The sequence below is a fragment of the Triticum urartu genome, chromosome 4, assembly GCF_003073215.2.
Source record: "Triticum urartu cultivar G1812 chromosome 4, Tu2.1, whole genome shotgun sequence".
NCBI classification, from domain to species: domain Eukaryota; kingdom Viridiplantae; phylum Streptophyta; class Magnoliopsida; order Poales; family Poaceae; genus Triticum; species Triticum urartu.
Window position 1 is genome coordinate 254,345,169 of NC_053025.1, and position 144,179 is coordinate 254,489,347.

Consider the following 144,179-nt stretch of genomic DNA (forward strand, 5'->3'; position numbering starts at 1 on the left):
AACGGGACCCTCTCTACTAAAGACAAAGGCCACTGCTGGACGAGGTCCTCGCCCTAGTCCTCAGAAGAAGCAGGTCGCCTTCCAAGTGCTGTCCGAAGAAGACGAAGCTGATGATGATGAACTTGCTGAAATCATCAGAGATAGGCAAGTCAGGGCCGCTAGAGCCAAGGAAACAGATGTGCCACTACTTTTGGATCCAAAGTTGATCCTCGAATACATTGATGTTTGGCACAAGGACCCCAACACTCCCATGCCTGACTTCAAGCTGACTCCTGGCCAAAGTCACATGCTAACCCACTTCATACAAGAAGAAAAATGGAAATATGAGAAGGCCAGGCAGATCAAGAAAGCGCAGTACAAGAAGGAGCGCTATCTGAAGAAAAACGTTGTCTCTATGACAACTGAAGAACTTGTCACTGTTCAAACTGAGATCAAGAAACTCGGTGATGAATTTGATGCATACCGCACTAATTGGCTTGGAGCCAAGGTTCGCTTTGTGAAACTTGTTGATAACTTCACCTCAAATGTTGCAGCCCCAACGCAACATGAAATTCCTCAGGACAAGGACTTCACTCAACTACAAAGCTGATTTTCAGAATCACCTCTGCTACTTGCCCCCAATTGAAGTCCTCAAGCGGACCTATTCCTCAGTTGATGAAAAGGGAAAGGCACCAGCTGTTATAGATGAAGGCATTCGTCCATTAGATGGTCAGTTTCGCAAAGCTGCATCTTATTCCACCAATGATGACTCTGCCACACATGACTCTGCCAATGCACCCAAGTCTATTCCTCAAGCCACTGCTCCTCGTGTGATGACTGACCATGAGCTTCTGCTTAGTCTTCACCAGAAGGTGGATCGAAACCATAAATGGGTTAAGCGTCAGTTTGGTTCATTTCTTCACAACATGACTGCTACGCACAATGCAGTGAAGAAAAACCATTACTACCTCCATGAAGTTTTCGGTTGCACCTGGGCAATACTGTCACATCTGTATGGTGAAGAAGATCTTAAGAAAATGGGTCTCAAGGAAGATTTTGACTGGTCTGCACCTCCACCGAAGAAATTCAAGAAGGTCAAGGTTCCTTCCTTGGTGGCTAGCTCATATTCTTCATCGCGCGACACCGATGAGAATGAAGACTTGGACGACACTGAAGCAGGCCCTTCCATGACAAACGGCCCCAACAACGCTGGCGCTCCTTCATCAACTTGATATTTTTCAGGGGCGTTAGTCCTCATATTCGATCCTTTTGGTCATTTGATTACAAAGGGGGAGAATTTTGAGTTAGTCTTCAAGCGGGTCTTTCTATATGGGCTTTTTTTTGTTAAGTTACAACTCTCGTTCTTTTGAGACTTTATTGGATCGAGTTGTAAACTTAAACCCGATGGTGCTCTGATACTTTTGATATGTTTTTCTGCATGCTTATTCCTCATATATGCTAATGCACGCATGCTGAATTACATCAGTCACCATATTTCATCATGCATTTCAAATTCTTCATTGTGATATGTCAAATGCGTGTATGAATTACAAGATATAGGGGGAGATCTCCATGATTCTACTCTTCAAGTGTGCAATGCTTCAAAAGCAATACCTCACCATGCACATATTCAGAGGGAGTTCTTCTATATCTTGCAATCAAATTCCTCAATATCAGTATTTACACTTCATATGTTTATCCCCGTTGAAAACTTAACCTATATTGTCATCAATCACCAAAAAGGGGGAGATTGTAAGTGCATCTAGTGCCCCTTAGTGATTTTGGTGTATTGAAGACTTATAGGTTAAGGGACTAATGCGTTTGTGAGTGTACACAGGTCTATAAGTCTATGAGAAGTTTGATATTTACAGAGAAAGTCGACCCCTAAAAATGAAGTTCTTCGACTGAAGACTTTGAATTTCTGAAGACTTTCTGAAGACTTTGAAAGTGAAGAAATTGGTGTGACCTTGAAGACTTGGTATTCATTCGAGGAACATGAAGTGTGAAGACTTTTGTTTTCGTAGTTTCATTTTCTCTTTCTTGAGTCATAGGAAACACCGTACTGTTAAAGGGGGTCGAGGAAATATTAGGAAAAATTTCCATGTGATGCTCAACTCAAAATCTTACACCTACCAATCCCTTCGAGTGAAGCCATTGGAAATCTCATACAGTCCAGTCATATTCTTCAGTGACAGAGACGAAGTTCTTATGGTCTATGAGGAATTTGTTCTGATTGAGGAGTTAGGAATTCACCAGTGCGGATTGCCTACACAGTGAGGAACATGATAACCCTGAGGATTTTGCCACTCAAAATTCCGACCGTTGCTGTGCTATGCGCCAGCTGTCCCAAAATATCTATCCACCTAACGGTCATATCATTGAAGGGCATTTATGTCTTATCATGTCGGGCTACTCCCTAGGCTATAAATAGTCGCCCCCTACAATCACTAGCCGGTTGGCTGCTCCGAGAGAAACTGACACTTGTCATTTGAGAGCAACCCATCCTCCGAGAACTTTGAGCGAAAATCATCAAGTGAGGAAAACCCAAACCCAAACACCTACAAACCCCAAGTGATTGAGCATCACTGAATAGATTGATCCTGCGTGGATCCGATGCTTGTTACCTTTGAAGACTGTGCTTCTTCCAGACGGTTAGGCGTCATGGTCTAGAGCATCCAAGAGGAATTGTGGATCACCGAGTGACCAAGTTTGTGAAGGTTCGGAAGTCACCTGCAGACTTACCACGAGTGATTGGGTGAGGTCTGTGTGACCTTAGCTCAAGGGGAATACGGTGAGGACTGAGTGTCCTGAGCTGCGTGTTCAGGACTGGGTGTCCGGGACTGTGTGTCCTCAGGTTTAAATACCTAGCCGCCCTAACCAGACGTACAACTGAGACATCAGTTGGAACTGGTCTACCAAATCATTGTCTTCACCATGCTTACTAGTTATATTTCCTCAACTCTTTCATTTCCTCATAACTATGTTGTGTGCTTGTTCATATCTATGTTTGAAGACTTTGACTGAAGATTTTCTCAATTTCCTCAGTTCAATTTCTTCAGTCTGTTTGTCTTCATCCTGTGTTATCATGTGCTTACGCTCTCTGTACTCTGTGCTTGTCTTCATTTCATCATGATGACTATGCTTGTGCTCTATTATGTTTACTTTTTAGTACTTATTCCGCTACTAGTAGTTCTTCGCTAAGGAATTTCCTCACCGGTAAATTCCTCAGTGAAGAATTCATAAAAATCGCCTATTCACCCCCCCTCTAGTCGATATAACGCACTTTCAGAGGCCGGGCATGACCCAGAAAAGTGTGTCCAGACAAAGGGGATCGGGCGTGTTGGGAAATGTGGTGCACCCCTACAGGGAAGTTGATCTATTTGAATAGCAGTGTCCCTTGGTAAAAGGACGACCCGGAGTTGTACCTTGACCTTATGACAACTAGAACCAGATACTTAATAAAACACACCCTTCCAAGTGCCAGATACAACCGGTGATCTCTCTCTCACAGGGCGACGAGGGGAGGATCATCGGGTAGGATTATGCTATGCGATGTTACTTCGTGAACTTACCATCTACTCTCTTCTTCTGCTGCAAGATGGAGGTTACCAGAAGCGTAGTCTTCGATAGGACTAGCTACCCCCCCCCCTCTTATTCTGGCATTCTGCAGTTCCGTCCACATATGCTACCCTTTTCCATTTGATACCAATGCATACATATGTAGTGCAGCTCCTTGCTTGCGAGTACTTTGGATGAGTACTCATGGTTGCTTTGTTCCCTCTTTTTCCCCTTTCTGTACCCGGTTGTTGCGACCAGATGTTGGAGTCCAGGAGCCAGAGGATCCCGAGGTTGATTCTACGTGGAGTTCTACTTCGAGGAGTAGTTAGGAGGTCCCAGGAAGGAGGCCTTGCCTTTTCGATCATTACTACTTTTGTGCTAGCCTTCTTAAGGAAAACTTGTTTAACTTATGTCTGTACTCAGATATTGTTGCTTCCGCTGACTCGTCTATGATCGAGCTCTTGTATTCGAGCCCTCGAGGCCCCTGGCTTGTAATATAAAGCTTGTATTATTTTAATTTGTGTCTAGAGTTGTGTTATGATATCTTCCCGTGAGTCCTTGATCTTGATCGTACACCTTTGCATGTATGATTAGTGTACGGTCAAATCAGGGGCGTCACATGTGCCCTGGTTGGTTGTGCTCTCCTCGAAGCACCCCCCCCAGGCGCGGCCTTGGCCCATTAGGTGTCTTCTGGTCCATAAAAAATCTCTGTAAAGTTTCGTTGCATTTGGACTCCATTAGGTATTGATTTTCTGCGATGTAAAAAACATGCAAAAAACATCAACTAGCACTTGGCACTATGTCAATAGGTTAGTACCAAAAAATGATATAAAATGATTATAAAACATCCAAGATTGATAATATAACAGCATGGAACAATCAAAAATTATAGATACGTTGGAGACGTATCACGCCCATTCACGGAAGATGAAATCTGGCATGCGGTTAAGGCGCTCCCCCGCGGCAAGGCCCCGGGACCTGACGGGTTCACTCCCAAATTCATCGTGGCATGCTGGGACATGGTTAAAGCCGACATTTGCCCCGTGTTTGACAAGTTCTACTCCATGAATGGGCGCAATTTGCAACACCTCAATGAGGCCCTCATCACACTCCTCCCGAAGAAGTCGGACGCCTCCTTCCTCTCTGATTACTGCCCCATCAGCTCGATACACCTTGTGGCCAAGCTCATCGCCAAAGTTCTTTCGCTCCGCCTTGCCCCGCACCTTGGCCAGCTCGTCTCCACCAATCAGAGCGTGTTCGTCGCGGGCCGGTGCGTTCACGACAATTTCATGTTGGTCCAGCAGACCGCCCGCCAGCTGCACAACCTCCGAGTGCCTCGTGTCCTCAAGCTCGACATATCGCGCGCCTTTAACACGGTCTCCTAGCCTTTCCTCATCCATGTCCTTCGCCACCTGGGCTTTGGAGGGCGTTGGATCGAGTGGATCATCATTTTTCTCTCCACATCCAGTACGCGTGTTCTCATCAATGGCTCTCCTGGGCCTCCGATCGCCCATGCCTACGGGTTGCAGCAGGGAGACCCCATTTCCCCCATGCTCTTCACTATTGCCATTGACGCCCTGAACTCGCTTCCTCTGCATGCCCACTAGTGCGGCTTGCTCCAGCGCCTCACCGCTCGCCACGCCTCGTCGAGCATATCCCTCTACGCCGATGATGTTGTTATCTTACGCCACCCCTCGGTCCGCGATCTTCGAGTTATCCGCGAGCTTCTGCGTGTCTTCAACGAGGCATCCACTACGTGCTCGGCGACACCCATCCGTTGCGGCGATCCCGAGTTGATTACTATCAACAACGAGCTCATGTGTGCCACCATCTGCTTCCCCATTACCTACCTTGGGATCCCTCTTTCGATTAGGAAACCCTCCGCTACATTGCTTCGCGCAATTGTCGAGAGGCTTGCCAAGAAGCTCTCCACCTGGCGCGCGGCGCTCCTCTCCCACAGCGAGCGCCTTGCCCTTGTTCACCACGTGCTTTGCACGATCCCATCCCACATCATGGTGGCTATTGCTCTCTGTCCGACAATTCTCAAGAAGGTGAACCGGACCACTAGGGAGTTCCTTTGGCATAGTAATAAGGAGATCCGCGACGACCATGGCCCTATGCACTGGCAGCGTGTCTGCCGCCCCCTTCAACTAGGCGGTCTCAGCATTTCAGACCTTCATCGACAAGGGATCTCGCTCCATGTTCGTTGGTTGTGGCTACAACATACCGACCCCACCAGGCCTTGGGCGCATCTACACCTCCCTACTAATCCAGGCTCATCCTCCATCTTTCGGGCATCCACGTCTTGGGCCGTCGGCTACGGCCGGACCTGTCGATTCTGGACAGACCCTTGGATCGATGGCCATGCCATCTCCAATATCGCCCTGCTCTCCTACCCCTCATGCCCCGCCAATGGCGGAAGGGCTTCAAGACCATAGCTGGGTTGCCGACCTGCATGGCGCCCTGACGCCAGGTGTGATGCTCGAGTACGTGCAGCTCTCGAGGCGACTCCGACACCTCACTCTATCCAACTCCCCCGACCGCCTCATATGGCGTTGGACTGCGGACACCAAGTACTACGCCAGAACATGCTACCGGGCCTTATTTGCTGGATCTACTATAGCCCCATTCTGGCACCTGGCCTGGAGATGTGGGACTCCTCTTCGAGTCAATGTTCACCTGGCTTGCCGACCTCGACCGCTACTAGACCGCCGCTAGATTGGCCCATCACGGACTACCGCACAACGACCGTTGTGTTCTCTGCGACCAGGCAGAGGAAAGCATGCAACATATTATCATCAACTACCCTGTAACACCCACAATGCGGCTATATCTCCCACGTGTCGGGGCACGACTTAGAGGCATAGCCACATGGTAGGCTTGTCTCAAGAGGGGTAATCTTCACACATCCCAGGTACTAAATAAGAAAGGGATAAAGAGTTGGCTTACAATCGCCACTTCACACAATACATAAATAATTCATACATCATCCAAAATACAATCAAAGGTCCGACTACGGAACCAAATAAAAGAAGACAACCCCAAATGCTAGATCCCCGATCGTCCCAACTGGGCTCCACTACTGATCATCCGGAAAAAAAACATAGTAACGGCCCGAATCCTCGTCGAACTCCCACTTGAGTTCGGTATCGTCACCTACATTGGTATCCTCGGCACCTGCAACTGTTGGGAAGTATCCGTAAGTCACGAGGACTCAGCAATCTCACACCCACGAGATCAAGACTATTTAAGCTTATGGGTAGGAAAGGGTAGCGAGGTGGAGCTACAGCAAGCACTAAGCATATATAGTGGCTAACATACGCAAAAGAGAGCGAGAAGAGAAGCAGCGCAATGGTCGAGAGGCTAGCGGTGATCAAGAAGTGATCCAGAAGCTACTTACGTTCAAGCATAACACAAGACCGTGTTCTCTTCCCGGACTCCGCCGAAAAGAGACCATCACGGCTACACACGCGGTTGATTCATTTTAACTAAGTTAAGTGTCAAGTTCTCTACAATCGGATATTAACAAATTCCCATCTGCCACATAACCGCGGGCACGACTCTCAAAAGTTTATACCCTGCAGGGGTGTCCCAACTTAGCCCATCACAAGCTCTCATGGTCAATGAAGGATATTCCTTCTCCAGGGAAGACCCGATCAGTCTCGGAATCCCGGTTACAAGACATTTTGACAATGGTAAAACAAGACCAGCAAGACCGCCCGAATGTGCCGACAAATCCCGATAGGAGCTGCACATATCTCGTTCTCAAGGCACACCGGATGAACACTACGTACAACTAAAACCAACCCTCAAGTTTCCCCGAGGTGGCGCTGCAAGTGGCTCTATTTTGGACCAACACTCAGAGGAGCACTGGCCCGGGGGTTTAAAATAAAGATGACCCTTGAGTCCGCGGAACCCAAGGGAAAAAGGCTTAGGTGGCAAATGGTAAAACCAAGGTTGGGCCTTGCTGGAGGAGTTTTATTCAAAGCAAACTGTTAAGGGGTTCTCATAACACCCAACCGCGTAAGGAACACAAAATCAAGGAACATAACACCGGTACGACGGAAACTAGGGCGGCAAGAGTGGAACAAAACACCAGGCATAAGGCCGAGCCTTCCACCCTTTACCAAGTATATAGATGCGTTAAAGTAAATAAGATATAATAATGATATCCCAACAAATCCATGTTCCAACATGGAACAAACTTCATCTTCACCTGCAACTAGCAACTCTATAAGAGGGGCTGAGCAAAAGCGGTAACATAGCCAAACAACAGTTTGCTAGGAAAGGTGGGTTAGAGGCTTGACATGGCAATATGGGAGGCATGATAAGCAAGTGGTAGGTAGCGCGACATAGCAATAGAGCGAACAACTAGCAAGCAAAGATAGAAGTGATTTCGAGGGTATGGTCATCTTGCCTGCAAAGTTCTTAGAGTTGTCGAAAGCTTGATCCTCGTTAGCGTACTCAACAGGTTCCTCGGTCACGTACTCGTCTCCCGGCTCTACCCAAAGAAATAACACAAGTAAAGGACCAACAATCAATCACAATGCAATGCACAAGCAACATGATGCAATACATGGCATGATATGCAAGACATGATATGCAATGCATATGCGTGCTCCGGAAGGGAAAGAATGATCAAAGCATCAACTTGGCAAACCAAGTGTGCCGCTGGAAAGATGAGGTGATTTTGGTTGAAATCGATATAAAAATCACCGGAAACAGATGCACGGTTTGCAAATGGCAAGCAAAACAAGGTTGATGCTATTGTGCGATTAACAGCACGATGCCACTTAGAATGCAACAAGAAACTAAGATACTGCACTCCAACATAACAACAAAGCATATGGCAGTGATGTACAAGAGATGCTTGACAAAACATGAACAGTGAGCTACGGCTAAATAACACAAGAGCATGATCAAACAAGCATGGCAAAAGTGCAAAAGATATCAGCATCACAGACTTAGTGAAAATACTAACATGTCAAAAACAACATCAGGAAGCATTATTTAGAGTAAGCAAACAACATGCTACAGTAACATATCATAGCAAACAAAGGCATGGCATGATTCTACTAAATGCATAGATCAAAAGTCCCTTACTGATCATGAGCCAAAAAGGCACAGAAGATATGATGGCACCCATGTAAACATAGCAAGTTTTATTAACAGTTTCAGACTTAGCAGAAAAACAGAGCATGGCATAAACAGAATTATGATAGCAACTTTGCGAGCTCAAACCACTCGCCACAAAGCATTGCATGGCAATATAAGCATACCAATAGCAAGATGACATGTTCATGAAGCTAACCATGGCAAGAGAAAGTTCATAGGATGCATGGATCACTAGCAACAACCATGGCAATATTGATTAACATGTTAACATTCTGCCAGGAACATTTTATAGCAAAAGTAGAGCAATAACAAGACATGCTAAGGCACTCCATAATTGCAAACATGGGCATGGATGGATAGAGCATAACCACATGTTCAAAACATCCTTACTTAAGTATCTCAAAATAAGCATGGATATCACTGTAGCATCAAGTTTACATGGCATCAAAATAACAGCAGGAAAAAGACGCAATATCCTAAGTCCCTGAACACAGCAACATTGTGAAGCCTAGTTTGCATGCTTGTGCTAGTCACCACAATGATCACAAAAATACAAGACAAACACCACTCTAAAGATGGCATGTTGTAGTTCAAAACACATGTAGACCCCAAGCTCATACGATGCACACACCAAATGCAACAAAAATGACAAAACCTCATGATCTGATAAGTACCAGCAGTTAACATTTTATAACACTCTTGCATCAATGAAAAAGGCATCAAAATGTACAGTATCATGCATGGAAATGCTTCTAACGTGAAGAGCTCATCGAGACGATCAATTCAACATATCATATGCATGAATCGGAGTCACGGACACCGAGATATGAAGCAATGAAGGGGGCATAAAATTATTGCAGAAAAGGACTTAGTGGAAATTATACCCCGCGAATCTGGATCTAGGGTTCGTCGATACGCTTCCCGAGGTTCACCGGAGGACGAGCTCACCGGAGTTGGACGCCGGGTGGAGGGAGATGGCCGGCGACGGGGTTCCTCCGGGTCAGATCTCGCCGGATCCGGCCGGCGGCGAACCGAAGAGGCGGTGGGGCGACTGGGCAACGGGCGGCGACGACGACCCGGTCAGGCGGCAGCGGGGTGAAGCGGTGTGGCGAGGAAGAGCGGCGGCGCGCGGGAGGCGGAGCCGGGCGGCGCGGCGAGAGAGAGCGGCAACGCGGGGAAGGCGGAGCCGGCGGGAGGCGCTGGGCCCGCGAGGGCCGAACGCGGGCCTGGCTGGCTGGTGGCGCGGGGACAGGGCGGAGCCACGTGGCGGCTCACTATTGGTGCGGGTGCCGTGGCGGTTTCGTCCGGTGATGGCCGGACGTGTCCGGCGGCGTGGATGGGAGATAGCTAGGGTTTTGGACCCGAAATTCGGGGGAGGGGCACATATTTATAGGTGGAGGGAGTTTGGAGTGTCCAAATGAGGTGTAGTTTTCATCCACACGATCGTGATCCGACGACGGAGGACATGGAGATGGTTTAGATGTGTTATTGGGCTGTTTTGGAGGGGTGTTGGGCTGCAACACAAAAGAGGCCTTCGCGGTTACCTGGTTAACCGTTGGAGCATCAAACGGCCTCCAAATGGAACAAAATTCGACATGTTGTCTACCGATAGTGTACCAAGGCCACTTGACAAATCTCGATCAATTCCGAGAACGTTTAACACCCGCTCACGGAAAGAGACAACAGGGGTGCGCCGGTGCATGTGGGAGTGTCGGATTGCGAAATGGCCAACGGGGAAAATATTCGGATGCACGAGACAAACACGAATGCAAATGCAATACACATGATGACATAATATGAAATGCATGACATGAACAAAAAGCAAAACAACGTCAAAACCCAACCACGAAGGGAGATCTCATAACTTAAAGCCAAAAATGGCAAGAGTCGGAATTACAAATATGGCAAGTTACATACGGGTGTTACACTGCCCCTTCTCTACGTAAATCTGGCATGATGTGCTAGCCTGGGGCGCTACCCCCCCCCCCCCCCCCCCCCCCCCCCCCCCCCCCCCCCCCCCCCCTCCACCGAGGAGTTCCTCCTGCGGTGCACATCGACGATCACGAGATCCCCCACTGGCCACCGCAAGGGCTTGGCCACGTGGCGATCCTAACAGCCCGGTCCATCTGGAAACAGAGCAGTTGATGTGTATTCCACGGCGAGACAACCTCCATCTCACGACTTTTTGCGTCTATCCAAGACGAGGCCCGCTCCTAGGCTAGGGCAGGCGCGCACGGACTGAACTCGTTGCTAGCATTGGGTCATAATCTTTTAAGCAGCCCGTCACCAATGCTCTGCAGCTCTTTGTCTTGCCTTTTGATCCCAAAAAATGTACGATTTTTTTCAGATGGAGGTAGTATGTTAGTCAAATGTGACTAACAATTTCACTACTGCACACCCGCAAAAAACATTTTTACTACTGCAGCTACTTAAACCAAGAAAAAGTCCATTAGTCTCCCATTATCGCCAGATTACAACAAATGCCAATATCAAGTCGCAAAACTATACCCTTGTATACAAGCCCACTACCAAAATCATATGTACTCGACTTTGTTCTAAAAATGAACCAACATCCAACATCTACCCTTAGGAGGGTGGCCTTTACACCCAATTTACAGAAACTTGATATCGTGCACCCTTGCGATGATGAACCTTGAAAAATCGTCATGGCCATGCATCAAGAGCAAAAACTGTAGCACCCAAATGGCCAAACATGCTGCTGCTTTCACCTGTTGCAGCCTACTCCTTTTCCACTCCCAGATCAACGCCTTCATCAGGGGACCAACACAGTTTTAAGGCGTACTAATTGTATATCCTCACCGGCTTCTCATGCGTGTGACGGTTCTGCAGGTGTATAAAACCACCAGAAAAAGCAAGGATATATAAGATACATGTCCTTGTGAAATAGAATGAATTAGGTGAGGCTTGCACGAAATCACGCAATAATCAAGGAAGATCTGCTACTAAGCAGGCCCTGCCCTGACGGGAGGGGGCGGCCACCCGGGCCCCCCGAAACCAAGGAGCCCCTCAGGTATGCCGTATGTCCTTCCCTATAGCCATTCATGGCGCACAATGCAAAAGCCCGATCGAGCCAGCCACCAAGCTAATGCGTGTGCATCTAGCGATCTTCTAGACTGAAATAATACCACGTCTAGCTCATACTCCAATCGACCTACCACTATCTTTCGGAGATCTGGTTGATTGGCTAGCCGGCTGGGTTGTGCTGCCACTACGAGACCGGAAATGGAATACTCGAGTTTCCAACAGAGTATACCCAGCCTATCATAAAAGAGCTGCTAGCTAAACTGGGATATGATCCATAAGTGCACGTCTTGCCTCCATCATCATCCCACTCCTTAATTCCTACTTTAGTTAGCTAGCTAATTTCTTTCTTACATATTTAGGGTTAGATATCATTGCAATTTGTGATTTATCATCTGTGAGTTCGAAATGATAATCGGTAAGATTTTACTGGTTTAATCTAACTTTGTGACTTTAGCTTTGCGCCAGTTTTCAATTACTTATTGCTCTAAATTCCAGCGCAGCCATGCCATCTACAGTATAAAGTATGCATCCGGCCATGAGAAAGGAAAAAAAAACAAGTAGATGAGATGCCAGAATCAAATCAACAATAACAATGTGAGTGATCATAAGCACATATTTAATTCATTACAGAAACTGCTAGTCTTGATGGGTACCAAGCACGTGTAAATTATTTGATATGAATGTTGCTTTTGGATGCACTCTACGTGTTTACTGGTAACAATTCATACATACATATATTGATTAATACATTGATGTTTACATTAAAAGCCCAGGATTATAGTTTCGCCCTGGGCCCCTGAAATCTCAGGACGGGACCTGGTACCAAGGCTACACAGTATAGGGCTGTGGCAGCATATACTGTGTAGCCTTGGTAATAGCAAGGGAAGAAATACTGTTTGACAAAAATGCAAAGCTTTGCACAAAATCCTGTAATAGCAAGGGAAGCTCCGATACAGAGATAACAAAGCATGGCTGCAGCATATTAAGCCCAAGCATGACTAAAGGTAAAATTTGACATCCAAAGTTTGGTAAGTTCACTTCCCAGCAAAGCAACTGCATACCTGATTGGCTGTATAGGCCCTTTTTGGTGCAGTGTCAGTATGCTCCAGCCCAAGATATTGTTCCCAAGCTCCATAGACATCTCTCCTCTGTAGAAACCAAAAGAAGTCAGAAACCACCGAAAACAAATGTATGGGCAGAACTATAGAAGCATGTAGGGCAAAATCACCAGTTTACCTGGAAACGAGCAGATACAACATCAGAATCTTGTAGGTAGTCTGGCCGATTCATAGATATGAATGCAAATTTCCACTGAAGACATAAGCATGAATAGGTATATTAGTTCAGTAGCTGTACTATATATTCATACTACGATGCAATGCAACTCCAGGTAGACAGTAAAACCAAGGATGCAGACAGGACATGAAGCTTAAGCAATACTTCACAGCCCCTTCTATAAGATTAAGATCTACAGTGCTTTCAGCGCCAATCACCACCCGTTTTATTATGATAGCAGACAGCAGTGCTTTATTTATTGATTTAGCATATTACTAATCAACTTTGAGAGTAAAGTAAGATACGTAAACTATTCTCAGTTCACTATAGCACAACCAACTGGCTACAAAATCGGTGCTGGTTCTAACATTTGTGTTTAATTTACAATATCAGTATGAAGGGAAAAAAAGTAACTTTTATATCGCATCTACTCCCTCCGTTCCTAAATATTTGTCTTTCTAGAGATTTCAACAAGTGACTACATACGGAGCAAAATGAGTGAATCTACACTCTAAAATATGTCTATATACATCCGTATGTGGTAGTCCATTTGAAATCTCTAAAAAGACAAATATTTAGGAACGGAGGGAGTAAGAAACAAATAAGATCACCTTGGAGAATTCTTCATCAGGGACCTGGAGTTTTCTCTGTATGCGGCCCTTTACTTCCGCTAAAGTCTCACCTTCACGGATGGCAAGAAAAAAAGGATCTCCAAAATTCTGAATCTGCTGTTGGTCACAACAACGGTGTCACCTGATTGGATAAGAATGTCATAAATATATGCTGTCATTAATACGAAAGTGCAATACTTGATTCTGAAGAGGATCTTTCGCGAAGTGATAAACATGGATTAAGCGATCATTCTGACTGGGATTTTTCTCCTCCTCTGGAACCTATGAAAATGGGTATAAATAGATATGAGGACTAAAAAAGCACATAAATTAATCACAGCAGGTACAGGAAAATGTACAGTAAGAAATCAGGGAATGGATGACACTTGGAACTTAAGGGCATCTCCATCACGGCACGCCAAACCACCACCAAAATGTCCAGGCCGAACAGTCCAGACACTTTTAATCCTCCAACATGACTAACCAAATCGGGCCGGGCCAGTCCGCACGTCCAAAATCCCCAAGGCCAGCCCCAAATCAGGGGGAGCTATGAGGGAATTCGAACATCCGCCATGTCGGCATCCAACAACCCGGTCCCACCCCAAAAAACCCTATCAGACTCCAGAAGCCTCCACATTCACACCGGCTTCACCGGCCACCCGCCTACCCGCATTGATCCTTCGCCGCTCCGCCAGCAGCAATCATGGCCAGTTAGCTGACAAGCCACCCAAGAAGCCTACCCCAGCTATTAAAAGCCGCTCGGAGATCATCCAAACCCTAGCCAGCATCCCATTTCTCTCATTTCAACTCGTCTGCGGCGCCGCTCGTAGCAAAGCCCTCGACCTCCACATCAACATTCCCGACGGCCGCTGTCACCATGGTCCACACCAAGATCACTGGGTACAAGATGTTGACAATGGAGTGTCGCGCCGAAATCACAGCGAAGGTCCGCATAGTGGACGAACACCGGAAAGCCCGCGTTGCGGCGGGCCAACCTCCAAGCTGTCCGAACCAAGCTCTAGCATGGAGATGGTATAGGACCACGGAGAGGGGCCAGCAGCGGAGGAGGCGATGGGCATCGAGGCCGCGAGGAGCGTGGTGGACGGTCTCTTCACCATGTGGCACTAGGCGCTCTTGCGGTGGTCGATCAACCGAATGTGAAGCGCGCGGATGCCGCAGCCATGGCAGAGCTCCTGACGAAACCGGAAGTCGTCGACGAGAACTAGGCGGTGCTCGCCGTGCAAAGTGCTGGCACGATCGACTGTGAGCCCTGCCAGCTCCGCATCAACAAAGCACAGCAGACCTGGCTCTTCGAGGAGCTTGATACCGAGGACAATGAGGCATCGGAGCAGCACGACAACAATGCCAAAGAGGCACACGTCGGCAGCTCTGGCACGGGGGCTATCGACCTCAACGTCAGGGAGTAGGAGTAATTGTTAGTTGTTTTCTAAGGATCTTTGTGTTGTATGATTCCGCTTGGTGTAGAAAACTACGAACTAGTGATGATTCCGTTCAGTGTCCATCTTGTTTGAGGGATTGGGTTGGACGGCCGCTGCCCAGCAGAATGTTCGCGGACATTTGATGTGGTTTGTTTGAGGAACCGCGTTGGAGATGCCCTAAGTTCTCACGAGATGACAATCACCAAGTAAAACTAAAATATATGATATCAAAGATGTAAAAGAGGTATGACATATAACATCATTAGTCTTACATACCTCTTCAGCACGTAGCGTCCAGTACTGATCATTTATATTCTCTATCTTCTCGTGAAGTGGAAAGATCTACAAAAACATAATTAGTAATAGCTACAATGATATATGGAAAAAATGATACTCCCACCGATCCAAATTAATTGCCGCAGCCGTAGTACAACTTTGTACTAAAGTTGCGTCAATTAATATGGATCATAGGGAGTATTTAACTGCTGAAACATTTTCAAAGGGCATTCGTTAGTAGTTCAAAGATTTTACTTCTGAAGGCTAAAGAAACCTCAAGAACAATAAAGCTCTTTTTCAGGAAGACATGAAATAGAAGACTAGCACATGATTTCAAATACATACCTTATAGATCTTGTGGTAAAAGACCTCTAGCACGCGTAGCTCGGCAGTGGGACTGGATAGATCAACCTGTTGATTAGTAGTACAAGGTTTAGAAATGGTTCTTATTGGACAAACCATCCGCAGAAACACACCACTTTGCAGTTGTATAACCTACAGTAGATCGCAATGGTCGTAAAGATAAAAGGCAGCTTCCCTTTCTTGTAGAAGCTAAATGGCAAAGGTTTAAGTGAGAACCAAAAAATCAAATAGGCGTGACCATGTGTTTGAGGGACAGAAGTGTTAGAGTTATAATATAAGTCATGTACCCCTTTGTATTTATCCCGTTGTATAAGGGGTTTCCTGCATATGTTCCACACCTGTACATGTATATATATCGGCCTATGGCCTCATGGGAATACAAGTTGCATATTCCTAACATGGTATTAGAGCCTTAGGGTTTCTTTTTTTAGCACGCGCAACTCGTGCTCTCGATCCAATCTCCCGTCCACACAGCCGCCGCCCTTCATCTCTTGGCCGGCGCTGCTCTCCGGTGCCTTCACCACCGCAGGTCAACCCTGCTCTTGGGCCGTCGCTGTCCCGTCTCATCTGCAGGTCCGCCCGAGCGATCCCGTCAGCAGCTCCCGTCAGCAGGTCCGCCCAAGCGATCCCGAGCGATCTCCTTCCGGACGACCGCTTCATCCCCGCGCCCCGAGCCGACGGTGGACAAGGCTGCTCCAGATCCATCGATCCCGTCAGCAGCTCCCGTACGACCGCTTCCCATCAATCCCGTCAGCAGCTCCCGTACGACCGCTTCCCATCGATCCATTGATCTACTTCCGGCCGACCGCTCCAGATCCATCGAGGTGGCGCAGTTCGAGGGGTTCGAGGGCTCCACGATCTACTTCCCGGACGACCGCTTCGACAAGGCTGCAGTCTCGTTCCCAGCCAGCCCCAAGCGACGGGGCCCTGATCTCCTGCTCCCGCTACTCTCTGCCTAAAAAAAATGTCTGCTGCATCGGGCTATGTTGCTGTCCCTCGCTGTCCGGTGATCTTCGATGGTACTAACTACACTGAGTTTACTGACTTCATGCGCATTCACATGCGTGGCATCCGTCTCTGGGGTGTTCTTTTTGGCGAGGTCTGCTGTCCGCCACGTCCGGTTCCTCCGGTGGCTCCTATTCCGCCGACTCCACCGGTTCTTCCTCCGGATGCTAATCAGGCCGCCAAGGATGCGGCTAAGCTTGCTGATGAGGCTGCTGATCGTGCTTATGATGAGAGGGTTTTGGCTTATGAGGAGGCTCTTCAGACGTATCATGGTGCTCTGTCTGTTTACACCCAGTGGCTTGATGATGATGCTCGTGCTGCAGCTGTTCTCACTGCTAGTGTTCTGCCTCAGTTTGCTTCTGAGTTTCTGGGTCTTCCTACTGTCTTTGAGATGTGGACCCGTCTTCGTCAGCGCTATCAGCCCTCTGGTGATGCCTTATACCTTTCTGTGGTCCGTCAGGAGCATGCTCTTCAGCAGGGTGACTCTACTGTTGATGACTTCTATGCACAGAGTTCTGCTATCCGGCGCCAGCTTGATTCTCTCCGCAGTGCTGGTTGTCGTACCTGCCCCTGTTGCCAGGCTGTCCAGGCCAATTTGGAGTTTCATCGCGTCTATGAGTTCCTGTCTCGGCTCCGTAAGGAGTTTGAGCCCCGGCGTGCTCAGTTGTTTGCTCGTGGCCGTATTTCTCTCATGGAGGCGCTTTCTGAGATTCGTGCTGAGGAGACTCGCTTACATGCTGCTAGTTTGCTGGAGGTTCCCTTTGTGCTCGCTACCCGTGCTCCTACGCCACCTGCTGCACCGACCCCTTCTCGCTCGAGTGCTCCGCCGCTCTTGCCCACTCCTTCTGGAGGCTCAGGTCGCCCCCGTCCACATTGCGACTATTGCAACAATGATGGTCATCTTGAGTCTCAGTGCTACACGAAGAAGAAACACCTGCGCAAGGCGCGATCATCATCTTCAGGGACTTCGTCATCTACCTCGACAGCTTCAGCCATTGCTTTGACTGACCAGGATATTCTGAGACTTAAGCGTCTGCTCGCGGCTTCAGGTTCTTCCTCGACAGGTACTGCTGATTCTGTAACTGATGCTTCCCGCACTGAGCAATCACCCTCTACACAGTCAGGTACATCCCCATGGGTTCTGGACTCTGGAGCTTCTTTTCATATGTCTTCTCATTCTTCCACTTTGTCCTCTCTTCGATCACTGGATTCTCCTGTTCATGTCTTCACTGCTGATGGTACTCCACTTTCTGTTGCCAGTAGAGGCAATCTTACCACTCCTTATTCTGTTCCTGATGTTGCTCATGTTCCTCGACTTACCATGAATCTGTTTTCTGCTGGTCAACTTACTGATTCTGGTTGTCGCGTCATCCTTGACGTTGACTCTTGTTCTGTCCAGGACCGTCGCACGCACACTCTGGTTGGGGCTGGCCCTCGCCGCCGTGATTCTCAGGGTCTTTGGGAGTTGGACTAGCTTCATGTTCCTTCCGCTGCCACCACCATCGCCAGTTCTTCCGCTTCTGTCGCCTCCGTTACTGGTTCCTTCCAGCAGTGGCATCATCGACTTGGTCATCTGTGTGGTTCTCGGTTGTCTTCTTTAGTTCGTCGAGGTCTTCTGGGGTCTGTCTCAGGAGATGTCTCTTTAGAGTGTCAGGGTTGTCGTCTTGGCAAGCAGATTCAGTTACCATATTCACATAGTGAGTCAGTGTCCAAGCGTCCTTTCGATTTAGTCCATTCTGATGTATGGGGTCCGGCCCCTTTTGCTTCGAAAGGTGGTCATAAATACTATATTATTTTCATAGATGATTTCTCTCGTTACACATGGCTTTATTTCATGACTTCTCGTTCTGAGGTGTTGTCTATTTATAAGCATTTTGCTACCATGGTTCATACTCAGTTCTCTTCACCCATTCGTGTTTTTCGTGCTGACTCCGCTGGCGAGTATATCTCTAAGATGTTGCGTGGTGTTCTTGCTGAGCAAGGGACTCTCTCTCAATTCTCTTGTCCTGGTGCTCATGCTCAGAATGGTGTGGCTGAGCGAAAGCATCGACATCTTCTTGAGACGGCTCGTGCATTGATGATTGCTGCCTCTCTCCCGCCTCATTTTTGGGCTGAGGTCGTCTCCACATCCACCTATCTTATCAATATACAGCCTTCCGCTGCTCTACAGGGTGGTGTTCCTTTCGAGCGACTTTTTGATCGTTCTCCCGATTATTCAATGCTTCGCTCGTTTGGTTGTGTTTGCTATGTTCTTCTTGCCCCTCGCGAACGCACCAAACTGACCGCTCAGTCTGTTGAGTGTCTTCTTAGGCTACAGTGATGAGCATAAGGGCTATCGTTGTTGGGATCCTATCGGTCGTCGGATGCGTATCTCTCGAGACATGACTTTTGATGAGTCTCGTCCCTTCTACCCACGCCCATCTTCCTCGACTTTTTCAGTGCATGATATCTCTTTCCTCACTTTTCCTGACTCACCTATCACCCTCGTCGAGCCTGTACCTCTCCGTTCCACTTCCTCTCCTTCTCCACCTCTAGTTGATTTGCAGCCACCATCCTCCCCGGTCTCCTCGCCTAGCATGTCACCGGGTTCTCCACCTTCATCTCCGGTGACTTCCTCCACGGTCTCCTCTCCCAGCATGTCACCGGATTCTACACCTTCATCTCCGGTGACTTCTTCGTCGCCACCCCCCGATTCTACCTTGACGATTCCTCCTTCTATTATTCCATCTTTTCCTCAGCATTACACTCGTCGTCCACGACCAATCGATGCCTCTGTGGATGAGTCGTCATCTTCCTCTCAGCCTACTTATGGCTTGCGTTCTCGTCCTCGTCCGCCTGTTGATCGCTTTGGATTTCCCACCGCTGGTGCTGCTGTTCTTGAGCCGACTTCTTACCGTCAGGCTGTTGTTCATCCTGAATGGCAGTTTGCGATGCCAGAGGAGATTGCTGCTCTTGAACGCACTGGTACCTGGGATCTTGTTTCTCTTCCTCCCGGAGTCCGTCCGATCACTTGTAAGTGGGTCTACAAGGTTAAGACTCGCTCCGATGGTTCTCTTGAGCGTCACAAAGCTCGTCTTGTGGCTCGTGGTTTTCAGCAGGAGCACGGTCGTGATTATGACGAGACTTTTGCTCCTGTGGCCCATATGACCACTATTCGTACACTTCTTGTCGTTGCCTCTGCACGCCACTGGTCTATATCTCAGCTTGATGTTAAGAATGCCTTTCTTAATGGTGAGCTGCGTGAGGAGGTGTACATGCAGCCACCACATGGGTATTCTGTTCCTGATGGCATGGTATGTCGTCTTCGTCGCTCTCTCTATGGCCTTAAGCAAGCCCCCCGCGCCTGGTTTGAGCGCTTTGCCTCTGTGATCACTGCTGCTGGTTTTTCAGCAAGTGCTCATGATCCAGCATTGTTTATTCACCTTTCTCCTCGTGGTCGGACTCTTCTTCTTCTCTATGTTGATGACATGATCATCACGGGGGATGACCCCGAGTATATTGCCTTTGTAAAGGCCCGTCTTAGTGAGCAGTTTCTTATGTCTGATCTTGGACCTCTTCGCTACTTTCTTGGGATTGAAGTCTCTTCTACCTCTGATGGCTTTTTTATATCCCAGGAAAAGTATATCCAAGATCTTCTTGCTCGTGCTGCTCTTACTGACGAGCGCGTTGTTGAGACTCCTATGGAGCTCAATGTTCACCTCCGTGCTACTGATGGTGATCCTCTCCCTGACCCGACGCGTTATCGTCATCTTGTTGGCAGTCTTGTCTATCTAGCTGTCACTCGTCCGGACATCTCTTATCCGGTTCATATTCTGAGTCAGTTTGTCTCTGCTCCCACCTCGGTTCACTATAGTCATCTCCTTCGTGTTCTCCGATATCTTCGAGGCACGATCTCTCACCGTCTATTCTTTCCTCGCTCCAGTTCTTTACAGCTTCAGGCCTATTCGGATGCTACGTGGGCTAGTGATCCTTCAGATCGCCGTTCACTTTCTGCTTACTGTGTTTTTCTTGGTGGTTCTCTCATTGCCTGGAAGACGAAGAAACAGCTTGCAGTTTCCCGTTCGAGTGCCGAGGCTGAGTTGCGAGCAATGGCTCTTTTGACGGCAGAGGTGACTTGGTTACGGTGGTTACTTCAGGATTTTGGTGTTTCCGTCACTACACCGACTCTGCTCTTATCTGACAGTACAGGTGCTATCAGCATTGCGCGCGATCCTGTGAAGCATGAGCTCACCAAGCATATTGGTGTTGATGCTTTCTATGTGCGCGCTGGTGTGCAGGATCAGGTTATTGCTCTTCAGTATGTGCCTTCCGAGTTACAGTTGGCGGATTTCCTGACGAAGGCCCAGACTAGAGCACAACATGGCTTTTATCTCTCCAAACTCAGTGTTGTTCATCCACCATGAGTTTGAGGGGGGGTGTTAGAGTTATAATATAAGTCATGTACCCCTTTGTATTTATCCCGTTGTATAAGGGGTTTCCTGCATATGTTCCACACCTGTACATGTATATATATCGGCCTATGGCCTCATGGGAATACAAATTGCATATTCCTAACAAGAAGCAAGTATGACTAGACTTGACTTAACTGAGACATCTACTAAAAGGTATACATGTAGGGGGTCTTTACACATCTAACTGCATAATCCCACGGTTCCAAAATCTAAGTGCTTTTACTTTTCACAGTTTTAATTCATGATTTTGACTATAATTTTTATTTAAAATATGCCTACAAATTAGTGCTCCCTCTGTTCACTATTATAAGATGTTCTAACTTTTTCTAAATCGAATGTATGTAGACATCACTCATTTCAGTCTATATCTAGTACATAGTGAAATATCTAAAACATCTTATAATAGTGAGCGGCGACATAAAACACTTTGCAAGACAAATACAACAATGTTATTCGTACATGCTCGATTCATATACTTCTTCACAAATTTTGGAATAGAGGGAGCATATATTAAGTAATCTCACCCAAATTGAATCCGCAACAAAAAATGCAGCTGGCTAAATTTCCTGCTAAACAAAATCAGCCTCCAATCATGAATGATTGTGATCTCCCGATGTCACCTACCTCTCAGGAAGTTAGACATGCACCCCAAAGCCCAAAAGACTCCTTATGAATATATCCAAGAACAATCAATTGGTGTATCTCAGTTCCAATATTGTAAATGTGCAACAAGAAACTAAAAAAGAATTCAGGAAAGGACAGAAAAGGGCTGTATAAGTAATAACCTTAGTTTTCAAGTCAATTATCACATCAGCAATGGTGCTGTTCTTAGGAAGCCTGATGCTGTGAATGACAACCTAAACAAAGAATATCTCATAAGAAAGTTCATTTCGCATCCGAGGATAAATAAACAATATCTCAAATGATTTCAGTGAAAAAACCTCCTCCTTTGTAGCATGGTGGAATGCAACTTTAAGGGTTTTAAGGAACTGCAATTCCGGCAAAGGAATATCCAATACTTCGTAATACAAGATGTCAGACGTCTGTATCATACAGTAAGTATCTTTAATGGATATGCATTCTGCATTATCGTTATGCTGAAAACATGCTCATACTGGAAAAAAAAACAAGTGAAAGGGTTAACCTGATTATAGTGGACGAGCATGTCCAATAAATGCTCCACACCCTGATATCTGATGGGTTGCGGTTTAGGCTGCTGTGAATAGCAGTTATGGGATGTAAGGCGAATTTTCGCTGGATCATCCAACCCAAGCTGGTGGGCAACTCTCTCAACAACATCATCGTATGTGTGAAGCTTTGACCTTAACGCATGAGAAAACAAATAAATAAAAATATGAGATAATGAGTTAATTGACATTTTAAATAAATAGACAAACACGTTTGGAAAATCCCTCACAATTCCAAACAAAATTCATCATCCTTTGGTTTCTCCAACGACCGAAAGTGCACAACCTGCAATAAACAGAATAGCTACTCAGACAAATATAAAATACAACACAGTAAACAAAAGCTGTCAGAGAAACTAGTCATGCCGTCCAGGTCCATACCATGTTGTGACAAATCAAATGTAAACAAGCATCAGAAAGAGAATAACTCAAGAAAAACAGGTAGAGAACAAAAGCAAGCAAAATTTCCGGGTGAACTAAGGGTGTGCTCGGTATGTGCCCAAAGTTTGCCTTACAAAAATTTGGCTACCCAAGATTTTGGTTGAGATTTTCCTTGCCCATAAGTTGGTCAACATTGTGAGCATTAATCTTGTCATGATCAGTTATGTAGATGTTGTATCATGGCATGCAAAGCTAACAATGCATGTCAGCAAGGAGCAGCAGCTAGACTCTCAAGGATAGAGAATGTACTCCCTCCGTCCCATAATATAAGAGGGAATAGCTGAAGCAGCACAAGGTTGTGGAGGAGCAACTCCACCTTGCTGCTACAACGTGTACAACACAACTGTTGAAGGGAACAGCTTCAACGTGCTGCGCTAGAGCGAACCAACCTGTGGTTGGATGGTTAGAGGGACTATGGTATCCCCCGGCCATCAGGGTTCAAGCCCTGGTGCTCGCATTTATTCCTGGATTTATTTCAGGATTTCCGGCGATGCACATTCAGTGGGAGGAGACGTTCCCGTCGACGACGAGGTGCCTACGGCGACTTCATAAATTTCAAGATGATATGCCGGCTCAGTCTTTCGGAGGTGCTCATAGGGGTATGGTGTGCGTGTATACGAGCGCTTGCGTCTGTACTGTGTTAAAAAAACGTGTTGCGCTAGATATTGCCCTAGAGGCGAATGTAGGCCTATAGGGCAGCAGGAGTTCAATCCGAAACTCCTAGGACACAAGATCTGCTCCAAGATCTTAGATAAGAACAAGTTCTATTATAGGTAGTGGATACATAGTCTGCTTACAAAGTAGAGGTGAGGACCTCTATTTATAGGTCTTTGAGAAGCCTTCACATTCTTCTACTTATAGCTGGAACACTCTAGAAAACATTATTTAGGACTCACCATTCTACTCACAGCTACTTATAACTAGAGAACTCTACCGAAAAAGGCTTTCGCCCTGCTTTATATTATAAAGCAACTGCCCAGGCCAAACATCCAATAAGGTTCAAACACACGCACACACAACAGTCTAACACGAAAGAGAATCCAAGGGTTAATGCTGAGGGCACAGCTCAACAAGCCCTGAAATCCAGAAAAAAACATGCACACGCGAGGTGCAGAGAGCAACTAGTCGGGCTCGGGGGGTGGGAGGGGGGGGCAGAGGCGCCAAGCGGAAGGCCATCGATCGAAGGTCGGCGAGGAGAGTGTTGATGACGTCCCGGTCCTGGGGGCGGCTAAGCGGCCGCCAAAGCTGCAAGTAGCCACACATTTTAAAGATAGCGTCAGTAGCACGTCGAAGAGGCACCTTCTGGATAACAAGCTTATTGCGAACGGTCCAAAGCGTCCAGGCAAGGACCCCAACGCATAATCATCTAATATGGCGGTAGTGAGGAGGCGTGCATCTCAAGCAGGTCAGGGAAGTTGGTGTTGCACCACTGGCCACCGACCGTCTCGCGAAAACACGACCATAGAAACTGGGCCGTGGAGCAAGTGAAGAAGATGTGGTTCGCATCCTCCACCGTGCCGCATAGGGGACAAATCCCGTCTCCAGGTCCATTACGCTTAAGGACCTCCACGCCGGACGGGAGGCGGCCGCGGATCCATTGCCATGGGAAGATCCTGATTTTCAGGGGCAAGCAGATGCCCCAAATCAAACTAAAGGGCTCGTGGGCCGTCGAGGGGGCGATGGCCGCGTAGAGGGATTTGATGGAGAAGCAGCCGGGGGGCTCCAGTCGCCAAGAGATAGCGTCCGGGGTGTCGGCAACGTTCATCGGGAGGAGGGCGATGTCCTGGAGGAGGGCATCCCAAGCGGCCACTTCAGGTAGGCCGAAGGGACGGCGGAAGGCGAGGCGCCCTAAGTCAATAAGGGCCACCTCGACAGAGACCCGAGGGTCGATCGCAATGGCGAAAAGCTCCGGAAATCGCGTGGTCAGGGGAAGGTCGCCAATCCACCGATCAAACCAGAACATGGTCGAGGACCCAGTACCAACCAAGATAGACGTGCCAATGCGGAGTACAGGCAGCAGCTGGATGACGGCTTGCCAAAACTGGGAGCCGCCAGAGCGCTGACAGAATGCGAGTGGCTGTCCCCGAAGGTACTTGTTCCGGATGATGGTGAGCCAAAGGCCTCCATCGCCATTAGCAATGCGCCAGAGCCAACGTGTCAGGAGTGCAATGTTCATGCGCCGAGAGGACAAAATCCCAAGACCGCCCTGGTCCTTGGGTTTGCAAATGTCGGGCCAGCTCACCATATGGTACTTCTGCTTATCACCCTCTCCAACCCAGAAGAATCTGGATTGGTACTTGGCGATTTCCTGATGATGCGTCTCATGAAGGTTGTAAAAGCTCATGAGGAACCAAAGAAGGCTGGCAAGCGAGGAGTTAAAGAAAAGAAAGACTACAAGAAGTTAAAGCGAGAACTCTAGAAACAGCAGGTAGGGTAAAGAAAAGAAAGACTACACTAGAGTAGAAGCATCTAGAAGTAGCCAAACAAATCTGACATACGATTCTATTTTTATTTTTCCTCATCTAGTGTTCCTCATCATTCTCCCCTGGTTGTTTGGAACTCGCGCTCGAGTTATCTTCATAGAGCGCTTCTTCTGGACGGTAGAGAGTCAAGTCCGCAACATTCTTGCTATCATGTGATCAACATGCTTTTGATTTCTAAAATGATTCAAGGATTGATGGTCACTATAGACAATGAACTCTTTAGGCAGCAAATAGACTTCCCAAGTTTTCAAGGCTCTGAAAACGGCATACACTTCTTGCTGATAGGTACTCCATTTCTGTCTAGCTTCGCATAACTTCTCGCTAAAGAAAGCAATGGGCTACCTTTCTTGAGATAGAAGAGCTCCAATGCCTACTCCACTTGCATCACACTCCAACTCAAAAGTCATGTTGAAATCAGGTAGCACCAAGACATGAGCTTTTGAGAGTTTTTGCTTGATCTCATTGAAACTAGACTCGCTTCTGTCCATTGGAACTTTCCCTTCTTCACCCAATCGGTAATTGGCGTGATGATAGTGTTGAAACTCTTCATAAATCGCCTATACAAAATTGCAAGGCCATGAAAACCTCTTACCTCAGAAATGGTCTTCGAAGTTGGCCATTCTCGGATTGCTTCAACCTTAAAATCATCAACACGAATATCGTCACATGTTATGAAGAATCCTAGGAAAAGAAGTTGTGTTTGTAGGAAAACAGATTTCTTCAAGTTGACATAGAGCTCATTTTTCCTTGGTACTTCTAGCACCTTCCGAATGTGATCATTCTTCCTCGTCCTTGTTATAGATCAATATGTCATCGAAATAGACCACAACAAAGTGGGATAAGAAGGGTCGAAATACTTGATTCATCAAGTGCATAAAGGTACTTGGTGCATTTGAGAGTCCAAATGGCATGACTAGCCACTCAAACAACCCTTCCTTTGTCTTGAAGGCTGTTTTCCATTCATCACCGGGTCTGATACGGATTTGATGATATCCACTTCTTAAATCTAGCTTTGTGCACACTCTTAAGCTGATCCAACATATCATCCAAACAGGGAATAGGGAAACTATACCTTACTGTGATCTTGTTAATGGCTCTACTATCCGTACACATGCGCCAAGACCCATCTTTCTTTGGCGCGAGCAGGGCTAGTACAGCACATGGGCTAATACTTCCTCGAATGTGTCCCTTTTGTAGCGATTCCTCCACTTTCTCCTTCAATATATTATGCTCTTTTGGACTTATTTCGACAGTGTAGAAGATTAGGAAGACTTGCTCCCAGAATTAAGTCAATTCTATGTTGAATTCCTCTCATCGGTGGCAGGCCTTGTGGCCCTCCAAGTATGTTCTGAAATTCAGCCAATAAACCACGTACCTTTGCTGGAATTTCAACAGTCAGGTGCTCTTCTCCTTTTACAACAAGTGCAGCACATAAATCTGTCTCCTTCAAGTCTTCCATAAACTCATGAGAGGTATGGGAGATAGTTAACATAGTTTTCCCCTCCACCTTAGAGGTATTACCTTCAGTTTTGTTTGGTAGAATAATGAAAGAGTAACAATTTTCCTTGCCCTTGTGTGTAGTACCACATCAAATTGCCAAGGTCTCCCAAGAATATGGTTGGCGTCCATATCAACCACGTCACACAACACATTTGAGCAATAATGCTTGCCCAAAGAAAGTGGCAAGTTGCATTGTTCGGTGATCCTCATATTCACTCCTTTCTTGATCCGTCCAATAATGTAGGGATTTGGATGATCACAGGTTTCAAGCATTAAATGGTTCACCAACTTCTGGGAGATAAAATTCTTCTGATGAATCTCCTTCATTGGTAGCAGGGGGGACACCCTTTATTATCATCTCAACCAGCTGGTCAAATCTCCGATTAAGATCTTCACACATCTCTTAGATTTGTTGCTCTGCAGCATCCATCCTCTTCTCCGGTTGCTCCATTGCTTGCTGCAGCTCGCTTTCAAAGAGAACAGCAAGAACTAGTATGGATTAACGGGGCTCTAATACCACCTGAAGCAGCACAAGGTTGTGGAGGAGCAACTCTACCTTGCTGCTACAATGTGTACAACACAACTGTTGAAGGAACAGCTTCAATGTGCTACGCTAGATATCGAATAGTGGTTTACCCCCTCTCCCACCCGGCGTCGAAAGCGGGTGTCTGACTCCTTTTGAAGTGATTGCTAAAAGTAGACGTGAGGACCTCTATTTATAGGGCTTTGGGAAGCCTTCACATTCTTCTACTTATAGCTGGAACACTGTAGAAAACATTATTTAGGATTCACCATTTTACTCACAGCTACTTATAACTAGAGAACTCTAGAAACAGCAGGTAGAGTAAAGAAAAGAAAGACTACACTAGAGTATAAGCAGCCAAACAAATCTCTACATAATAATAAAGGGGCTACTGCTTCTAGCGGTACGTCACGAAATTTGCCCCCGAAGTTGCCACGAATTACCCACTATGCCACCCATAAGTCAAAAAAAATGTTTTCTTTTCTTTTTACAAGTCGCTGCACCGAACAAGGTTTATTAGCCAGCGGCCCACAAATCTGCTACTAGCATGCAAGCGGTCCAATGGCTAGGGTGCGACCCTTCCACCCGATAGACCTGGGTTCGATCCCAGGTGAGTGCACTTTTTTGTTTAATTTTTTTATCGAGCATATTCAAATACTTTTTAAAACATTCGTATCTTTTTAATCCTAACTCGAAATCTAGCATATTATATTTGAAATTTTCTCAGAAAAATGTGTAGATTCCAATTATGCTATCATCTTGCATGTTAATCATTTCTAAAATTTGATTTAGGATGCAATCTTAATTAATACTTTCTTTATATAGGGTATTTTGAAAATGACTATTATATATCTTCCTATACCATTTAAATTGGCACAAACGCTATTATTAGCATCAAAGGGGATGTTTATTCCAATCAGCTACCATATGCTAAAGGTTACAACAAGCAAGGTTGTCAGAATCGCGATTCTGTTATACGATTCTATGACTTTACGATTCAAACTAACCCCTATGACTCTACGATTTTAGTTCTTAGAAGCTACGTTTCTACGATTCTGATAGTGAAGATTCTATGATTTGCGATCCTACCATCGAAGCTCCGATCCGATTCAAAATCACGATTCTGACAACCTTGACAACAAGTATACAATTATCCTCTCTATTTCGCACAATGCACAATAACCGACCCAGATACGATGATTTACACTAAACTACTAATATGTTTGCAACACTAAACTACTAATATGTTTGCAACTAAATTAAATCTTGACTTAGATTACAATTACAAACGCATACATCAGCAAGAAAAAATAATGCTCGTATGCACAAGTTATCGTTGAATACTAAAATGTATTCTCTATTTTTATCCTAATGCAATATTTGTTGGGAATCACTATGGAGGAACAACAACAAAGGCTATTTGTTGGGAATCACTATGGAGGAACAACAACAAAGGCGTAAAAAGATAACTGCGACTAGGTAGATATTTTGGTTATCTAATAAATTAAAAACACCTTGAGTACAGTAAAAATCATTCCAACTTTATGTTTTTGCACAACACCACTTATCTTGTTGTTTGTCATGCAACATCGTGAAAGATTTCAAGGAATTTGTTGATGCCATCGGCTGTGTGTATGAGTAGTCATTTTTTCTCCCGGTGCAACGCACGGGCGCATGTTTGCTAGTCTGACATGCGATTTTATTTTTATATTTCCTCATCTAGTGTTCTTCATCAATAGCTGTCACCAGTAAAAAGCAGTCTTATTTGATTTTGAGCTACAGAGAGACAGCAGTAGTACCTGGACAGTAGTAAAAGCTTGCACTGAGCTGTCCCAGCTAGCTGTTAGGAAAGGTACCATAGCCGGTTTGTATAGTCCTATAAAACGACAATTATCCTGCTTCTAATACTAAGCTTGTAGCACTTGAGATATCGAATAAAGTTTCCTACTAGTAGTAGCTCTTTGTCTACGTGCGTGTGAAGCACATCCCTTTAGAGCTCAAGTCCTGTTAGAGCTAGAGCTAGTGGTTCTAAAAATTGGTATCAGAGCCAGGTTTATTAGCTTGAGTGAGGTATGGATAAAGGAGCTATTGTTTCCCTTCAATACCCTATGCTCACACAGAGCAACTACTTGGCATGGTCAATCAAGATGAAGGTGTCCATGTGTGCCCAAAGGGTTTGGGATGCTGTCGAGCCAAAAGATCCTAAAGTGCCCACGGATGAGAAGGGTCAAATGGCATTGGCTGCCATTACCAAGGGATACAAGGGGCATGCTCTTCCTGGTGGCCAAAAAGGAGACAACCAAGGCGATTTGGGAGGCCATGAAGATACTGCACATCTGAGCACGTGGACTCTCAAGACAGAATTTGAGTGGTTGCGCGTGAAGGAGTCGGAGTCGGTTAACGATTTTGCTGCCCAGTTGATGACCATCATCAACAAGATCAGGGCACTCAGCGAGAAGTTCGAGGAGACTTCTGCAATCAAGAAGTTCCTTCGCGCCATCACCAACAAGTTTCTCCAAATTGCTTCGACTATTGGACGATTTGGTGACCTTAAAACCATGACGGTGGAAGAGATTATTGGACGATTGAAGGCACATGAGGAGTGTCTAGGAGAAATCGGTGATGCTCGCGAGGAGCACTTGCTGCTGACCCGCACTGAGCGGGAGTCCATGTTCAACAGGAATGAAGGAGGCCAAAGCTCAGGCAAGAAAAACCGCAAGTTCAATGAGGCAAAGGTTCGTTCCTACAATTCTGATGACTATGGGTTGACTATTTTTATTTGAATTATTGTTGCATTAGAGTATTTATCTTTCCATTGCTTAAGATTGTGCTATTTATCTTTAATTGTTTTGAGTAGTATGGGTACAGAAAAAAAACTGGCAATGGACATTTGGTGCCTGCAGTTGGATGGCCTCCACCCCTATCCCTGTCCGCAGACGTTTTGGTGATCTGCGTTGGAGTTGCCCTAAGACTGGCGAAATCTGATCCACTGCAGATCTGCACATCACCATCACTTGTATCCACCAGAACTCAACCAAACTCAGCGCAGCCAATGCCCTTGGCCAACAGATCAGAGGTAATACTCCCTCTGTCCCAAAATAACTGCCTCAAGCTTAGTACAACTTTGTACTAGAATTAGTACAAAGTTGAGACACTTATTTTGGGACGGAGAGAGTAGCATCATGGTCTCATCTTCTTTCCCTTGAAAAATATCAAGTCATATTATGTCAAAATGCCGCCAGGCGTCACGGCTGATCAGGATCAGCGTTTAGATATGGAATTAGGAGGATAAAGTAGACGGGAGATAGATTGCGATTATTCTTCCATACCAAAAAAATTATGTGCCCTATCAACCACATCTAAACAAATATCATCTCTAAGTAGATATCTTATCTCAAGTTGGCCTAAGGCCAGTTACGGGATAACTTTCTCATATAGAAATAACTTCCTGGCTAAGAATATTTGACGGAATTCTATAAATAGAGTAGAAACAGCTAGGGCTGGCTGGATTAAGAAGTTGGCATGCCATATGAGTATTTTCTTGATGAAAGCAAGTACAGAAGATTAGAATGCCAACATCACTTTTCCCTTCAGGTGTTGCATCAACAAAAGATCGTCTAAAGCAGTCGTGTGACTCTTGTCACAGCACCACCAGCTCGCCAACTGTGTGTCCCTGCAGCTATTACCTGGAGGGGCATCGGTTTGAGAGAGACACAGCAGAATTACCATTGCCCTCGCCTCCCTCTAATCCTGCAAGCATCTCCTCTCGCATGGTTTTTTTTGGGGGGGTGGGTACGACTAACCATAGTTACCGGATTCACTAACAAGCCGCTGAACACGGATCTAGATCGATCGATTCAGATCGGAATTCGAGATCGCTCCGGTTACAATTCGCTCCCCAATTCGTTGAAGGGAAGGAACCCACGGTGCGCCAGCCACCCAGCAATGCATGTTTGGAGAAGTGTGGCAGAACAGGGCAGGGCGGCAGCTGGTATATGGTTAGGGTTGGGCTGAGCGTGCCTGTGCTTGAGAGGATAAGAGAGAGGAAAAGGACCCTGGCCTGCACAAGAAGAAAATGGTGGCAAAGGGAGCTGAGGACCAAGGACAAAGGGTGAGAGGAAGAGAATGTTGGCCTGCATAGAAGTGGCGACGCTGTAAAAGGTAGGGGATGGGAAGAACTCGAGGGGAATTTTAGTGACATACTGCCCTAGCTGTTCACTTGATGAGCTTTGGCCCATTAGACAAGCGGTGAGCAAGTGCTTGTTGTCTCTCAGTTTCTCTTTTTTTTTGTACATATTTGTACAAGCTTGAATCTTTTGTGACAAACATGTTCAGCGAATTCCAATGTTTCAATTCACTAACCCAATTTCCAATTCGCAAATCCGAGAAGTATACCCCCAGCGAATCCGATTCGTATGAGGTAGCGAATCACGAATTGCGAATCAGGCAACTATGGCCCTAACAATACCCTCCGACTAGCCTCAAGTGGGCAGTGCTGCATGATCTTACTCCCTTCGCTTACATTTACTATGGAAATTTCATTGGCCCAGCGACGCCTTCACGTCACAGATTTCTCTTCCACCACCACCACCCTTTGCTTCTTTCTACACATCCCTTCCCTTCCTACCAAGGGACATAAGCAACTCCAGTAATGCATAGGCACCCTGGCAATCACATTGATTGGTCTCGCCAGGACACCATGACAGCAAATGGTCTAAATTGCCAATATATATATATAGCGACCTTAAACAAGTTCTGTGGCAAGCTATTATAGACACAGTTTTACCTATTGTTCAATTACACATTGTTCAAGAACTTTTATGGCATATAGTGATCCCCGTCCCAAAGGAACTTAACAGTGGTATTACTACCTCCTTTCCGGTTTGTAAGGCCCGCCTGATATACAATTCGTATTACATTGGTCGAATTGTTGATCTATAGGGATAGGCGTGAGCCTTATAAACCGGGAGGGAGTATTATATCTTAGTCAAAGTGAAGAGAAAAAGAAAGCTGCAAGTAACTCGAAAGCTTTCCTGGGAATGACCAACATAGCATAATAGCATATAAAACAGAAAAATGAGTTGAGCATATTATGCTATACCTGCCTATTATGAACATACTCCAAAAACAAAGGGACGTCAGGATAGCGCACTTGAGTACCACTGTCTGCTTTAGGTGACTTTTGGAAACAGACTATGTCCCCATCTTCAAGCTAGCAATATTGTGAAATTTGGGGAATTAATAAGTAAGCAGTTTAATTCGAGTTCTGCATTTCTCAAATCGAAGAAACACTGTTGACAAACCTGACTAGCACGGAAAGTAAGCTTCTTGTCAATATGTTCGCACATTACATTTGGCTCAAACTTAATTTCCTGCATTAAAAATTGAACCGACTCAAGTACAATCGTCATGTAAGGTTATCACCATTTAATTTGATAAACCTCAAAATGACTATTGTAAGTAAAGCAGAGAAAACTTTAAGCTTTGACATCTTGACTTTGAATGTATAAATGTATCAAATCGTCGATTTAACACTTGCCTCATATAGCTCGATCTCTTCATCCGGGGTAAACCCAGCCATTTCAGTTAGTTTTCTCAAAATATCTGAAGGTTTCCCCAAGGCCTTTACAAAGAACCGCCCCACAAAACTACACCGGTTGAAGAATGTAACATGTAAGCATAAGGAAATTTACAGTTATATATATGAAAGGATGGTGAAGAGGGCAATTCAAAGAGAATTTACCAAAGCACTTCTTTTTCGGGATTGTACAGTTTGAAGAAAAGAAGAATATCTTCCTTGCTCTTCTCGGGAGGAGGAAGAGGCTGCAAATCCTACATCAGTAATCAGATGTAATTAAGCAACCTGAATCCTGTCCAAGACATACTCTAAAATAAATAACATACAGAAAAGGAAGCGAGCAACTCCAGTTACCAGTCCAAATTCCACTTCCAAAAACAGCTTCAGTTCAGCATTCTGTGCCTTATTTGATATCTCCCTCAGTTGCCCCACCTGTGCAGAAGAAAACATAGTGATTGGACTATTGGCACATAATTGAAGCAAAGCTGATAGAAAGATAACAAAATGTAAGCAACACAACAAGATTCTACATTGTTCTCACAATTTTTTCTAAAGTAATCTAAACAATTAAGCACACTGGATTGAGCTACTGAATTGGTTCTTGGAAATAACCAGCTTTGCGCAACGAAATTTATGAACAAATATACAATAGAACACACTGAAGAAAAACTATACAATGCTGTACACTCAACAACTCCAAACTATAAAGGTCTTGCTTTTTCCCAAGTATCCGCACACTACACACTGCTGTAATTTTAAGTTTGGTTGGTGGTAAATCCAAAAAATGAGCGCCATTTGGAAGTTGGGCGAGTCCTTGGAATGACTACATATTTTCACATTGTTTATGTTATTCCCCTCGTAAGAGTTCTATATTATGTCACAGCAAAGCATACTGCATTGATAGTAGATCTAACCCCGCGATCAGAATAGTCAACTGGACCTAAGCCAACCAAAATGAGATAACAGATTAAAGCTTCACTTTCCAACAATTTAACTTACAGATTGTGTTTCTTCATGAGGATTCAATGGGCGATTTGGTCTGTATGTATGGTTTTGCCTCTTAGCCCACAGCCAGAAGCGCTGAAACTGTACTGGGATGCCATATTCCTTTGCAACTTCCTCCTATTAAACAGTTTGTAGCAGTTAGATTACAAATTACTAATCTTTAGCAACGATAACAACTTGCATGGAGTTCCAGGGACATGTTACCTTGAAAGTACTAAATGGCAATTGCTTCTGTATTCGGAAGCTACGGACCTTTTCATGGTCCACCAGATCAAAATATATGTCCTTACCAGTTTGCTCCTTTAAATCCTCATCCCGGGCAATCTGGATACAGTTTCAAAAGAAGCTCTGTGAGCAACAAACTCAAAAGGAAAATCCAAGCTATGATGAACACTACAATAAGCAGATCCTGACCTTTATGATGGTATAGAGATGGGCTTCAGCTTTTTCTTTCTTCTTATGTTCTTTCTCTTCTTGTTCTTTCTTCAACCTTATCTGTGAATCCACATTCATCATTCAAATATACCACAATGAAGTAGTGTTTTCAAAACTGATGGGGGAAATATAATATTCTACATACCCTTAAATGTTCAGCAATGTCCTTCTCATCAACATTACACATTATTTTCTCTTTGTCACTCTCACGGATGTATACAAGCATGTAGGCATTTGAATACTTCGTGAATTTGAATGGAGTGTTGTTGAATCCAGGGTTTATTTGAGGTAACTTCATAATCAAAAAGAGAGAGCCATGTAGATGATGGTGATGAGTAGAACAAACATTAATTGTTCAATATCGGTGTGAAATGGAACATACCTCTTCCTCACCCCCATACTGCTCTTCAAAGGCCTTTTTAGTATCTTCTTTTGTTACACGCTCGTCATCAAATTTATACCTGTTACACAAAATAATATTTTCCAAAATGTGTCAACAATTGGAAACTGCTTGCAAAGATGTGGAAAACAGAAACATACTCGTGTAAACATTCTTGCCATCAGGACAACTACCATTTGGAAAAAGCCCGTAAACGTAGAGGATTATGGCGTTGGTAAGGGGAGACAGACTTGGATTAGGCATTTTGGGCGAGAAAGACCAAGTCGTCGTTCTTGACTCATTGACAATACCCAGACCCTTACGGAACTATCTTTGGGTGTGCTTGGATTCTAGGCCAGCCTAACTCTAGCCTTGCTTAGCAAGGATGGGTGTTTGCTACTCCCTTCGTCCCACAATACGTGCCGCAGGAATTTTTGCACATAGACCAAAGAGGGAGCAGATGAATACAATGTTGGACGAGAACACCACTATCTAACTGTAACTGATGCAGTGAATATCTCGAGTTTATGCTAAGTCTATTAGATCCACGAGCAACGCACTTCCTCTCTCCTGCATGTGTGAGGCTCTCCGCAGCAACTGTTCGGCTTGGTCATTAATTCCTTGCATGCAGCGAGAGGAGGCAATGTTGTATTGATGAGGAACAATAAAGAGAAGGAAAAGAAAAAGGGAATCAGAAGTCAATGTTGCCCACTGAGGAAATTTGTTAACACAGCTATCCATGATGATGAAGACGATGGGGAAGAATACGAATCTGAAGATGTACAGGGTAAGAAGAGGTTTGTCAAGAAGAAAGGTGAACAGGTGGTATGTGTGATTCAGCGTCTCCTATGTTCCACGCCACAACCTAATGACAAACAACGGAAGAAAATATTTTAGGGCAAATGCACAAGTCGGTGATTGATAATTGCACCTGCAAGAATCTTATCTCGCAGAATTTGGTGAACCATTTAAATATTGAAACTCATGATTATCCAAATCCCTACACTATCAGGTGGATCAAGAAAGGAGTGGACATGTAAGAAGTTTTCGTGGCCTTGCAACTTTCTACAGGCAATTTGTGAAGAATTTCAGCACTGTCATGGCACCAATTATCGAGTGTCTAAAGAAGGGAAAGTTCCAATGGACAGAAGCGACTGAAGCTAATTTCAATAAGATCAAGCAAAAACTCTCACAAGCTCCTGTCTTGGTGCTACCTGATTTCCACAAGGCTTCTGAGTTGGGGTGTGATGCAAATAGAGTAGGCATTGGAGCTGTCCTATCTCAAGAAAGGAAGCTCGTTGTTTTCTTTAGTGAGAAGTTAAGCGAAGCTAGGCAGAAATGGAGTACTTGTCAACAAGAATTGTATGCAGTTTTTCAAGCTTTAAAAACATGGCAAGTCTATTTGCTGCCTAAAGAGCTCATCGTTTACACTGAACATCAATCCTTGAAGCATTTTCGAAATCAAAAGCATGTTGATCATATGATAGCAAGATGGACAACATATCCGGAGAGGTTTAACTATCTCATTGTGCATAAATCTGGAGCAACCAATCGAGTAGCCAGTGCTTTGAGTTGTCGTGCATGTCTCTTGATTTCTTTTGAGGTTGAAATTCCAGGCAGGTGACGAAGACTTTGGCCATGTTTGGGTAAAGCACATACAGCCATTAGGTGACGACTATTTGGTGCAAGATGGCTATCTCTTCAAAAATGATTGTTTGTGCATCCAAGAAGTTCTCTACGTGACAAACTTTTTCGAGAAAACACAAAGGACCTTTGCATTTTATTTCATGGGAAAGGTAGAACAGGCCTCCTAGGAGGTGAGCAGTGTCATGCATACTATCAATGGACGTCCCAGGTTGTGGGCAGAACAACCCGAAGCCCCTGGGCTCCAGCCTTTGCCCAACATCGGGTCTCATCCTTGATCCTATCCACTAACGATTCGATGGATGATGTGGCGTTGTCAAAGACACACGCGTTCCTGTGCTTCCATAACATCCAGGGTACAAGAAGCGTGATGGACTTGAGGGCCTTCTCATTCGCCGGCAGCGTGAGCTCTTTCGCGCGCAGCCACCACTCCATGACTTTGGGTTCCTGATTTGGAATTTGGACCGGAATATGCAACCAGTCAAGGATGATATGCCAAGTCTGACGAGCAAAGCGGCAGGTCAGGAGCAGGTGCTGTAGTCTCCATGGCCTGACAAACTGATCAGAGACCTCAATTCAGGTGATCTTAGTGGCCATGTTGGAACTCCGCCTATGTTGTCTCAACATAGCCGGTCCCAAGCCCGGGTAGAGGAGGGTTGTGATAGGCTTGGCGAGCCAACGGAAAAACTCAGCCACTCTTATGGAGATAAAACCCAAAAGATTTTCATTGGGGCATAACCCTCTCAGCGACACGCAACATCGGAACCCGGGTGTGGTGGCAAATGGGCAAGGGCCAGGCTGTCACCCCCCTGGTTGCGCGCCGTATCTTGATCCGGATACGGTGGCAAGTGAGCGAGGATCGGGTCGTCGCACCCTTAGTGGAGCGCTACATCGGCGCCCCGATGTAGTGGAAAATGAGCAAGGGTCTTCGCATTTGACTCGACGAGTGCGAAGGGTAAGGAAGCTAGCCGAGCCTAGCAGGATTCGCTTAGGTAGCTGGAACGTAGGGTCCCTAACAAGGAAGCTTCGGGAGCTAGTTGATGCAGCGGTGAGGAAAGGTGTTGATATCCTTTGCGTCCAAGAAACCAAATGGAGGGGACAGAAGGCAAAGGAGGTGGAGGAGGTAGAGGATACCGGCTTCAAGTTGTGGTACACAGGGACAGCTGTAAACAGAAATGGCGTAGGCATCTTGATCAACAAGAGCCTCAAGTATGGAGTGGTAGACGTCAAGAGACGTGGGGATCGGATTATCCTGGTCAAGCTGGTAGTTGGGTACCTAGTTCTCAATGTTATCAGCGCGTATGCCCCGCAAGTAGGCCACAATGAGAACACCAAGAGGGAGTTCTGGGAAGGCCTGGAAGACATGGTTAGGAGTGTACCGATCGGCGAGAAGCTCTTCATAGGAGGAGACCTCAATGGCCACGTGGTTACATCTAACACAGGTTTTGAAGGGGCACATGGGGACTTTGGCTATGGCATCAGGAATCAAGGAGAAGATGTCTTACGCTTTGCTCTAGCCTATGACATGATTGTAGCTAACACCCTCTTTAGAAAGAGAGAATCACATCTGGTGACTTTTAGTAGTGGCCAACACTCTAGCTAGATTGATTTCATCCTCTCGAGAAGAGAAGATAGGCGTGTGTGCCTAGACTGTAAGGTGATACCTGGAGAGAGTGTTGTACCTCAGCATAAGTTGGTTGCTGACTTACGCTTTCGGATTCGTGTCAAGCGGGATAAGCGTGCCAACGTCGCTAGAACGGAGTGATGGAAGCTCAAGGGGGGAGGTAGCTCAGGCGTTCAAGGAGAGGGTCATTAAGGAGGGCCCTTGGGAGGAAGGAGGGGATGCGGACAATGTGTGGATGAAGACGGCGACTTGCATTCGTAAGGTGGCCTCGGAGGAGTTTGGAGTGTCCAGGGGAAGGAGAAGCGAAGATAAGAATACCTGGTGGTGGAATGATGATATCCAGAAGGCGATTAAAGAGAAGAAAAATTGCTTCAGACGCCTATACCTGGATAGGAGTGCAGACAACATAGAGAGGTACAAGATGGCGAAGAAGGCCGCAAAGCGAGTTGCCCGTGAAGTAAGGGGTCAGGCATATGAGGACATCTACAAACAGTTAGGCACGAAGGAAGGCGAAAGGGACATCTATAAGATGGCCAAGATCCGAGAGAGGAAGACGAGGGATATTGGCCAAGTCAAATGCATCAAAGACGGAGCAGACCAACTCTTGGTGAAAGACGAGGAGATTAAGCATAGATGGCGGGAGTACTTCGACAAGTTGTTCAATGAGGCTTTGATGAGACCAGCATGCATTTTGTGCGGCGAATCCAGGAGTCTGAGGTCAAGGAGGCTTTAAAAAGGATGAAAGGAGGCAAGGCGATGGGCCCTGATTATATCCCCATTGAGGTGTGGAAAGGCCTCGGGGACATAGCGATAGTATGGCTAACCAAGCTTTTCAACCTCATTTTTTGGGCAAACAAGATGCCAGAAGAATGGAGACGGAGTATATTGGTACCAATCTTCAAGAACAAGGGGGATGTTCAGTGGTGTACTAATTACCGTGGAATTAAGCTGACGAGCCATACAATGAAGCTATGGGAGAGAGTCATTGAGCACCGCTTTAAGAAGAATGACAAGCGTGACCAAAAATCAGTTTGGTTTCATGCCTGGGAGGTTGGTGTTCATTGACTTGGAGAAGGCCTATGATAAGATACCGCGGAATGTCATGTGGTGGGCCTTGGAGAAACACAAAGTCCCAGCAAAGTACATTACCCTCATCAAGGACATGTACGATAATGTTGTGACAAGTGTTCAAACAAGTGATGTCGACACTGATGACTTTCCAATTGAGATAGGACTGCATCAGGGGTCAGCTTTGAGCCCTTATCTTTTTGCCTTGGTGATGGATGAGGTCACAAGGGATATACAAGGAGATATCTCATGGTGTATGCTCTTTGCGGATGATGTGGTGCTAGTTGACGATAGTCGGACGGGGGTAAATAGGAAGTAAGAGTTATGGAGACAAACCTTGGAATCGAAAGGGTTTAGGCTTAGTAGAACTAAAACCGAGTACCTGGTGTGCGGTGTCAGTACTACTAGGTGTGAGGAGGAGGTTAGCCTTGATGGGCAGGTGGTACCTCAGATGGACACCTTTCGATATTTGGGGTCAGTGTTGTAGGAGGATGGGGGTATTGATGAAGATGTGAACCATCGAATCAAAGCCGGATGGATGAAGTGGCGCCAAGCTTCTGGCATTGTCTGTGACAAGAGAGTGCCACAAAAGCTAAAAGGCAAGTTCTACAGGACGGCTGTTCGGACCGCAATGTTGTATGGCGCTGACTGTTGGCCGACTAAAAGGCTGACATGTGCAACAGTTAGGTGTGGCGGAGATGCGTATGTTGAGATGGATGTGGCCACACGAGGAAGGATAGAGTCCGGAATGATGATATACAAGATAGAGTTGGGGTAGCACCAATTGAAGAGAAGCTTGTCCAACATCATCTAAGATGGTTTGGGCATATTCAACAAAGGCCTCCAGAAGCTCCAGTGCATAGCGAATGGCTAAAGCGTGCGGAGAATGTCAAGAGAGGTCGGGGTAGACCGAATTTGACATGGGAGGAGTCTGTTAAGAGAGACATGAAGGATTGGAGTATCACCAAAGAACTAGCTATGGATAGGGGTGCGTGGAGGCTTGATATCTATGTGCCAGAGCCATGAGTTGGTCGCAAGATCTTATGGGTTTCACCTCTAGCCTACCCCAACTTGTTTGGGACTAAAGGCTTTGTTGTTGTTGTTGTTGTTGTTGTTAGTGGCCATGTTGGACACGACAAGGCTATGACTAACCTAGAGGCTCGTTATTTTTGGCTACAACTAAAGAGAGGTGCAGGAAAGTTTGTTCAACAGTGCCCCATATGTCGAACCTACAAAGGACAAGTCCAGAACACAAGATTATACATGCCTTTGCCTGTTCCTGTTTGCTCCATGGGAGAATATCACTATGGACTTTGTCTTTGGTTTGCCAAGAACAGAATGAGCAAGTGATGTTGTGTTTGTGGTCATGGGACAGATTCTCTAAAATGGCTCATTTCATTCCGTGTGGCAAACCTATTCTTTCGAGAAGTGGCAAGTTTCATGTTGCATTTTGGCTCACTTTGTGGACGCAATTCAACACTGATTTAAAATTTTCTAGCACTACCCATCCACAAACAGATGGACAAACGGAAGTGGTGACCAAATTATTGGGTAATCTGATTGGTTGCATTTGTGGAGAAAGAAAGGGACAATGGGATTTGGCTTTATCACTTGCAGAGTTCTCCTACAACAACTCCAAGCATAGATCCAAAGGAAGGAATCCCTTTTCCATTATCTACACTAAAGTTCCAACACATGTAGTGGACCCGGTGAAGCTACCATCAAGGGGAAACTCAAAATCAGCATTGTCCTTTGTTGATAATGACACCGAGTTATTTGAAGAAATTCTTGTGTTTCAAAAGTACAAAATCAGGAATATAAACAATTTGTTGACTGCAAGAAGCTGAAATCATTTCAAGTTGTTGATAAGGTGATGGTCTACCTCCGAAAGAAAGACCGCCTTTAGGTGTTAAAAGGAAGCTTAGGCAGCGAAGGTATGGGCCCTTCTCTATTATGAGGAAGATAAATGATAATGCCAATGTGATGGATCTTCCAAGCGAGACGGGTATATCCAACACATTCAATGTTGCGCATTTGACTCTCCATCACCCAGAAGAAGCGCTCTATGAAGATAACTAAAGGTCGAGTTCCAAACAACCAAAGGAGAATGATGAGGAACAATAGAGAGAAGGAAAAGAAAAGAAAATCATAAGTCAAATCCATTTGCCTACTTCTAGATACTTCTACTCTATTCTAGTATTTGCTTGTTTTCCTAGCTTTAGCTACTATTTTCTAGAGTCTTCTAGCTATGAGTGGAACATTGTATCTTAAGTAATGTTTTCTAGAGTATTCTAGCTATAAGTAGAAGTTTAGATGTGAAGGCTTCCCAAAGCCTAAAAATAGAGGTCCTCACCTCTATTTGGGACCAGATTACATCTTGGTTTCCCAAAGCCTCTATTTTGGAACCAGAATACATCTTAAAGCCTCTATTTTGGAACCAGAACTGAGATGTGAAGGCTTCCCAAAGCCTATAAATAGAGGTCCCCGCTACCTGTAACAAACTTGGTGTTCTTATCTAAGATCTTGGATTACATCTTGTGCTCTAGTTGTTTTGAATTGAACTCATGCTGCCATATCGGCCTATATTTGCCTCTAGAGCGATATCTAGCGCAGCACATTAAAGTAGTTCCTTCAACACTTGTGTTGTACACTTCGTAGCAACCAAGTGGGGTTACTCCAACACAACCTTGTGTTGCTTCAAGTATGCATGCGCTCGGTTGGCACTTTAATTCCTCGCATGCAATGCCGATAATTACTCTCGGCCGAGCGCATGAGGGGTAAATCGGAAAGATTACAGAGTATCTACATACATGCCACTTAAATCAGGATGAAATCACTCAAACTGTACACCATCTATTCAGGATGGAGTAGAAAATAAACTACTAGCTTTGCCAAGCAAACTATCAGAAATGGGCTACAAGATCCTTGCCCTGCCAGGAGAGCTGCACTGGCTCTCCCGTAGAAATCGTTAACTCGTTAACTGGGCATAGTTGAATGGCGATAGAGGATTAATAGGCGAGTCAGCCAGTTAATCGGCTACTAAGTGACCTACTGAGAAGGGATTTATCGGCCAGTTAATTGATTTATCAGTCCATGTTTTGAACAATGCTACTGCATAACCCTAGTTACTGAAAGGTGGATAAAAGTAAATGACAATATTCTTCATTGCTTTACTAGGAGGGGGTGGTCGGAGTCATCAGCCTCAATAAAGAACTGTGCACACCCCCTGAACATAAATCTCGTCGCAGTTGAGGCCCTGACGAAGATGTTGTGCCAACTCAGCTGGGGTGGGGCCCCGAACCTATTGTGTCAGGGTTGGCGCTGGAGTGCTTGACGGTAGAACATATGCTAGTGGTGCGGGCGAGGAATGTGTGGGAGTTGAGTCAACCGTAGGAGGATCAGAGAGGCACAACAGCCCCGTAGGCCAAGAGGCACAACTGTGCGGGCCTGGGATGCGGAGTTGGCATCGTGGGCGGTTGTTGCAGCCACGGAATCTAGTGGTGGGGCAGGGCCAGCAAGAGTTGCTCAAGCACCCTCAAGCGCTGCACCAGCTAGGCGAGGAGCGCCCAGTCATCCGCTCATGTGAAGGCCTCCAAATTGCTTCATGATGATCTTCATCTGCTCCACGGTCTTGATCTTCGACACAAAACTGAAAGGATCTACTACTGACAGAACCCTAATTATTGAAAAACAGATAAAAGTAAATGACAATATTCTTCTCTGCTTTATTGAGAGGGGTCAGCCCTTTATATAGTAGACAAGACCTGACCGACAAGCTGGTAAATCTACTCGAATTCTAATAAGATCTCTAAACTAACCGGATTCCTTCCTCACGAACTTGCTTAATCAACTAGGGGGGCAGTTCTTTTGGGGCATATGGGTGGCTGTCAAAATAAGCTGCCCCTACCCAGCTTATTCTGGCAGTTTATTTTAGGTTGGGCTACCAAAATAAGCTGGGTAGGGGGCAGCTTATTTTGGCCGCCACCCAAAGCCCCATCAGAACTGCCCCTATTACTCTAATTAAACGACAAGGCTCAAGTTTGATGGGCTAGCCCACATAACACTGGGTCAGCAAGAATCAGGTGAATGCTACATAATGTCATGCTAACAAATAAAACAAAGCCGTGGTTGAACATACGCTCAGATCTTTATAATTAACTTGTCAGATGGTAAAATGAACCAAATAATTTCCCTTGCTACTCTTGTAGGCTCTACCTCGTGCTAGCTAGAAGTTCTTGCCTAGCTAGGCATCATAAACAAAATATCTGAAACACACCCTTGGTCTCAAATACTTGAGCCTGCAAGGAAACTAACCCAAATAAAACCTCATCCGTGTAAAATTATCTTCGTCTATTGAATGATACACAAATCTCATGTATTCTTGGCAAAACTGTTGTTCTCTCTAACTCTCAATTCACGCAGTGGCAGCGAATACCACCAGAAGTGTAACTTAAGATACCACAGTCTACTATGAGTCTATCACGTCCGGGTGCAGTCAGAGTAACCAAACCTATTGGAACAAGTAATGACAATGTATTCTAAAGAAAGTCAATGGAGTTCATGCTAGCTAACTGGTCATAGCTTACAGAAAATCCTGGAAACAGTTATCTCATGAAAACTTGGATGAGGGAGATGGAAAGAGAGCAACTTGGTCCAATTAACAAATACTTGCACAAATTTACAAACTATACCCAAGATTATCATTATTCTCATCTGTAAGCACAACAATTCACATGATACTTTGGATACTAGGTTGGGATGGTAGCGAAGCATCTAACAAATACCTGTCCTAGTAAGCTAGTTTATGTTGTCAAGTTGAGACACGTGTATATCCATGTATATTCAGCTACCATCAAGTGGCCATGAATAAGAAAACGAGAAGCAATTAATTGAGTAAATTGTGGTACTAGAAGACCACAAAAGTCATTAGAGAAATAACCATTGATCTGCTAGCGTTGGCCGTATGAATGCATAGTAATGACCACCATGTACTCCTCCGCTATGAACAAGAACGCTGAGAAAGCAAATAAACAAGATTAGTACAGAAGGAAGATGTAGCAAGGAATTCATGATACCTATTTGCACACTAGTATTAGACACAATAGGTTGGTCTGCAAGAAACTGGTTTATACAAATAAATCAACAGGTTATTTGGATCCCAAGTATTGTCCAAACCAGATTTTCTTAAGATAGTTAAGATCCTGTCTGGTTAGGAACACAATTTAACTAAATTCGCTTTTACCAGGACTGGACTTGTTGGCTCTGTAAAAAAGAACTACCGCCTGGTTTCCAAGAAAACACCATGCCCTAACTAGTACTCCCTCCGGTCCTCAATAGTCTGCGTCTAAGATTTTTCTGTTTTTCCTTAAATGCTCTGCGTGATCCACTTTTTCAGCAGCTGTTTCCAAGTTTACCCCTAATTTAGAGCAGTGCATGCAGCCGGATAGTGATTACAGTCCAAACGCATGCATGCATAGAGGAGGCAGGGGAAGCGTGCGCAGAGAATCCAAGAAGACTGAAGCACGAATAGAGAAAAAAGGAGCCAATGGCTACATGCGTATTAATAGCCATACATCTTTCCAGGTCGTTGCATGCAGGGATAAAACAGTCCAAAATAACCCATCGGATGGCTTGCTTGGTATGCGTGCGCTGAGTTATACGCAAACTAAAAAAGAAAGGAGGGAGTACTCCCTCCGATCCATATTACTTGTCACTCAAACAGATGTATCTAGCATTGAAATACGTCTAGATATATGCGTCTGAGTGACAAGTAATATGGATCAGAGGGAGTAATTACTTAAATTCGTATTTAGAACTTGCACAAACACATTTTGACAAACATTAGTAACAAATATGAAATTCATATGACAAGGAGATCTTTTTTTATGCCTGGCAGATTCTAAGGAGGCGCTTCAGTGGACAGATTCTTATAGTTGACTAAGTATGAATCATCATTCAGGAACACTCCTCTATCATATATAACAAAACATTTGCCTCCGTTCAAGTCCCTGTCCACTAAAGCATAGCAACTAATAACCTATGCTCATCAATAGGTTCGAAATGAAAGAAACAGATGTTACTGTTACAATGTCTTTTGCAATGTGAGTCCCCAGACTACTATATTAAACCATTGGGAACCTGTGATAGACAAATTACTCAACTTCAACTTCAAACAATCCAGAGTTCCTACAACTGAATGCATAACATTAAAGTAATCACCTGTGGAGAGTATAAAGGTTTCTTATACTTCTATCTGCATCTGGAGCAAGATACTTGCCATCATCTCTATCCAGATCAAGTTGCAAAGGAAACTCATAGCGGTCATTAATCTGCAAAAGCAGGCATGACAAGCTCAGAACTGGAAAGTTAATCTTTTAACATGTGGAAGAAGATAATAGCTACTCAGCTGCATATTTTCTCATTATCTTTATGTGTGATTTTCTTTTATTTCTATCTATCCTTTTGTGAACACTAGCATAACATTTGGAGTTCATTGTGGTTTGCTTCCAACTTCGACAACATCTTGAACTTTAATTTGCTTGATTCCGTGCTACTAATCCCTACCAGGCTCCACTATAACCCATATGTGTAGGTGTGAGGTTGGACAAGGCTCATTACCAAGTGCATTCATTTCATATTGTCAATTGTGAGATCACCTGATCCTTCACCAACATCAGAAAGAGGTAACTTTGGTATTGTTCAATCCCTTCTCTACTCACACCGGGCTCGAGTGTCAATATGGATAGGGAAGGCACATCACATCCGGTCTAAGCCTACAATGATCACTTCGATGCCAAGTGGGACTACATCAACACCAAGATGGACGCACAAATAGAGCTCATCAAAAACATGCTCAACAAATGCAAGTCATCTTCATCTCCAAGATCATCTTCAAGACGGCAATCTAGTGCACATGCTTCCAAGGTATCTTCAAGATCAAACCGGCATCTACATCGTCTGACAAGAAGCTCCGGTGACTACATCAACTCGACCACCAACTATAAGGAAGAGTGACCACTCCATCTTTGGAGGCACCCCAAGTGAGATGGACACTCCCATCATTGGAGCGTCCAACCTGTCGAAATGTCCGACACCAGTCAGAGTAACCAACTTGTGCCCGCACGCACGGATTTAGGCCCAGCCCATGTATCTCTCCTCCCTCCTACCTCTTCATGGCTAGAACTATATATACCTTTCCCCACTCTCTAGGGTGAGCAAAGCATCTAGACTAAACTTGATAGAGCTTTGTTCATCCACCCCCTCCATTGATCAAGACCTACTAACGGAGAACCTTGCATTGTTGTGAAGACCTCCTAAGGGAGAAGAATCCCTTTGGATTAGCAAGACCTCCGCATCCTTTGGATTGGAGAAGATCTAATCACCACTCAAGACACATCTCTCCTAGAGATTTGGATAAACTACCTAGTTATTTCCTTTGATGTTGTTGGATTCATGTGTATCTTGTGTTGACTCTATGGTATGAGCAGTATCTTGGTCTGAATCTTGTCCGATAGTGTTTTCCCAATGTGTTCTTCGTGTTCTTCATGATTTTCCCCAAATTCACCTCAATTGTGAAGATTGGGCCACACCTTAGGGTTTGCCCTACATCACCTAGCATGCGCCTAAGAGCGTGTCAGTTATCGTCTCGAACACCTGCCCGCCGATCAGAGGGATGTGCCCGACTAGTTGTGGCATGCACATGGTTGGTTGTGTACAAGGCTTCCGTGTCGGCTTCGTGTCGAGGAGAACTCACAATTGGTTGAATAAAAACATACCCTAGCAACTTTTCTATACAGCCTTTGCATGCAAGATAGCTTTTCAGGGTCTCAAACCTGGAGCATTACCAAGACCTTGGAACTAATTAATTAGGTGCATTATGAGTGCTTGACGACCTCCACTTGCACATTGATGTCAATGTACTACAAGCTATACATGAGTCTACGGATTTCCTCTCTTTGTTTTGGATTTGCTTAACCCACCAATTGATTTGAATCCATATCACTAAGATCCCTAAACAAAGAACCAACGTCGTGTCATCAATTGGCGAAAGTTGGATGCCGTGACACCATACAAACCACTTGCAGATACTCTTTCTCCCTCCAATGACCTTAATGGTGTCCGATTGTAGAACGGTTGTTCTCTCACTAAAGACCTTTCCATCTCTAATTTTCTTTAGATTTTGTTCCCTCCACATGCTACCTACGAATAGAACTTGGACAGAGGCATCTGACTATTAATTCGGCATCTGACAATACACGTACTTGCATAAGAATGACAATACATGCATGTTTTGGTTTCGCCTATTTAGCAAGTGATATGTTATGCTCTAACAACAACAACAACAACAACAAAGCCTTTAGTCCCAAACAAGTTGGGGTAGGCTAGAGGTGAAACCCATAAGATCTCGCGACCAACTCATGGCTCTGGCACATGGATAGCAAGCTTCCACGCACCCCTGTCCATAGCTAGTTCTATGACTACAAAATTATGACCATTGTTGATTCAAGATACTTAGGTTTCTTGAAGATGTTTCATGAGATATCTCTACTATCCACCAATTTAAAGAGGGTGGAGAGGGTAAGAACGTCTAGTGTATTTCGTGTTTAGGTTAACTCCCTTTGTATCTGAAAAGACAACAACAACGACAACAACAACAACAACAACAACAATCCACGCACCCCTGTCCATAGCTAGTTCTATGACTACAAAATTATGACCATTGTTGATTCAAGATACTTAGGTTTCTTGAAGATGTTTCATGAGATATCTCTACTATCCACCAATTTAAAGAGGGTGGAGAGGGTAAGAACGTCTAGTGTATTTCGTGTTTAGGTTAACTCCCTTTGTATCTGAAAAGACAACAACAACGACAACAACAACAACAACAACAACAATCCACGCACCCCTGTCCATAGCTAGTTCTATGACTACAAAATTATGACCATTGTTGATTCAAGATACTTAGGTTTCTTGAAGATGTTTCATGAGATATCTCTACTATCCACCAATTTAAAGAGGGTGGAGAGGGTAAGAACGTCTAGTGTATTTCGTGTTTAGGTTAACTCCCTTTGTATCTGAAAAGACAACAACAACGACAACAACAACAACAACAACAACAATCCACGCACCCCTGTCCATAGCTAGTTCTATGACTACAAAATTATGACCATTGTTGATTCAAGATACTTAGGTTTCTTGAAGATGTTTCATGAGATATCTCTACTATCCACCAATTTAAAGAGGGTGGAGAGGGTAAGAAGGTCTAGTGTATTTCGTGTTTAGGTTAACTCCCTTTGTATCTGAAAAGACAACAACATTAAAGCCTTTAGTCCCAAACAAGTTGGGTAGGCTAGAGCTGAAGCCCATATCTCGAAACCAAGTCATAATTCTAGCACATGGATAGCTAACTTCCACGCACCCCTATTCTTGGTTAGTTCTTTGGTGATATTCCAGTCCTTCGGACTCCTCCCATGTCAAGTTTGGTCTACCCGCCCTCTCTTGACATTATCAGCACGCTTTAACAGTCCGCTATGCACTAGTGCTTCTGGAGGCCTGCATTGTATATGCCCAAACCATCTCACACGATGTTGGACAAGCTTCTCTTCAATCGGTGCTACCCCAACTCTATCATGTATATCATCATTCCAAACCCGATCATTCCTTGTGTGGCTACACCATCCATCTCAAGATGCATATCTCCGATATACTTGATTGTTGAACATGTCGCCTTTTAGTTGACCAACACTGCCATACAACATTGTGGGTCGAATCGTCTGTCCTATACAACCTGCATTTTAGCTTTTGTGGCACTCTCTTGTCACAGATAACGCCAGAAGTTTGGCGCCACTTCATCCATCTGGCTTTGATTTGATAGCTCACATCTTCAACGATATCACCAAAGCAATCGGTGACGCCATCACTTGTTCGAACACTTGTCACAACCTTATCGTACATATCCTTGATGAGGGTAATGTACTTTGTTGGGACTTTGTGTTTCTCCAAGGCCCACCACATGACATATTTTTTCATCAAATTTTTCAAATGGATATATGCAGCAACCATAAGCCGAATTGAAGGAGACACAAGCAGCAGCCAAAGGAAATATTATAAGAGGAAGCTTTTCCCAAATACTTTGTTGGTACCGTTTTAATTTTTGCTTGATATACGAAACTCTGACAAACTACCTTTTATATTAAGTGCAGCGTTTAGACAAGAAATTTTGAGGCAGTGAAGATAAATTGGTTAGGTTATTTGGGTGCTTTAGATAATGTGTCTATGACACTCAAGTATCCAACCTGCCGATTGTACCTCTGATTATAGGGGCACCTACAGGTTGAGGTTAGCATAACTAGGTCGTACGATTTTTCTCCTTTGCAATTTGTTTTTGGTATAACCTTCATACCTAATGGAGACTAGGGAAGGTGGTAAAAAAAGGTTCTTAACTCAGAACAGTGTTTAATCACTGCCAAGATGTACATGCAAAATGTCAACAGTTGAGACATTTATTTATTTGTTGTTATGCATCCGTTGTAAAAAAATGATATGTGCATAAACTAAATGATCATGTTCTCATTTTCTTTCAATCATGTTTGTGGTATACTTGTTAAGTTGTTATTCTTATAGAGAAATCTTTGCTCAACTTTTCATTGCAACGCTTGGGGTATCCACTAGTATATGTGAGTTACCAAGCTAAGCTCAAGATCGAAGTCAGTATAGTTTCGAGCTCAAGCTGAGTCTACCTGGCCTAGCTCAAATGCTGCACACTGGCAGCCATGTGTGAAAGTAGCTCTAAAGTATTTAGTACAGCAATAGGGTGAACACACATGCATACATACATAAATAATTTAATGCAAGATTGGTGAGGAACAATAGAGAGAAGTAAAAGAAGAAGAAAAAACAGAAGTCAAATCTGTTTGACTACTTCTAGATAATTCTACTCCTCTGTCTAGTATTTGCTTTTCTTTTCTTAGCACTGGCTATTGTTTTCTAGAGTCTTCTAGCTATGAGTAGAATGTTGAATCTCACGTAATGTTTTCTAGCTATAAGTAGAAGTTGAGATGCGAAGGTTTCCAAAGCCCTATAAATAGAGGTCCATACCTCTAGTTTGTAACTCAGCCTATGTACCCATTACCTATATTAGAACTATGTGTTCTTGTCTAAGATCTTGGACTACATCTTGTGCTTTGGGAGTTTTTTATTGACCTGCTGCCATATCGGACTATATTCACCTCTAGAGGGATATCTAGCGCACCAAGTTGAAGTAGTTCTTTCAACACTTGTGATGTACACTTTCTAGCAACAAAGGTGGAGGAGCTGCTCCACAACCTTGTGCTGCTTCAAAGATAATGTGTTTATGGAAACAATTGGTGATTCTTACGGTTCCAATATTCCATAAAAATATCCAAATCACATCATTTGTTACTTTCACAAACCAGGTATTATGTACTCCCTCTGTCCCAAAATAAGTGTCTTATACAAAGTTGAGACACTTATTTTGGGACGGAGGGAGTACATAAATAATGTAAAGAATATGCAACCGCTTCAATATGTAGAAAACTATAGAAGTAAAATAATAGATAAAAGAATCAGCAAGGTATGACAGTCCCAACCTTAACCATGGTATCTCTCATATAATCGTACTCAAAACGCTTCAGCTGAAGTTGCAAAACAGGGGGGAAATCGAGGAAGAGAACACCCTTTTTTGCATCCTGAAATATCAAGATTGAAATCCAGTCACCAAGACAATACCAAAATAAATTAGAGAAGAAGAGAAACTGCATTTCTCAAGCTAATGGAAGGTACCCCCGTGCTCATAAATAGATGACGTTTTAGACATGCGAAGTGTCTCAAACATGAGATTTGTGACTGTTTCTTTTAATGTGAATATGTTAACAAAATTCTATAAGAAAATGTGGACATCTTTCCCTAATATAATAAAGCACGGATTGACTCCGTCGGGTTCGCAGTTGCGGCAAATTTGCAGAAAGGTCCCTGCGTTTATCGGTATTCAACCCGCAGTTCAAATCGAACCGGCACAAAGGGGAGAAAAACGCAGCCACGATGTGCCTCGCGACATCGATGGAAAGACCAAGGGACACTAGCGGCATCAATGGGCGCTCGCCTGGGCGGCGGATCTCGGCTGCTCCGCCATGGATCCGGTGGCGGACGGATCGAGACGGGAGAGGCGGCAACCTCCATGGCGGGTCCCTGAAGGAAACCAGCGGTGGACGGATGAGAGGGAGAGGCGGCGATCTCCATGGCGGGCTCCTTGGAGGACACTAGCAGCGGCCGGCAGATCCGGCCAACACCGGCAGACGGAACGAGACGAAGGGGTGGTGTCTCTATGGCGGGCTCCCTGGAGAAAACATGTGAGAGATTAGAGAGAGAAGGGGAAGACAGGATAGGAGATGGGGGCGGGAGTCGGCTTGGCCTGCTTGCGCGGTTGGAGGAGGCAGGGGGCGGCCTAGGGTGCGCGCGCACGGGCGTGATCTGCTGCTGTGGGGGGAACTGCAGGCTAGCCTTGGAGAGTTAAAGGCCGCCGCCATGTGCTCTGCTGTTGTGGCTGCTCCTATGGCGAAGAAGATGAAGAGAAAGGGGGCGATTTGGTTTTGGGGTATGAGAAGGGAATAGAAATGAGTGGTGGTGGGTAGGACGGTATGTCTCTTAGAGATAAGATGGGCTTTTGTGTACTGCGGTAGCTTCACGAGGACATGTGTACATATGTGTTTGTTGTCCATATTTGCCTCTAATTGTTTCTCTTGACGGACTATACACTAGACCGTAAACGGACGTCTGTCTTGTTCGGATTTTGTTCGTTTGCGTCTAGAAAACGGACGTCCATACCCAGCTTTTGTTGGAGGCGTCCAACGCTGCAGACTATCCCAAAAAATGTCCGACCACGGCCCCACCGTGTCCGCCGCGCCGGTCGCGCCCACTATGCGCTCGAGCTTACCTGTGCACACACGCGCTCGTCCCAAAGCTGGCCCGTGCTCTCGCGCCGCTCCGTCCGCCGAGCGCAAGGCGCTGCCCCGCCCCACAGCTGCCGCCGCAACGCCCTCCCGCTATAGCCGTCGACCCATGGCTCGCGCCGGCCTGCCCTGCAGCAGTCGACCCTCGGCGCTTGGGGCTCGAGCCGTCCCGCCCTGCAGCCGCCGACCAGCCACGCCCCGCAATTGCCGCTGCCGGGCCCTGCGGTCCACCTCACGCCCCCCCCCCCTCCCCCTCACGCGGGCATGCTCATCTCCGCGTCCGCCCCCACGCTTGCTCGCAGCAAAGCCCACCTCCGCGCGCTCGCAAGCGCCGCAGCCACTGCGAGCCTCTAAGCGCCGAGCTCCGGAACAGCCGCAGCTCGCCTGGCGCAACGGCCACCCCAGCGCGCCCGCATGCTCGCCAACCAGCGCACCCGCACGCCTGCCACCACGCGCTGACCGGCCGTTCCACAAAGGCCATTGATGTGTTCAACCAAGGAGGGGTGGTTCTGGACGCCAACCCACGACGACGGGGATGCGGCGGCTCGAGCCCAGAGCGGAACCACCGGCCGGGGATGCGCGCTGCGGTGCAGATCCGGCGTGACTCGACGGGGTCACACACGCCGGCATTGTGGGGAAGAAACAGAGAAAGGAGGAGAGAGAGAGGTGGGTGGGTGAGAGGACCTATCTTTTTCGCCTGTTGCAATGCACGGGCTCTTTTGCTAGTATTTTATGAAAAATATAGTTACTATTTCCATCTGAAGAATCTAAATAATTTTTTGTATGTTAGAGACAATTAAATGCATTCTTTCCAAAACATCATCTATTTCTGAACAGAGGTTGTGTACGGTATGCAGATTCACGTGACACAGTTCCAATCAAGATTCAAGATCTTCATAAAAGCACCAATTCAAGTTTCAGATTACAGCTTAATGGAAAGAAGAATATGTGGTGTGTGTACCTGTAAACCATGATTCTCTGCATGATACTTGTTATCGCCCTCAAGACGTTCAACCTCAACATATTTATCGAACGATGCATACACGTCACGACAACCTTTAACATCAAGTTGAAGGTCTGCAAGGAAATAATACAGCATTATCTCAGCTATAAAGATTGAAACACAAAGATTGAAACACAGCTAATGGGAACCTGGTACCAAGATAATGTGTAGTTACGTACCATAAAAGGACTCCTTCCTGTTAGATTTATAGTCCACGTTTATACACTCAATATAATTAATGTGGTGACCTTCAAATAATTGCTCGATTGTTCCTTCTACAACAGTTCCCTAGGGAGAAAGCTAAGTTAATAGAAGCCCATGTGCTACATATAGGAAGCCTTACACTAAATTCATTACCTTCATCTTATCTTCAAGTTTCTCACAGAGAACTCTGTTGAGCTCTTGTACATCATGCTGCATGAAGGAATCATATGTGTCCCATCCAAAAGATTTCGTCAACTCTTTTGTAGCTACACTGTTGTCACTGTACTGGAGCTTATAAAAAAGGCTTTGCAGAGCCAAGGGAATACTTCCAGATGGCATGTCGTTTTCGGTGGTTGGCATATGATACACAGCCTGCAAGAAAACCTCAGTTAGTCGACTAGTACAGAAAACAGTAATGCCTAGAAAGTTACAATGCATAAACCAGACCTTTCTGAAGTATGGTATGTGGTACAATGTTTGTAGAAGAGAGTTCATATAACAGGTCGCTCCTTGGTTTTTCAAACCAACATAACCTGTTTCCTTTTTTGAGTCATATGTCCAATAGTCAACCATTTTGCGGGCAGCAACCTCTGCCTCCACAACAATAGTATCATTCACAAGGTAACCTCTACTTGGATCATATAACTCACTCAAAGGCATAAAAGAAGTGAAACCCCAATCACTCTCACGTGCACTAAATTGATGTTGAGTATCTGCCAGACAGAGAAGAATAGTGCATTAGAGATGCATTTATACCATAGAAATTAGACATTGGCAAACAGAAAGAAGAGCAAGCAGCAGTACTCAGAATCAGTAGGTCAAGTTCAAATATCCTTCCTAATTAGTCCTACCGTTCCAAAATACAAGGTGTATTAGTTTTTTCAAAAGTCACACATATGCATGTTTGACCAAGTTATAGAAAAAAGTATCAATATCTGTGGTACCAAATTTAAACTATTAGATCCATCACAAAAGTATTTCATATTTTATTTATTTTGTATTGTAAATATTGATATTTTATTCTATAATTTTTGTCAAACATATATAAGTTTGACTTGCACGATAAATGATGCACCTTATTTTCAACTATGAAGATGAACAAACAAAAGATGTCGCGTGGCATTTAAAAGCATGAGGGTCACAACCCAGACTTAATTTTGGGGAGTGAAGCAACATGTGACCGAGTGTTCAAACAGTAAACCAAAACAAAGCTAGATTAAAATTGTAATTGTGAGCCTGTGAGGAATTCATTGTTTAGGACAGAACAGTGTCTAAATGAGATTGATTGCTATTTTATGCTACGAAACCCTGGAGTTCTTCAATAGGAGTAGTAGTTTTGCATACAGAGACAGTTTAGTGGAGACTAGAATAGTGCTAGCGCTCCTTTACAGTTCACTCAAGTTTAAGTGCAAATCTACGTAATGCAGGGTTATGTACAGCATGAAGAAGGAATGCACCTTTTCGTGTCGTATACTTCTGATCAATCTGGTTTACAACAGATAAGCTAAACTGGGCAGAACGGCTCCAACCATATGGGAGATTGGCCGAGTCAGCGACGTCCAAGTACATTGACAGGTGCTCCACATTATTCCCCTTGGGGAAAATAAGAACACGCCTGCATCAAAGCCACAGACGTTACCAAGTTAAAACATTCTGAAAAGTCGCAGCAGCTGCAGCTAGTATAAGGCTCAGTTTGTGGTTGCTGAACTGGGCTTATCTTATAATCGGCTGTGCAAAAATACACGGAACTAGAGATAAGTTGGTTAAACAAACACCAAACTAGGCAAAGCTGGTTGGGTAGGCTGGGTTATCATAATACACCGCAATGCCAACACAGCCGAATACGTGAAGAGACATAGGAGCTCACCATTTGTACCCACCGACGACAAACACATCAGAGTAGTGCTTCTTCCCGTTGAGCCGGGTAAAACTTGCGATTGTCCAAGTGAACCGCGATGTCTGTGGGTCCTCAGAAGGCTGGCTCTCGGCTGTGCTTGCCGCTTCCGTCTGTGCCACCACTGCTACCATAGACATCAGAAGCCCCGGATTACGAACAATCCAAACGGGCATACCAGCACCACACATTCCCGAATCATGGTACGAATCAGGATGAAGCAAAGCACCAATAGAGATAGAGCTAGGGGCGCACACGATACCTTCCATGGGCTGGGCAGTGTCTGCATCGGCGGTGGCTAGCTCCTGGTGGGGAACAAGCATCTCGTCGTTCTCCTGCTGCGAGGTAGGAGAAGCAACGGCAAGTCGGGTTAGATCCGCCCCACCATAGAGGCGCAGTAGCCCCACCCGATCGCGGGGCCACGGGGAAGTGCAGCCGCGAGGAGGGGAGATCGGGCAATGGCGAGGAGGGTGAGGGTGCATGCGCGCGTACCTCGAGAGGGGCGGGAGTCATGATAGTCATATCGGCGTCGTAATAACCGTGGTCGTCTTTGGACGCGGCCGCAGAGAGGCGGGCGGAGCCGGAGCCGGCGGGGGCAAGGGCTGGAGAGGATGCGGCGAGGCGGAGCAGATGGGAGTTGGGCTGTGGGAGGAAGGGGAGGAGTGGCCGCGACATGGAGCCTGATTTCATTTCCGTGCCGCAAGTAAAACAGTATAAAAAATGTGTAAGAGCTTCTCTAGCGATCCCGCAAACCGGGTCATCCTGCAAAAAAAAACCGCCGGTTTGTGGGACGTAGACCGTTTTGCCGACCCGAACAGATCCGTAAATTCGGTCTTTCCAGAAATTTTTTGTGGGATCCTCCAAATCTACGGGAGAAGCGTCTGTTTTTGTCTGTTCCCTTTTCCTACTCATTTCTGCTTGCTTCCATTTGCGCTTCCACTCCCCGTCGTCGTCGCAGCCGCCGCACATCCCCACCTATTCTTGCTGCCCCTGGCTGCCCTACGTCGTCAGAAAGCTCCTCCGCCCCGCGTTGCATCTGTTCCACCAAGTTTCAGCGTGGGGGTGCCCATTTGTGTCCGGGGCCTCACGGCGGCCGCCGGCGCCATGGATCCACCCCGGAGCTTCGCACGCGGTCTTGTAGCGGGTGAATCCGGTTGGTTCCGGCACCGGTGAGCTTAGGAATCGGTGGGCCTCGCAGCGCGCACCAGAGGAAGGAGTCGGCGCGGCTTTGCTTCGGCCAACGGGGAGAAGAAAGGGTCGGCATGACTTTGCTTCGGCCTGCAGGGGAGAAGAAAGGGGCGGCGGGGCTTTGCTTCGACGGCCAGCTTCGAGCGAGGTATGTCCAACGCCCGTGGAATTGTGTTTGATTTGGCTCGGTTGAGGTTCAGGTGAAATTTACGAGTGATTCGAGGGCATTTTGTAGATGGATTGGAGTTCATCCTCATCGTCTTCGTCTGATGACTTGGACATAGAAGAGATGTTCGTCAGCGACAATGTCGACAACCTAGTGTTGGTGCATCTCGTGAACGAAATTGAGGCGGGCCTGAAGAAAAAGCGGCGCGGATCCATGGTCGGCCGGCTATGCATTCCCCGCAACCGAGCTCTCGACGACAAGATGCTCATGAAGGACTACTTCGCCGAGGTACCGACATATCCGGTCACCTCTTTTGTAGGCGATATCGAATGCGTAGGTCCCTATTCGTGCGCATCATTGAAGCTTGGGAGCAAAATTGTCATTTTTTCACTCGGCATAGGAATGTTGCCGGTTTTTTTGGCTTTAGTGCATATCAAAAAATATCGGCAACGACGAGAGTGATTGCATATGGTGTTCCGGTCGAATACGCGGATGAATATCTCTGCATTGGAGAAGATACCACCATCAAATGCGCAAGATAATGATTCAAGTTTTTGTCCCGGAGTACCTTCGTGCTCCAAACGAATAAGACGCAAAGAGGCTCATGGCAATGAACGAAAAAAGGGAATCACGGGGCATGCTAGGTAGTATTGACTACATGCATTAAAGGTGGAAGAACTGTCTAGTGGCTTGGGCAGGGCAATACACCGGCCATAACGAAAACCCACCACTGTGCTTGAAGCTGTGGCTTCACATGATTTATGGATTTGACATTGTTTCTTTGGTTCGCTAGGGTCTCTCAATGATATGAATGTCCTGCAACGGTCTCATCTATTTGCTCAGCTAGCTAGGGACAAAGCTCCGACGTACAACTATACCGTCAATGGCCATGAGTATAACATGGGGTACTATCTGGTCGATGGTATTTATCCTTCCTGATCAACATTTGTGAAGACCATTAGTGATCGCATAATCAAGAAACGCAATTTCTTTGTCGAAGAACAAGAAGCTTGCCGAAAGGATACCGAGAGGGCATTTGGTGTCTTGCAAGCTTGGTTTGCCATTGTTTGAGGTCCTGCTCGCTTTTGGGATAAAAAAATCCTTCGAAAATATCATGACTGCTTGTGTAATTTTACACAATATGATCGTCGAGGATGAGAGAGATTTGGACTTGGACTACAATTGTGACAATGTTGGTAGCCGTGTGAAGCCTGCTAGGGACACAGATGAGATCACTGCATTTCTTGAGACGCACTGGAAGATCGAGAACTGTGATTCACACAACCAACTCAAGCATGATCCTATTGAGCATCGTTGGCAACTCTACGGGGGTACATTCTCCCTTCTTATTCATTTGTATTTGTGTGTGATTTTGAACAATTTGGTGTTGTAATAATAATTCGAATTCAAACATTTGCTGTAATGAGACCAATTGTTGCATTGTGAATTGCTTTTAAGACAATCTATATCCATTTGTTTAATTTATATTATGATTCCATTCAGTTTTCTCTATTCAAATCTCTAAGTTATGAAGTTATGCAAAATTTGCGGTACTGACAACCCTCCGGCGCAGAACAGATCCCGTAAAACATGGGTTTGCGGGGTCTGTTCCGTCGGAGGGTTCACGGGACTGTAAAAAAGTTTTGTGAGACAGTCAGTTGCGGGATCTGCTAGAGATGCTCTAATGCTGGCATCTCCAATGCGGATCACCTCCATAAATTTCCAAATGAGCAATTTTCGACAAATCTTTGGATTTCTCATTTTCTTCATCAGATGACATGGAGGTGCCGGCCATCCAGCCGGAGTCACCAAATGTCCGTGTGGTTTAAACGGGTAGGACAAGAAATGTGGGCAAAAATAACAAATTTCGATAATTCAGATGCAAACAAACGAAATTTAACAAGTTCGAAATAAACTTAACCGAAACTAAGCTAAAAATAGGCATAGTAGTGGATGGCGACCCCATAGGCGTGGCATCCAAGACCACGGGAACCTCGGTCATCATCATCGACATCCGAACTGGTGTCGCCATCGTCACGCCGGTGGCGGAAGACCCGCCATGCGTTGCGACATCCCTCCCGGGTTGTCGCAGGGCGCTCATGTCGCAGCCGCCCAGCCACATCCTCTACTGACTTGTGTCATTTCCTCAGCTTGGTAGCAGATGGCGCGCTCGGAATCTGCCAGCCCCGCTTGGAAGAGCTAGGTGTTGAGGCGGCGCCGTCTACGAGCGTCAGACTCGATGGTGGTTTTGGACTGACCGAGGGCCATGCCTCCTGAAGGAAATATGCCCTAGAGGCAATAATAAAGTTGTTATTTTATATTTCCTTATATCATGATAAATGTTTATTATTCATGCTAGAATGGTATTAAACGGAAACTTGATACATGTGTAGATACATAGACAAAACACTGTGTCCCTAGTAAGCCTCTACTAGACTAGCTCGTTAATCGAAGCTAGTTAAGTTTCCTAACCATAGACATGTGTTGTCATTTGATGAAAATGATCACATCATTAGGAGAATTATGTGATGGACAAGACCTATCCGTTAGCTTAGCATATTGATCGTTCGGTTTCATTGCTATTGCTTTCTTCATGTCATATACATATTCCTTTGACTGTGAGATTATGCAACTCCCGGACACCGGAGGAATACTTTGTGTGCTATCAAACGTCACAACGTAACTGGGTGATTATAAAGATGCTCTATAGGTATCTCCGAAGGTGTTTGTTGGGTTGGCATCGATCGAGATTAGGATTTGTCACTCCGAGTATCGGAGAGGTATCTCTGGGCCCTCTCGGTAATGCACATCATAAGAAGCCTTACAAGCAAAGTGACTAATAAGTTAGTTGTGGGATGATGTATTATGGAATGAGTAAAGAGACTTTCCGGTAACGAGGTTGAACTAGGTATGAAGATACCGACGATCGAGTTGCAGGCAAGTAACATACCGATGACAAAGGGAATAACGTATGTTGTCATTACGGTTCGACCGATAAAGATCTTCGTAGAATATGTAGGAGCCAATATGAGCATCCAAGTTCCACTATTGGTTATTGACCGGAGAGGTGTCTCGGTCATGTCTACATAGTTCTTGAACCCGTAGGGTCCGCACACCTAACGTTCGATGATGATTTAGTATTATATGAGTTATGTTATTTGGTGATCGAATGTTGTTCGGAGTCCCGGATGAGATCACGGATATGACGAGGAGTCTCGAAATGGTCGAGAGGTAAAGATTGATATATAGGACGATAGTATTCGGACACCAAAAGTGTTCCGGAGTGTATCAGATATTTATCGGAGCACCGGAGGGGTTTACAGGACACCCCGAGAGGTTAATGGGACACATGGGCCAAAGGGGAAGGGGCACACCAGCCCACAAGGGGCTGGAGCACCCCTCCTAGGACACCGGCCAAGTGGGAGAAGGAAAGGGGGGTCGGCCTCCCCCTTCCTTTCCTCTCCCCTCTCTTCCTTTTCCCTTCCGACAAATATGGTAGGGGGCGAATTGGGATAGGCCCCCAAGTAGGATTCCTCCTACTTGGGGCACCCCAAGGCTGTTCCCCTCCCCCTCTCACCTATATATATGTGAGGAGGGGGCGCCTAGAACACACACCAACAATTGTTAGCCGTGTGCGGCGCCCCCTCCACAGTTTACGCTTCCGGTCATATCTTCGTAGTGCTTAGGTGAAGCCCTGCGCGGATCACTTCACCATCACCGTCACCACGGCGCCGTGCTGACGGAACTCATCTTGTTCCTAGACACCTCTGCTGGATCAACAAGACGAGGGATGTCATCGAGCTGAATGTGTGCAGAACTCGGAGGTGCCGTATGTTCGGTGCTTGATCGATCGGATCTAAAAGAAGTTCGACTACATCAACCGCGTTGTCAAATGCTTATGCTTTTGGTCAACGAGGGTATGTGGACACACTCTCCCCCCTCATTTCTATGCATCTCCTAGATAGATCTTGCATGAGCGTAGGAATTTTTTTGAAATTGCATGCTACGTTTCCCAACAGTGGCATCCGAGCCAGGTCTATGCGTAGATGATATGCACGAGTAGAACATAAAGAGTTGTGGGCGGTGATCGCATACTGCTTACCACCAATGTCTTATTTTGATTCGGTGGTATTGTTGGATGAAGCGGCCCGGACCAACCTTACATGACCACGTTCATGAGACCAGTTCCACCGACAGACATGCAACTAGTTTTGCATAAAGGTGGCTGGCGGGTGTCTGTTTCTCCAACTTTAGTTGAATCGAATTTGACTGCGGCCAGTCCTTGTTGAAGCTTAAAACAGCAAACTTGATAAATCACTGTTGTGGTTTTGATGCGTGGGTAAGAACGGTTCTTGCTAGAAGCCCGTAGTAGCCACGTAAAACTTGCAACAACAAAGTAGAAGACATCTAACTTGTTTTTGCAGGGCATGTTGTGATGTGATATGGTCAAGACATGATGTGATATACGTTATTGTATGAAATGATCATGTTTTGTAAAAGTTATTGGCAACCGGCAGGAGCCTTATGGTTGTCTCCTTATTGTATGAAAAACAAACGCCATGTAATTGCTTACTTTATCACTATGCGTTAGCGATAGTTGTAGAATCAATAGTTGGCGCGACGACCATGACGCTACGATGGAGATCAAGGTGTCGAGCCAGGGGTGATGGAGATCATGATGATGCTTTGGAGATGGAGATCAAAAGCATAAGATGATGATGGCCATATCATGTCACATATTTTGATTGCATGTGATGTTTATCTTTTATGCATCTTATTTTGCTTAGTACGATGGTAGCATTATAAGATGATCCCTTACTAAAATTTCAAGGTATAAGTGTTCTCCCCGAGTATGCACCGTTGCGACAGTTCGTCGTGTTGAGACACCACATGATGATTGGGTGTGATAGACTCTACATTCACATACAACGGGTGCAAGAAAGTTTTACACATGCGGAATACTCGGGTTAAACTTGACGAGCTTGGCATGTATAGACATGGCCTTGGAACACTGGAGACTGAAAGGTCGAACGTGAATCATATAGTAGATATGATAAATGTCGGTGCAATAAACCATGGGTCCATTGCCCAGACTGTGCATAGGCACACCAAGGTCAGGCCAAAGTACACGGAATCAAGATCTTAAAAGGACCAACGTGCAGATCAAGAGGACCAAGACCAAGCCAGAGAAGTAAGAAACCACCAGGAGAAAAGCCTCCCTTGCTGGACAAGCGAGCCCGGCAAGGATGGGGTTACCCCAGAAGAAGACCTCCAAGACGCCCCAGCAGGGCCTGCCGGGACTCACGGAGACGAAGCCACCTCACTAAACCACTTCACCACGACGCACGTCGCCGATCAGTGCGGTGTCAAGCCGTAAAGTGACTAAGTGGCAGCCATATGCCACATGGCAACCTCTTTCTACAGGAAATACCTACAGACGACACATGTCCTACGACGTGTCAAGCGAGCAGGCGCGAAGCTGGCAAAATGGCCCCCGGCAAGGCTTGCTGGGCAAGCGACGATGTGACACTGAGCGGCACATTTAATGTGCTCTGTCAGCCTGTAGAGTTAGGTATGATAGCACTTTTTGCTATGTTATCAGTGCATAATGACTAATTTACCACTATGGTGACCCCTTAACCTATAAAAGGAGGTCCGAGGCAACCTTGGAAAGGGTTGGACCCTGGATTAGCAAGTCCACCCCCTCACATTTCATACGCATGTAGCCGTTTCGCCCTAAGGCAACCCTGCCGGGCAAACGGGCTACGACCACCACCATTTGTCCACCATCAATCCACCAAAGCAGGAGTAGGGTTTTACGCCTCACGACGGCCCAAACCTGGGTAAAACTGCTAGTGTTGTTGGGGGGATGGATGAACAGTTCCCGACGGGGGGTTGAATGAACAGGCCCCCGTGGTAGTAGAGGCCGTTGCCGCTGGATGAACAGTACCCCGATCGATCGAGCCGGTGGATGAATAGGACCCCGTGGAGGGCTGGATGAATAGGACCCCATGGAGGGCTGGATGAACAGGACCCCATGGAGGGCTGGTTGAACAGTAGCCGATGGAGGGCTGGATGAACAGTAGCCCATGAGGGGTGGTTGAACAGGACCCCGTGGGGAGGGCTGGTTGAACAGTAGCCGGTGGAAGAGCGCGCGGTGGAGCCTGAATGAACAGGAGCCCGTGGATGAACAGTCGCAGGTGGAGGCTGGAGGAGGTCGACGGTGGATGAACAGGAGCCCGTGGAGGCAGTCGATGGTGGATGAACAGTAGCCCATGGAGGCAATCGACGATGGAGATGAATAGTATCCCGTGGAGTCCCGTTTTGTGGTACGCCACACCCCTCCCGATGAACAGGACCCTTGTTTCGACCGCAGCGCTCCAACACAAGTCTGTTTTCTCTGTTTTGCGGTACGCCACACCCCTCCCGATCAACAGGACCCCGTTTCGACCGTAGGAGGTCTGTTTCCTCCGTTTTGCGGTACGCTAGACCCCTCCTGATGAACAGGATCCCGTTTCGACCATGGCCGGTTGAACACAAGGCCATTTCCTCCGTTCTGCGGTACGCCAGGCCTCGTTTCCATCGGCTGTTCCATCCAAGCCGGTTGGCTCCCGATGAACAGCCCGCATTCCATTGCCTCCCGATGAACAAGACGCATTCCATTGCCTCCCCATGAACACGACGATGACGCAGTTTCTCCGTTCGGACCCAACCATGTACAGGAGCCCTGGCCGTACGTATGCGCGAGTAGGCGTTCGAGACCCCGCCCGTATGTACGTACGTGGCCGTATTTACTTTCTTGCACCCTGGCCGCTGTACGTACGTGTACATGCTACATGCGCGCCTCTACTAGACACGTGCATGCCTCTACTATGACACATGCCCTTCCTTACACGGCCACGGTTCAACGCTGCAGCCTGCAGACAGACCGATCGTATGTACGTACACGTTCGCGACCAGAATGACAACGTTACGTATGCTTCGACCAGGTGGGTCCTGACTGTCAGGCACTTCCTTGCGTGCAAAGATGTAGTTGGTGGGTCCCAGCAGTCAGGGGGCGAATCATTATTTTTTTGCCCGTAATATGGACGCACTTCCTTGTGTGCGAAGATGTAGCTGGTGGGTCCCAGCAGTGAGGGGAAAAACATTTTTTTCATGAAATATAGTGGCCCGTCCGGTGGTCCCTGCTGTCAGGTGGAGGAATCATTATTTTACGCGTAATAAGGAAGCATTTCCTTGTGTGCGGTTGTGGACCCAGCTATCAGCCTCTCCACGTACAGTCCATGTCCGATGGATGTCGTTCGTTGATCATGTTGACAATGGCGCGCCGAGAGCATCAGGAAGGGAATGACACGGATCCGGAGAAGACTCGGAAGTGGTTGCCCACGCGGTGGGGAGTACAAGGGTTTACTGGTCCGGTTGCCATCACCGAAAACTAACAGGAGGTGTGGGTGAGTAGAGAAATGGCCTGACCGGCAATGGAGTAGGGTGGGGTGGTGCGGCCTGTGCGCCAGCACAGCCGGCCACGGGAGGCGGGAGCAGGCAGTCCCATCGGCGCTGGTTTGGGCGGCTGGAGTAAGAAGACCAGAGGTTGAACAAGCACTACGGCCGTTGGATGGACATCGTATGATCTCTGTAGCTAGAGTCGTTTATATTGACTAAGTTGACAAAACCCTTGGTACGCGTCAACTTAGTAGGCCCACAGGTCAGTCTTCGAAACGGTGTGCCCCAGATGTCAGAGGGAGGAATCATTTTTTGGGTGGCTGAAGCTAGAATATTCAAGATTGAAGAAGAAGCATGACATCCGTTGGATGGACATCTAACAGCCACTGCTGCTAGAACCGCGTGTTGACTATAAGTTGATAAAGCCTTACATATGCGTCAACTTACTTTTTTAGGGGACACGTCAACTTAGTAGGCCCACAAGTGTGTGGCAAAGAATTTATAGCCCATTTTTGAATTTTAATGAAATTTATTACAACCCATTTACAGTTTGTTAAAAATACAGCCTATTTTCTAGCTAGGACAACGATTAATAATTTCAACCAACAGTTCAAAACAAAATTCAATAAAATTTCCCACATTTTGATGGGATCCGAAATATTTTTATCCCGAAATTTCTAGTCAGATTAAATACAATTTCAATGTAAATTTGTATTACGTAAAAATTCCAACGAAACATTGCGCACGCAACAATTAATGAAATTAGAATTTTCAAAATCCAAAAAGAAATTGTAAACTAATTACGTGTTTGGTGCATTTTTTATAGTTACTGCATAGTTTGTATAATGACATTTCGTTTATTATTACTTAAAGCCCATTTTCTTGTTAAGCCTAATGCATCCCTCCTTGGAAAGATTTGCAGCCCAGCGGGGCAGAGAATAACAAGTTGACCTTGCTTGGGTATTCCTCAAAAAAAAGTATAGTTGGGCTAGCCATTTTTAGCTTGAAAAAAAATAATATATGGGCTGGATATCTGGCCTGGGCTAGACGGGCCATAGCCCGCCCAGTTAATACCCTGCTCTCCTCTGAACAACAACGAAAACATCGCTCAAGAAAAACTCTGCAGTGTTCACACCTCAAAAACACAAATACTGCTCGAGCTGCTTGGTCTCAGCTGTCGGCCGCTCCTTGTGCAATTATCTCGTTTATTGACTATATAGGTTGACAATGGTGTGGGACCGTGATGTCAGGAAACCAGGAGGAAGCAACAACTATTATAGTTGTATATAATAAGGAGGCACTTGCGTACGTGTGGCTATGGACCTGGTGGGTCCTCAGTGTCATCCTCTCCAAGTAAAGTCATCTCCTCATTCCTCATGCCCGTTGACCATGTTGACAACGCGAGACGGCGGCGCCACGGCGAGCGCAACAACTCGAAGGACGACGGAGAGGGCCTCGCGGGCCCTACGGATGGTTTGATACAGCGCCCGCTGCTCATTCGGGAAGCCAGGATCACAGGGCCACATGTCCACGATGGCATTGTCATTCGCTTGTTCACCGGTGCTCGTTGAGGAGACGGAGGTTGCAGCACAGGTCCTCCTACGCTGGTAGCTTTTCCACAATTAGGGCGTCGAAGTGCGGCCGCACCTGCTCTATGATGAACACGGCATGAACTGGCTTGGACAGTGGTGCCGGTTCCTAGTCGGAAGCTATGTCCATCGTCTGATTGTCGATGCTTAGCTCGGCGAGCTCGCTAGCGAGCCAGCATGTCCGGCTGTTGGACCAACGCGCTACCAAGCACGAGTCTGACTGCCGTGGCCCACCCAGACTGCCTCCCTCGCCCGTGCGCGCTTTCCGTCTGAAACGGTCAGCGCCGCCCGCCCCGCTTCCCGGTGCAGGTGATTGCTCCGCCTTCAAATGACACAAGTGCCGTCCGTCCGTCTGCCGCCCACATTAATGATACGCTGTTGCCGAGGCGGCTACTCGGGTGCCACACGTCCGTCCCTCCACCGCCCATCATTGCTATATAAACTGCTGCACCGGCCATAGCCGCAGTCATCCGCCTCCATTCCCTTTCTCCTTTCCACACCACTACTGCCCACCATGGCTTCCTCGCGCTCCAGCGCTCTTCAGGGCGGACGACAGACCACAAGGAGATGGCAGCCATTGCTGCCGACTGGCTGGCTGGCAGGCAGCCGAAGGACGACGATGTCCCAATGGAGAACATGGTAGTCGACGATCCGGTGCCAACCCCCTCCTCCGCGCCATCCTTGCCGGTGCATTGCACCATGACCATCGGTAAGGCTCGTGCCCAATACATGGACACGGTGAGGCAGAAGCGTGAGGAGCAGTTTTAGCAGGCGCAGGCCGATGCCGCCTACAACCACCATCTCCTCCAGGAGCACCTGCAGGCGGAGGAGCAGATCACCGCGGAGCGGGCAGAGCAGGAGGCGTTGTTTGACTCATACCGCTCTGCCCGCGAGGGCCGCCTCAAGCGCTGGCGGTACCGCATGCGGGTGGCGGAGGCTGTGGCTGCCTACAAAGAGGGCAATGAAGCGGGCGAGGCGTTGTTTGGTGAGACCGAGGATGAGGGAGAGGACAATGCCGGCTCCGACGAGTCACCGCTCCACTGGCGTCGACGAGGCCCTGCTCCGCCGAGGCCCCGCGGCGCCAACAACGAGGCAGAAGACACCGTCGGCTTCGCTGAGGCCCCGCCTCGCCGGCACCAAGGCGGAGGACCTCGCCGGCTTTGGCGAGGCCCTACTCCGCCGAGGCCCCGCCCCGCCAACAACGAGGTAGAGGACATCACCGGCTCAGCCGAGGTCCCATCCTGCCGGTAACGAGGGGGAGGATTTCCCCCGCTCCGCCGAGGCGCCGCCCCGCCGGGAACGAGACAGAGGACATCACTGACTCCATCAAGGCCCCGCCCCGTTGCCAATGAGGCCGCGCCACACAGAAAATGAGGAAGAGTAGAACACGGTAGGTCGCCGCCGCTCGGGTCCAAGTAAGGCCACCACTGCTACCCTCCGGTTGAAGCCAAGCTAGGCGGTTTGACCATTGATGGCCGATTAGCTTCTTGGCGGCGACGTGGAGTCGGAGAGCTATGTTAGAGAAGGACGCTGCTTCAGTTGGGTCACTGACACATGGGCCCAACAGGCATCTGGGCCTGTCAGTTACACAACTGCACCTGCAGTTAAGTCACTGAAGCTCAGTCTGCTGGAGAATAAGCTTCTGATCCGCTCAGCCGGACAAAGGTGGGTAGATTCGGTTAATTAATTATACCTCAAGCGCACCCCTTTTTAGTTGAAGAATGTATGAAATGTAATGAAATCTGGCATGTTTATATGAAATCCGACCATGTATGAATGAATTTAGTTCGATTAGTTCGAATTCTTGTATCACTGGCATTGGATGAACATGCAAAACAATACGTACTAGGATTATTCCCAGGGTGATCACCTCGTTTGCAGCAGTTTCACATCTACTCCATCCGGTCCTTTTTAGTCTGTATACAAGTTATATCTGTAGTCAAAGTATCTCTACTTTGACCAATTTTGAACATTCAAAATGTAAAATCAACTGACGTGAAAGAAATCTAATATGCGAAGTAAAAAGGAATAGAGGGAGTACAAAGAGTTTGAGCTGCTTTTTAGCGTTCCTGTACATTGCAATCAAACACAGGCCTGACAATTCATAGAGAACATTCAAAACAATCGATGATTATGCATCTCAGCGATTCACATGTTAGAGCCAATATTTATTTCACAACTAAACAATAAAGAAAAATCGATCGATGCTGCTGACAGCAAAGGGCGTCCCATTCAAAAATATCAAACGCATGTGTTCTTGCTAACATCAATGAGCAAAATTTGACAAGGTTGTCCCATTCCAGAATGTCAAATGCGTGCTGTTTTGTGTACATAAATGAGCAAAATTTGACAAGGTTTTCCCATTCAAAAATATCAAATGCCTCCGATTATGGAATGGGCAGGGTTTGCCATCAGTTCAGACATTGACATGGCACCTCGTGCTAAATAAATCAGCTGTTCATTTTGTGCAGTTCCACCAAAATCAACCAAATTCGCGCATAGCTTGTACGATTTCGCCTTTATATGTTGCAACGCCTTGAACATATCGACACCTTCTTTCTTGTGGTGGAAATGAATGATTCGATGTATTCATAAAAAAATTGTGCAGTTTCCATTGAAATCAATCTGAGCACCCCTATTTGCACAAATACAAAATAAGTGATTAGTATAAAGCAAACTGTACTATGAATTGATAGTTTAAACAGGCACCTACATGCACTGGTACGCGTCGGTCCTAAACAAATGGTTTTTAACCCCTTTCCGCGACGGCATTCGGAACCGTCGCCAAGTGAGTGTGGGTGATAGGGGGGTCCTTCCCACACGACCCAGAAACCGTTGGGGATATGCCCTCCTGGCACACACGCTCGGCAAAATTAGATCGTGTGCGACCGGCGAGCGCTCAAATATGGAAATACGTACAGTAGTTCTAAAAAATACAATTATACAGCGAAATTGTTTCCGGTCGCAAGTACATCCCACACAGTTAGTCCCCGCTAAATGTTTCCGTTCGTATATACATCCCACATAGTCGCTACAAGGAAAACGTTTGCGCAAGGTGGTGTAACGCAAACAGTTTTAAAAAGAATATCGTGTGTGATTGTTCACTGATCCAACACGGTTTATTCCTAGAAACTGTGTGCGTTGCCTGAGGTCATCGCCCACGGTGTTTTCTCATTAATTGTTTGCAATAGGAAAACCCAATTAGCAAGCTAATTGGCCAATTAGCGGGCTAATTTCCCTATTATTAATAATCCATTTACTAATCTAATTGACATTCATATTAAGCACATAATATATTCCATTTCCATATTAAGGAAGCAGGATTTCATAAATTGAAATACATCGGAGTACAACATGATATAGCTTCAGCACTCAGCTACCCCATTACACAACTGCACCAGCAGCAAGTTTCACATGCAACATCCAGAACCTTTCGAAATTAGCATCATAGACTATACATAGAGAGATGCATCTCATCTGGAAAACTGCTGAAGCGGAAGGCTAATATTGAGCCTTCATTCATGTTGAAGGTCTTTGCAACTTTAGGCCAGTGCCTGTGGATGATTGACCGCCCATCCTTCGACCTCTTCAGGAACACTTCAATATTGAACCATGGGTGGTGTATGAAAACTTTCCTCGCCTCCTGACCACAGAGGTGGTTTGAGAGGTAATCATCAATGAACACTGAAAACAAGGATGTGCATAAATATCTTCTCTATATTGGAAATGGGGCAAAGGAATAAAAAAGGCAAGGTATAATAGTTAGTATCATCTTGTAAACCTTAGTGTTTCCCATTGTTTCCCTGCAACACATATAAGGTAGTTAGTCATCAAGTTAAGTAAGAGTTCGCATGCTATCAGTAAAATATGTTGATGAAAAATAAGCACATTGCAGATTCATTAGATTAATTCAAGCCACATGGAAAACACATTTATCCAATCCAAGCATGATTAAGAACTAGGAAGTATAGCACTTGTATATGTTTCTCATGTATTAAGTGCAGCCAAATTTGATTTATTCCTCACATGGTATACAATAACAGAATGCAGCCACATCAATTGAACATTGCATTGCAGAATTGAACCAAGCAGTTAACTAAACACCACAACAAATGAACCAAATATTAACTAAGCACCACACTGCACAATATAACATACTCCTAATAGAAGATCAGATAGTTAACCAAACCAAGCATGCTTAACAACTTGGAAATATAGCAATTGTATTTGTTTCTCATGTATTTAGTACATCCAAATTCGATTTATTCCTCACATGGTATACAATAACAGAATGCAGCCACAACAATTAAACATCGCATTGCAGAATTGAACCAAGCAGTTAACTAAACACCACAACAAATGAACCAAACATTAACTGAGCACCACATTGCACAATATAACGATACTCCTAATAGAAGATCAGACAGTTAACCAAACCAAGCATGCTTAACAACTTGGAAATATATCAATTGTATTTGTTTCTCATGTATTTAGTACAGCCAAATTTGATTTATTCCTCACATGGTATACAATAACAGAATGCAGCCACAACAATTGAACGTCGCATTGCAGAATTGAACCAAGCAGTTAACTAAACACCACAACAAGTGAACCAAGCCACAACAAATGAACCAAGCAGTTAACTAAACACCAATTGAACAATATAACATACTCCTAATAGAAGATCAGACAGTTAACCAAACCAAGCATGCTTAACAACTTGGAAATATTGCACCCTAAAGAATTGAACATCACATTTGCAGAATTGAACCAAGCAATTAATTGAACACCACATTGCACGACATATAGAACATATACACTATAGCAGGAGATTGCATGGTAAAAGTAGATAGCACAGTTCACTAGAATATGTTAAGGAAAGGCAGTAGCTAGCAAACTGAACATGGGTCCTTATAATGAGCTAATAAGACAAGCTACTCATTGTCGGGGATATCGATGATGATTGGCTCCTTGGACATGGAAGAGGGCGAGGCCTCCGCATCATTGGTGCCCTCGTTATAGTGGTGAGTTGCCTGAGCCGCTCCGGGTACCAACCTACTAGCTCTCGAGATGAGGTAAGCATAGGCACGCCGAGAAAACACCTCGTAGTCTTCGTCGAAGGCACCGATGGTGGCCTCGAGAAAACTCTATGAATTGTCGTTTAAAGTAGCCAACCGCGTCACGGCGTCGGTGCGCGAGGCGTCAATGATGGCCTTGATAGCGAGGTGCTCCTCCAAGATCTGGGGGCCGGCTCGAATGGCAGCCATCGTGACCTCGTTCATGCATGCGACTGCGATTTGCTTCTCTGCTGCCAAATGCTCCTTGAGGTCCTGGCTATACTGCGTGCACCATGACTTAGGTCGACGCTTATTTGGTGGAGGGGACGGGGATTTGGGTGGAAGGTGTCGTGCTCGCGCCGGCGGTCAGGGCATGTGGGATGTGGAAGGAGGAGGAGGATGGGGGTCGGGTGTGGATTACCTGCCAGGATAGGCGAGGCCGAGCAGCATGAAGGAGGGTCGCCGCGGCGAGGAGGCGGCGGCGCTGCAAGTAAGGAGTGAAGGTTTCAACTTGGAAAAGAAGGCAAAACAGGGGAAATGTGGCTTTTGGTAAGGGGGAGGGGCGGGGACGTAGATATTCCGTGGAAGCCAAAAATTTGGAATCGCTTCGGCCAAAAAATTGGCGTGCAAACTGTCATCAGACACGGTCCCAAAGATATTTTGTGCTGCATCTCACACGGTTGGTTATAATAAACTGTGTGGGATCTACTTGATTTTTCGTCTTGATTTGAATTACATAATGGGGGCACAACGGCCATGGACGGTGGTTGAATGGCTAGACCTTTTATCTGCAGTTATCATGCAACTATATGTGTGTCATAAAAGAATTGGAATTATTCAAGGTTCATTTGGACATTTTTATGCATTAAGTGAGTTTTCAATGCATTTATGTGCATAATTCAATTTTGAACTACATGCACATGCTCCAATGCATATAAATTGGTTGAAAAATCAAATCTTTGTCCTTGGGTGCATGCTTAGGTCCCATGCAAGAAATAGGAATGAATTTTAAACACCAGGCACCGTTGATTGCCGGCAAAACATTGAGATGCCTGGTTTTTAAATTCTAGTAAATCCAAAACTCGTCTAAAATTCATAAAACTTGGCATGCTATCATGGAGCGGCATCAACATGCCGTGGTAATTTTTTGTCCCATTTGGGCAGGTTTGGGTATATGCTTCTCACAAACCAGAGCTTCTCACAACAAGCATGATGGTTTTGGTAGGGAACGCCCCACCTTTGGGGACGAAACGATATCCATTGCCTCTTATTGCTTTCAAAAAATTTCTCGTGTCAACATAGAACAACAGGAGTGTTGTGTTATTTTTTGTGATTTTTCGGGGTTCGTTTGGACATGTTTATGCATTAAGTGAGTTTTCAATGCATTTATGTGCATAATTCAAATTTGAACTACATGCACATGCTCGAGTGCATATAAATTGGTTGAAAAATCATACCTTTGTCCTTGGGTGCATGCTTAGGTCCCATGCAAGAAATGGGAGTGAATTTCAAACACTAGGGCACCGTTGATTGCCGACAAAACATTGAGATGCCTGGTTCTTAAATTCTAGTAAATCCAAAACTCGTTTGAAATTCATGAAACTTGGGATGCTACCATGGAGCGGCATCAACATGCCGTGGTAAATTTTTTGTCCCATTTGGGTAGGTTTGGGTATATGCTTCTCACAAACCAGAGCTTCTCACAACAAGCATGATGGTTTCGGTAGGGAACGCCCCACCTTTGGGGACGAAACTATATCCATTGCCTCTTATTTGCTTTCAAAAATTTTCTCATGTCAACATAGAACAACAAGGAGTGTCGTGTCATTTTTTGTGATTTTTTGGGGTTCGTTTGGACATTTTTATGCATTAAGTGAGTTTTCAATGCATTTATGTGCATAATTCAAATTTGAACTACATGCACATGCTCCGTGCATATAAATTGGTTGAAAAATCAAATCTTTGTCCTTGGGTGCATGCTTAGGTCCATGCAAGAAATGGGAATGAATTTCAAACACCAGGCACCGATGATTGCCGGCAAAAGCCAAGCATGATGGTTTCAGTAGGGAACGCCCCACCTTTGGGGACGAAACGATATCCATTGCCTCTATTGCTTTCAAAAAAATTCTTGTGTCAACATAGAACAACATGAGTGTTGTGTTATTTTTTGTGATTTTTCGGGGTTCGTTTGGACATTTTTATGCATTAAGTGAGTTTTCAATGCATTTATGTGCATAATTCAAATTTGAACTACATGCACATGCTCCGGTGCATATAAATTGGTTGAAAAATCAAATCTTTGTCCTTGGGTGCATGCTTAGGTCCCATGCAAGAAATGGGAATGAATTTCAAACACCAGGGCACCGATGATTGCCGGCAAAACATTGAGATGCCTGGTTTTTAAATTCTAGTAAATCCAAAACTCGTCTGAAATTCATGAAACTTGGCATGCTATCATGGAGCGGCATCAACATGTCGTGGTAAATTTTTTATCCCATTTGGGGCAGGTTTGGGTATATGCTTCTCACAAACCAGAGCTTCTCACAACAAGCATGATGGTTTCGTAGGGAACGCTCCACCTTTGGGGACGAAACGATATCCATTGCCTCTTATTGCTTTCAATTTTTTTCTCGTGTCAACATAGAACAACATGAGTGTTGTGTTATTTTTTGTGATTTTTCGGGGTTCGTTTGGACATTTTTATGCATTAAGTGAGTTTTCAATGCATTTATGTGCATAATTCAAATTTGAACTACATGCACATGCTCCGGTGCATATAAATTGGTTGAAAAATCAAATCTTTTGTCCTTGGGTGCATGCTTAGGTCCCATGCAAGAAATGGGAATGAATGTCAAACACCCTGCCACCATCACTCGGCCGCAAACATTGAGATGCCTGGTTTTTAAATTCTAGTGAATCCAAAACTCGTCTGAAATTCATGAAACTTGGCATGCTATCATGGAGCGGCATCAACATGCAGTGGTAAATTTTTTGTCCCATTTGGGGCAGGTTTGGTTATATGCTTCTCACAATCCAGAGCTTCTCACAACAAGCATGATGGTTTCAGATAGAACACCCGTATGCAAAGTGAGAGCAGGATTTGTGCATCTCTTGAACACTAACGGTTCTTTTGGATGACCCGTGTGAACCACTTACAAACAATTTGGTGCGATTTGCATCTGTCATATTGGGTATGTTGCCATTTGTCAAACTAGAAAGATTGACATTTGTTGATCTAGTAACATTGCCATTTGCCAACCTTGTAACACTGCGATTTGTCAAAATATGAAGCTAAAAATCACTAGTAGTATCTAATTTTTGCAACTAAAATTCAGTAATTAAGCATAGATGGAGGCGAGGAGGCGTGTTCAGCCAGGCGTGCAGCGGGCGGCGCAGTACTATTTGATTTGACAGCGGGCGGCGCAGTTCCCGATACAGCTTTAATGCAGACGAGGGAGAGGGTAGCTGTTCCTGAAAATGTTGAACGGCCAATGATGCATCCTCCTTCAATTAGCATCATGTGAATGCATGAGGGAAGTAATGGGAGGACTGGGAAAAGAGAGGCAGCACGATGTGAATGCAACGCAGTTTGCACTCATATAAAGGCACCCCTCCATTCCAATGCATCTACCACATCGTACGCACCTAAGCATTTTGCCTAAGCACCTACACTAATAATTGCAAAAGTGCCCACTCCAGACCCATGGCGGTGATGCGCGCGAGCAGCCAGCGGCTATGCCAGATGGTCCACGACGCCGGCCAGTGGCATGGCACCGTGGATCGTCTCCATACGGTGTTGGCGACCGGCTGGTGGATGGCCGCCGTCGACGCCATCTACGACTCTCAGTTGGACCAGATGATCGTTCGCACCACCAACAGGTTCACCTTCGTCCAAGAAGCTCACGGACGACATCGCCGTACTCCTCCAGCCCGCGCGCCCGGGCTCCTCATTGCTTGCCACCCTAATCGGCCTCCATGGTCGGAACCTCTTTCAAGCACTGGTGGCCCTGCGACTGCCCGCCGACGCCACGAAGAATGTCCACCTGGAGGTCACGCTCGCCGCGAGGCGCCTCGCCCTGCAAGAAACCGTCGACCTACACATCCATGTGTATGAGCGAATCGTGTACATAGGTATCTACAAGGCCAGTGAGGACGCTACGACGTTGGCCTTCTTCAGTCGGCTGGATGAAGGAAATATGCCCTAGAGGCAATGATAAAGTTATTATTTATTTCCTTATATCATGATAAATGTTTATTATTCATGCTAGAATTGTATTAACCGGAAACATAATACATGTGTGAATACATAGACAAGCAGAGTGTCACTAGAATGCCTCTACTTGACTAGCTCGTTGATCAAAGATGGTTATGTTTCCTAAGCCATAGACATGAGTTGTCATTTGATTAACGGGATCACATCATTAGGAGAATGATGTGATTGACTTGACCCATTCCGTTAGCTTAGCACTTGATCGTTTAGTTTGTTGCTATTGCTTTCTTCATAACTTATACATGTTCCTGTGACTATGAGATTATGCAACTCCCGTTTACCGGAGGAACACTTTGTGTGCTACCAAACGTCACAACGTACTGGGTGATTATAAAGGTGCTCTACAGGTGTCTATGAAGGTACTTGTTGGGTTGGCGTATTTCGAGATTAGGATTTGTCACTCCGATTGTCGGAGAGGTATCTCTGGGCCCTCTCGGTAATGCACATCACTAAGCCTTGCAAGCATTGCAACTAATAAAGTTAGTTGCGGATGATGTTACGGAACGAGTAAAGAGACTTCCGGTAACGAGATTGAACTAGGTATTGAGATACCGACGATCGAATCTCGGGCAAGTAACATACCGATGACAAAGGGAACAACGTATGTTGTTATGCTATTCTGACCGATAAAGATCTTCGTAGAATATGTAGGACAATATGAGCATCCAGGTTCCGCTATTGGTTATTGACCGGAGACGTGTCTCGGTCATGTCTACATAGTTCTCGAACCCGTAGGGTCGCACGCTTAAAGTTCGTGACGATGTAATTAGGTTTTGTGTTTTGATGTACCAAAGGTTGTTCGGAGTCCCGGATGTGATCACGGACATGACGAGGAGTCTCGAAATGGTCGAGACATAAAGATTGATATATTGGAAGCCTATATTTGGATATCGGAATCGTTCCGGGTGAAATCGGGATTTTACCGGAGTACCGGGGGGTTACCGGAACCCCCCAGGGGTTAATGGGCCTACATGGGCCCTAAGGGAGAAGAGGAGGGCCGGCCAGGGCAGGCCGCGCGCCCCCTCCCCCTAGTCCGAATAGGACAAGGAAGGGGGGGGCCCTTTCCTCTTTTCCCCTTCCCTTCCTTCTCCAACAAGGCAAGAGGGGGGAGTCCTACTCCCGGTGGGAGTAGGACTCCTCCAGGCGCACCCCTAGGGCCGGCCGCACCTCCCCCTCTCCCTCCTTTATATACGGGGGCAAGGGGGCACCCCATGACACACAAGTTGATCTTCGTGATCGTTCCTTAGCCGTGTGCGGTGCCCCCTTCCACCATATTCCACCTCGGTCATATCGTAGTGGTGCTTAGGCGAAGCCCTGCGTCGGTAGAACATCATCACCGTCATCACGCCGTCGTGCTGACGAAACTCTCCCTCAACACTCGGCTGGATCGGAGCTCGAGGGACGTCACCGAGTTGAACGTGTGCAGAACTCGGAGGTGCCGTACGTTCGGTACTTGGATCGGTCGGATCGGGAAGACGTACGACTACTTCCTCTACGTTGTGTCAACGCTTCCGTTGCCGGTCTACGAGGGTACGTAGACAACACTCTCCCCTCTTGTTGCTATGCATCACCATGATCTTGCGTGTGCGTAGGAATTTTTTGACACCTATACCAATTAGTGAGGAAGCCAATGATAATTATCATGAAACTTCAGATCAAGTTACTACCGAACCTCGTAGATTAACCAGAGTAAGTCCGCACCAGAGTGGTACGGTAATCCTGTTCTGGAAGTCATGCTACTAGATCATGATGAACCTACGAACTATGAAGAAGCGATGGTGAGCCCAGATTCCGCAAAATGGCTAGAAGCCATGAAATCTGAGATGGGATCCATGTATGAGAACAAAGTGTGCACTTCGGTTGAGTTGCCCGTTGATCGGCAAGCAATTGAGAATAAATGGATCTTCAAGAAGAAGACTGACGCTGACGGTAATGTTACTGTCTACAAAGCTCGACTTGTTGTGAAAGGTTTTCGACAAGTTCAAGGGATTGACTACGATGAGACCTTCTCACCCGTAGCGATGCTTAAGTCTGTCCGAATCATGTTAGCAATTGCCGCATTTTATGATTATGAAATTTGGCAGATGGATGTCAAAACTGCATTCCTGAATGGATTTCTAGAAGAAGAGTTGTATATGATGCAACCGGAAGGTTTTGTCAATCCAAAGGGAGCTAACAAAGTGTGCAAGCTCCAGCGATCCATTTATGGACTAGTGCAAGCCTCTCGAAGTTGGAATAAACGCTTTGATAGTGTGATCAAAGCATTTGGTTTTGTACAGACTTTTGGAGAAGCCTGTATTTACAAGAAAGTGAATGGTAGCATTTCTGATATTATATGTGGATGACATATTACTGATTGGAAATGATATAGAATTTCTGGATAGCATAAAGGGATACTTGAATAAGAGTTTTTCAATGAAAGACCTCGGTGAAGCTGCTTACATATTGGGCATTAAGATCTATAGAGATAGATCAAGACGCTTAATTGGACTTTCACAAAGCACATACCTTGACAAAGTTTTGAAGAAGTTCAAAATGGATCAATCAAAGAAAGGGTTCTTGCCTGTGTTACAAGGTGTGAAGTTGAGTAAGACTCAATGCCTGACCACCGCAGAAGATAGAAAGAAAATGAAAGATGTCCCCTATGCTTCAGCCATAGGCTCTATCATGTATGCAATGCTGTGTACCAGACCTGATGTGTGCCTTTCTATAAGTCTAGCAGGGAGGTACCAAAGTAATCCAGGAGTGGATCACTAGACAGCGGTCAAGAACATCCTGAAGTACCTGAAAAGGACTAAGGATATGTTTCTCGTATATGGAGGTGACAAAGAGCTCATCGTAAATGGTTACGTGGATGCAAGCTTTGACACTGATCTGGACGATTCTAAATTGCAAACCGGATACGTGTTTATATTGAACGGTGGAGCTGTCAGTTGGTGCAGTTCTAAACAAAGCGTCATGGCGGGATCTACATGTGAAGCAGAGTACATAGCTGCTTCGGAAGCAGCAAATGAAGGCATCTGGATGAAGGAGTTCATATCCGATCTAGGTGTCATACCTAGTGCATCGGGTCCAATGAAAATCTTTTGTGACAATACTGGTGCAATTGCCTTGGCGAAGGAATCCAGATTTGACAAGGGAACCAAGCACATCAAGAGATGCTTCAATTCCATTCGGGATTTAGTCCAAGTGGGAGACATAGAAATTTGCAAGATACATACGGATCTGAATGTTGCAGACCCGCTGACTAAGCCTCTTCCACGAGCAAAACATGATCAGCACCAAGGCTCCATGGGTGTTAGAATCATTACTGTGTAATCTAGATTATTGACTCTAGTGCAAGTGGGAGACTGAAGGAAATATGCCCTAGAGGCAATCATAAAGTTATTATCTATTTCCTTATATCATGATAAATGTTTATTATTCATGCTAGAATTGTATTAACCGAAAACATAATACATGTGTGAATACATAGACAAATAGAGCGTCACTAGTATGCCTCTACTTGACTAGCTCGTTGATCAAAGATGGTTATGTTTCCTAGCCATAGACATGAGTTGTCATTTGATTAACGGGATCACATCATTAGGAGAATGATGTGATTGACTTGACCCATTCTGTTAGCTTAGCACTTGATCATTTAGTTTGTTGCTATTGCTTTCTTCATAACTTATACATGTTCCTATGACTATGAGATTATGCAACTCCCGTTTACCGGAGGAACACTTTGTGTGCTACCAAACGTCACAACGTAACTGGGTGATTATAAAGGTGCTCTACAGGTGTCTACGAAGGTACTTGTTGGGTTGGCGTATTTCGAGATTAGGATTTGTCACTCCGATTGTCCGAGAGGTATCTCTGGGCCCTCTCGGTAATGCACATCACTCAAGCCTTGCAAGCATTGCAACTAATAAGTTAGTTGCGGGATGATGTATTACGGAACAGTAAAGAGACTTGCCGGTAACGAGATTGAACTAGGTATTGAGATACCGACGATCGAATCTCGGGCAAGTAACATACCGATGACAAAGGGAACAACGTATGTTGTTATGCGGTCTGACCGATAAAGATCTTCGTAAAATATGTAGGAGCCAATATGAGCATCCAGGTTCCGCTATTGGTTATTGACCAGAGACATGTCTCGGTCATGTCTACATAGTTCTCGAACCCATAGGATCCGCACGCTTAAAGTTTGGTGACGATCGTAATTAGGGTTTTTGTGTTTTGATGTACCGAAGGTTGTTCGAAGTCCCGGATGTGATCACGGACATGACGAGGAGTCTCGAAATGGTCAAGACATAAAGATTGATATATTGGAAGCCTATATTTGGATATCGGAATCGTTCTGGGTGAAATCGGGATTTTACCGGAGTACTGGGGGTTACCGGAACCCCCCGGGGGTTAATGGGCCTACATGGGCCCTAAGGGAGAAGAGGAGGGCCGGCCAGGGCAGGCCGCACGCCCCTCCCCCTAGTCCAAATAGGACAAGGAAGGGGGGAGGGCGGCGCCCCCCTTTCCTCTTTCCCCCTTCCCCTTTCCTTCTCCAACAAGGCAAGAGGGGGGAGTCCTACTCACAGTGGGAGTAGGACTCCTCCAGGCGCACCCCTAGGGGCCGGCCGCACCTCCCCCCTTCCTCCTTTATATACGGGGGCAAGGGGGCACCCCATGACACACAAGTTGATCTTCGTGATTGTTCCTTAGCCGTGTGCGGTGCCCCCTTCCACCATATTCCACCTCGGTCATATCGTAGCGGTGCTTAGGCGAAGCCCTGCGTCGGTAGAACATCATCACTGTCATCACGCCATCGTGCTGACGAAACTCTCCCTCAACACTCGGCTGGATCGGAGCTCGAGGGACGTCACCGAGTTGAACGTGTGCAGAACTCGGAGGTGCCGTACGTTCGGTACTTGGATCGGTCGGATTGGGAAGACGTACGACTACTTCCTCTACGTTGTGTCAACACTTCCGTTGCCGGTCTACGAGGGTACGTAGACAACAGTCTCCCCTCTCATTGCTATGCATCACCATGATCTTGCGTGTGCGTAGGAATTTTTTTGAAATTACTACGTTCCCCAACACTGGAAGCCTTGGATGCCTTTGTTGAGAAGCACCTTGACCTTGCCACAAAAGCCGCCGCTCCTTAGCCGCCAGTCCGTAGCCCGGCCAACGCACTGAGTTGAGGAGGAGGAGGTCGTACGTTGATGGATGCATCTTTCTTCTTGCCTCCTGTAACCACCACTGCGATCTCATCATCGTGGCCTTAATTCTTATTTTGCTATTGCATTCTCGTTCCAGTCAATACAGACATGTGCGATCCATTTGCTCAATACAGACATGTCCATTCCGGTCTTATTTTGATTGGCTTGAATGAAGGTCTATCCCACCGTTAGGCGGTGCTTGCCGTTAGGCGTTGCGGCGCGCTCTGCTCGCGTCCGTTGGTGCGCTCTTCTCGCATCCGTCGGCGCGCTCGGCTTGTGGATAGCTTTTCCTCGCGTGTTCAACTGCTATATGCGAAGCGCTCTACTCACATCCCTCCGCGCGCGCTCTGCTAGCGGTTGGGCATGCACACGATCATGTCGGGGGCCCCATATGCATGCGGTTGCACCACGCGTGTTGCCACGCGATGCAGTTATGTGCGATACGTTGGAGTTACGCGCTGCAAATTAGAACTGCCATCAGGGCCTGCCGATTTTCCTGGCCGTCCGGCTTCCCCTTTAATTCCTGCGACCATTATAACCTTAGTCTCTTCAACCTTCTGATCGCGCCCCACAACACAACAAGCACACCCACGACGACAACACATAGAGAGGGGATGTCTGGTAGCGCTCCAATGGAGTTCGGCGAGCTTATAGTGGAGACCCACGCGAGGGAGACGGATCTCTCGGTGGTGTACACCATCGACCCGGCCGTGGTGGACGACTACATCAACAGCGTTGAGCAGTTGGTTGCTGGAGACAAGTACAAGGTTGTCGGCATCAACCTCCAGTACACCACCGGTCATCCCGGCATAGATCAGAAGGTTGCCGTTGCCCAGTTGTGCATGCGCCATCATGTCCTCATCTACCACTACTGCATGGCCACAAAGCCTTGCGACCGTTTCAACAGGTTTGTCAACAACACTAACTACAAGTTCGCCATGGTGGATACCACCAACGATGTAAAAGCGCTCAGTGTTATGGGCTTGGCCTGCAAGAACCTTGTCGAAATTCGTGACCACTACAGGGTCTGGGGCAGCACGACGAAGGACTCCCTGGTCGAACTCACCTCGGCCTTCATCGACCCCTACTACGAAAAGATGAAGCAGGATGCCCAGAGAACAAGTATCGTATCCTGGCACGGGGCCTGGATTCGACAACTGGATGAACCTCACCTCAGGTTCGCGGCCAAGAGCGTGTACACATGCTATGAGATGCACAGGCGGATCGTTGACATGAGCAAGTGCTTCGTTACCAAAATCGACGAGCCCGGATCGAGCCACAAGAAGAGCAAGCGTCACAAGAAGTAGATGATGATCAGATGATCGTTTATGCTAGTTAATCATGCATGTAATATATAGTTTACTTTATTGTTGGTGTGTGGAAATGTCATGTGTGTAGTAGCCACCTATGTAATTATGCATTTAATAGTTTACTTTTGTGTGTGCAAATGCCATGGTTGTAGTAGCCACCTATGTAATTGGATGTTTAATTTGGTTATGCAAGCATGTCCTTATAAGTGTGTGTGTGTGTGTCCTGTATGCAAAACTGAACCGTATGCCCTTCATCGCACACGCAACTAAAATCTGAACCGTGTTTGATGCATCCTCCATCGCAAACATTTTGCACCTTTTTTGACGGTTTTCATACACCACCATTTGTGATTATTGCATCGCACACAGTTTCTTGAAGGGTCTCTGATCGTAGTGTCGCGTTAGCAGTATCCTGCAGTAGTGATGGTCCATGTAGAGCACACTTTAAGAAAAATGGAACTCACCGGAAAGAATCCTAGAACAACATTGTACTTGTGCATCACAACAAAAAGATGGAGATCTATCAGTCCTTCCGAGCTGAAGTTAGTTTGGTCTTGTGGGGAGTAATGTAACCATCCTTCAACTACTCCTTCTGATGAGAAGATAGACATGGCTTCTTCATCCTGGCATAATCGGAACTAGTCACTTCACGTACTCCATATTCTTCTTCAGAGGAGGATGATCCTATTGTGTAAAGACAAGAGGACAACTAAATGCTAGCATCCCTGTTTGCTCGAAAAAAGGAAAGGAAATGTTTAAAACAACACAGATGAAGCACTTCTGAAGGACAATACCACTTTCTCATGACAGTATTTAAACAGTAGCACAACACCAATAGAGATGACAAAGCTCAATCATATGGATGAAATCCGTGCGGAGTAACAACCTTTGTCAGGAGGCTTATTGTGTAGAGCATACAGATCAAGCACTTCTGTGGAACCATCTGTTGTTATCTACTATGGTTGCCATGCTTACTATATACTCCTCGATTAGTTTAATGTTTCCAACATCTTCTTGTGCAGTTCCACTAAAATATATGGTATCTTCAAAGAAGATCCCTGTTTGCACAAGTAGAGATAATTACATATTACATTAAGAGTGACATCAAATCAGTGGCAAAACAATTGCTCATTCCATCCATAGCAATAAATTAAGATGCAAAACTATATCATTACTTGTGTCATCATAGTTCCAGTGCTTCATTACAGAACCAGGAGTTGATTTTTGTTTTTCTTTCGCTTGTTCTTCCCCTTCATCACTTGGTTTAATAATAGACAAGCTTCACCTTCAATGTAAGATTTGGCATGTCAATTAGGGAGCACAAGTATAGCACTAAACAACGACATTAATTTTCTGATGAAAGTGGCAAAATACATGCCAAAAGTTGTGCAATATCCTTATCTTACCTCAATGGGATATTACGGTGCACATACAGATTAGAAGTCTTGTCTCCATTTGTGCAGTTCAGTAAAATCAAGCAACATTACCGTACAAGTAGCACAACATATGAAAGCACACTACACAATCATGTGAAAGAAGGCTAGTACTGACCTCTCATGACGCGGAATTCAAACAACCCACACGAAGAAGATCTGAACCAAATTTGCCAACACAGATAGTTAGTAAGATCTCCTCTTGTACAGTTCCACTAAGATCAAGCAATCAAGCAACATTGTCGGTGTGACATTTTGGTTGAACTACACAAAACACTCTTAAAACAAAAGTGTTTTGTGCAGTGCAACAAAAGGTCACAATAGCAACAAGGTGAAGTAGATAACCCTATTTACATAGAGGTGCAAAGGAAACAACAAGTGGTCAATAATGGTGGATGACACAAAAGCCAACAAAAAGAAGCATCTAACTTATCTAATTGGGAAATAAAGCAAGACAGTAGCATTTCTCAAACGGTGGCATTGATTCATATTAACAGAGAGATTATATCAACAATAAAATTCATTAAACATATAATTTGCTTTTAACTGTGGCATTGCATCAATTTTCCAGCGGCATTATTAGAGGGTGTTTGTTTATAGGGACTTTTTGGTGTAGGGACTAAAAAAGTCCCTTTCAGTCCCATCTAAACCAAACAGGAGGGACTTTAGGGACTAAAAGTGGGCATTTGGGACTAAAGAAAGAAGACCTTGGGGAGAGTCTTTTTGGGACTTTTTCCAACAGTTGCCCCTGCCCCGCATCGCACCTTCTCTCTATTAGTTCATTACTAGGGGTAACATGGTATTTTAGCATGTCATTTAATAACCTCTAGTCCATGTATAGTCCTTGGAACCAAGCAGGTACGGACTAGGGACTTTTTAGTTGGGACTAAAAAAAGTCTAAGGACTTCTTAACCAAACAGGGCCTTAGATTAACAATAGCTAAAGAGTTGCACGGGACAATGGACTCACCATCACCATGTGCATCTACCGATGTATGAAGGGGTGATACATAGTCTGTTGCAACAAAGAACAAACAACCAATGAGCATATTTGTGTTGGTCCCAGTTTTGTTATCTTTAGACACCTTTCCCTATGTGAGCGCAGCAAATCTAGTCCTGCTGAAACTCTACAGCCTTGTCCCCCAAAACAAAAAGATCAGTTCGTTACAGATGTGCGTACTGCGTTTGTCATTGTTTTGCCTTTTCGACCAACGTAGGTGCTGGATAGACAGTCTGTACTAGTACTTCCCCCCTTCCTTTCCTCTTTGAACCACATCCTAGATTCATGCTATACAACTTTCCCACTACTTTCCCCCTTCCTTTCCACTTTGAACCACGTCCTAGATTCATGCTATACAACTTTCCCCACTACTTTCCTCTTTGAACCACGTCCTAGATTCATGCTATACAACTTTCCCTCTTCCTTTCCTTTTTGAACCATGTCCTAGATTCATGCGATACAACTTTCCCCACTACTTCCCCCCATTCCTTTCATCTTTGAACCACGTCCTAGATTCATGCCATACAACTTTCCCCACTACTTTCCTGTTTGATCCAACACTAAGATTCGAGTGCAGAAGCGGAAAAAGTCCACATGCAGCTAGAGCAATGCATGTGGAATAAGTAAATTATACCTTAAGGTTCTTGGGGTGTGGTTCGATGGGCGACCGGAGGCCGTTCTTCCCACACTATGTACGGCGGCGAGGAAGAAGGGGTCAGAGGCCCTCCCGCGCCGCCGCCGGGTGAAAGAGAATAGCTGCGCTAGTAGTGGATTCCCTCCCTCGCCGACTGCGACAACGTTAAGCTTCCTTCCCTTCCCGGAAGACGGATCCTGCCGGCTCTTTGACCAGCAGTGAGGGGAGAGAGAGAGAGGCCAACGAAGTCTTGTTTAGATCTGGAGAGGGTGAGAGAGTGTGAAGAGAGCAACTACAAGCGCTGAGGCTCCAGCGTGTATATATATAGTGGAGAGAGAGTGTGAAGAGTGCAAACCCTAGAAAATAAGCGTCGAGGCCGAGATCGCATAGCTCCGTATCCATGCATTTTGACCAGTCAAAGAATCCTCCTAGCACCGCCCCAGATCACTTTCTCTCTCTGTCATGCGGGGCCTACTTGTCATTGGGTGAAAGAAAGAAGTCGAACAAACACAAAATTATGCTCAAGTGTGGTTATCGAACCCGAGACCTCTAGTTTGATGAGCGAACATGCTAACCAGCTACACCACCCCCACGTTATGTTTAACGAGAGGAATGTAACCTTTTATACATTCCTGCATTCGTGTGACAAGCATGTCGTTATGTTTAACCAGGACGAAGGTAGTACGCGAAGTTTGCCGTCGGAAGCGAGCCGATCTGGCTCTCCTGAGCTAGCAAGGTTTTTCTAGCCCACCCAAGCTAGCTGGCCCACAAAAGCTAACATATTTTAATAGTTCCAAACACCTAACCTTGCCCGGCTAGGCTATAAACTGTTCTTGCTAAGGATCCAAACGCTCCCTAAGTAACTCGCACGATATTCCTATTCTATGAACGTGTGTGTGCATGTGCGCATGTGTGTGTGTTTAACAGCATGTGTGTGTTAGAGAGAGCGACACATCGACCTAGTCCTACAGAGAGATGGTGTGTAGTGTACGATTTAGCAGCAAGAGTCGGTGCATCCTCTTATTTCCGGGCGTCCGGTCGGGACAGGCGGACCGCTCCACGCCCGCTCCTGACCAGCCTGGCCCACCCAAAGCCCCTCCATTGCCCGCACGCTCTTCCCGCCTGAAATGGTCACCATTGCTCCAAAGAATCGGTGCCGCATTCATGCCCGAGAAGAGCGGACATGACCTCTCACTGGCGCCTGCGTTGAAGAGATAAGCGGATTCAAGAGTGATGGTTGCTTCGTCCGTCCAACTTACTGCTGGGTCTATGTAATTTGATGGCTCATTGGTCATTATTACTAAGGTGGTAGGACTGCTCGATGTCCCACGCTTTCGGCGAAAGGAGGTACTACTAGATTACAATTTTCTCCATTCTTACAACGGAGGAGTGCGAGAGCAGTGAAAACACGCAGGCTCAGTGATTACATGGCCCACCTCACATTATCACCATATTTTCCGGACACTATGCGACACCTAACTCTTTACATAGTACTAGTATAGTACGTACTATAATTTATTAGTGAGATAAATTTGTACAATGCTATGAAGCTTCCAGCTTCTGTTTCATGTATCTTGCGTCCAAGTTTGCCCGTTGCAACATTTCATAAAATACAAAGGAGACTAACATGCATGCTATTGCATCTCAATGACTGACAGATCATAGCCAATATGTACTCCCTCTGTTCCAAAATAAGTGTCTCAACTTTATGCAAACTTTAGTACAAAGTTGTACTACTACTAAAGTTGACACTTATTTTGGAACGGAGGCAGCTAAAGAAAAAAAACGATCCATGCAGTCCCTAGCCCTTGAACCGTAAACCCTAACCAGGCTTTAATTTGCTAGCAATGTTGGAGCTTCTGGAGAAATGAAGTTTGCAACCCTTTAACTATCGGATCATTTTGTGCAGTTTCACCAAAATCGAGATGAGCATCCCTATGGCAAAGAAATTGAAGAAGCGTGACTAGAATAAGATTACTGGGACTAGTTGATGAGACATAAACTCATCACAAATACAGTACGTAGAAGCCAGTAGAGGTATGTGCGGGGCAAAGAAGTAGAGAAATATCCACATGGAGTGATGTGGGCAGCTAGAGCAGTGGTGCAAGCCGGCTGTAAAGGAAGTTGTACCTGAGGGATGTCGGGACGTAGCTCAACCTAGAGGAGGTCGGCGGGAGGTGGCAACTGCCCACGTCGCAGCAGTGAGCAAGGGACGAAGGCAACCTCACCGGCTTTGTGAGAGAGAACGGCGGGGACCCCTGATCGGGATGTGCCGACAGTGGGTTTTCGCCATCGGCGACGGTGACCGCATCTACACTAAGCATCCACCCCTTCCCCTTGTGGGCGTGATCCGCCGGGATGTTAGAGATGTGGCCACAGTTGTTTTGTGTGAGAGAGTGTGAAGAGAGCAGCCCCAGCAAGCAACCGTGTAGGCTCGTCCTGGCTATGTATATAGTGGAGCGGTTTCCTTTTCTCTCCATATGAACCTATTTATATTGCGTATGTGCCACTGAACAAGAAAAACTTTATTTATAAATGACGCGACACCGTTCATGCGTGGTTCCCGACCCTCCATTATTTATAAGTGAGTAACTACTACTAAACGCGTCAAATTATCACCTGGGCTGCATCATCTTACAGAAATGCGCTCCACCATGTCATGTGCGTGCTTGGGGAAGACGCAAAAGATGCAAAGATGCTACTAGTACACTACATGCGTGGGTGTGTGCACCTCTTGTCTTCGAGCATGGTTATTAAAAGTATAGCCCGCTACTGTACTACCACACGGTTATTATATATGGGCAAAGAGTATAGGCAGTAATAATGACTAATAAGCCGTGAAATCATCAGGCCCACCTTTCTCTATGTTTGACCGAGGAAGCAACCATCATTTCACTCCTCGTTGAATATCCATCCGCTGCTACCTCCGCGAATAAATAAAAATCTGCTTCTGCCTCCGTAGCATGGTTAATAATATAGCCATGTCAATCACGACGTAGAAATATCATTCACTGATACAATAGGGCTGGGTCTAAGGCTGGTGATTTTTTACTTTGTCTCTTTCTCTTTTTGTCTCATTTACTCATTTTACATAGGAGCGCGTGTAGAGGATGGCTATTCCTTTCGATGGGACTTCTTCATGGGGTTTATGACCAAGGCTGGTCATAGTGGGGAGTAACTTAGACTAGTAACATGGTTTTGTTACTAGTCCATGTTACTACCTTCATAATGGGTAGTAACATATAGATGGTAACATACAAACCTTCATTAATTGAGACATAGACTCATTTTACCTCAGGGTGTGTTATGTTATAGTAACATATTATGTTATCACAAGCATCTCTTCCCTCATTAACTCCATGCCACATAAGCAAATTTGTCTTGGGATGTGTCATGTTACTACATAAGTTACTCCCACTATGACTAGCCTAAGCAGCTCCGAATTATGCCCGCTGCCCACCACTCTGAATTGTGCCATCTATGATAGGGAGTAGTCCCATTGCAACAATGAGGTCCACTAGGTCTAGCACGTCCTGTAAGAAGAGACTGTCACACAAAACATACATCTTGTTGCCTTCTTCCTCGTACAGTTCGTACCACTGGTACGTACTACTAGTACTAGTACTACTCGTTCTCCTATAAACCTTGTGCTTGGCATCTCCAAAATATTAACCTTGTGATTGGCTCTTCGCCTCTTCGGGAAGTCGAGCAATAATGGTACTGCAGTATATATCGTTCTGGCTATATGAGACCGAATGAATTGCTGCACGTCCACCACGTGGGCGAGGGAGAGTGCGTACTATTACGTCCGTTCCAATATTGACTACATCCGGAGCAAAATGAGTGAATCTACACTCTAAAATACCTCTATATACATCAGTGTTTGGAGTATGTACTAGTAGTTCATATTGAAATCTACTAAAGGACATATATTCCAAACAATATGATAATCTCTCTAACCAAGTTAGGGACAAGGAGTAAACGGAGGGAGTAGTAAAATTTTCTCCTCGTCCTGCGAGCCACCGCGCGCGTGGGCGGGGGAGTGGGCGTAAGGCGTAGTAAGCAAGCTTCACCTCGTCCTGCGAGCCACCGCGCCCGTGGGCGGGGGAGACGGCGTACTAAGCAAGCTTCTCCTCGTTCTGCGAGTTGACGGGACACATCAAAAGTAATACGCATAGAGCATCCCGAGTGTATAGAGCATTGCCTCTAAGGTAGGCCCCACATGGTTTGCCTTTTTTTTGACATAACACGTCAAGTCGCGATTTGTTTGTCACCCGTGGTAGACGATCCTCCATCAAGTGGACAACCAATACACGTTTCAAATTACCACATGGGCTGCCTTTTCGTAAAGAAATGAGCTCCACCGTGTACCTGCGCGGGTGTGGTTGGGAAAGAGACGGGAGTACGTGCGCCATGCGTGCACCTCTTCTCTTCGTGCATGTCCCCCACGTACATGGGTGTGACGCCCCAAGACCAGCGCTCCAGATGCCTTCCATGTTTTCCAAGTTTTGTCGTGTGTTTTGTTTTGCTTGTCGCATTCATCATTGCATACTTTGCATTGCATCATGTCATCATGCCATCATGTCTTTAATCTTTGCAACTCCACTAAATAAATTGCATGGATCTTCGGTCCATTTAAACCGAGGGAATTCACATGGTGATTCTCTTTACAACATATCCTCCCAATATTAGGGAGCTATAATAAATATTCTAGTCCTTTTGGAATTAACCATAACACACTTGCAAATATTCCCCATGTCTTTTCTGCTTCAAGTTTGCTCCTCAAACTTCGCCCATAAATTCTTTCATATTTTCCTGAGCTCCACCAAAGATCTTAACATTTTTGGACACTTGTCAAACCAAGTCCTAGTTCAAACCCATTTGAATGAAATTCAAATGAGTTTGAATTTACATCTTTCAATCATGCTTCTCTTCTATTTTTTTGGAACCATCGCATTTTTGTGAGTCCAAGAAAATAACCCCCATGCCCAAATTCTTTCTCCAACCCTTTCTTTCTCTCATTTTATTTTCTTTGCTATTTACTGTTTTTGGTAAATAAAAGAGAAGGGAATAGAAGAAGAGGAGAGAAAGAGAGATAGCCCACCTAGGCCCCCCAACCACCAGCGCCGGCCCAAGTCCAAGTGTAACACCCACGATGCGGCTATATCTCCCACGTGTCGGGGCACGACTTAGAGGGATAACCGCATGGTAGGCATGTCGCAAGAGGGGTAATCTTTACACATCCCATGTACTGAATAAGGAAGGGGTAAAGAGTTGGTTTACAATCGCCACTTCACACAATACATAAATATAGCATTACATCATCCAGAATACAATCAAGGTCTGACTACGGAACCGAATAAAGAAAGACAACCCCAAATGCTAGATCCCCGATCGCCCCAACTTGGCTCCTCTACTGATCATCCGGAAAAGACACATAGTAACGTCCCGAATCCTCGTCGAACTCCCACTTGAGTTCGGTCGCGTCCCCTGCACTGGCATCATCGGCACCTGCATCTGTTTTGAAGTATCTGTGAGTCACGGGGACTCAGCAATCTCACACCCTCGCGATCAAGACTATTTAAGCTTAAAGGTAGAAAAAGGTAGTGAGGTGGAGCTGCAGCAAGCACTAGCATGTATGGTGGCTAACTTACGCAAATGAGAGCGAGAAGAGAAGCAAAGCACGGTCGAGAAGCTATAAAGATCAAGAAGTGATCTTGAAACTACTTACGTTCAAGCATAACACGACACCGTGTTCTCTTTCCGGACTCCGCCGAAAAGAGACCATCACGGTTACACACGCGGTTGATTCATTTTAATTAGATTAAGTGTCAAGTTCTCTACAACTGGACATTAACAAATTCCCATCTGCCCATAACCACGGGCACGACTTTCGAAAGTTCAAAACCCTGCAAAGGTGTCCCAACTTAGTCCATCACAAGCTCTCATGGTCAACGAAGGATATTCCTTCTCCCAGGAAGACCCGATCAGACTCGGAATCCCGGCTACAAGACATTTCGACAATGGTAAAACAAGACCAGCAAAGCCACTCGATGCGCCGAAAAATCCCGATAGGAGTCGCACGTGTGTTGTTCTCAGGGCACACCGGATGGGCAATACGTCGGTTGGCATAAACCATGGTTGCCCAGGGGGCGCCGGACATCGCCCAGTTTGGACCAACACTCAGAGGAGCACTGACCCGAGGGTTTAAAATAAAGATGACCCTTGAGTCCGCGGAACCCAAGGGAAAAAGGCTTAGGTGGCAAATGGTAAAACCAAGGTTGGGCCTTACTGGAGGAGTTTGATTCAAGGCGAACTGTCAAGGGGTTCCCATAACACCCAACCGCGTAAGAAACGCAAAATCAAGGAACATAACACTGGTATGACGGAAACTAGGGCGGCAAGAGTGGAACAAAACACCAGGCATAAGGCCGAGCCTTCCACCCTTTACCAAGTATATAGATGCATTGAAGTAAACAAGATATTAATAATGATATCCCAACAATAACCATGTTCCAACATGGAACAAACTTCAACTTCACCTGCAACTAGCAACGCTATAAGAGGGGCCGAGCAAAGCGGTAACATAGCCAAACAACGGTTTGCTAGGAAAAGGTGGGTTAGAGGCCTGTAATGGCAATATGGGAGGCATGATATAGCAAGTGGTAGGTATCGCGGCATAGCAATAGAGCGAGCAACTAGCAAGCAAAGATAGAAGTGATTTCGAGGGTATGGTCATCTTGCCTGCAAAGTTCTCCGAGTTGACGAAAGCTTGATCCTCGTAAGCGTACTCAACGGGTTCCTTGATCACGTACTCGTCTCCCGGCTCTAGCCAAGACAAGCACACAAGAAAAAGACCAACAATCAATCACGATGCAATGCACAAGCAACATGATGCAAAACATGGCATGATATGCGGGATGTGATACGCAATGTGTCGGGGATATACCCCGCGGCGTAAACCGGCCGGAAGTATAACCCGGCTGGACTTGGCGGTCTACTTGAGATCCGACTGACACTTGGCGGTTCACTGGCGACCCGCCCTGACCTGGCGATTTACAAGCAACCGCCTGGTCATTATGGCTCACTGGTGACCCGGCGGGCGGGTCAGATGGATGACGAGGACCAAGGCCCAGAAGGCCGGTTCACATTTAATGGTGGGCCGATTTATGAGGAAAGCACAAGGAATATTCCCTTACAAAGGAAGTAAGACTAGGACTCCACTTGTAATAGAGTAATCCTAATCCTAATAGGACTAGTCATGTAAACCGCCCCTTCAACATATATAAGGAGGGGCAGGGCACCCCAAGAGGGACAAGATTGACAAGTTCCACAAGTTGGACAAGTTAGGTTTAGACAATAGCTCTCGAGATAGAGCACTCTTGTAACCGTGATCATCATCATCAATATCAATGAAGCAGGATGTAGGCTTTTACCTCCACCGTGAGGGGCCGAACCTAGGTAAAACATCGCGTCTCTCGTCCCGCTCAACCCCTCTCAAGCTACCACATAGATGCGTTGGCCTCGCGACTAAGTCCTGACACTAAGGACATCTGCCGTGACAATTCCACGACAGTTGGCGCCCACCGTGGGGCCTGCGTACAGTGGTGTTGAGTTCTTGGAGGGATCTTTCCTAGGGTTCGAGAAATTCGCAATTTTCCGGACCAAGAAAAGTCAGTGCAGAAGGATTTACATCATGGATGAGGAGTTGGAAACTGAGACTCAAATTTTAGGGTTGTATGCTATACGGCCATGATGACCCGCCGAGTCCGAAACAAAAGTTTTTGATGACAGCAGATTCTAGGTTTGCGTGTTATACAACCATAGTGATCACAAGTCGCCGAAGCAAGCATATCCCACCAGAGAAGTGCTGCAATTGTTCCAAGTTTTTTCACTGTTCCACGTCCGTGATTTTTAGACTTCAAGTCCTAAGGGAATAAACTATTGCTACTGCTGCTTTTTCCTGACATGAAGACTAATCAAGTTTAGAAGTACACGGTGGGCATCTTCGACTCGTATGTGATCTAAAGCCAAAATCAGTTATTTCCTTTGGTCAGCTCCGATTGATACACGCACATAAGGAAGCTACCAGGAGACCGATTCAAGAAATCTGAAAGAAAATTACTACGTGAGTCCACCTGAAAAAAAAGAATCAAAGAAAAAAGACCACGACCCGGAAACGGAGCCGGCCATGACCCGGACTCATTGACCACGCCCGCGTCCTAGCCTCGAGGCGCCGGCCTCCGCCGCTGTTCCGACCCCGAGCCAGCCTCGCCTCGCCATGGAACTCTGAGCAGTGTCGCCTCTGGGCCATTTCTGCCTCTGCCGAGCCGCTACAGTTGCCCATCGCCTCCAGGCCGATCGCCGTCGGAGCGCCCTCGTTGTTCGATCCGCCAGCGCCTCTCCGACTGTGCCGCAAGCAGCTCCCCCTCAGTCTCAGTTGGCTTCATGGCTTCATCTCTTCGCCGTGCGACTCCACCTCTGCCGCGGCTATGCTTCGCCAGCTCCCTACTGTTACAGCTCTGCCCGGTGCCTCTTTGCCGCGACCACCTCCACAGGCCAGCTCCGCCTCTACCCTATCCGCGGCAACGCATCCCCTGACCTCTGCCGTTGGGTTGAGCTGGCACCGTAGTCAGATAGCCTAGTTTTAAGTCGCCCTTGCGACGTCACTCATGGACGTGTATTCACCCTCGCCCTTCGGGCCAAGCCGCCGCATCCACCGCGCCACTTGCCTTCATCACCACGCCCCAGGCCGGTTTGTCGCGACGCCTCTCTTCACCGGGCGACTCCTCGAGCCGCCGCCTGGCGCCGCAGCACTCCGCCTCGTGGAATCGTTGGCCCCGAGCCACTAGCCAGCTCTGGCTAAATGCTTGGGATCGTTCGATGCTATTGTCGCATCTTCCGAACTTAAAGTGCTGTTATAATGAAGCTTCATGTGTTGAAGAAAGTTAAAGAAGAAAGGAGCGACTTCTATGCAATCGCTATAGCTGATATTGATCGCGCCATGAAGAAATCTGCTGATAACTTGCTACATGTGCCGGGAGGAGCTTCAGACTTGCATAAATGGAGGGCACAAACATACCATCTTGAGGACTCTATTGGCAAGTTGAAGCTCACGATTGATAACTAAAAATGGCAGCACTGATGGAAAACTGAAACAATTTGGGAACACATTGTGAGAGATTAACAGGAGACTAGAAAAAGAAGTGACGCCATGTTATCTGACGGATCCACAAGTAATCACTTGGGGTACAAGGCATGCCACACCTAAATTCATCTCACGTCAAGCGGCATGGTTCAGGTCACTGACAAAATGCATGCTTTGCTCGCCATCCTCGTAGTCCAGTGTACATCATATTTGCCGGGTCACCCGGCGGATGCGTATGTACACGGAGGGATCGGTGAACGGGTTGTCGGGTCAGACGGATTAAGCCTACCTTGCGCTTTCGGCAAGCAACTTTGACTCGCCGCAGAAACTGACTCATTGCATGGTCTCCGGCTTCGACGGCCCGGCCGTGGTCAATCCTACAACAGTCGACGTGGTGGCCAGAGTCAGACGTACGGACAAACGTTACCCACAGATAACCTGTTGTTCAAAAATATTAGGTGATATCTGTCTAATTTTTTTTGTACTTAATTCTTGTGAGAACAACTATTCTGCCCTACAGTGTTGTTATCTCCAGGACAATTATCCACTATAAAAGTGACGCCAAGATCCTGAGTATGGAGTGCGAGCCGGTGACATCTGCATTGGAGTCTGTGCTGCCTGACGAATATGTGTGCAAATTGCCACCCCGCAGTACGGTTTATATCAATACGAGGTCAAGTCACCCGTCTGTGCCCGCGGCTGGATTTTTGTGTCCGCGCCGGCTCACAAACGTTGCGGCCGCATTCGACTCTCTTGTCCGCACCAGCTTGCAACATCGCGGCCGACTCATCTGTCTGTTGCCGCGACTGACTCGCCCGTGATTATTTTCAGCTTTGCCGTGGTGATCACCAACTCCGCGGCTGATATTTCCTGGCCTAACATATCAGGTGAAATCCATCCATTATATTTTTATATTATATATTGCTTTCTTTAAAAAAAGAGCAATTACTTTGGTTTGCAAGTTTTCCAATGCAGGACAAATTGTCTACTGTAAAAAGGGATTATTATATCACTAAGCTATTGAATAAATCATGCCGGTTTATATCACAATTAAATATGGAGAATCTCAAGCCAACTCCTCGAGTTGTCTTGAGACTTGGGGGCTACAATGACATGACTCGGGAACTCCGGGTCATTGGAGGGAATGATAACCCGGTTCCGGAGGACACCGCCATATTGATGAAAATTTAAAGGCCGTCAGAAAATTGTCGGTTCAAAATAAAGATTCCGGTTTAAAATCCGGTTCAAGAGACATCTCTCTCCCGCAAAGCTTTGAAGCTCTCAAATTCGGTTCAAACATCCGGCTCAAGGTAAATTTGTCTCTTACAAAGCTTTTGAAGCTCTCAAATCTGGTTCAAACATCTGGCTCAAGGACAATCTGTATCCCACAAAGTTTTGAAGCTTTCAAATCCGATTTTAAAGTTCCGGTTCAAAAAGAATTAATTTCTCGCAAGTTCGAGTTTAAAGGCTATCAGAATATTTCCAGCTGAAAATAAAGATTCTGGTTTAAAATCCGGCTCAAGGGAAAGACGTCTCCCACAAAGCTTTGAAGCTCTCAATCTCCGGTTCAAAATCCCGGTTCAAGAAGAATTTATCTCTTGCGAAAAGTTAAAGGTTGCCGAAGAGGGCCTGTTGCCATGATGCGCGGTTCAAACATGGGTTATCCCGCCTTATTGGCTTATCATATTATTGATCACATGGGGGCTTCTGTTTATAAAGGGGAGTTCTGATTACATATTGATTCGGCTATCAAGCCAATATTATCATAAGGGGCCAAAGAGAGTTTGTTGCACAACACAACTCAAACATAGGCACCCGACGAGCACAACTCAGAAATATATCACTTGGGGGCTTGGTCGTATTCGAACCATAGCTACACCTCTTGATTGGCGTAAGGCCACCCGGGAAGTTACTTGGGGGCTCTTTGCTTCGCAACGGACTAAGAGTTTGCACCCTTGTAATAGGCTATCAAGCCAGGCTTGGAAGCCAGGTGTACGCACCTAAAACCCCGGATTAACCTGCCTTCTTTAAGTAAGTCACTCCGCCCAGGTAAACCTGGTACGACCTGCGAACGTTTGACAGTCAATCTCATAGACCCTGAACTTGTCAAAGTTAAAACGTGATTGGTTAACGATTGAGGTCCATCTTAAGAGGCTTTGTGAAATGGTTAATTCAGTGGCCTGGCAGCCCATGAAAAGCCTCGATTTGGAGCTTGGCAGCTCGTAAAAAGCCTCGCATGTTCTTTTTTGAGTTCTATTTGCCAAGTTTTTTCGCCTTTGTTGAGGTTCATAATATCTTCTGATAAACCGGCGTCCTTGACCCGGCTTGGCTTTCAACTACAAGTTCTCAGTACATGATCAGTTATAATCCGGTGTTCATTAACCCGGTCTGGTTTTAACTAACAAGTCACCAGTATGAAATAAACCGGTGTTTATCACAACCCGGAACGGTTTTATCATAAACCGACACAATATGGGAGGAGTTATCAGTACTCAAAATTTGGGTTATCACCCTTACTACAAAAAGTTGGTAAACCAACGATGTGATTCAATGTCACAGGTATGATATATTTCATATTTGATTATTCTTAAGTGCAGCCTTGGTTATAAACCCGGGTTATATGTTGGGCATTATGACCCGTCCGACAGTAAACTGCTAGGACACTATAACTTGTTGTATGCAGAAACAAGTTGAATAAAGCATAATTATAAATCACCGGCGTTTATTAACCTAGCCTGCCTTTCGACTATAAATCGCCAATATGATGATAAATTATCCGGTGTTTATTAAACCGGCCGGGCGTGGGATTATAAGTCGTCAGTATATATTTGGATTACGCCATTGGAATCCGGTGCTCATAAATCATTGGATTATATTGTTCAAATCTTCAAATAGCCAACATGGATGGATTTTATTATGGTTATCAATAACCAGTATTATGATTAAGGTTTTCAAAGTCGCTTTAGCACAATGGCTATTATATTATCAATGGATATGATTTATTCTATAATTGAAGGAATAGTCTCGAGTCGCTGTAGGCTTATGACCCGGCACTTGGGGGCTACATTATTCAAGTTGATATTATGTCAAATATGCAAGTCGCATGTCGCTGCAAGCATGCACCATGACACTTGGGGGCTAATGCAAAGTCATTTTTATTGGCCTTATTGAAGACCCGACTCTTTACATTATAATGAGCCGGCCCTTGGGGGCTACCAATTGCTCCTGTCAACAGGGTACACAAGTTTTTATCCATTATATTGAAGGGTCCACTCCTCAGTTGGTAAAGCACAAAGCTCTTAACCTTGTGGACGTGGGTTCAAGCACCATGATGGGAGTTACATCATATGATGTTATTTTCAATGAAGTATATATAAAGTCCCAGCTCAATATTATCTTACTGAGCCGGCCCTTGGGGGCTACACGTTGCTGTTCAAATTTACATGATCATATTTATAAAGTCCCTGCTCATTATTGCATAATGACCCGGCCCTTGGGGGTTACACTGATTGGAGTTTTTATAAGCAATTACAAGTCCCAGGTTGCTGCAAGCATGACAACCTGGTACTTGGGGGCTACATATATGGAGTATTTAGTTTACATGATTGAGATGAACAAACCGGATTTCTTCAAGATTGAAACACTTATTGGATCAAGTCTTAAGTTATCACTATGTTCTCCTCTTAATACTTGGGGGCTACAAGTATTATGCATATAAAGGAGGAACATCTTCATTTTATCAGTTTTGAGCAAATCAGGAAGATCAATTACATGACCCGGTGTCGACAACAATTATGACCCGGTGCCATCAATATTTATAAACCGGCCATTTTGGTAATATTAAACCGGCAAATTTTACATCTTCAAACCGGCTGAATATTAGATAAGTATTTCAAGACCCATATTTCTTAAACCGGCACTTTGGAAGCCGACTCAAGTGGATTATTCTTCACAATATTTCTCTGTGAGAAACCAATGTCAACAAATTGAGTATGAAGCTGGCTTGTTAACTCGGATTTTCTAGAAGGAGGAAAGGACAAGGAATTAAGGATGATCAGGTGCCGGTTTACAAGAATTCTTAACCCGGAGCATAATCTGTCAAGTTTGTTCCTGTGTTTGTTTTACAGGATCAGTTTAATATGGATAAATCCAAATTAAACTGGGGCTAATGTCGAGGATATACCCCGCGGCGTAAACCGGCCGGAAGTATAACCCGGCTGGACTTGGCTGTCTACTTGAGATCCGGCTGACACTTGGCGGTTCACTGGCGACCCGCCCTGACCTGGCGATTTACAAGCAACCCGCCTGGTCATTATGGCTCACTGGTGACCCGACGGGCGGGTCAGATGGATGACGAGGACCAAGGCCCAGAAGGCCGGTTCACATTTAATGGTGGGCCGTTTATGAGGAAAGCATAAGGAATATTCCCTTACAAAGGAAGCAAGACTAGGACTCCACTTGTAATAGAGTAATCCTAATCCTAATAGGACTAGTCATGTAAACCGCCCCTTCAACATATATAAGGAGGGGCAGGGCACCCCAAGAGGGACAAGATTGACAAGTTCCACAAGTTGGACAAGTTAGATTTAGACAATAGCTCTCGAGATAGAGCACTCTTGTAACCGTGATCATCATCATCAATATCAATGAAGCAGGATGTAGGCTTTTACCTCCACCGTGAGGGGCCGAACCTGGGTAAAACATCGCATCTCTCATCCCGCTCAACCCCTCTCAAGCTACCACATAGATGCGTTGGCCTCGCGACTAAGTCCTGACAAGGACATCTGCCATGACAATTCCACGACACAATGCATATGCGTGCTTCAGAAAGGAAGGATTGATCCAGGCATCAACTTGGCAAACCAAGTGTGCCGCTGGAAAGATGAGTTGATTTCGGTCGAAATCGATATAAAGATCACCGGAATCGGATGCACGGTTTGCAAATGGCAAGCAAAACAAGAATGACACAATTCTGCGGTTAACAGCATGATGCCATCTAGAATGCAACAAAAAACTAATCTACTGCACTCGAACAAAGCAACAAAGCACATGGCAGTGATCTACTCAAGATGCTTGACAAAAGATGAACACTGAGCTACGGCTAAATCACAAAAGAGCAGGTTCAAACAAGCATGGCAAAAGTGCAAAAGATATCAGCTTCATAGACTTAGTGAAAAACTAACATGCCAGGAATTAACATCAGGAAGCAATGTTTAGAGCAAGCAAACAAGATGCTACAGGGCCAGATCATAGCAATACAAGCCATGGCATGAATCTACTCAAAGCATAGCACAAAAGTCCCTTACTGACCATAAGCCAAAAAGGATCAGAAGATATGATGGCACCCATGTAAACATAGCAAGTTTCGTTAACAGATCCAGACAGCAGAAAACTAAGCATGGCATAAACAGAATTATGAAGGCAACTTTGCGAGCTCGATTCACTCATCACAAAGCCTTGCATGACAAACTAAGCATACTACCAGCAAGAAGACATGATCATAAGGCTAACCATGGCAAGAATAAGTTTATAGCATGCTTGGATCAACAACAACCTTGGCAAAATTGATTAACACGTAAACAATCTGTCAGGAACATTTTATAGCAAAAGTAGAGCAATATTGAGTCATGCTAGGGCACTCCATAAATTCAAACAGGGGCATGGATGGATAGAGCATAACCATATGTCAAAATCATCCTTACTGAACATACTCAAAACAAGCATGGATCACTCTGTAGCATCATTGATACATGGCATAAAAATAACAGCAGAGCAATGGCAGTAAAATTCTAAGTCTCTGAAATCAGCAATATTACGAGAGCTACTTTGGATGCTTGTTCTAATCACCACAAAGATCACAAAAATACATGGCATACACCCCTGTAAATATGGCATGGCATAGACCAAAACACATGAAAAGCTCATGTTCATATGAAGCACACAACAAATGTGGCAAAAATGACAAAAGCTCATACTCTGCTAAGAATCAGCACCTAACATTTTATAGCGCTCTTGCATCAACGATTTGGGCATCAAGATGGACTCAAACAAGCATGTCACAATGGAACAAAATGAAGAGCACATCCTGATGAACATTTTGATATATCATGCACATGAAACGGTGCTATGGTGATGAAGTTATGATGCGTTGAACAGAGCAATAAAATATGAGGGGGAAAAGACTTAGGGAAAATTAGACCTCCGAAAACTGGATCTAGGGTTTGCACGTCCTTCGAGGATGACCGGGGAGCTTGCCGGAGTAGGAGGTCGCGGTGGCCGGAGTAGGAGGGGAAGGACGTCACCGGAGTAGATGAGGGTGTCGCCGGAGTAGCACGGGCGTCGGTGGAGGATTGGCAGCGCACGGGGCGACGCGCTTGCCGGCGAGCGGCGGTGGTCGGAGTTGGCCGGCGAGGTGGCGCTCTCCAGTCGGGGAGCGGGCGGTGGATGGCGGCGAAGCCGCGGAGCATCAGAGGAGGACGACTGAGTCGGGGGCGGCGGCGGCTCGGGCCCCGCGGGCCGGATCTGGGCCGCCGGGCCCACGGCGGCGCGTGGTGGGAATGACGGCGGAGGCGACAGGTGGCGTGCTCTCACTGGCACGCGGTGGCGGCGGGTTTCGTCCGGCGGCGCGCGGACATGTCCGCCGGGCGAGAGGGAGGAGAAGACTAGGGTTAGACCCGAAATTTCGGAAGAGATCACATGGTAGGAGGTGGTGGAAGTGTCCAAATGAGGTGCAGTTTTCGCCCACGCGATCGTGATCCGACGGCGGAGGGCATGGGAGTGGTTTGGAAGGGTTATTGGACCATTTTGGAGGGGTGTTGGGCTGCAACACACACGAGGCCTTTACGGTTCCCCGGTTAACCGTTGGAGTATCGAAGGGACTCCAAATGGCCCGAAACTTGACAGACGGTCTACCGGTGGTGTACCAAGGCTGCTTGGCAAATCTCGGTCCATTCTGAGAATGTTTAACAACCGCTCACAAAAAGAGACAAAAGGGGGCGCCGGAGGACGTAGGAGTGTCGGATTGCAAAACGGACAACGGGGAAAAAGCTCGGATGCATGAGATGAACATGTATGCAAATGAGATGCATATGATGACATGATATGAAATGCATGACATGAACAAAATGCAAAACGAAGAAAAAACCCAACCACGAGGGAATCTCATAACTTAACGTCGAAAATGGCAAGATTCGGAGTACAAATATGGCAAGTTACATTCGGGGTGTTACACCAAGGCCTAGCCGACCCCCTCCTATTCTAACCCTAGGCCCGACCAAACCCTCACCTTGTCCTCTCGCTCGTTCCCTTGCACCGTCTTCCCTCATATCGATCTCTCCCTCTCCCTCTCTCGTGCCGCCACCTGCAGAGAAAGAGAGAGGAGCGACCCCCTCGTCCTCCAGTCCCGCTCCTGTCGCCGGCTACCGAGGAGCCGCACCGCTCCTTCCCGTCCTCGCACGTGCCAGGGGCCGAGCTCTTCTCGCTGCGCCTCTCTTGGCTTCGACCCCAACCAGATGCGTCTGACGAGCTCCTCGAGCTCGCTCGACCGCGCCCCCTACGTTCCTCGCGACCCTGCTATGCACCTTCTCCGCCCCGCCATCCCTCGTCCCGACCAACAACAAGAGCTTGAGCCATGCCATGGCCGCAGCCTTCTTCCAGCGTCGTCGGCCGCCTTGTTTTGACTGGCAGGTCAAGAACGACCCCGTCGCGTCCTTCCCACACCTCCACACATCGTCCGCGAGCGCCTAGAGCTTCGTCACCTGCACTCACACCCAGATCCGGTCATCCCTGCCGCAAACTCAGCGTTCCTTCAGTTCGGCACGCCGCCACCCAGTTCGCCAGATCCGCTGCCTGCTGGCCCCTTCTTCACCTCCTCGTTGTTTTGCTGCACGAGACGAGGAAGCGCCTCATTCAGTTCGCCAGCCGCCATCGTGGCCTCAACTTCCATGGATGGCCTCCTGTACATTGAACGTGAGGAGACCCGCTGCGTTGACTGGATCGGTGCCGCTCCAGGCCACCGCATTGTACAACTACGTTGAGATAACCCGGATATGCCAAGACCCGGACCGATAAGTACCACGATGTCCGTCGATCGCCAAGTACCCCTTCGGATACACAAGTCCCTCGAAGGTCCACCAATCCCTAGTACGACTACAGGACTGGAATGAAGTACCACGATGACCCTTAACATGTACCACTACACCGCACAGAAACGCAAAGACCATCCTGGATATTGCCAAGTACCACTTCAGTTCCGGAACGCGATGAGAACCACGATACCCTTGTCCCGTCAAGTTCAACTACAACGACTACAACATGTACCACTACCGTCGCCGAAAACCCGTGTACCGCAAGCAGAAAGTTCGACCACCGTCCCGAGAACCACTACTTCCGCTACTATCGAACCCAATCCGCTCCGAGAATGAACGCTTTGAAGGTATAACCGCCGGAACGACGCCCATGGACAAATGCATGTGTGTTGTATGAGATGCATGTTTAGATGTTGTTTTCGCCCGTGAATGTTAATTGTTCCTCCTCGTTGCCATGCCGTCCACCCGTGGGAACTCGGTAACTGGGATCACCCCACCATCTTTTGCACACTCCCGCCACACTTCCTTTGCACCGGTATCTCCATGAGCTACCGGAACCGATATGTTGCCGTGGCATCATTTTCGGATTCGTTGCCGTGGCACCCCTTTCGTTTCTGCCACGATGACAAAATGCTTCATATCATGCTCTTGTCAACATTTCCAAATTGCATAAAACTTGCACATGTCATCCGCATCATGATAATAACATTTAAAATGTTTAAAATTGTTGTTGCATTAAATTTCTAATGCACATGAGGATTTATCAGAATTGTTGTTTGATGTTTCCAGCCTCATTTAAAATGCCTAACTGTGTTTTTTTACTCATGTTTCACCTCCTGCCATGTTAAGAACATTTAATTTTGTTGTGTACATAACCAGGAGTGAACTAAATAATGGAATGTGGTGTTTCGTCAATATGCAACTTATTACATATTGTGCTCCACTTAATTTGTAGTATTGTTTGTGCACTTTGCCATGCCATGCCTCATTAAACCGGACATGCATAATACTTGATTGTGCATAATGCCATGTTTATGCTTGTTGGTTTACCATGTTGTTTGCTCCTTTCCAGTGTTGCTTCTTCTTGTTAGTTCCGGTAACGTTACGATTGTGAGGATCCGTTCGACTACGTCCGTTTGTCTTCTTCATGGACTCGTTCTTCTTCCTTGCGAGATTTCAGGCAAGATGACCATACCCTCGATATCACTTCTATCTTTGCTTGCTAGTTGTTCGCTCTACCGCTATGTCGCGCTACCTACCACTTGTTTATCATGCCTCCCACATTGCCATGTCAAGCCTCTATCCACCTTTCTAGCAAACTGTTGTTTGGCTATGTTACCACTTTTGCTCAGCCCCCTCTTATAGCATTGCTAGTTGCAGGTGAAGTTGAAGTTTGTTCCATGTTGGGGATATGTTGGTATATCACATTATCTCTTATTTAATTAGTGCATCTATATACTTGGTAAAGGGTGGAAGGCTCGGCCTTATGCCTGGTGTTTTGTTCCACTCTTGCCGCCCTAGTTTCCGTCATGCCGGTGTTATGTTCCTTGATTTTGCATTCCTTACGCGGTTGGGTGTTATGGGAACCCCTTGATAGTTTGCCTTGAATAAAACTCCTCCAGCAAGGCCCAACCTTGGTTTTAACATTTGCCACCTAAGCCTTTTCCCTTGGGTTCCGCGGACTCAAGGGTCACCTTTATTTTAAACCCCCGGGCCAGTGCTCCTCTGAGTGTTGGTCCAAACTAGAGCACCGTGCGGGACCGTCCCTTGGCAACTTGGGTTATGTTGGTACTTGTATGCTTAGCTTATCTGGTGTGCCCTGAGAACAAGATATGTGCATCTCCTATCAGGATTTGTCGGCACAGTCGGGTGGTCTTGCTGGTCTTGTTTTACCATTGTCGAAATGTCTTGTAACCAGGATTCTGAGACTGATCGGGTCTTTCCGGGAGAAGGAATATCCTTTGTTGACCATGAGAGCTTGTGATGGGCTAAGTTGGGACACCCCTGCAGGGTTTAAACTTTCGAGAGCCGTGCCTGCGATTATGTGGCAGATGGGAATTTGTTAATATCCGTTTGTAGAGAACTTGAAACTTGAATTAATTAAAAAGCATCAACCGCGTGTGTAGCCGTGATGGTATCTTTTCGGCGGAGTCCGGGAAGTGAACACGGTGTTGTGTTATGCTTGAACGTAAGTAGTTTTAGGATCACTTCTTGATCACTTCTAGCTTCTCGACCGTTGTGTTGCTTCTCTTCTCGCTCTTATTTGCGTATGTTAGCTACCATATTTGCTTAGCCCTTGCTGCAGCTCCACCTCACCACCTTATCCTACCCATAAGCTTAAATAGTCTTGATCTCGCAGGTGTGAGATTGCTGAGTCCTCGTGGCTCACAGATACTTCCAAACAGTTGCAGGTGCCGATGATACCAGTGCAGGTGACACCACCGAGCTCAAGTGGGAGCGCGATGAAGATCTTGGTCATTGTTATGTGTCTTTTCCGGATGATCAGTAGTGGAGCCCAGTTGGGGTGATCGGGGATCTAGAATTTGGGGTTGTCTTCTTTTATTTTGGTTCCGTAGTCGGACCTTGATTGTACTCTGGATGATGTATGTTTTACTTGTTATTTGTGTGAAGTGGCGATTGTAAGCCAACTCTGTATCCCTTTCTTATTAAGTACATGGGATTGTGTGAAGATTACCCCTCTTGCGATAAAACCACAATGCGGTTATGCCTCTAAGTCGTGCCTCAACACGTGGGAGATATAACCGCATCGTGGGCGTTACAAGTTGGTATTAGAGCCATCCCCGACTTAGGAGCCCCCTGCTTGATCGAATCTCTGACGTTGTTGAGTCTAGAACAAAATGTTTTGAGTCTTAGGATTATATATATCGGAGAGTAGGATACTTTTTACTTCTCGGTCCCTTCGTCGCTCTAGTGAGGTCTCCCGACGTAGAAGTTTTGACTTTCCTCTCCTCAAATTTCACGATTTTTTTAGGATCACGCGGGTATCTTGGAATCGTTCTGATATTCTTGTGACAAGAACATTGTTCTTGGTGCCTCCTAACGTTTAGGGGTTGTGGCAGTGTCCCCGGGAGTTGAGCTCCGAGGTGTTGTCGTCACAATTTTATCGTTGCAGTTATGGAATACCTGAGTACGTCGACATCGAAAATCTCTTTTATGCAGTTGTTGGTGAGATAACCTCGACGCCACCCAGTACTGGGGCGGGAGTTCGGGAGTATTGCCATAACTCCTATAACGAATGCTTTTCGAAGGTTGAGGTACATGATTTTCGAAGGTTTCTTGGTTATGTGTTGAAGAATGAATACAATTGGATGTAGGGATTGTTAGTTTGAGTGAGATATTATGCTTCCCCTGTATCCCCAACACCTGATTGCATAACCAGAAAGTTTCGGGAGTTTTTAGGTGGGAATTCAAGTATCTCATAGGATATCTTTCCAACAGACACATGATACGATATGGGGTCTATCATATGTTTGTTCCGGTTTATTGTGCAAGCCAAATCCTTTGTTTTGTTTTGAGTTGTGGTATTCGAGTTGCTTCAATGTCAAGTGTTGATTCCATACCTTTCCTAAGTGGTGTTCTCATACTTCTATGTGAATACTAATCCTTCTTGATCATTGAGATTGTCTTGTCAATCCTTTTCAACCGGTGTTTTCATCTTCAAGTTATTCCTTCCACTTCATCCTTGTAAGATCAACTCTCATCTTCTCAACGGTGTCGTTTCCCCATCTCCATTTATTTTTCTTTCCCACCCTCCCACCCTTTTTGTTCACAGAGTCTAAAGTCGCGAATCGAGTATCCTTTTATTCATCTGAATGGTCACGCCAATTCTTTTCCAACCGATGTGCTCCTTTTCAAGTGGATCCGATCATTTTCAACATCCACAAGATCAATTCTAAGTTTTCTCAACAGTATATATTCCATCGGTCCCAAGTTGTCTTTGTTTTTCCCGCCCTCCCACCCTTTTTCTTCAAGGACTCTGATTTCTTAATCGACTATCCATTTTATTCACGATAAGCCTCTCCATTCTTTTCCGTCAATGTTCTTATCCAGTGATTCTCAGGAAGGTACTAACAGAGCTTCAAGTTATCATTCTTTGTTCTCTTTTATTTTCCGGTGGATTCAATCCAAGATTTCGGTGTTAATCTTATCCCTTTCCTCATTTCACAATGCTTTCTCATACCGGTGCACCTCTTAATCGCTTATCTCTCTCTATTCATATCCGAAGTGTTGAAGATATCTCAGGAGATTCGTGTTTTCATTCCTTATCTGTCCAAGATATCTCAGGGCTGTTATCTCTTTTGAGCCATTTAATTCAACCGGCGCAACCTCTCTTTTAAATCATTCCAATGGTGTTTCTCTTGAGTGGGCCCTAACCCACAGGTCTTTCCCCAGGATCTTACCTGACTCCTCTATTTTTCCCGGAGTTACTCTCAAATTCTTTTCCAAGTTAACGTAAGAATGAATTATCATCAGTCATATGTCTTTCTCCAAGATCTTTCAAATTCTTTTCATCGTTGGTTCAACCTTTCTCATTTTCATCCCGGAGTGTCTCAACAATTCATGGTGGTGTTTCTCATCGTCATTCTCTACATTTGAAGACCAAAGAAGAGTTTTTCCTCCAAATCTTATCCGTTCTCTCAGAGATGTGAAGTTCAAGCTTGCTGCCATCCTCTCATAATTGTTTTTGAATGTGAGAATTCTTTTCACCCACCCGGAGCAATTCAGGAGTCTTCTCAGTTTGATTCTCCGGAGCCCATCATCTCAGAATTATTCATTCCAGCTTTCAGCTCTCGTTCTCCAAATCTTACCGGTGCATCGTCCAAGTATTATCTAGCCAGCTCATGATCTCTTCGTTCTCTATATCTAGTTCCCTCAAGTATCTTCATTCGTTTTTCCAATTCTTCTAAGCGATTTATTCTCTCTTCATTGATTTTCAATTCTTACGGCGGTTTGTTCAAGATTCCTCCTTCTATGTTCTCACACTAATTCATTTGTTCTTCCCAAACCCGACCGGTGATTCGTTGAAGACCTTCTCAAGTTTGCGCTATATCTATCTTAATCCTTTCTACGAGAATAAGTAGTATGCCAAATCCGTTGCTGGTCATCAATTTAAATTGGTGAAGGATACACATAACATAATTCTTATTCTTGCTTCATCTAGGTGATGGATTCATTCTTCCGGAGTTTGTTCACGATGAGTAAATTCTCGGTTCAAGTGCTTCATACTTTCCCGGAGTTCCAAGATCTCTCAATTATATCACCATGAGGATTCATCTAAATCATTGCAAGGATTCACCTTGTGTTTTCAACTTCTCTATCTTTATATCACCCTTATCACCGGAGTTCTTCATGGAGGCTCTACATGATGGTTCAACAAGGATTTAATTCCTTCTCGAAGTGTTCATCGAGACTCTTTTCAGAGGAGCTCAAGTATTCTTCATCTTGCATTCCGAAGTGCAATTCTTTCTACATTATCTTTTGAGATGGCGTTATGTCATTTTTAACAAATTCTTTGTGTTTCATGATTCAGAAGTTCACGATTGAGATATTTAAACCCATTACTTTCTTCCTTGGAGTTATATTGGTATAGATTTCACCTAAAGCCTTCCATTGGGAATGTTTGCTCTTTGTGATGATTACCTATGATCCAAGTTTTCTTATCACCTCGGTGGAAGAAGTTTTTTTATCTTTTCTAGCTCTCAATCAAATATTTTTCCCGTGAGTGGCAGGTTGTCACCTCATAATTTTGAGATGTCTTCCATAAGCCCACATCAAGCTTATCCTTTCGTTGTTGATAATCCAACAACTCCGTTCTAGCATTTGTTGTAAGCGTGCTCTCTCAAGATCTTGTTTCCCTCCGTTCATTCCATTCCATTCTTTCATTTTTTCCGGAGGTAGTGTGTTGTTGATTTCATCAAGTATCTTCTCATCTTATCAAGTTCATGTTCAATTCTTTCCATTTACAGTCAGAGTGTTGCCCAAATTATATCATTCTTATTCCTTCTCTATCTTGTTTTAACCGGAGTGTTGGATCCTCTTCTAACCGGAGTCTCATCCAAGTGCTTTCATTTTGCCAAGTTCATATTATTGCCTTCCATTTCCAACCGAAGTGTTGTCATAATTGATCTTTATCGTTCCTTGTACATCTCGTTTCATCCGGAGTGCTTGCATGAACTTCCTATCCATTGGAACCCTTTTTCTTATGTCTTTCAACCTACAAGGTTCTAGTAATATTCCTTGTTCCTCTTTTCTAACGGAGTGTTTTCAACTGTTTTCATCTTTGTTGTATTCTTTCTTTCAATTTGTTCAACCTCGCAAGGTTCTTTGGTTTCACTCATTTGTCAAAGAAGCAACTTAGTTTTACCTCTTCCCCTTCCACTTCCGTTTCCCCCGGTGCCATCCTAGATCTCGAGACGAGATCCTCTCGTAGTGGTGGAGTGTTGTGATGCCCCAAGACCGGCGCTCTAGATGCCTTCCATGTTTTCCGAGTTTCGTAATGTGTTTTGTTTTGCTTGTTGCCTTCATCATTGCATACTTTGCATTGCATCATGTCATCATGCCATCATGTATTTAATCTTTGAAACTCCACTAAATAAATTGCATGGATCTTTGGTCCATTTAAACCGAGGGAATTCACATGGTGATTCTCTTTACAACATATCCTCCCAATATTAGGGAGCTATAATAAATATTCCATTCCTTTTGGAATTAACCATAACACACTTGCAAATATTCCCCATGTCTTTTCTGCTTCAAGTTTGCTCCTCAAACTTCGCCCATAAATTCTTTCATCTTTTCCTGAGCTCCACCAAAAATCTCAACATTTTTGGACACTTCTCAAACCAAGTCCTAGTTCAAACCCATTTGAATGAAATTCAAATGAGTTTGAATTTACATCTTTCAATCATGCCTCTCTTCTATTTTTTTGGAACCAGCGCATTTTTGTGAGTCCAAGAAAATAACCCCCATGCCCAAATTCTTTCTCCAGCCTTTCTTTCTCTCATTTTATTTTCTTTGCTATTTACTATTTTTGGTAAATAAAAGAGAAGGGAATAGAAGAAGAGGAGAGAAAGAGAGAAAGCCCACCTAGGCCTCCCAACCACCAGCACCGGCCCAAGGCCAAGGCCCAGCCGACCCCCTCCCATTCTAACCCTAGGCCTGACCGAACCCTCTCCTTGTGCTCTCCCTCGTTCCCTTGCGCCGCCTCTCCCTCATCTCGATCTCTCCCTCTCCCTCGCTCGTGCCGCCACCCGCAGAGAAAGAGAGAGGAGCGACCCCCCTCGTCCTCCAGTCCCGCTCCCGTCACCGGCTACCGAGGAGTCGCACCACTCCTTCCCGTCTTTGCACGCGCCAGGGGCCGAGCTCTTCTCGATGCGCCTCTCTTGGCTTCGACACCGACCAGATGCGCCCGACGAGCTCCTCGAGCGAGCTCGCCCGCGGCCCCTACGTTCCTCGCGACCCCGTTGCGCACCTCCTCCGCCCACCATCCCTCGTCCCGACCAGCAACAGGAGCTCGAGCCATGCCATGGCCGTTGCCTTCTTATAGTGTCGTCGGCTGCCTCGTTTGACTGGAAGTTCAAGAACGACTCCGTCGCGTCCTTCCTGCACCTCCGCACGCCGTCCACGAGGGCCTGGAGCTTTGTCACATGCACCCGCGCCCAGATCCGGTCAACCCCGCTGCCAAACTGCGCATTCCTTCAGTTCGTCGCGCCGCCACCCAGTTCGCCGGATCTGCTGCCTGCCGGCCCCTTCTCCACCTTGCCGTCGTTTTGCTGTAGGAGCCGAGGCGTCGCCTCCTTCAGTTTGCTAGCCGCCGTCGCGGCCTCAACCTCCATGGATGGCCTCCTGTACACCGAACGGGAGGAGACCCGCTGCGTTGACTGGATCGGTGGTGCTCCAGGCCACCGCACTGTACAACTACATTGAGATAACCCGGATACGCCAAGACCCGGACCGACAAGTACCACGACATCTGTCAATCGCCAAGTACCCCTTCGGATACGCAAGTCCCTCGAAGGTCCACCGATGCCTAGTACGACTACAGGACCGGAATGAAGTACCACGATGACCCTTAACATGTACCACTACACCGCACCGAAACACAAAGACCGTCCCGGATATTGCCAAGTGCCACTTTGGTTCCCGAACGCGACGAGAACCACGACACCCTTGTCCCGTCAAGTTCGACTACAACGACTACAAGATGTACCACTACCGTCGCCGAAAACCAGTGTACCACAAGCAGCAAGTTCAACCACCCTCCCGAGAACCACTACTTCCGCTACTATCGAACCCAATCCGCTCCAAAAATGAACACTTCGAAGGTATAACCGCCGGAACGACGCCCGTGGACGAATGCATGTGTGTTGTATGAGATGCATGTTTAGATGTTGTTTTCGCCCGTGAACATTAGTTGTTCCTCCTCGTTGCCATGCCGTCCACCCGTGGGAACCCGGTAACTGGGATCACCCCACCATCTTTTGCACACCCCCACCACACTTCCTTTGCACCGGTATCTCCATGAGCTACCGGAACTGATATGTTGCCGTGGCATCATTTTTGGATTCGTTGCCGTGGCACCCCTTTCGTTTTTGCCACGATGACAAAATGCTTCATATCATGCTCTTGTCAACATTTCCAAATTGCATAAAACTTGCACATGTCATCCGCATCATGATAATAACATTTAAAATGTTTAAAATTGTTGTTGCATTAAATTGCTAATGCACATGAGGATTTACCAGAATTGTTGTTTGATGTTTCCGGCCTCATTTAAAATGCCCAATTGTGTTTTTACTCATGGTTCACCTCCTGCCATGTTAAGAACATTCAATTTTGTTGGGTACATAATCGGGAGTGAACTAAATGATCGAATGTGGTGTTTTGTCAATATGCAACTTGTTACATATTGAGCTCCACTTAATTTGTAGTATTGTTTGTGCACTTTGCCATGCCACGTCTCATTAAACCGGACATGCATCATACCATGTTTATGCTTGTTGGTTTACCATGTTGTTTTCTCCTTTCCAGTGTTGCTTCTTCTTGTTAGTTGCGGTAACGTTATGATTGCGAGGATCCGTTCGACTACGTCCGTTTGTCTTCTTCATGGACTCGTTCTTCTTCCTTGCGGGATTTCAGGCAAGATGACCATACCCTCGATATCACTTCTATCTTTGCTTGCTATTGTTCGCTCTGCCGCTATGTCGCTCTACCTACCACTTGTTTATCATGCCTCCCATTTTGCCATGTCAAGCCTCTAACCCACCTTTCTAGCAAACCATTGTTTGGCTATGTTACCGCTTTTGCTCAGCCCCCTCTTATAGTATTGCTAGTTGCAGGTGAAGTTGAAGTTTGTTCCATGTTGGAACGTGGATATGTTGGGATATCACATTATCTCTTATTTAATTAATGCATGTATATACTTGGTAAAGGGTGGAAGGCTCGACCTTATGCCTGGTGTTTTGTTCCACTCTTGCCGCCCTAGTTTCTGTCATACTGGTGTTATGTTCCTTGATTTTGCGTTCCTTACGCGGTTGGGTGTTATGGGAACCCCTTGACAGTCCGCCTTGAATAAAACTCCTCCAGCAAGGCCCAACCTTGGTTTTAACATTTGTCACCTAAGCCTTTTCCCTTGGGTTCCGTAGACTCAAGGGTCATCTTTATTTTAAACCCCCGGGCCAGTGCTCCTATGAGTGTTGGTCCAAACTAGAGCACCGTGCGGGACCGTCCCTTGGCAACTTGGGTTATGTTGGTACTTGTACGCTTAGCTTATCCGGTGTGCCCTGAGAACGAGATATGTGTAGCTCCTATCGGGTTTGTCAGCACAGTCGGGTGGTCTTGCTGGTCTTGATTTACCATTGTTGAAATGTCTTGTAACCGGGATTTCGAGACTGATCGGGTCTTTCCGGGAGAAGGAATATCCTTCATTGATCATGAGAGCTTGTGATGAGCTTAGTTGGGACACCCCTGCAGGGTTTAAACTTTCAAGAGCCGTGCCCGCGGTTATGTGGCAGATGGGAATTTGTTAATATCCGGTTGTAGAGAACTTGACACTTGAATTAATTAAAAAGCATCAACCGCGCGTGTAGCCGTGATGGTCTCTTTTCGGCGGAGTCCGGGAAGTGAACACGGTCTTGTGTTATGCTTGAACATAAGTAGTTTCAGGGTCACTTCTTGATCACTTCTAGCTTCTCGACCATTGCATTGCTTATCTTCTCGCTCTTATTTGCGTATGTTAGCCACCATATTTGTTTAGCGCTTGCTGCAGCTCCACCTCACCACCTTATCCTACCCATAAGCTTAAATAGTCTTGATCTCGCGGGTGTGAGATTGCTGAGTCCTCGTTACTCACGGATACTTCCAAACAGTTGCAGGCGCTGATGATACCAGTGCAGGTGACACCACCGAGATCAAGTGGGAGCGCGATGAAGATCTTGGTCGTTGTTATGTGTCTTTTCTGGATGATCAGAAGTGGAGCCCAGTTGGGGTGATCGGGGATCTAGCATTTGGGGTTGTCTTCTTTTATTTTGGTTCCATAGTCGGACCTTGATTGTACTCTAGATGATGTATGTGTAACTTGTTATTTGTGTGAAGTGGCGATTGTAAGCCAACTCTTATTCAGTACATGGGATTGTGTGAAGATTACCCCTCTTGCGACAAAACCACCATGCGGTTATGCCTCTAAGTCGTGCCTCGACACGTGGGAGATATAGCCGCATCGTGGGCGTTACAGTGGGTGTGTGTGAGAGAGATACAAACCTAGACAGATGGCGTGTGCATTCATGAGTGTTTTTTGTTGTTGGGGGGGGGGTGATTTCGTGAATGTATTTGTGGGAATATGTGTCGATGACATCTCAAACAAAAATTTGACACATGCAATGTGTGTGAAATAGAGGCCTATCGATATCATATATAGAGGGGGCGATCCACGAGAAGAGAGGGAGGGTCATAGATATCGATAGAGTCAAAGAGAGGATCAAGTGGGTGGGTGCGAGATCGATGAAGAGAGCCATCAAAATTGTGTGTGTGCAAGTTAAAGATATAGGGTGACTAACGTACGGGAACGTCGGAGGGCACATGGCAAGTTTGTGTGTGGCAGGGAGACATGACTAGAGCGCTCGATGTATCGGTGTGTGTGTGGGGGGGGGAGGGGGGGAGGCAGAGGCCTAACTAGAGAGGTAGAACGACTCGTATATGTGTTGAGAAGGAGAGACCCAACTATGTCTTGAGGGAGATCAGTCGACACCCATACATAACTGAAGGACGTGAAATAGGTTGGACAGAGAGAGAGAGAGAGGAGAGAGAGAGGGCGAGGGAGAGGGGTAGAGTGATGGATGGGTGATGGAGTTGCTTCTCGAAGATGGTGGGATAGGCCTAGTAGACAAACTGAGGGTAGAATTGCAATATTATCAATAAGAGTGGGGATGTGTTTCTGTGTGTGCCTGTGCATGATAGATGTGTCGGGACGCATGCATGGATGATGAAGGGGGACCATGTGTCTGGTAAGCAAACCTAACTAGATCGGTAGATCAATTGTTGTTTGTCGGAGGAAGGGAGAGACATAACTAATGAGGTAGATCGATCGATGCGTGGGGAAAATCGAGTTATAAGGACATAGCTAGCTATATGTATAGCGGGAGATCGGTCGGTGTACATCCATTTGTTAGAGGCAAATAAGGCCCAGCGAGATGGATAGACAGAGAGAATGGAGCTAGGAGGTGGTGCAAGATGCCGAGCTGCTAGTTAGATAGGGGGAGGAGTGTGCGATTGTGAGATCGATGAAAAGAGGGTCGAGAGTTTACACGTGTGTGGCACCATATGAGAGACACGAGGCATGGACACAGAAAGGAGGAGATGGAAGGTGCGTGTGTATGTTGTAGGCAGATATCGCTGGAGAGGTTTATCGATCGGTGTGTGTCAGAAAGGAGTTGTGGAGACTGTGGGAGAACGACATAAAAAAGAATGTGCGCGATGGATAGAATGCTGAGGGAGGGGGAGGGCGAGGAGGGCATGTGCATGCATGAGTGAAAGTTAGTGCTAGCTACAAAGGTTGGAGGATTGTGTGGGTGTAAGAAACTAACAAAGATGATAATTTGATATGAAAGTGGATTCACATATTTGAATAGGAGATCATAGTGTTATAAACATATGCATGCATCAATATAGCGGTGATACGCGTGCTGTGGTTTTGCACATGTTATACCATAATGTGATAATGCATGGTGTTTGCAACTCACAGCTAAATGTCGAACAATCTAAACCATACTATACATCGAACAATCTCACATTTTATTTGAATTTGTGATACTGTGTGGTGTTTGCAGCTTACAACTAAATATCGAACAATCTAAACAATACTATATATCAAACAATCTCACATTTTATTTGAATTTGTGGTAATGTGTGGTGTTTGCAACTCACATCTAAATACTTGTAAGAGTAGGGGGCGGGGCACCATACATTATGTGATAAACACATTATACATATGAGACATGGTTTAGATTATGAAGATCAAGCTAGAGCTTGAAATGTACTGTGATTTGAAATCAACATAAAGTGGATTCAAAAAATCGAGTTCGAGTTCATATAGTACACATAGTTCATATCTAACTCGATAGTAATCATGTGCTATGTTGTGAAGATAATACACAAACAATGGTTTAACTTGACAATAATGATGATTGTAAATCTTATTAAAATAGAGAAATGAATTCAAATGGTTTTACTTCACAACAATCATTATTGGAGATCTTATTCAAATAGAGAAACGAATTCAAATTTAGTTCATATTGAAGCGGTAGTATATACGTTTGGAATGCACTAAAACATTCATTTGAGTAGCAGGTTGCATGCATTATACACGTAGCGAAATATTTTAACTGAACATAACATGATTCAAAGTTTTGAATGGCATTTGTAGTGCGAATTGGTTTGGTACAATATACGGGACTAGAATCTCTTGTGTGGTGCGAATTGATTTCTTTTTTGTTTTTTCATCGACGAAAGTGCGAATTGATTTGGTACATTACACGTTAGGATTGTCCGGAAATTCAACCCGTGCCTTGTTACCCCGAAATATTTAAGATACTTCTTTGTCTCGTTGTGCTCCGAAAACTCCCTCCATCTCAACCCGCACCTTACTATCCCAAAATTACAACACGTGCGAAAACTCCCACCTCGTGCGAAATCCCGACACGCGAAATGCCCGTGATACCCCTGAACCGAAAGAACCGCCTAGCACAAATCGGTGGGGGTACTTCCGTAACTTACCCCACATTTCGAACAAGCAGGTCCCTAAGCCATGGTTCCCCACTCCCATCCCATCGGCTCACCCGTTCGTACACCGAGGCCACAAAAACCCACGAAGCCCCACACCCTCCTCCATCCGCCACTCAGCCGGAGCCTCTTCCCCGACGACGTCATCCACAGCAACACCTCGACGTCCCTCATCCATCGTACCGGATGAGGATCGATCTCGTCGTCCCGCCGGTTCAGCCACCCCGTCCTCCATGTCCAAGGAGCTGCCCTGATGTTCCCCTCGTCTTTCACGCCTCCTCCATTCCCACACCACCGTCTTCACCTGCACCACCGGAAGAGCAGCATCATCACCGTTTCCTCAGATGAAGCTGAGGCCTAATTGGCGCCAGCAAAGAGGTTGTACACTAATTTCCGCATTTTCTTCTTGATTCGATCTCACGGTGCTGTCGGTGCTCGGTCCCGAGCTGACATGGCGTGGCTCCATCCACGGCGGTGTCGCTCCCTCGGCGGCGACGTCCACATCATTAGGAGCTGCTGTTGCTTTAGCTCTCACTCGCTTTGCTTCTATGCTCTTGCTCTTGGTCCCCTGCCTGGTCTGCTCTTGCTCGCGTTGCTGCTCTGGCTCTTGCTCTTGCTTGCGATGCTGCTCCGATTTGGCTACACTTCAGTCGACTGAATCAACTTTTGGGTCAGTCAATTTTCAGGAGGGGGTGGGGGGCTTGCTGGAGTTAAGGAAGAACCAGCCGCAACAGGGAGGGGGGCTTGCTGGAGAGGTACCCCACTATCTATCTTAGGGTTCAGGGTGGGAGCGGTGGTCGCTGGCGGTGGTGGGGCGGTGGCGTGGGGATTGCCGAAGAAAAAGCTCGGCATGGGGGGGGGAGGGGCTAGAGGGATGGTCGGGGCGGCCGCAGACCGGCGGTGGGGAGTGATTTTGGGGTGGGCGGGGCGGCGCACCGCCGGCCGCGGGCGGCGGGGGGCGGCAGTTTGGCCGGTGGTGTCAGTTGACTGATGCTGCTACATGACCAGCTTCCCCGGCTCTCGCACACACTGCTGCTACTGCTTTTCTGCTACTAGTGCGTTTAGTTTCAACAGTAAAATTCAGTTTCGACAGTTAAGTTCAGTTTCGACAGTTAAATTCAGTTTCGACAGTTAAGTTCAGAGATGAGCGGCTGATGTATTTTACATCTAGCACTTTGTGGTTATGTGTTTTATGTCATCTATTGGAGATGCTATTAGAATTCCACTCAGGTTAATGTTGTCTCTCTTGTCCTACTTCAGCGTCGGCGTCGTACAACTCACCGAAGCTGCTCCAACGATGAAACCCTCCATCACAGCGGAGCAGTACCGCGAGCTCCATCTCCAGACGCCTAAGATCTTCTTCCCCTCCTCCGACGGCCATGTCAGCCGGAGCATCCTCACCGACCAACCCAATCACACTGAGATCGACATGGCTTCGCCAAAGAGGTTGTACACTTGCTGCATCTCTTTTTTACTCTACATGTTATATATATATTGTCCACCGAGCACACGTAGTAACGTGAAATATGATTATTTTCTCCTACTATATGACAAGCAGTGAGGTATCAGGCAACTTAGCTATCCATGATGGACTCTCTCGAATGCCATCATTATTTATCTCTGCGCGTTTGAGCTGTGCATTTGTCGATGGGACTGTGAGTTGAGCTAGTAGGGCAGTGGCCTGGGTCCAAAGTAGTAGAAGTAGCACAAAAACATTTTTGAGTGTAGGCTTTTCCTTGCTCAAGCCTGCCTACTAGAATCGCTAGTGCTTGAAAGGAAAAGTGAAGGAAAACATAGGAATTGGAAAGTTTCCTATGGTACTACTATTCATGCATTTGGTTCAAAGGAATGGAGCAAAGGAAAACTGTAGGATTTGTTCCTTTAGTGTCTCTTTGAAAGAAAAACCGTAGGAATTTTAATATCCACTTGTCCTCCTTTTCAAATTCCTATTCATGAAGCACAATACTAAGAGATAGTAGCATAATAGCATTATAACCGTACATTTTCTTGTGGTTTGACTTAATCTCACCATGCTTCTTTGCATCCTGTGATCTTCCAATTCTTGTGAACTAAACACCCAGATCAGCAAAAATCCCATGTTTTTAAATTCTCTGTTTTGCACATGCATTCCTATCCTATTACTGTGTATTTCCTATCTCTGCGTTGTTAGAATCCTCCAATTCAAACGAGCACTTACAGAATTACTTCTCTTATAGATAGTTGTCAAAGAAAACCTTGTGTGGTTTGTTCCGCTCCTGCTGCACCGTCGTCCACCCCAACTCAGCTGCTCCAACAACAAAAGGGTCCAGCACAACAGGGATCCGGCCTCCAGACTGTCTTTCGCCGCCTCATATCTTCTTCCCCGCCGCGGGCAGCCATGACAACTACATTACTATCATCAACCGAGCAGATGACCTTGAGGATTACACGGGTCCGCAAGAGAGGTCGCACTCTTTCGTGTCTGCTTACATTATGCATCACTTAATATTACATGCTACTTTATCGTCTTGTTCACTGATTAGACTCTAAGTCAGCTCCAAATTAATGGTCAAACTTGAGTTTTTAAATGGTTGTGGGGTACATATCGGGGCTGCAATCAATAGTATCTATCTACTATCTGGTTAATCTCTGGTGTCTACTATGAGTTTCATGTTGGGTGGGAAACAAACAGTAAATAAGCCATTATCTGTATTTTTTAACTGAAGACATTATCTTCATGCTATCATTGGTTTTGGGTCTATCCACAGGTTGCTACCATCACTCTGGATTTCTGCATGCACTCCTTACATAATCTCACTATGTTCTACCTGGCGCCCACTGTGGGGCTATCGCACGATGGTTTCGAGTTCTTAAAGGGCAGCTTTGATGGACTCAAGGGATACGCCGTGGGCCGGATGACGAAGAGTCATCGGGACAAGCTCTACATCGACAAAGCAGGATGGGGCCCCGAGGCCGATTCGATTGAATACGGGTACCGGGTCCCCTTTGGTGGAATTCACGTCTTCATCAGCAAGATTGGCGAACCGGGCCCTGAGCCGGACACCTGCACCGACATCATCAAGACGGCTCAATGTTCAAGCCCTTCCCCGGTTCACCCCGTGGCGAAGCATGTTTTCATAGGCATCATCCATGGAGCAGGATATGAGGACGGACCGGCATCCGATGGAGAAACCGTTATCTGCTCCGACGACGAGTCTTCTGGAGAGACCGAATCGCTCTACCAGTTGCAGGATGGCCGGATTGGTGGAGGTTATGAGGGCAACAGTATTCCGGACTCCCCTGATTTGCCCAATCGGGCCGCTATCTTCATGGCTGGTACACAATCAGCACCCCACTCATCAACCGCCATGGCGATGCTCTCCGGTTCAGCAACAGCCACGCCAACGGGGGCAGGGGGCTCTGCGCCACATCCGGCTCAAGTTCTGTCCGACTTGTTCAGCGCTTTGGCAACATTGATGGCCGCGGAGGTGGACGCAGCAGCCCGGGATCAGCACAACGCGGAGATCGCAAAGGTAAAGGATGAGATAACCCAGGCTAAAGCGGATCTAGAGGCAGAGAACGCTAAGATGGCTTCGGAACGGGCCGAGTTGGAAGCTCAGGCCTACCGGATTAGGCTGGATCAGAACGCTTCAGAAGAAGTCATGAGAAGAAGATACCGGTTGCATCTCCCGTGCAGTTATGAGCCAAGAAATCTCTTCAATATGCCGGGAGCAGGAATGAGTAACCAGCCAATATTAAACCGGACGGAGGTGCCAGGAACAAGAGTGCCGGTTCAGCCACGTATGATGGACCCGCCTCATCAGAACAACATTGTACCACAATATGTTCCAACACCTCCTGGGCATTACTCCAACCCGTTGGACAACATTGTGGTAGCCGCTTCACGATTGGCAGCCCTCCCCACCGACGGCGAGTCACCAGTAGCGGTTGAGACACGACGGGCCAGAGATCTCCTTCAAACAGCTCTAAACCAGTAGCAGGCTTATTCACACAGTCGTGAGAGGATTCATTCCACCCCCCGTCCAAGCCGGAGCTACAACAGGCACGTTGAGGATGAACCGGCCGTGTCAAGCAGTGCACGTCGCCGTAACTCGCCGCGAGGGCACAACCCGGCCGGGGGAGGTGCTAATGCGCAGGATGTGGTGGATCATGGTCGCGCACGTCGAGAGGCCGAGTTAGCCGCTCTGCACGGAGTCCGTCAACCTACTCCGGTTCACCCTACTGCTTCAGTAGAGCCAGTTGTGGTATTCAGTTCCTTAGGGGTGCCGTGTCTTACCCCTGCCTTGCGTAATGTGAGACTGCCTAAGGATTTCAAAGGACCTCGTAAGGTACCCAATTACACCGCCAATCTGCAACCAGAGGCGTGGGTTGAAAGCTACGAGATGGCAATGGGGATGTTGGATGTGGATGAAGCAGTATGTGCTAAATACTTCACCATGATGTTGGAAGGGACAGCTCGTACCTGGTTGAAGAGCTTACCAACTAACTCTGTCGGATCATGGGCCGAATTGAAGCACCGGTTTATCTAGAACTTCAAAGATATTTGTAAGCAGCCCATGTCAATTATGGATCTGGCCGCTTGTGTCCAAGAGGATGGGGAGTCCACGACCCATTGGGTGAAGCGGGTCTCAGCTATTTTGCATTCATCAGATCGTATCAATGCAGACACCACAGTGCTAACGTTGGAGGGCAATTGCCGTTTTCTGCTGCTCAAACAGAAGTTAGGAAGGCTCAAACGTCACTGCAATGATATGTCAACGCTAATGGCCACTTTGGTTAAATATGCTAATTCAGATACTACCAAGGACCCTGACTCAGAGGAGGACAAACCGGGGAAAGGGAAAAAGAACGACAACACCAAGGGTCAGCAGCATAATCTAGCAGGCCATGGGAACAATGGTAAGCGCAAGGCCGACAAGAGCTTGGACTTTGTGGCTAACACCAATGCTCAGGACAATGGTCAGTGCCGTAAGGGCAAGCAGCCCCAGAGAGGTGGAGGTTCGGGCCCCAATTTGGAGCGCCTGTTAAACCAACCCTGTCCAAAGCATGGATCAAAGGAGAAGCCAGCATCGCATCTTTGGAAGGATTGCTATATCATGCGAGATTTCAAGAATTCCAATATGTTTCAGTATGATAATGGCCCGCTCGGCGGTTCAGGAGGTGGTTTCCACGGGCTGGGTTACGGAGGTGGCAGCTCCGGTTCAGGATTCCAGGGCAATCAAACCGGGTACAGCAGTCAAGGGAATCAGGGAAACCAGGGAGGTTACAACCATCAGGGGAACCAGCAGTAGCAGCAGCAGTCGGGTTATCAGAGCAATCCTAAACAGTTAAATAGTGGGCAATATCATGTCTTCACCACTAGCTTGTGTAAGCGCGATCAGAAGCTTCACAAAAGGGCGGTAAACTCTGTTGAACCGGCGGTGCCTCAATATTTGCGCTGGTCTGAGCAACCCATTTTGTGGAGTAGAGAGGATCACCCGGCCCGGGTTGACAATCCGGTTCATCTGGCATTGGTGGTGGCCCTTCAAGTCGGGGGATATAAGTTCACTAAGGTACTCATGGATGGGGGAAGTAGTATCAACATTCTATATTACGATACCTTCTGTCGTATGGGGTTGATAGATAAGAATCTTAAACCATCAAACACCATTTTTCATGGTGTGGTGCCTGGTAAGTCTGCATATCATCATGATTCCAGATCAGAAACATTGACTTTTGAGGTGGTAAAAATCAAAAGTCCTTATCACGCTTTGTTTGGGCGTCCGGCTTACGCTAAGTTCATGGCGAGGCCGTGTTATGTGTATCTGTAGCTTAAGATGCCAGGTCATAAGGGGACCATCACAGTACACGGGAGCAGGAAGATCGCTTTGGAATGTGAGGAAGGTGATGCGGCTTATGCTGAGTCGGTTTGTGCCACTAAGGATTGAAGTTTTATAAGGACCAAGTTGATCCAGCAGATATGACTTCTTTGAAAAAGCCAACTAAGGAACACGATCCGGCGTTGAAATTTAAATCGTCCATAGATACTAAGATGGTTGATTTTGTTCCTGGCGATTCATCCAAGCAGTTCAGCATCAGCGCTAACCTGGATCCCAAATAGGAAAGCACGCTCATCGAGTTCATCCGTGAGAACCGGGACATCTTTGCATGGAAACCTTCTGACATGCCAGGTGTACCGAGGGAACTCGCTGAGCACACACTTAACATTGATCCTAAGTTTAAACCGGTCCGGTAGTTTCTCCGCTGCTTTAATGAAGAAAGGCGCAAGGCTATTGGTGAAGAGGTAGCTCGGTTGTTGGCCACAGGGTTTATCGTGGAGGTCTTTCACCCAGAGTGGTTAGCCAATCCGGTGCTGGTTCTTAAGAAAAACGGCACTTGGCGTATGTGTGTGGATTACACATACTTGAACAAGGCTTGCCCTGCAGACCCCTTTGCCCTCCCTCGTATTGATCAGATCATTGATGCTACGGCGGTTGTGACCGTTTGTGTTTTCTGGACGCTTATTCTGGTTATCATCAGATCAAAATTGCAGTTAAGGACCAGGATAAGACAACTTCCATAACTCCCTTTGGAGCCTTCTGCTATGTCTCCATGCCCTTTGGGCTCAAGAGTGCCCAGGCGACTTATCAGCGCTGTGTTCAGAATTGTCTTCATAAGCAGATTGGGCGTAATGTTCATGCATATGTGGACGATATTGTGATAAAGTCCAGGAAGGAGGAAACATTGATAGATGACTTGAGAGAAACCTTTGACAACCTCCGGATTTACAAGATGATGCTCAATCCGGAAAAGTGTGTATTTGGTGTACCGGCAGGCAAACTCTTGGGTTTTCTGGTGTCAAACAGAGGCATTGAGGCTAATCCAGAAAAAATCTCAGCAATTACATCTTTGGCTAAACAGGCGTGTATCAATGATGTTCAACGTTTGGCTGGCCGGATTGCGGCTTTGAGCCGGTTTATCAGTCGCCTTGGGGAGAAGGCTATTCCTTTATATCAGATGCTAAAGAAAACAGATGATTTTTTCTGGAGCGAGGCAGCTGATAAAGCATTTGAGGATCTGAAAAGGCAGTTAGTTGAACCGCCTGTGCTTGCAGCCCCAATTGATAAAGAGCCGTTACTGCTGTATGTGGCTCCTAATGCCCGAGCTGTTAGCGTGGCCATTGTGGTGGAGCGCAAGGAAGCTGGAAAGGAGTATCCGGTTCAATGGCCTGTTTATTATATCAGTGAGGTACTCATTGAAGCAAAGCAGAGGTATCCACATTGGCAGAAGATGGTGTATGGAGTGTTTATGGCAAGCCGAAAGCTCAAACATTATTTTTAGGGTCATCTATCACAGTGGTCAGTTCAGCCCCTCTGGGAGATATTATTCAAAACAGAGAAGCAACTGGCCAGATTGCTAAGTGGGCTATTGAGCTTGGACCTCACGGGCTCAAATACACACCTCGCACAGCCATTAAATCCCAAGCACTTGTGGACTTCATCAATGATTGGACAGAGTTGCAGGCACTAGAGGAAAAGCCAGATAACATGTATTGGACTATTCATTTTGATGGATCCAGACAGTTGGAGGGCTCGGGGGCTGGAGTCATACTAACTTCCCCAAGAGGTGACAAGTTTTGTTATGTCCTCCGTTTAATGTTCCCCTGTACTAACAATGCAGCTGAGTATGAGGCCTTACTCCATGGTCTTCGGATGGCTAAGGAGATGAACTTAAGCCGGGTTAAGTGCTTTGGGGATTCAGATCTGGTGGCTCAATAGGTGTCTGGCACTTGGGATTCTAAAGACCCACTCATGGCTGCATATCGACGAGAGGTGGACACAGTGGCTGGTCACTTCAAGGGTTATCAGGTGGACCATATAGACTGGTGAAAGAACGAAGCGGCAGACACTTTAAGCCGCCTTGGTTCTCAGCGTAAACCGGTCCCACCAAATGTCTTTCTTGACGTGCTGCATAATCCATCGGTCAAGGTACCAACAGAAGAGGAGTTGGCTATTCCTGATCCGGAGGCTCAATTGGTGGCAGCTTTGCATGCCATACCAGATTGGACAATCCCATACCTAGCTTACATGAACCGGGCGAATTACCGGAGGATGAAACCTCGGCCCGACAAATAATCCGGCATTCCAAATCAATGACCATACTCAATGGAGAGTTACATCGTTACAGCGTTTCAGGGGCAATTCAGCGTTGTGTCTCTCCTTGAGAGGGTTGTGAGATTTTAAGAGAAATCCATGAAGGGGATTGTGGTCACCACGCCGGTTCAAATTCTTTGGTTGCTAAAGCTTTTCGCCATGGTTTTTATTGGTTAACAGCTCACGCTGATGCGGAGGACTTAGTCAAAAGATGTGATGGTTGTCAAAAATTCGCACGCTGTGCTCATATTCCGGCTCATGAGTTGAGGATGATTCCAATAACGTGGCCATTTGCGACTTGGGGGCTTGATATGGTTGGACCCTTTAAGCGTTCCAAGGACAAAAAGACCCACTTATTAGTGGCAGTTGACAAATTCACCAAATGGGTGGAAGCAGAGCCATTCAGTAAGTGTGATGTGGCCACGACGCTTCAATTCATCAAAAAAGTGATATTCCGGTTTGGCTTTCCACACAGTATTATAACTGATAATGGTACTAATCTGTCAAAGGGAGAGATGGAAGAATTTTGCCAACTTGAGCACATCCGGCTTGATGTAGCATCGGTGGCTCACCCCCAATCTAATGGTCAAGCGGAGAGGGCAAATCAAGAAATTTTGAGAGGTATTAAACCCCGGCTTATGGTTCCTTTGAAGCGGACACCGGGTTGTTGGGTGGAGGAATTACCTTCTATGTTATGGAGCATCAACACCACGCCTAACAGACCTACGGGTTACACACCTTTCTTCATGGTTTATGGAGCGGAGGCGGTTCTCCCTAGTGACATCCGTCACGACTCGCCCCGTGTGGCAGCTTATGTTGAAGCTGATAATGAGACATCACGTCAGGATTCCCTGGACTTGTTAGATGAGGAGCGTGATCTTGCAGCAGCACGTTCGGCGATTTATCAACAAGATCTCCGACGTTATCACAGCCGCCGGGTTAAGACCAGAACCTTTCAGGAGGGCGATTTGGTGCTCCGGCTCATCCAGGATCAAACTAATACGCACAAGTTACCCCCACCTTGGGAAGGACCCTTTGTGGTCAGCAAGAATCTGCACAACGGGTCGTACTACCTCATTGATGTTCGAGAGCATAAAGACTCACGTAAATCGGAGGAGGAGACCAAGCGGCCGTGGAATATAGCTCTTCTTCGGCCTTACTATACTTGAGCCATAGGCTCTTCATATGTACATATTTATGACAATGTATATATTATGTAATAAATCGGAGCCTCGAATAAAGCAGGGTCTCTGTTCTTTTTACATCATGTGTGTGCTTCCAAAAGTTTCTACTGACAAGCGGAGTTTTGTTAAACCGGTCTCTGCAGCTGCACGGATACAAAAGAAAATCACTAGGGGGCTTGGTCATATCTGAACTGTAGCTACACCTCTTGATCGGTTTGAAACCACAAAGGGATATCACTAGGGGGCTTGGTCATATCTGAACCGTGGCTACACCTCTTGATTGGCGTAAAGTCAACATGAATTTACTTCGGGGCCAAAGAGAGTGTTGCAAAAGCATAAGCTCAAACATGGGCACCCACTGAGCACAGCTCAAAAAGTTACCTGGGGGCTCTTTTTTGCAAAGCAACAAAGAGTTTAAAAGGACCCTTGTAGTTGGCTATCAAGCCACGCCTTGGAAGCCTAGTGTATTCACCTAAAACCCCGGGTTAACCCGCCTTCATTAAGTAAGCCACTCCTATCCAGGTAATCCTGGTATGACCCGCCGAACGTTTGACAAGTCAATCTTATATAGACCATGAACTTGTCAAAGTTAAAACAACGATTGGTTAATGGGAGGCCCATCTTAAAAGGCTTTGTTGAATGGTTTAACTCAGCGGCCTGGCAGCCCATGAAAAGCCTCGATTTGGAGCCTGGCAGCTCGTAAAAGCCTCGCATGTTCTTTTTGAGTTCTATTTGCTAAGTTTTTCGCCTTTGTTGAGGTTCATAATATCTTCTGATAGGCCGGCGTCCTTGACACGGCTTGGCTTTCAACTACAAGTTGTCAGTACATGATCAGGTATAGTCCGACATTTATTAACCCGGTCTGGTTTTGACTAACAAGTCGCCAATGTGATAAGGAAAACCCGGTGTTTATTACATCCCGGTACGGTTTATGATCATAATCCGGCAAATTAAGGACGGAGTTATCAAATGCTCCGGATTGGTGTTTACACCTTTATCATACAAGCAGTTGGACAGCCAACGAGGTATGTTGCAGATATTATTATACTTTGATTATCCATCCAAGTATTGTCTATGTTTGGGCATTATGACCCGTCCAGTGGTAAACCAGTAGGACACTTTCAAGTTCTTATATACAGAAACACAAATCGTCATGGGCTATGCATAAATAGATCCCAAAAAGTGGAGCACGTTTCTAGAATATCAAAGCACCACAACACATGCTCGATGGCATGATAGATAAAGGAGTTTTTGCTATCCTATTACACGAAGCTTCAAAACAGCTCCAATTGAGTAATTGTTTTTCAGCATTGGCACACAATAGCTGGTAAACCGGCTGCCGGTTTAAGATGCTTCGTCTGGACGGTTTGACGGTTGAGGGTCATTCGGTGCAATCACTTCTTCTTCATCCCTCCCTAGAGGCTGGAAATCAACCGTCGACCAATCGATTCTGGTTAAAGCTTGAAACACGGCTTCTTCATGGATAAGGCTGGAGGGGTTAATATCAGGAGCATAAGTATGCTTACGGATTGGAGGCACAAGTTCTACGACTTCATGGATTTCGGTAGGCTGTCTTTTCCCTTCAAGGTCGTAAGCCGGCTGGAAATGAGATAAGTCTGTATCTTCTGCTAGTTTGCTGGCTATTGGCCGCATCTCTTTTGTTAGCCTTCGGAGATCATCATTGTCGAAGTTTGAACCGTACTCCTTCACACCTGGATATCCTTTAATGATGTCATCCGCTTCAAGATCTGGAATCCATGCTTTGGCCCGGATTAGTGCGGCCAGCGCTCCTGCTCTTGCGGCTGCCTTCTTCAGTTCGGTAATCCGGGCTTGTAACATGGCTAGCTTCTCTAGAGTTTCCTTTATAAGTGATGGCGCCGGTTTGTTTTAAGCCACAGTGCAAATAGCATGCTGGGATCCAGAGTACAGCTCTTCAATCAAGGTATAAGCCGCTTTAAGCTTCATCCGCATATCCGTGCCCAGATGAGCAATACGAGTGCCTGTCATGGTTTAAAATCAGCAAACCGATAAATAATAAGATCTCATAAATTGGACAAGCTGCATAAGGAGATACTTACCAAAAATGGCGGATGTCATGGTGTTGATTTGCCGCTTCAAACCAGTTAGTTCATCTACAACTGGCTTCAGGGCTGCTTCGGCATCCTCAGCTCTTTTGGTTAAACCGGCCTTCTCGGTTTCCCAGTCAGCACATTCCTTGTTAAAAGACTCTTTTAGCTTTTCCATCGCTGTCAGGGCTTTGGTCAGCTCCTCTTTGGCTTTCGCAGCTTCTGCTTGTTGGTACTTCACGTTCTCTTGCAAATCAGCCGTTCGAGCATCTCTATTGCTTAGCTCGGCCTGTAACAATGAAGATATGTCAACAACAGGATATGTATTTTCTAAGTACAAAGCGTATAACAAGTTATGCACTTTGTACTTGGGGGCTAATGCCTATTTGCTCTGATTCACTACATCTTTTATAAGTCTCCAGAACAATGCAAGCATTATCCTTGACACTTGGGGGATAATGTACATTTGCTCAAAACGGACGCATGGATTAAAGACCTGGATTACCTCACAAAGCTAAACCGGCCTTTGGGGGCTACACTGAGGAAGGCTATATAATTACATTGGTAAAGTATCGGTTTTGGTTTTCACTAAGGACCTGACATTTTGAGGGTCAGTACGAGAGGATTAAAGTGTTATAAAGACCCGGTTTAAGATTAACATCATAAAACGGCCCTTGGGGGCTACTTGGACTAGCATTTCAACTTTGGAATCAAGAAGTAAATGGAGATGAAAATACCTTATAGCGTTCCTTCATCAAGTTCACCAAACCGGCTTCATAGTCATGGTTTGAGTGCAGACGGTTTAAGAAACCGGAGTGAAGTTCTTCAGCACTAAGATGAGCATAACTTGATAAGTCAGTGCTCCATTTACCCTTTTCCCTGGCAGCACGTTCCTCTTTGGCACTGTGTTGAGCTAAGATTACAGGATGGCTAGGAGAGTTGTGGCCCGTGCCAGTAATGATAACATCATCTCCTTGGCCTTCAGTAGTATCAGTGCCTTTCACCGGACTAGCCCGGTTTGGAGCCGCCGGTTCAGTGTCAGTCACCACAGGATCAGCTTCTGGTTGTTCACCAATATTCTGGTCTTGAAGGGGCGGTTCATCAAAGGTAGCTTCAGGATGAGGACCCTCCGGTTCACGAGTTTGGTCCAGTTCACCTATTTGCTCTTCTTCAAAAATTGCCTGGTCTTCTGACGGATTGTTGACCCGAGCTTTCTTGCTGGGTCTGGCTTTGGCTCTGCAAACAAAATTAAAAGAGGTTTAGCATCTTATTCAAGATTTGCAATGCATTGGAAGAAAGGGTTTGAATGCTTACCCAGCTATAGTTTTAAGAGGATGGAGTTGGCTTGCTGTTGATTCGCCAGAAGATGAGGGAGGTGTCACCTGATAATTTGAATCGGACGAATTAAGAGGTTGTCTGAAATAACCTTCCTTGGGATAAGAATTGTCAGAAGTGGGAGAGGCCTCAGACTGGCGCTTCCGAACCGTGGTATTAGGTAAACCGGCCGAAGTAACCTGTTGGCCACTGTGCCGGGTTGTCCGGCGAGCTTCATGCTACTGCGTCTTCAAAATAAATGTTGGATCCAAGTAAGCAAGAGGATGAGAAAAGCTTACTTTCTGGACTGCTTGACGGGTTTTTTGTGTTGGCATAGAGTCTGAACCGGAAGAAAGGGGAATTACCTCTACATCATTAGCCTGGCTCCCTCCTACGTCCTCCTGATAAAGATCATTGTTAATGAGGTGCATGAAAAGGGAGCCAGGTGAGTCAAGTTCTACCTCAACTTCCGGATCATCTGCATCTTCATCAAGTTCCATGCTGATTCGGTCAACCGTTTTCCACTTTGAGGTACACTTGACGGCTTTGGTTTTGGGACGGGATGGCTTGGCCGCTTTATCTGCGGATTTCTGCTTCCAGAAGGGATCATCACCTTGTTTGTACACAAACAGAAGAAAGTTTACAAGTTGAACAATTTAAAGATATCAAGATAAAAAGGAAGCATAGTGCTTACAACAGGCGGTTTATTCTGAGTGTAGAAGGGGTTCAAGCCGGTTTGGCGACAGACTGATTCCGGTTCATTCAAAATTTTCTTGACACTTTCAGTGACCTCTTCATCAGTTACCTGAATGTTGATGTGGCGTTGGGGGTCTTCAACTTCACCGGTATACTCACACATTAAACCGGGGCAGCGGCTTAGTGGCAAAACACTCCAAGATATCCAGCAATGCACAAAATCAACGCCTGTTAAACCGTTGGCCATAAAGGCCCGGAGCTTGGCGAGTTGAGGGGCATATTTGGCCCGTTCTGCGGAATTCAAACGTTGCGGCATTGGATGGGTGTTGGAAAGCCGGTGATCACGGTAGCCTGGAAGAGGATTCTCATCTTCAGGAGAGGTATCTCTGCAGTAGAACCAAGTCTGGTTCCATTCCTTAGGGTGACTGTGTAGTTTGGCATGAGGGAATTCTACTTCCTTCCGCTTTTGAATAGAGACACCGCCGAGTTTAGTGTTGGGACCATTTACAAACTCTGTACGACGGTTCAGATGGAAAAAGTCCCGAAACAGCTCAGCGGTTGGTTCTTCTTGTAAGTATATTTCACAGAAGACTTGGAAGTTGCATAGATTGGACACAGAGTTGGGTCCGATATCTTGAGGATGGAGTTGGAAATTGGCAAGCACATCTCAGTAAAACTTTGACCCTGGCAGTTTGAAACCACGGCCTATGTGGTCGACAAAGACCACAACCTCACCCTGCCTCGGGGTTGGAGGATTTTCTGTTCCTGAAGCTCGCCATTGAATTTCAGTTTTCTTAGGCAAAGTGCCGGTACTGACCATTCCGTTCAACTATTCCTTAGTGACCCGGGAACGAGCCCAGTTGCAAGCGGCAAACTGTTTAGCCATTGTGCAACGAAAAGCTGGAAAGGAAATGCCGGTTCACAAATCATTCATGATGACACGCAAGATGCAATAGGAATAAAGATATACAGATATGTCAAATTGTGTAAACCGGAGACTAATACAATAATGAATGACAAGGTCATATTAAGGGCATACATGTGTTGTTAAACCGGACTATTACAATCAATGTAAAGGTGGTTTGCCGGTTTACTAGGGGACTAATGGTATGAGATAGATTGTTTTTTTACAAGGGTAAACCACCTACATGGTACAGAGGATACAGATCTAAGGCGAAAAGGGCTAAGTAAGGAAAAACAAGTTTCACATGATCACATGGGAATTTTGGATCTACCGAAGACAGAAAGGCAAAAATATTTTGACCTAAAAAGGGTAGGACCCAAAGCAGGTTGTAAAAGTTCAGATCAGTTTTTCACGTGCAAAAAGTTTGTGGTGGTAGCGGAAAATAAACCATTACGCGGAATATATCAACATTGAGATTTTCTATCCATAGACTAAGGCGGAACAGGAAAGAGCAGCACCGGAACTCCGATGAACTTCAATGAACTGCGAAGAACAAGGAAACCCTAGACAGATCTACAAGGGGGGAAAGAAAAGGACTTACAGTGACTGTTGAAGCAACGGAGGGACGCCGCAGCTCTCTGGTAATAGTCAGGTTGATGCAGTTGCCTTTGTTGAAGCAGAGGAGAAGCTCGGTGATAGCGGCGTCGCTCAGGGGTAGAGGTGTCACGAGGAGGAAGAAGAAGCGAGGGAGACAAAGGGAAAAATGATAAGGACCCGTGGCCCTATTTATAAGGCGAAGCGATAACGCGACAAGTGCGGGAATCGAGGAGCTCAAAAATGGATAGTTAATAATGGTGTCGCCTCGATGACTGGATATGCATTAATGAAGGTAATCCTCAGCTTCAACGGATAGATGACGTCAGGGCAGTTTATCATGATCCTGGAGTATGACGTCACGACGGTTTACAAAATCAAGGTGAAGAGGCAAAGGAGGAGTTTTTTCTAAGTATTGAAGAATGACATGAACAAGTTCAAACCAATCTGGGGCCTAATGTTGGGGATATTACTACTGGACGTAAACCGGCCAGGAGTAGCCGGATTAGCTTTATGAAGATTAGAATCCCATGAAGATGTAAGAATGATGGCGCTTTATGAAGGCCCAAGGCCCAGAGGCGAGTTAAGGCCTGTGGATGTAAACCGACCTAATTATGTAACTTGCATTGTAAGATAGGAAGTGTAGAGACCGAACCGGACACATCTATGATCCGACTTTGGGACTCTGTAAACCGGCGGGCGTCAACCTATGTATATAAAGGGACGACCCGACAGCGGTTTAGGGACAACAGACAACAACTCGAGAGCCAGTCAAAGCGGATTCTCTCCCTGGTCATCGAAACCCTAGCAATACCAATCACAACTAGACGTAGGCTTTTACCTTCATCGAAGGGGCCGAACTAGTATAAACTCCCCGTGTCCCCTTGTCCGATTTAACCCCTTTAAGCTAACCCATTGCGATGGCTCCACGACTAAGTCCTTTCATGAGGACATCTTCCGTGACAAACCCATGACACTAGGCATGTCCGTTATTGTACATAATGGAACTGAACATGTAGAGCAAAAGAGACGAGCCTTGCGTGGCAATAAAATTTCATGTAGACATTGCTCCATGGTAGGCGCGAAGGCAGCCCCCCTCCACCCATTTCGAATTGTAATTGAGAGGAAGATACCTGTTCTGAGGGGGATTCAGAAGGAGAAGACAACTCCTATTTACCCCCTGAGGTCTTTGCTCTAACTTGGCATGCTGATGTTGGTTATATCATGCATATGGTGCCTTGCATTGCTTACTTTATACATCAAATATGTCATCTGCTTAGTTTAGACATGCTTTGTGTAAATGCCATCTGTTTAGTTTATTCATCGTTTATGTGAATTATGCAATGACATCTTGTTTAGCCAGGCATTTATATATGTGAATTTTGCAATGCCATCCTGCTTAGCCATTCATCTTATATGTGAATTATATTAGGCCATCCTTTTTTTGTCATTACATATTACCTTTGTCAACAATATTAGTACATTTAACTACTCTTTGTGTGCATCAGCCATTTGACAGGGTGATGGAAAATTCTGGAGTGAAAACAAGGTCTTTAGAGCAGACTATGCTATCTGACGAAGCGCATATCTCGCTTGCTATGGATAGCTCCCCAGAGGAGGATTCAGAGATAGATGACCAGTCCTATTTCCCCCCAAGGTGTATGCTCTAACTTGGCAGGGTTATGTTGCTCATATCTTGCGTATGGTGTCTTGCAATTCTATGTCATTTGATTAGTTTAGACATGCTTTGTGTGAATGCCACCTGTTTAGTTTCTAATTAGCATATATGTGAATTATGCATTGCCATCTTGTTGCAAGACATTATATATGTGAATTATGCAATGATATCTTGTTGCAAAGGCATTATATATGTGAATTATGCAATGCCATGCTGTTTAGCCAATCATCATGTATGTGAATTATATCATGCTATCATTTTTTGTATTACGTGTTCCATTTGTCGACAATGTTTGTATATTCAACTACTCTTCCTGTGCATCATCCATTTGAAGCGGTGATGGAAGTATCCCAACCCCTGAGGTCCATGGTCAAACTTGACAGGGTTATATTACCCATGTCATGCGTGTTGTCTTGCATTGCTTAGTTTTTACATCATATATGGATTGCCATCTGCTTACTTGATTACTATATAAATCATATATTTGAACTATATCATGCCATCATTTTTACATACACAACATCTATCTGAATTATGGCATGGCAAACCATTTAATAAAGACATCATATAGTTATATCATCTCATCCTGTTTAGTGTTTACAGTCATCATATTTTGAATTATGTCATTCTATCTGTGAATTATATCATGCTATCATGTTTCCATAGGCGGCATGTATGTGAATTATGACATGCCAACCTATTTAATAAACACATTATATAGTTATATCATGTCATCCTGTTTACATAGTCATCATATTTTGAACTATGTCTTTCCATCCTTTTTAGTTAGCCACCATAATGTGAAATTGTGTCATGCTATCCTGTTTAGTTAGCCATCATATATGTGAAATCGTGTCATGCTATCATGTTTGGTTAGACAACATAAATGTGAATTATTTCATGCCCTCTTTTATCCCGCACTATCCATTGCACCTGTCTATCATACAATGTATGTACATTCAATTACTTTTCTTGTTTATCAACCATTTAAATTGGAGCGGGCGATGGCAGTATCTAAGGGAGTAACAACACGACCTTCAGAAAAGATAGTGCTACTAGTTGATGCAGATAGAACCACAGTTGTACTTGCCCAAGAACTAGCCCCACCACACATAACCTAGACTCTCGTAGATTGTACCCCTACCAAGTTGGACAGAGAACCAGCTACGCCCCTTCTAACCCCAACCCCAGCAGATAGTAACCCAGTTCCAGTTGACACAACACCGTCTCCACCACAGAGTACCCAAACATGAGGAGTTAGTAAGGGAATTATAGTGCCCAAAACACGAGGACCACCACTCCGAATCCCAACTCAACGCTTAAAGGAGAAGAAGAATTGTTCTCAGGTTAGGTTCTGTAGCTATGGTTCATACTCCTTTGCTCTTGCACCACTATATTTACTCATACCAACTATTTTCATATGTGAAGGATTGGAACTCCAATGGCGCAACAAGTATGTTTTAAATCTGTTTCTTTAACTGGTTTGCTATTGTAACTTGTTCTATGTTGATTTCAGTTTCAATTGAATAAATAGTTATGTTCTCATGTCATGCACATTACAAGTTTTGTTATTGCTCTATAGTTTCCCACACTTATATTCTGTCTATTCTGCTTTGTCTTGAACAAATATTATTTGAACTGTGTCTCTATCTTGATTTGGCAACAAAAACTAGAATGATATATACCATAAAGTGACCATGGTACATAGATATATGTTTGTTTCATGCTGTTATCCTCTCCACTTTACTACTGAACTGATTTACCAAAATGAGTTTCATATACAACATCGTAAACTCGTGATGTGTCTGCTTGTTTCTCTTTTAGAATGCAGACAAAATATTGGAGAACAGTACCCCACTATGCAATGGTAAAGGAAGTAATGCAGATAAGGTTCAAGATAGTGAGACATCCCTGTCGATCTCCAAGAAATCTGATAAAAAATATCTTGACGATAATGAGAGAACCCAAAAGTCCTGTCTTGATGTAGTGTTCGAGTTACTGGCCACTGCTGCTGGCACAAGCTCTTCAAACTCACTGCCTGAATCAGTTCATCTTCTTGAGTCTCAACTTCAAGTTGAAAGACATCGATCAGATGTACTGCGACAGGAAGCTGAAGGACTGAGGAAGTCCCTGCAGAATTCAGATGCATACTTTCTAGTGCAACAGCAAGCACTGGAGGATTTAATTGCCAAACAAGAGAAAGTCAATAAGCTTGCTAAGCATCTTGCCAGCATTATGGGTACCCAGGATATTGTTTCTTGAGCTCTTCTGAAGTGGTTTCAGTTCTGGACTTGTTTCGCTGCGGCGTTTATTTGCACTGGTCGCCAACTTTGACAACCAGTGTATATGATATACTGCTTTATTCCCTATATTTGCACTGGTGGCGAACTTTGATGCCCAGTGGATGTAATATGTGTAATAGCCATGATAGCCTAGCGTAAGTTGCTTGCTTATTTATTTCCTTGTTATCTTGTTTATTTGTTTGCATGTAGTCAGTGCAGTTCTTTTTCCGCGGTTTGCTAGTGGCCGCAATAACCTATTTTTTAAAAACTAGGCCACAATAACCATGGGCTACATATTTACTGTAGTTACCATGGGCCTCCTACGGGCCGTAGAAAGAATGGGCCTTCTAAGGGCTGTAGAAAGAATGGGCCTTCTACGAGCCATAACATCAATGGGCTTTCTACGGGCCGTATGATTGATAGGGTAAACATGGGCCGATAACAGACCACATTATGGGCCGTAAACAAGCTAGATTTGGAATCGTCCATTCATGGGCCGACAATAACGGGCTGTCGTTAATCGACCGTTTTTGACGATGCTATGAAAACGGACCAACGGATTAACGGGCCGCAAACGGGCCGATTGTAACCACGGGCTGAATTTGGCACACAAGCAGAAAAGGCTAGTAACGGGCCGTAAGTAACCGAATTCTGGAAATGAGCCCAAGAATAAATGGGCCCTGAGAAGGCCGAAAGATAACACGGGTTGAAAACGACCCAGCAATGGAATAATGGCCGTTGATGGGTATAAAGCGGTACACTGCTCATTGCGGGCCAGATTCACCATAGGCCGTTAATGGGCCAAGAGTTACAAATGGCCTCGTATGGGCTGAAAGACATCATGGGCCATACATGGGCCGGAAGTTACAACGGACTGGAATCATATTGGACGGCCCAGAAGAAGCTACTGGGCTTAATTTCGATAGGCCGTAACGGGCCGTGAGTTAGCAGGCCGTAAATGGGCTATATATGAATAGTCCGTTAACAGGCTTTCCGTAGGCCGGCCCATTACCTTTTGACCAAGTCAAACGGGCTGGCCTTTTCACCAGAATAGGCCTTTGTTGGGCCATGCCACGTGTCGACGTATCATAGGCGCCTCCTGTCCAATTAATGGATGACATCTGTCCCAACGGTGAGCCAACACGTGTTTCCTCCATCCAATGAGAATTTTACACGTGGAAAATCCTCATTGGTCCGGGCTGTTAGCAGGTTATCGGATCTAAAACCGGACCCGATAGCTTAACGGTGACCCGTTATGGTGGATGCCATGTGTCGGTCACCCTTGACGAAAGCACTTCCATGACGCGCCATTTATCGTCATGGAAGTGGACACTTCCATGATGATAATTTTGGTAATGTCATGGAACACTTCTATGATAGCACAGGTATGACTATCTTGATTCTGTAAGAAAATCGTCATGGATGTACATGCATGACAGAAAACATGACCTACTATGACAAACACGTATCATCACGGAAGTGTATTTTTTTGTAGTGCATACAGATAAGGTCGCATCTTGCATCATTCCCATCCGCATAAGGTTGCAGGTTCCTGCCGTGAGCTTGGCCTCTACTAGGAGTTGGGGAGATGAACCAGCACTGCGGTCTCTAGCAAGCCAAAGAGATAAGTTCTGCCTCTTGTCCATAAGTGTTCTGTAAGATGAAACTTGTGCATAAGAAAACCTCGCCGCTCTTTGAAACTCATGTTCTCCCATCCCTGGACTCGAATGTTGCTTCGGCCAGGATGGTCGCAGTGGCCTTTGGTGAAAAGAGATTGGCGGGGGGTTGGTCCCTTTATTTATGCCCGGTAGGCTCAGTCCTCTGGCAACAAAATAAAAGGGTACCGGCAGGGTAGCTTGCCGGAGAAAACTCGTTTATTTAAATAAAGAGGCATTCCATCTCTGCGTGGACATATACATGCACGAGTTCCCTGCAAGGTTCATCCTCTTTCATTAATATGCTAATTATACAAGTACAAACCTTGCAGAACACATACAAGAGATTACATTATTTGAACTAAAATTTGGCTAGTGCCGACAGATTTAAGATTGAAAAAAGATAAGTGCCCCGTGATTTCCCTCTTTTAATTTTCCCTCCACCATGTATTGCAGTAGGAAGAGGAGAGGACGAAAAGGGCGCCCAAGCAGGGGCCCATCCCGGTCCCGCCGCGACCTACCGAGCGCGGCCTATCAAGATCGGGAGTGGCGAGGCTGCGAAGGAGGGGCATGGAGAGCAGAGCGGTGGTCCCCTGGTCACCACGTCTAGGACTAGCAAGAAGCCCCAACTTGGGCACCGGTGGAGTCATCCACCAAAGCTCAGCCGGAAGACTGCTGGAGGAGAGGCGAAGGCACCAAGGGAACATCCCTCCCCGACTATCACCCAAAGAGACTGGTGATGATGGTGCCGGGGAGGGAGGGGAAGATCGGAAATACGAGGCGGCAGGTCGCCAGTCAGAGGCGAAGGCATCCACGCCATCATACTCCGATCCGACGCCCTGCCACCCGCCTCCTCCGTCTTCCCTCGTTTTCTCTCCCTCACTACCACTTTGGAGAAGTGCTAGGACCCCAGCCCGATGCCTTCCCCGGAGAAGCAGCTGAAGGCCAAGACGGCCAGGGGGCTCGGGGCACGCCGCTCCCCACCTTGGCGGGCAGGAAGACGCGCCTCCTCTGAGCATCGACCCCGGATCCATCGAAAGGGGGTGTGCTGGGATTACCAATGATCCCCAGCCCTGCCTCCCAGGTGAACACTGAAGGCGCCAAGGACCTGGTCATCGAGCCAACGGGCGACGACAAGTTAAGGCAAGGTGCCACCATGCCTGACGGACGATCGACCAAAGTAGGGGAAACAAGCATTTTCCCGCAATGGGAAAGCTTGATTTCTCCCGCGCCATAGGCGGTTTGTCTGGCGCGTCTTCTCCGGGCTTGGACCAGACCGACTCCCCAAACATCAGCACAAGCATTTGATGTCACCAACCTCAAGCTGGAGTCCAGGGCCTGGCCCCAGGCTCTTCTCTTCAACATAACCAGCAGAAGGCAGAAAATGGAGGAGAAGAAGTGCAAAGATGGATGACTCCGCTCTCCCCTCGGCCCTCGCCCTTCCTTTTATAGGTAGGCCGAGGAGGAGAGCTGCTCCCTCAACAAGCAACCACCGCCCTCCTCCGCCAATTCAAAAAGACCGGGCCCGCCTTGATGCTCTCCCGCACCACGTGCCTCCGTTACCTACCCCGCACGATGCATGCAACATACATGGCTAAGGATAAGAGCATGGTGGCAAGAGTAAATTGGCAGTTTCTACCCGTTCGTTAAAGTCATTCACAGACCATTACAAGAGTGGCCCCACCACGGTTGGCTTTACACGATGCACGGGGAAACCGGAAACTAGCCCGGTCTCAAGGTTAATTAAGAAGCAAAGAAGACCTCAAGGGGCCAGGCTCTTCCACACCCCTACCTGTGCACTTATTAGGGCCTACCCTGACGACGCTCGGCAACGCGTTTCGGGCAGGCCTGGGGGCTTTTGTCAGTGCAACAAAACCCTGGGTCCATTGCCCAGACTATGGACATGCATGGGAGCAAGTTTGTAACACAAGGTCAGGCCAAAGTACAAGGAATCAAGATCTTCAAAGGACCAACATGCAGATCAAGAGGATCAAGACCAAGCCAGAGAAGTAAGAAACCACCAGGAGAAAAGCCTCCCTTGCCAGGCAGGCGAGCCCGACAAGGATAGGGTTACCCCAGGAAGAAGACCTCCAAGACGCCCTGGCAGGGCCCGGTGGCACTCGCGGAGATGGAGCCACCTCACTAAACCACTTTACCACGACGCACGTCGTTGATTAGTGCGGTGTCAAGCCGCAAAGTAACTAAGTGGCAGCCATCTGCCACATGGCAGCCTCTTTCTACAGGAAATACCTACAGAAGACACACGTCCTGCGACGTGTCAAGTGAGCAGGCGCCAAGCTGGGAAAATGGCCTGGCAAGGCTTGCCGAGCAAGCGATGATGTGACATTGAGCGGCGCATTTAATGTGCTCCGTCAGCCTGCAGAGTTAGGTATGATAGCACTGTTTGCTATCTTATCAGTGCATAATGACTAATTTGCCACTATGGTGACCCCTTAACCTATAAAGGAGGCCCGATGCAACCTTAGAAAGGGTTGGACCCTGGATTAGCAAGTCCACCCCTCACATTTCATACGCACGTAGCCGTTTCGCCCTAAGGCAACCCTGCCGGGCAAACGGGCTACGACCACCACCATTTTTCCACCATCAATCCACCAAAGCAGGAGTAGGGTTTTATGCCTCACCGCGGCCTGAACCTGGGTAAAACTGCCTTTGTGATCCCTGCTGTGCTGCCCCACGCTCCTTTGCTCTTTATGCAACGTGCCATCCCCCTGCCGAACCAGCAAGGGACCTTTGGTCCCATAGGTGGCCGTGGTTTCACGCGACAATCAACATAGAGAGGTTTCACCATTGATGACTACTCTATCTCACGTGATGACCGGACATGGTTTAGTTTATTTGGATCACGTATCATTAAGATGACTTGAGGGATGTCTATCTAAGTGGGATTTCTTAAGTAATATGATTAACTGAACTTAATTTATCATGAAACTTAGTCCTGATAGTTTTTGCATATCTATGTTGTAGATCAATGGCTCGTGCTACCATTCCCTTGAATTTTAATGCATTCCTAGAGAAAGCTAAGGTGAAAGATGATGGTAGCTACTACATGGACTGGGTCCATAACTTGAGGATTATCCTCATTGCTGTATAGAAGAATTATGTCCGTGATGCACCGCTAGGTGAAAGGCCTACTGTGGGAGCAGATGCTGATGTTATGAACGTTTGGCAAGCTTGATCTGATGACTACAAGATAGTTCATTGTGCCATGCTCTACGGCTTAGAATCGGGACTTCAAAGACGTTTCAAACGTCATGGAGCATATGAGGTGTTCCAGGAGTTGAAGTTAATATTTCAAGCAAATGCCTGAGTTGAGAGATATGAAGTCTCCAACGAGTTCTATAGCTGCAAGATGGAGGAGAACAGTTCTACCAGTGAACACATACTCAAAATATCATAATCACTTGACTCAGCTGGGAGTTAATCTTATAGATGATAGTGTTATTGATAGAGTTCTTCAATCACTGCCACCAAGCTACAAAGGCTTTGTGATGAACTATAATATGCAAGGGATGGATAAGACAATTCTAGAGCTCTTCGCTATGCTCAAAGCAGTAGAGGTAGAAATCAAGAAGGAGCATCAAGTGTTGATGGTTAACAAAACCACTAGTTTCAAGAAAAAGGGCAAGGGAAAGAAGGAGAACTTCAAGAAGAATGGCAAGCAAGTTGCCACTCCCGGAAAGAAGCCCAAAGCTGGACCCAAGCCTAAAACTGAGTGCTTCTACTACAAAGGGAGTGCTCATTGGAAGCGGAACTGCCCCAAGTATTTGGCGGATAAGAAGGATGGCAAAGTTAACAAAGGTATATTTGATATACATGTTATTGATGTGTACCTTACTAATGCTCGTAGTAGCGCCTGGGTATTTGATATTGGTTCCGTTGCTCATATTTGTAACTCAAAATAGGGGCTACGGATTAAACGAAGATTGGCTAAGGATGAGGTGATGATGCGTGTCAGGAATGATTCCAAGGTCGATGTGATTGCCGTCGGCACACTACCTCTACATCTACCTTCTGGATTAGTTTTACACCTGAATAATTGTTATTTGGTGCCAGTGTTGAGCATGAACATTATATCTGGATCTTGTTTAGTGTGAGACAGTTATTCATTTAAATCAGAGAATAATGGTTGTTCTATTTATATGAGTAATGTCTTTTATGGTCATGCACCCTTGAAGAGTGGTCTATTTTTGTTGAATCTCGATTGTGGTGATACACATATTCATAATATTGATGCCAAAAGATGCAAAGTTGATAATGATAGTGCAACATATTTTTGGCACTGCCGTTTAGGTCATATTGGTGTAAAGCGCATGAAGAAACTCCATACAGATGGGCTTTTGGAATCACTTGATACTTGCGAACCATGCCTCATGGGCAAGATCACTAAAACCCCGTTCTCCGGAACAATGGAGCAAGCTAATGACTTATTGGAAATAATACATACCGATGTATGTGGTCCAATGAGTATTGAGGCTCGCGGCGGGTATCGTTATTTTCTGACCTTCACAGATGATTTGAGCAGATATGGGTATATCTACATGATGAAACACAAGTCTGAAACATTTGAAAAGTTCAAAGAATTTCAGAGTGAAGTGTAGAATCATCGTAATAAGAAAATAAAGTTTCTACAATCTGATCACAGAGGCGAATATTTGAGTTATGAGTTTGGGCTTCATTTAAAACAATGTAGAATAGTTTCACAACTCGCACCACCTGGAACACCACAGCGTAATGGTGTGTCCGAACGTCATAACCATACTTTATTAGATATGGTGCGATCTATGATGTCTCTTATCAATTTACCACTATCGTTTTGGGGTTATGCATTAGAGACAGCTGCATTCACATTAAATAGGGCACCGTCCAAATCCGTTGAGACGACACGTATGAACTATGGTTTGGCAAGAAACCAAAGCTGTCGTTTCTTAAAGTTTGCGGTTGCGATGCTTATGTGAAAAAGCTTCAGCCTGATAAGCTCGAACCCAAATAGGAGAAGTGCGTATTCATAGGATACCCAAGAGAAACTGTTGGGTACACCTTCTACCATAGATCTGAAGGCAAGATCTTTGTTTCTAAGAGTGGATCCTTTCTAGAGAAGGAGTTTCTCTTGAAAGAAGTGAGTGGGAGGAAAGTAGAACTTGATGAGGTAATTCTACCTTCTCTCGAATTGGAAGGTAGCTCATCACAGAAAACCATTCCCGTGATGCCTACACCAACTAGATAGGAAGATAATGATAATTATCATGAAACTTTAGATCAAGTTACTACTGAACCTCTTAGGTCAACCAGAGCACGTTTCGCACCAGAGTAGTATGGTAATCCTGTTTTGGAAATCAGTTACTAGACCATGACGAACCTATGAACTATGAAGAAGCTATGATGAGCCCAGATTCCGATAAATGGCTTGAGGCCATGAAATCTGAGATAGGATCCATGTATGAGAACAAAGTGTGGAGTTTGGTTGACTTGCCCGATGATCGGCGAGCCATAGAGAATAAATGGATCTTCAAGAAGAAGACTGACGCTGATGGTAATGTTATTGTCTACAAAGCTCGACTTGTCGCGAAAGGTTTTCGACAAGTTCAAGGAGTTGACTACGATGAGACTTTCTCACGCGTAGCAATGCTTAAGTCTGTCCGAATCATGTTAGCAATTACTGCATTTTATGATTATGAAATCTGGCAGATGGACGTAAAAACTGCATTCCTTAATGGATTTCTTAAAGAAGAGTTGTATATGATGCAACGAGAAGGTTTTGTCGATCCTAAAGGTGCTAGCAAAGTGTGCAAGCTCCAGTGATCCATCTATGGACTGGTGCAAGCATCTCGAAGTTGGAATATACGCTTTGATGAGGTGATCAAAGCATATGGTTTTATACAGACTTTCAGAGAAGCATGTATTTACAAGAAAGTGAGTGGGAGCTCTGTAGCATTTCTAATATTATATGTGGATGACATATTGTTGATTGGAAATGATGTAGAATTTCTGGATAGCATAAAAGGATACTTGAATAAGAGTTTTTCAATGAAAGACCCCGGTGAAGCTGCTTATATATTGGGCATCAAGATCTATAGATATAGATCAAGATGCTTAACGGGACTTTCACAAAGCACATACCTTGATAAAGTTTTGAAGAAGTTCAAAATGGATCAGTCAAAGAAAGGGTTCTTGTAAGTGCATCTAGTGCCACCCCTAGTTGGTTTTGGAGTATTGATGACAAACCTGGTTGAGGGACTAATGTATTTGTGAGAATTGCAGGATAACACAGGTAGTAGTCCCTCATTGATTCAGTTTACCTACCGAAGATGGCCCCTAAAAATGTGTGAAGACATTGAAGACAATGGTGGTATGTGAAGATATTCGCACTGAAGACTATGACATGAGAAGACATCGCATGAAGATTTTGGAGCGCGAAGACATAGTTGTTTCGTAGTTTCATCTTATTCTTTGTTGAATCTTCTTCTTCCGGTTTATATAGATACCGGAGAGGGCTATGGTTACATAGAGTCGGTTACAATGGTAGGAGATCTACATATCCGTATCGCCAAGCTTGCCTTCCACGCTAAGGAAAGTCCCTTCCGGACATGGGACGAAGTCTTCAATCTTGTATCTTCATAGTCCAGGAGTCCGGCCGAAGGTATAGTCCGGCTATCCGGACACCCCCTAATCCAGGACTCCCTCAGTAGCCCCTGAACTAGGCTTCAATGACGACGAGTCCGGCGCGCAGATTGTCTTCGACATTGCAAGGCTGGTTCCTCCTCCAAGTACTTCATAGAAGATTTTGAACACAAAGGTAGTGTCCGGCTCTGCAAAATAAGTTTCCACATATTGCCATAGAGAGAATAATATTTACACAAATCTAATCTGCTGATGTATTCGGTAGCGTGACATCACACCACGGCCAAGTCTTTATCCGAATCGTTTTACTGTCCCACCTCAGCGCGTTTAGCGAGGAGGTTTCCTTGGCACGTCTTGTCAAAGCAGAGATCGTGTCCCCTTATTCCGGGATTCTCATCAATACGGGCGTGGGTAACCCAACCGCACCATTGATTACGGCGCTTGGGAGATAAGCGAGTTTTACCAGGCTGGTGGGGACGCATAGTCGCGTCCACCCATATAAGGGGATAAGGATCCACCTTTTCATCCACGCCTTCTTCCTCCTTTGCCTATCCATTTCCGCGCACTCGAGCTCCAGCGCCCAAGTCCGCACACCCCACCTCAACCTTCTCCAGCCATGTCTGGAGCGGGAGGCAAGTGGATGGTCTCCTCCGTCACGGAGGGACACATCAAAAAACTGAGGAAGGCCGGATACTTGTCTAACGACATTGCGCACCGGCTTCCCGAAGAGGGGCAGCTCATCCCCACCCCTAGGCCCCATGAGAGGGTGGTGTTCCTCCCCCATTTCCTCCGCGGATTGGGCTTCCCTCTCCACCCATTTGTCCGAGGGCTCATGTTCTACTATGGCCTGGATTTCCACGATCTGGCCCCGAACTTTGTCCTCAACATTTCGGCGTTTATCATCGTGTGCGAGGCTTTCCTCTGCATCCGCCCCCATTTCGTCCTATAGCTCAAGACTTCCAATGTCAAGCCGAAGGTGGTGCGCGATACCCAGGCAGAGTGCGGAGGCGCCATGGTGGGCAAGATGCCCAACGTCCTATGGCTCGAGGGCTCCTTCGTGGAGTCCCTAAAGGGATGGCAATCGGGGTGGTTTTACATCACCGAGCCGCGCGACCCTGAATGGGTCGCAACCCCCGAGTTCCGATCCGGACCCCCTACGCGGCTCACCTCTTGGAAAGAGACGGGCCTGTCGTGGGGTAAAAAAGGAGAGCTGACCGGACTCCAAACATGCGTCCAAACCCTGGTGGACAAGAAGCTCAAACTTGTCAACGTGATCCAGGTTATGCACATCCACCGGATCCTCCCGTGTCAACAACAAGCTTTCAACCTGTGGGAGTTCGACCCGGCGCAGCACCGAACTCTGAGCAGGCTCTTCGACACGACGTACGAAGATGCCTGGAAGGTGCTTTTCAAGGGCGTCGAGGCCCCCTCATCCGCCATCGAGGATCGCGGATTCAGCTCGCAGCGTCACGCCAGTGCGGTAAGCTGTTTTTACCTTTTACAGGGTATTAGTTTTTCATAGTTTGACTCCATGAGGGATCTAAGCTCCCTTACCTTTGACAGGATTGGCAGGAGACGTCTAGACAGATCAACTATCCGGCTCCTTTGCCCGAAGGCCCAGCGGATGCTCGCTTGGCGAAGCTGCTGGTTCCGGCACCCTATGTGGTGCCGGAGAAGAAGGCCAAGAAGAAGGCCACGGGGACTCGAAAGAGTGCCCGATGCCTGTAGGTGTCGGATTCATCATCCGACGACTCCAAGACGCACTCCTCCCATGAAGATGAGGAGGAGGAAGAAGAGCCCTCTCCCCCTCTAGCGGGGGGAGGGAAGAAAGGAAGGCCGCCCCAACTGGGGAGGCCGAAGGGTCCAAGAAGGGGAAGACCCCTCCTCCGGACTCCTCCACCAACGCCGACGACGGTGAAGAGGAGTGGCCGCACAGGGCCAAGCCCCTGGTGAGATCGTAAGTATCCGGATACCAGAGTGATTCATAGTATTCCCCCATTGCACAGCTTTTCCTTACGTCGAACATGTTTATGCAGTCCACCCAAAGACCGGCTCGACGTGTCGTCGAGCGGTTCCCTGGATTCGTCGGATGTGAATTCGCTTCCGACGGCTACCTCCCCCCATCCTACGGACGATGCCGAGGTGGCGTCCCAACAGGTTCCAA

At 46.1% G+C, this 144,179-nt stretch overlaps 1 protein-coding gene and 1 long non-coding RNA gene across 12 annotated transcripts; one reads left to right on the forward strand and one right to left on the reverse strand.

Annotated features, from left to right (window-relative positions):
- Window positions 1–11,081: 11,081 nt before the first annotated feature.
- On the reverse strand, window positions 11,082–55,758 carry LOC125551417 (ubiquitin C-terminal hydrolase 12-like). 11 transcript variants are annotated; one of them, XM_048714667.1, is made up of 32 exons: window positions 55,546–55,758; window positions 55,316–55,391; window positions 55,027–55,177; window positions 54,617–54,774; window positions 53,607–53,872; window positions 53,313–53,531; window positions 53,135–53,243; window positions 52,914–53,029; window positions 50,594–50,692; window positions 45,204–45,313; window positions 43,924–43,998; window positions 34,652–34,730; window positions 34,415–34,561; window positions 34,249–34,329; window positions 34,039–34,158; window positions 33,829–33,951; window positions 33,184–33,261; window positions 32,995–33,083; window positions 32,791–32,899; window positions 32,555–32,623; window positions 32,353–32,463; window positions 22,535–22,590; window positions 22,262–22,439; window positions 22,059–22,160; window positions 21,903–21,974; window positions 15,644–15,709; window positions 15,299–15,364; window positions 13,782–13,865; window positions 13,584–13,700; window positions 12,934–13,008; window positions 12,759–12,845; window positions 11,082–11,496 (listed from the first exon to the last, which is right to left on the reverse strand). In XM_048714667.1, exons 1-32 carry the CDS (start codon window positions 55,741–55,743, stop codon window positions 11,455–11,457), a joined length of 3,528 nt encoding a protein of 1,175 aa, XP_048570624.1. In that variant the 5' UTR covers window positions 55,744–55,758; the 3' UTR covers window positions 11,082–11,454. The 11 variants fall into 11 exon arrangements, with proteins under 11 accessions (XP_048570624.1, XP_048570623.1, XP_048570615.1 ...); XM_048714666.1 differs by having other exon boundaries at window positions 55,027–55,180; window positions 55,546–55,756; XM_048714658.1 differs by lacking the exon at window positions 11,082–11,496 and adding an exon at window positions 12,350–12,669 and having other exon boundaries at window positions 13,584–13,697; window positions 15,281–15,364; window positions 55,027–55,180.
- A 136-nt stretch (window positions 55,759–55,894) lies between these two features.
- Window positions 55,895–57,919, forward strand: LOC125551418. Its single transcript, XR_007302552.1, has 2 exons — window positions 55,895–56,389; window positions 56,477–57,919. It is a non-coding gene; the product is annotated as an uncharacterized LOC125551418 (long non-coding RNA).
- Window positions 57,920–144,179: the final 86,260 nt, after the last annotated feature.

What these genes read in the sequence shown, in the direction of transcription:
- LOC125551417 (XM_048714656.1), bottom strand. Translation starts at nt 55,743, where the DNA reads ATGAAATCAGGCTCCATGTCGCGGCCACTCCTCCCCTTCCTCCCACAG. An exon ending in GTCGTCGGTGGGTACAAATG is followed by an intron (nt 54,775 to 55,026) that starts GTGAGCTCCTAT and finishes GCTTTGATGCAG; the next exon opens with GCGTGTTCTTATTTTCCCCA. An exon ending in TGCTCGTCCACTATAATCAG is followed by an intron (nt 22,161 to 22,261) that starts GTTAACCCTTTC and finishes TGTATGATACAG; the next exon opens with ACGTCTGACATCTTGTATTA.